The sequence below is a fragment of the Argiope bruennichi genome, chromosome 10, assembly GCF_947563725.1.
Source record: "Argiope bruennichi chromosome 10, qqArgBrue1.1, whole genome shotgun sequence".
NCBI classification, from domain to species: domain Eukaryota; kingdom Metazoa; phylum Arthropoda; class Arachnida; order Araneae; family Araneidae; genus Argiope; species Argiope bruennichi.
The window spans coordinates 26151712-26295890 of record NC_079160.1 but is presented as its reverse complement, the minus strand read 5'-3'; the positions used below and the strand labels follow the sequence as shown (position 1 = coordinate 26295890).

General features: G+C 30.4%; 2 protein-coding genes across 3 annotated transcripts; both read right to left on the bottom strand.

Annotated features, from left to right (window-relative positions):
• Positions 1 to 43765: 43765 nt before the first annotated feature.
• LOC129987478 (alpha-crystallin A chain-like) lies at positions 43766 to 44290 on the bottom strand. The gene has a single exon (XM_056095456.1). It carries the CDS (start codon positions 44288 to 44290, stop codon positions 43766 to 43768), a length of 525 nt encoding a protein of 174 aa, XP_055951431.1.
• A 9927-nt stretch (positions 44291 to 54217) lies between these two features.
• Positions 54218 to 139655, bottom strand: LOC129988400 (aquaporin-9-like). Of its 2 annotated transcripts, none has more exons than XM_056096625.1 (7): positions 139439 to 139655; positions 70302 to 70431; positions 68162 to 68299; positions 66292 to 66407; positions 64499 to 64716; positions 59788 to 59951; positions 54218 to 55350 (listed from the first exon to the last, which is right to left on the bottom strand). In XM_056096625.1, the coding sequence occupies exons 1-7, from the start codon at positions 139538 to 139540 to the stop codon at positions 55331 to 55333; spliced, it is 888 nt and encodes a 295-aa protein (XP_055952600.1). In that variant the 5' UTR covers positions 139541 to 139655; the 3' UTR covers positions 54218 to 55330. The 2 variants fall into 2 exon arrangements, with proteins under 2 accessions (XP_055952600.1, XP_055952599.1); XM_056096624.1 differs by having other exon boundaries at positions 54218 to 55346.
• Between the last annotated feature and the right edge of the window lie 4524 nt (positions 139656 to 144179).

The window sequence follows — 144179 nt, the reverse complement described above, 5'->3', positions numbered from 1 at the left end:
CAGTTGTTTAATTTTATTGTTATTTGTTTGTTGTAGTTCTTCATGAATCATGAAACGGCGGACAGCGTTAATTCTTCAGATGGAGAAAGCGCCAAATGATAGAAAAAGGCGTTACTGAAGCACCAGGCCCATCACACAGATATGAATGGCGAATTGTGTCACCAGATCCATCACCAAGGGATGAATGGCGAATTGTGCCACCAGTGTCACCAACAGCGATAGGTTCTACATCAACGGTTTTAGGTACACAAGAATGGGTAAACAACCTGCCGGACCCCAATTATTTTGAACTACAACCAATACAGATGCAATGATAGCAATGAGATGCAAGACTTTTGTGAAGATGCCGGAATAATTAATACTGATGGCACTTTGAATTATATTAAGACTGTAAATAATGGAGTTAACGAAATGAATGAGACTGATGGAGTTTCTAAAAAGACTGAGACTGGAATTCCTGAAACCAGTGAGACTGGAGTTACCAAAGTTAAATAAGACTAGTACTAGTATTACCAAGATAAATGGGAATAAAATTTCCAAAGAAAATGAGTCTAGTGTTACCAAAATGAATGAGAATGGAGTTAATGAATTGGATAAGACTAGAGATTCTGATGGGGCACCAGACCCCTTTGCAGCGTCTGACGGCGAAGAAAATGATCCGTCATACAACCCTGACAATGAAATGAGCAATAATAATATTTTATCCCTACCAGATGCCAAAAAACCGAAGCTTTTGACCAAGAAACCCAAGAAAGAGAATCAGAGGAAAACAAGAAAACATTTGAGACAATTGGGTAAAGAATACACTCGTCTTCGGAGATTTTACGCAGACCCAGTATCCAACATTTTTCCTTTTTGTGAAAGAGTAAAATTGCTCCTCCTTGAGTCTGAACTCCATGATGTGGGTATTCAGTCATTTGATTTTTTTGCGTTTCCCCTTTGGGATATTCCTCAATTTCCCTTTTAAAGCCCTTTCTGTGGATTCCAAAAGTCTAGAACGGTTCCTGTTGTTTTTAAAAAAAATTTCATTTCTCATCGCTGTAGTTTCAATCGTCCATGCCTGTTTTTACAGATTAGAATGCTGATTGATTGAAATATACAAGATAACACAATATTTATGGCCTACGGAATCTTCAACTGGGAATGATAATTTTGGGAGCGTATATATATAGAATATGAGGAATTGAATGTCCCGCAACATGTAAATGAAGCACTCCCTTCCTCATAAAACTTAAGCAGTAATTTAAAGAAGCGGCTGTTTTAACGTTTGGGATCACATACCTATTTAGCAGAGACTCATGCCGACATCTGGAGATTTTAATGTAATGTTGTCTCACAGTAGCTAGCTTCATGAAGATAAAAATGTAATTTCCAATACAGATGAGATGTTTCGTATGTAACTAAATCTAACTCAAAAATCAAGCATTTCATTCAGCTATCATATACTGAATGTCAAATATAACAAACATAAAAAGGAAAAGTGAATGTAAATTTAAGTGCAGTTGCTTACTTATATGAACTGTCTGTATTGAAATAATAATCTTTCTGTAGCAATGTTGAAAATTAATCTTTCGGTATCCGTTTCACAAAAAAAAATAAATAAATAAAAATAATGTAGCTTCAGATCTATAAGTTAACACAACTGAAATCGCACCAGTGATGATTTGAAAGGATTTAATTATTTTCATAAACATTTTATCGGTTTTTCCGAAAAGTGATTTTCAGAGTGCAAAATTTGTATTCTTTTGGAAAACAGCGATACGAAATATTTCACTCATACTTGCATTGTAAATGATTGAAACTGCTTCAAACTTCGGTCCTCCTATTAATTTTGAAACGTATAAAAAAAAAGGATATGTTCCTTCTACTAAAAAGACATCAGCGTCGTTTCGACGACATCTTTTATTTCCAGGTGGAGCTCACATCAAGTTAATAGATGAAATGGACCGTGCTTACTGTTTACTCTGCAATAATGATATTCTCGATCTCTTTGCTCTAACGTTTTATCGTTTACATTCGAAAAGAAAATATAATGGATAAAGACTAGAAAATGTTATTGAATTTCCTTCTTAAGAACACTCGTATAGTGTTCTTTCGAGTGGTGGATAAAAAAAGGAAGTTGTTTGTAGAAACTAACACGAGAAATCAACACACAAAGACCACAAAATGAAATGAAGAAACGAAAAGAATATAACGAAATAATAATTATCTGGAGGTGTTACATAACTCTGATCATCTAGATGGTATGTTTTCTTCTTTTTCGGCATAACGACTTATGAACAACGTTTAAAAAACATTATTAAAAAATAAGGAAGCTACCCACGCCCAAAAAATAATCGCTTCAAACAAAATGAACTATCTTAAATTATATAGATATTTCTGTTCGTTTCCTTTCTCAAAAAAATCTTTTGAACAATCATAAATAATATTGGAGAAAAATTCATTTCCCTCTAGTATTATTATTATTTGATTTTAAAGTATTGTACCGTGCTCTAATCGTAATCAAACATACCCATTTTTTTTTATTTTTTAGTATACGAAGTATAGAGAAAGAATTGTAATCGTCGAAAAAAATTCGAGCACTAGATTTTGATGTATCTCCATGATTTAGACCTCCCCCGAGTTCGAAAAGACATATTTTTAGTATTTTGTTCTCATGTCCGTCTTTCTGTATCAAAAATAGCTGAACTATTTGGTGTAGACAGATGAAATTTAGTATATGGTCTTTACATTTTTTGAAATATTTATTTTATTTTATTTATTTTTATTTATTTATTTATTTATTATAATAATTAATAAATTTCTATCAAATTTGAGTAAAATTCTCTGACTGTCCGAGTGTTCGAATATAAGTTAACATGACAACTTGCATGATATCGCGTTAACATGACGATGCAAATGCGATAACTCAAAAAATACTTTTGTAAATAAATGAAACTTGGTGTGTGATTTCGTGATTGCAGCAGCAGCTCTGTGTTGAATTTTTGTTTCAATCGGGCTCAGAAAATTCACTTTTCCGTCACTATTAACCTCATGACAGTGTTTTGTTAACTGCATGCTGAAGCAGTCGCCAAGAATTGCGTGATTGATTCAGTAAAAATACTAAATTCATGCCAAAGTTATATTTTTCGTGAATATTGTTCGCAAGTTATGCAAGGTGTCCTCTGGAATAATACATTTATAAGAGTATGTGCGGGAAAATTTTGGGAAGACTACTCCTTCTGTTTCCAATATTGATAGAGACGCAGACGTCTTCAGTATTCAGAAACGATAACATACGCAGACGTCTTAAAGGAAAATATTTATAACATTTATAGATATTTCCACTGGGAAATAGTAACCCGTGATTAAATATTCAGATATAATCAAGCAATAATGGAGTGAAATGAGAAGTCCACTTTGAAAAACGCCACCGCGCATCTAAAAAAATATAAATTAAGAAAAAAAATTTATTGTGTTTAATTATTTTCTTGTAGAAATTATTCTTTATCTTGATGCAGTTTTCATGATGCTAATATTTACCCGTTTCATTCCAAGGGCCTACTATAATGTTTAATCAAATATGCAAAATCTTTTACTTAGATCTGAACTGTTAATATGACAACCTGTTAACATGAAAAGCATTTATGATTCTAGATTTTACAAAGTTAAGCAGTTGCTTAACTTTGTCTGAATTAAAAAGTGTTGTTTGTCTGAAATGACAAGTTTGTTTAACCTTTAAATGTCTGATTTTCCAAATTAAATTTTAAAAAAATATCAATGTCTTCATTGCAGGTGCCAAATAAAGGAAAAAATAATAAAATAAATTACGATACATATTTTATATATTTATTTCTAAAAAAGAGCAGGTATCAGTTTTCATACTTGGCCGTTTTCTACATGCAAAAGAGGCCCTTAATCAAAATAATCATATTATGATAAAAATAAAAAGAGGTCCTTACACAAAATAATCATATTATGGTAAAAATAAAAAGAGGTCCTTACACAAAATAATCATATTATGGTAAAAATAAGATACTCGCTCACCTCAAAAGTATTTTTATTTTTCATAAAAATGAAATGCGTCAAAGTTTTTATCTCGCTAAACTTTTTCTAAAAAGTATACCACTCTTTCAATACGGTGAGACAACATATTTGAACAATTCTTAAAGTAGACGTTTATTTTTTTTAACTTTTGTTCGAAAGAGAATTACGCAGTGGTAACATATTTACAGACAAAATATTAAAAACTGACTGCAAGTGTAAATTTTTATTTAAAAATCTGATGTCAAATTTCACATTCCATTTCTAATCCATTTCTAATCCATTTTCTAACTTAGGATATTGAGATTCCCTGGGAAAGTGAACAAAGTCGGAAAATTTTACCAATGAGTTTTTTATTAAGACCATATAAAAATGCCATTTTTTCGTATATTTAAAAACATTTTTTTAATAAAAAGTGCTTTTTCCACTGCTTTCAATTAGCTGTTTTTAATTAGTTGAATCAACCGAGCTATTTGATATTTAACTTACCGTTATTAATGGAATCTGCAGTTGACTTAAGTTATTCTTCATCAATTTGGCCCCATTAAAAAAAATTTTAAGTGCATTAATGCAATTTATAATCTCAAGTTCATTGCCGATAAAGATGGATTTCTGAAATCGATTTTTCATTCTCACCCTTATACGCTAGAATTCTGAAGTTAACTGGGATTGTGCGTGCCCTTGAGAATATGACATTATAAAATTTTCAACATTTCAGTGCCGGTTACTCTCTTAATTTCATCTAATTTTGAATCCACAGGAGAAGAGACATCTGGTAACAAATTCCGAATTTCAATGGTAATTCTAATGATGAATTACGAAATAAAAAATTTAGAGTACAATAATGAAAGAAGTTTTAAGGCTCATTTTTAAAATTGTACTCAAAAGGAGAAAGTAATTGTTTTTCCCAAAACTCCTGGTTTCAGAATCCTTAAATCCTTTATATTGTACAATTGGGAAATGATATATAATGACTATGAAGACCAGAATACATTTAAATATTCATTAGAAATATTTTTTTTAAATAATCAAACAAAGTTATGAGACTGATGTGAGTTCATAACGACTGCGAGGAATTCTGATTCTCTCAATTTAAAACTGCAATAATAAAACATTCTTTTTAGAACCATTTATATTGTTTTAGCTTTTTTTTATGTTATTAAAATATCAGTAGCCCGTCAGCCGCTGCTCAGTTTCTTAGCAGCGTTGCCCGAGGAACACCACGTGGAGGTCGGCTACCAGAGTCCCTCGAGGGCTGTCCTCCTGCACTCCGATCACTACATTCCGGGACAGCCCCGGGAGGTCGAACAAACCTCGACCTCCCTCGCACACGCCTAAGAAACGGGTTCCATCTGCTGGTCATAAATTCGGGGTATGAGTAAATTAAAGTGTCGTGCGTTGACGGTAGAGGGGGTGGATCAACGCGTCCACAACAACTTAGCGCACTCCTGCAGACTTAAATATGTAATTATATCTCTAAATCTTTTAATTAGCCGAAACGTAGGAATTGTTGTTGTGTGAATGATACTTAACTAACTGGTATCTTCAACAATCAATTTGGAATGAAGTGATGCCGAATACAGGGTATTGGAGTGCGCTAAGTGCCTCCCTGGAAGGGCTTTGAAAGGAAACTGGCCCACATTCGTGCAAAGCATGGGGAAACCAGGTAAACCCCACGCAGCCAGTCCGGCAGAGAGCCGCTTTTTACAGCGGCGGATTCTGCCTCCCAGTTCAAAGAGCTTCGGCGCTCGGCCACTGGTGGGGCGCTAAAGGTGGCTGGTGAATGGGAGTGGACCAGCGCGGCCACTTTTATTTGAAGACTCATAATCGGGAAATTCAGATATTACTATCGCTCTTAATAGCAAAAAAGCTTTGAAACGTGCCTTTGGGAGATGCTACTTAACTGCGCTAGATTCTTCGAATGGTAGTTGATTACTTAATTATATTAAATTCTATCGAAACAATTTTTTAAATACTTTTGAAACCATCTGTGTTTCACTGTCAGATAATATATAATTATTATTAATTTTAGAATTTATATCTTGTCCTGGAAACATGTGATAAAACAATGGAAGGATAACATTTCATAATAGGAGTGTTTTTTTAATTGCCTGATTAATAATTATTTAAATAGTTTTGTTGATAAATCTTCTGTCAAAGGTATTTTAAATGCTATATTTGAGATTAATTAATAATCTAGTCACTCTAATAACTGCTTTACAAACATTTAATTAACGATAAAATAAACAGTTTGAAATGTTGCACGAAGAGTTATTCTACAAGAATCAGTGAAAATGACAAAAATATTTTACACTTACTATACCAAAATACATGTATAATCGTGGTTTCAAATTCATCATGAAATTTTAACTTAATGTAGATGATCTTGCATTAAGGGCAATGTATGGAAGCACGGAATCTATTTTCAGCACGTGAACGTCTTATTAAGCCAAGAAGTGTCTGATTCATATTGCGAAACAAAGATAATGGACATTCATATATTTATTTCAACTCCTAATCCACACTTACATGCTGTTTTGCTTTTTATGATATCAAATAAAAAGCTTCTTAACTTTTCTATACTTCATATATCGCTCCAAGAAAAATATCTGATATGTTGTTCGAATATTCGGATTTAAATACACGCAAAAGTTAAAGTAGCAGGGGTATCGATATATAACTTCTTTGGGTGTTTTTTCATCTTATACTATATTTAAAATAATACCAATAAATATGAAAAAAACTTTTGTCACTAAATGGAAGAACAAAATATAAACAACTGAAATATTTTTTTTAAAAAAAATCTAAGTTTGAAACACTAGCTCTTTCAGGGAAATGTAACCGAAACGATAATATTTCTACTTCACTTTGCATGCGATTGATGTCAATATGACACAACACTAGAACACGTCATTTGATATATTTGAATCAGTCTAGGTGATGTAGAAGAAAATAGATGCTTCCAAGGAAACGTATTAACGTAATTCCAAGGAAATTACGTTAATACGTTTAGCTTCAGTATATTCTATGAGCACATACGCGTGCCTTTATCTCAATAAAATAATCTCCTAATTATTTTTTTTTTAATTTTTGTTGGATGTAAGAGTTTTGAACAAAATGGGATTTATTTTTTCTGCATTAATGATAAAATCAGTTTTCTTTTAAAACAATAGGCTTTTTATCCATCCTATGCTTGCTGATTAAAATATTTTCAGATTTAGAATATTTGTTAGAATTTTTGGATTTAGATTTGAATATTTATTTTTGGAGTAAATTTCAGTATCTAATTTCGCTTTGCAAAAAAATATATAATTAGTCCATTAATAAATAAACTAAAAATTTTAAATGACTCTAAACATTCTTCCCTTAAAATCCTCATACGTATTTCCTTATTTATACTATGAAAAACTGAAACTTAAAATTCATAAAACTGAAGATTTCTTAGAGTGAAACATTTATATCTGCGCACCTCATAAAGAAAAATATAAATTTGAATCTTTAAAACATTAAATATTAGGTTATTTATCGTAGTACCTGAAGATTATAATTCAATTACATTCTGTACTCCATTAATGTTTTAAAGATGTGATGTGAAATTTGAAGTAATTAGTGTATTTTATTCTTAAATTGATATTATTATAGCCATTTACATTTCTTCAGAGTTGTATTATTTATGCGATTTCTCTCTATTGTTTTCATTTCGGTGTCGTGTTTTAGGTAAAAATCTTCAAATCCTTTCGATGAGCGAATAAGGATTTGAACTTCGTCTTAATGCCCAATCATCTCTATTATTGAACGTACCTCTTTACAATCAAGAAATCATGTTTCACATATCATAGAAACGAAGAAGACTGTATTAATAGATATCTACGCTTAAGTACAATGTCTTTTAAATAATCTAATTTGAAAGAATATTCAATCATCATGCTTATGATGTCGTTTAGAATAGTTTCTCATGCACTTTATCCTTCTTTTACACTGCGTAAGAATTTTATATTTTAATTTCAAGTTATTTTAGAAGCCTATTTCCTCTACACTAATAATAAACTAATTAATAAAGTAGGGTACATTCATAAAATAGTTTTTCTTGCTTTTTTTCACCCAGAAAGATGATGTATAAGTTTAATACTAAAAAATAAATGCAGTTTATTTCCCCAAAAGTTAGTAATTTCTTAATTAATAAATACATCTAAGCATTTGAATGACTCAGAAATTCTGCCCCTAGCGAAATAATAGAATTTCCTCTAAATATTTCCTGATTCTAACATAAATTATTTTTGTTTCTAACATTCGTTCCAGTTACCAGAGATTCACTTATATTATTTTAAACTGATTTTTTTTTTTCATTCCTCTACTCTAAATTGAAATTCAAAGTTCTGTCCGATAACATTCTTTCAGGTTTCTGTTGAAAATATTTTTCATAAGATTTTTTTCTATTTAATCTGTTAATTAAACTTTTTTGTGAATGTTTTAGCAATTAAAAGTAATTTGAAAAATCATTAAATATCTTTGATCGTCAGATTCCATTTTCATCTAAATATTTTTATATGCAAAATAATTCAATAAACTGCAAAAACAAGTGAATGAAATTAAGTTTATATGTTTCATAATTTAATATTTGCCTCTAAATTTAAGCATTTTCTTTATTTATTTTGAGAAAATACAACACAACAGAAAAAAAATCTGCTATTTGATGCACAGATATGACCATTGGTCAGTTAAATGCACGATAAAGCATTTAAAATGGTGAGGTAATACTTTTCTAAAAACAGTTAGCTCAGCAATAAATTAATTTATTAGTCTCTATAGAAATGTTTATTATTTGCGAAGTGTCATGTTAAGCAACATAGATCATATTGAGATTGTGGTATTCGATTTGTTTTCTTCTTATAATTATGATGTTTACTGATAGTTATAACTTTAATGCTAACTATAAGGAATATTTTTGAAGGAAATATGCAATGATTAACGTATAAGAAATTTTTCGCTTTTTAAAGAGATATTTTTTTAGTGACTAGGTTTTAACAAACTTTTATAGTATACACATGTACTTTTTCAAATTGTATAAATGCTATGTTTCATTTTCTGTTCTATTGTTCATTTTCTGATACTATTAGAGTTAGTTATTTTTTGAAAAGAAAGCTGTGAGCAGGAAAGTTCTAGTAATATTTGATTATGCTGCTTCTGCATTGACGATTTGATATTAATCAAAATCTCTTTAGAAAGAAGGAATATTTTAAAAATATACATTAAAGAAATCTGAATAGTTTAGTTAAATTTTACAAGGTTTGGAAAATTCAATATTTTCAATCTTACTTGTATGCACGATGAACAATGGAAACGGCTTCTAATAAAAGCTACTTCACCAAAATCTGACCCAAAGCTGTGCTTGTATGTATAAATATATACGAAAATACGGTCAGGAGTTGTCAAACTGCCTGTGTTCGGACGCGATCCAAATCTGTGCAACGTACTGTATATTTTTTGAAAAAATGCCTGGACATGAGAAAAATGGGGTAATGAGGGATGCAGCACCTCTCGAAAGAAGTATTAAAATTGTTTTCCGAAAGCTGAAATGGCCCATCGTTGCATTCCCTGACAAATCATTGCGTTGATCCTTCAAGCATAAGCCACTTCCTCTATATCAAGAAGGTCTAGAAAAGTGGCACGGATTTTATCAAACAGCCAGCAATAAGCGTTTCAATTGAGAATTGGTATTATTTTGAATGTAAATATATATCTATCCTCCCTCCAATTAAACTTCCAATCCTCGTATACTTGCAATCATCAGTAAAGTTTTGGCATCAATTATATCTCAATATATTTAATAAATCTCGGCAAATAATTAACGTTTTATAAAACAAAAATTTGAAAAATTGAAAGATCCATGCATTGGGTTTCACAGTAAAAACTAAATAGTGTAGCAACCACAAAAATAATTAGTAATACTGCTGCCTCTTATCTTTAAACGTTATTTCAAGGAATAGCTTTTCTAATGCAAATATTTTGGAATTCTCATGAAATTGTTAGAGCAGGCATCACTGAAAAGCAGGGAAAAGGCCTGATGGAATTTATCTCTTTCCATTTATGAGAGTTAGTTTCTGGACCAACTGGTTTGAGACAAAGTGAAAGAATATATTTTTATAAAGACTGCGATATGTTTATCACTTTTCAGCTTAAATGCTAATAAGGTATTCAATCTTTTTCTGAAATTTCTAATATTCCGAGACACACAGCAAAAGATATATATAAGATTTCACATAAATTGTTGAACCAATTGAAAAGCAGAAGAGACAAAATTTAAATTTCCGTCAAAGATATAAAATATTCGCTCATCATCTCTACTACTAGAACTGAAAATGAGAGGAGACAATTTTCACTCAAAACTGCACCTAAATTTGTGGGAGAAATTTTCAAAAGTGCTGAGAAGCACTCGAATTCTTTATTGGATTTTCTTGTCTAAAGTTTTATGTCTCAGAATGGTAAAAACCAGTTCAACATAGGTGTTTTAAATAGTTCCATTCGAACAGAGAAATAAAAGGAATGCTATATTTTCAAGCGTCAACTGGACATCTTGGCATGATTTGGCGGCGAAATTCAAAGAAATTTCAGGATTCAAAACATTATTTTTAATCACGATTTCAGATTCATCAGAAATAAAACTACAACTCTTAGAAACAAGCTTTAATATTTTCTTTCACTCTGGATGACAAACAAATTTATTGCAAAAAGTTCATGGAAATAAAATATTTATTCATCATAAATCAAAAATTCATCCAAATAAAGCATCAGCATTTTTAAAGAGAATGAATTATCTGCAATTTTAACAATCAAAAAGATACTAAATCTGCTTGAAAAAGAAATTAAAGTTTTAATTTAAAGAACGGTTCGATGTAAAAACAGAAAAAGAATTCAAGCTATTAAGTATTTGGTCCTTTCTCTGCATATCAGTAATCGCCAAATTATTTGCAAATGTGCCAAATAGAGTATTAATAATCCAAGATGCTGGCATAATCGTAATTTTATAATTTGTCATTTACTTTACAATTACACTTTTTTCAATTTAATCTATATCTTGTGCAAGCATTTATGTTTATCCACGATAGCTACTTGATAGGTTTAAAAGGATTTGATAAAATTGCTTCCAAAAATTATTTTTTTTCGCGAAAGAAAAAAACAAATGCGTCGGAGACCAAATTGATTATATGAGAATGCAGCTCTCTTTTCACAATGGACTGACGAAAGAGGCCTTTGCTTAGCAATAAGAGAAAAACTATCATATCGCATGCGCGTTTAATAAGCGTAAAGAAAAACAATTGTAAGCTGGGAAATTGACAATTACTCGCGCAAAAAACGATATTTCAGTATTTTTCTCAACGAGAAATTCAGTACGCTTTCCTTGTTTCAACTCTATTACAAAGCTTTCCAATACAGTCAGCCAGAGCCGAAAATCAAGCAGCTTGTATTTACAAAGCCTCATTTTCCTGAGTTTTATAAAAGAGATTTCATTTTCGCGACTCTCTAATTGGAAACAAAAATCTGTCATTAGAAACTAACCTTTTTGCTTGGCGATAATAGCTGATTAGCTAAATGAGAATGACTGAAAATATGGAATTTCACATCATTTGACTCATAATTTCTTTCCATTTTTATTTAATTATTAAATTTTATGCTTTCTTTATATGTAATATTTCAGAATATTCTGCGATAATAGAGATGACAAACAAGAAAATAATGTAAAGAAATTAAGCTATTTAAAATTCTTGATCTTTTGAAATTCAAGTGTATCCTCAAAAATGTCTCATTCAAAACTATGTTTAATATAATTCTGACAAATTACAGAATAAAAACTTCAAAAATAATATAAATACTTTAATTTATATTCCCTTAATATCCAAAATTCCGATCATTTAAAGTACTAAAATATTTCAAGCTACCTTTTCGCCAAAACAAAACAGATGCTATTGTAATGGACGCCGTTGAGTGATATGGCACAACTTTCACTAACTTTTAAAATATACACTTTATTTTTACATACATTGTTCCCATGTCCCACATGTTCCCACATATGAAATAATTGCAGATATAAATAAATTATATTTTTAACGTTTAGGATGAAAAATACAATATCTAAGCATTTTTAAATATATCGTTTTAGCAATACAAAACTGCTTTTACTTTGAAGCTCTGAAAATATACTTCTAAAGTTAAAATAGCATAAGATTGTAGATCCATGTATATTTCGGTTCCAATGTACTGTATTGTAATTCAATTTCAACCTGTCTTGAGATGAAACACAATTGATTTCATACTCTCAAATAATCAGTATTATTCCTTTAATTATTCAATACAATCTACCATCTGCAAATTTGCTAAATAATGAAAAAGGTTTTATTTATAGTTTCAATATTCATTTATGAATCATTGGCCATTATTATTTAAACTACGTTTCGCACTACCATCAGTGTTTGGTGAGTATCGTTATTCCGGGCAATTTATCAAGAAACATGAACGTATCCAGCGAAACGAATGTTTTTCGCCAAATCCATGCAATAAGATTACAGTGCTTGGAACATTTCAATGGAACATTCAAGTTATTTCTCGCCAATTTTTAAACTTGAGACATTCTGTTGGCGATCTAACGGAAATGTAAGAAAAACATTTTTAGAAGTTAATGAGTATCCAGACGTATGAAAATATCAACAAAAACTTTTAACTCTGAATATTAGCAAGAATTGATAATATTAGTAGAAATATTTATTGTTTTTTATAAACAATTTTAAAATGCATTGAACGTTAAGAGTAAGCAGAAATGATTTCGATAAATAGTGATAATAAATTTGAGTAAAGCACGGCATAGCTTAACCATATTGTTAAAAAGCATGCAAAGCAGGCTTGATTTTACATTTTGTAATCACCAAATGTTATACAAAGTTTCTAGATTCAAATAATATAAAATATTGAAAACATTAGATGTATTAAAACTTTTTGCAAATAGTTAAATTTGATGTTTTTCGAAACGGTTGTCTATTCGAGCGACAATTAATACACATAATTCTGTCATACATGGATCTTTTGGTCTTACGCTCTGCGCTTAGGTCTCCTAGCAAAAGTTGGTCTAGGAGATGCCTCAGGGTTAGCTACTAGAGGTGTAGAAAAGGACGTACCTGGAAAACTTACCTGAGGAGGAAGAGGAACTTCCTCCCATTCCATAGGCTCCTGACAATCCACGGACTCCCAGTCCATCGGCTCCTCCGTGCAGGCAGCCTCCCAGTCCATCGGCTCGAAACCTGCAACGAAATCTGAAGAAGACACACAAAAATCCATAGTTTATTTGTATATGAGTAAATAAGTAAAGAAATAAAATGAAATATTTTTATTCAAAAAAAGTAATGTCACTCGAAAATAATATCCGCTGCTTTTTTGCAACTCGAACTTTCAGAAACTTGACTCAAAATGGCGTCTCTAATTGTAAAATCTGCTGTTCCATGAATTTCAACCAATCAGATTGAGAGTTTGGAAAGTTGAAGTTAAAGTTAATGAAACTAGAGGTATTATCAATGCCAAAAAAATATTATTTATATTTTTAATTTTCTTTATGGATTTATAGGACGAAATATATTTAATTATTTCTTGCCTGCATTTGTACCGATCAGGGAATTTTCTTTACTGTCTTTATCTTCATCTAAGACAATCTATATTTCAAGTATTTTTTTTTCTGTAATATGCCCAAATTTTCAACTCTGAATAATTCATTATCTTTTCTTACGCCCTTCGATTTAATTAATGATTCGATTAATTATTATATTTTGATTTAATTATTCGAAACGATTCGATTTAATTATTATATTTTGAAAATTTAAAATTTTCAAGTTTTTTATGAAAGAACAATAAATTGGGGCTGCATACAATACGATAAAGGAAAACTCTGTATAATTGCATACAGTATATATCTATGCAATAAAAAACATAACTTGTAAAAAAAACAAATCTCGCAACTCAGTTCTTCTATCATAAAAAGTTGTGAGATCCATGTAACACCAAGTCGGTCAATTTATTCAGTCCCTACTTAAGGGTCCTTCTGTCTTAAGGTATTACGTAATTAGCTAACCTAACAACATCTTATAGTGACTATACCAATATTAAAAATCTTCTCTAATCTAATTAAAAATCTTCTAAGTCTGCTAGAAGTGCCTAAGAGTTTTGATGATCGGTCAGACAGCCAGTCAATCAGTCAGTGACAAAATTCACAAATTTGGACTAGTTATAATTCTTAAACTACTGGTTCAAATTTAAAGAAATTTGGAATATACTGTGTTTATATAATTCCTGCTTGGTTACTGAAAATTCAGGCTTCTAGTTTTATCCACAACGAAGTTATAGGAGGTCGAAAATGGCCTGAACTGCTTCGAGAAAAGGATGGTACGGTCGTGCCGCTTGTTTTTGCTCGATTTGGCGGGGACACTGCCGTGCCCCCAGATACAAATTTCAGGTTTCTAGTGCATCAAGTTTTGCGTGAAAACAGACCAATTCTCTCTTTACAAAATTGAAACAATTTGACTTAATCAAACGCATGTAAAACAACACATGTTCCGAAAATCGGTACAATACATAACCGTATCTAATGAACTCGAATTTGTATAAAAACTTCGGAACTCACTGTTATTTTCGCGAAATTTCTTTTTGTAAAACATCAGCAAACATGAATATACTTAGATCAGTAGATGAATAAAAACAAAGTGTTTTGTAGGGCATCATGATCCTGCTGTTCATTATTTATTTTGTCATTAATTTTTAAAAATCAAATGCAAATGATCAATAATATTTTAAATCAAAAATGAATATTTCGTTTTTAAAGATATGTTAATAGGGAAGTATGCACTTTCTGACGTCAGACAACTTCCGAGATATATGTGAAAGAGAATCATCGGGCATTGTGTCGAAACTGTAACTTTTGGTAGATTTCCTTATTCTGTTTGTAAGCATAAAAGTATCATTTGAAACTTGAAATGTCTACTTATGATTGTTGGAGATGACATATAAAAGATATTGTCTAGAGAAAATACCATTGATCAATGTGGTGTATTGTGAAGAATATAAAATGATTGTCCTACAGACGATGTATTTTGTAGCAAGAATTAAAACTGGAGAATTATTTGTCTGAAAAATGGATGCCCTTGAAGCGAATTGATATTTTTGAAGAGAAAATTTATCTTTTTTTTATTATTATTGATGGAAATTCGGTTTATCCACCAAAATGACCAAATCACTTGCACGTATAAAAATTATTACAAATGTCCTTAAAGAATAAACATACCGACTACTTTATTCATGATATATCTGCTGACTGATATTGAAAATACCGATTTGATATTTAATTAATTTTTATTATTATTGATGATGCAAATAAATGAGTGGTTGATTTTCTGTTAAACTTTCTTTTCTTATTACATTATGCGTATTATATTGATCATTTTTCTTAATGTATATTCTTCTTTTTGTATAGTTATTTGAGATACAATTCGGTTTTAGCGGCTACCAAAAAGCGCGAAGGAAAAATTTCGCTTAATTATAAAAAATATATTCAAGTGCATTATTATTTATTATGAAAAATTTTGAGCGTGGGAATCATATGTTATATATTCTAACAATAGCAATGGCAAAATTGGCGAAATTTTTTCTTGGCGTTTTTTCGTTCCGTTACAACCGACAAATACCTTATTTCGCTATGAAGACAATTTTAGCGAAATTTTGAGAAAAATAGTTTCACTTCAATATTTTATCTTTTGGAGATTTGTTGTTAGATCAAAAGTTTTGCTGCTTTAGGCAAACTTATTTTCTTTCCTTCTTTATCCACCAAGTCTTCAATAAGAATGTACTTTAACATTCTTAGAGTAGGAACAGCTTTGATATACAGTCATTTTCGCCAAAAAAATTATTTATCGCCAAATTTTAGAGAAATGGCAGAATGTGGCAGGAACAGCAGCAATAGCGTAACGGTAGCAACAGCGCCACTGAAAAGTTCCCAACGTCGCAAAGCGTCAAATGAATGTATATAAAGCTTAGCTGGAGTGTTTATTTAATTCTTTATATTTATAGAAATTTGATGTCAGATCAAAATGTTTGCATAGTTAGTCAAACTATTTTTATTTCCTTCTTTAGTCCCATTTCTTCAATAGAAATTATACTTTAATATTCGGAGCGTTTACATGATATTTTAATAAAAATGAAATAAACCTTTGATGAATGACATTTCTGCATGACTTTTCCTTTTGCAAAAAATGTTACGTACAGAAAGATAAATATATATAAAATCCGCACGAGAAAATGTTTTCTAAATTAAATATAAATCAAATCAAAGTACGTAAAGTTCTTTTATTAATCAATTATTAACTATCATTTTAATGCAATGAAGATTTGAAATAAAACTATGGTATTGTTATTATCTCCAAGATCACGAAAGTTTCGTCAACAGTGAAAATTCTAAATAAAATATCGCCAATCTGAATAGCAACAGAAAACATAGTTATCAAAAATTCCAGTTTTCGTTTTGTAAGTCTGTAAATGAAATTTTATGCGTTGACATAATTTGAGTACTATCCTTTGCAAAAAGTCCTACTGTCATAAATCGTGTGTCTATTACATATCTTTACAAATGAAAGTTTAAATTAATGAAGATTTGTTTAAAAAGACATATATGACATCAAAGAGAAATCTGAATGATTGATTACTGCTCTTCGTAGACTAAAAGAGATTTTGCTGTTTCTACTGGTCATTCTTAGAATTTGAGATAGTTCTGGAGGATCTATTTCTGTAAAGGTACGAAATAGATGTTTTTATTAATTGCAATTTCTTGCATTTCATGGGGTCAATTTGGATGCAAGAATTTCTCACCTTCTGACCAGTTCAAACTTGAACTGACATTCCACTTCAACTTTTGCTATAACATCATGAATAGTTTTAATAATTTTTATGTATGAAATATGGAAATTGAAATTTATTTAAATGAAATTTATTACATACTGATGGAGAATTATAATTTTTCGAAATCTATTTATTTCTAAAATAAAATATCAGAAGTTCATATCGAAAATATCAAAAAAAAAAAAAATGTGAAGCATTCAAGCATTGGTCTAAATTTAAGAGATAAGTTCTGAATACCGTTACGTAGTCTCTAAACAAAGTAAATAATTTAAATAATTATCAGTGTTTTGAGGAACGATGATAATGATGAAACAAATGAAGTAAATGATCTAATAATGGTAAATAATATTTGAACGCATGGAAAGCAACCGTAAAAGCTTCTCACGAAAGAATAAAAGGAAGTCTTAGAAATCTGTTCTAAACCGATATCATAGAACTCCCCCTACCTCTATACCCCAGTATTGCTTTTTAAATGTTCAATAAGGGCATGAAAATAATGGAATACCAAAAAATACTTTCCAGCAATATTTATCGCATTCCAGGAACATGTGAAATTTTTAGTTACCTATATTTACCGAAGAGACCCTACTATCATCTCTTTCCTTAACTTCCAAAATCAAACTAATTTTATCGATTTTAATTTCATTTGTATATTTAAAGTTCTGAAGCAAAAAATATTATGAAAAACGGAGGAGACAAAATAGTTAATACCGTGTTTTCTTCTCTGGAAATTTGTATTAGTATTTGGCTATTGAAACCTGCGGAAGCGTATTCTCGAAACTTCCTGACATACTTTGCAGTCAAGTGCAGCCCTTCCCTTCCTTTACTTCATAAAACTTTGGATTCTCTATAAAATTTTGTATGCTACGCGTGCTAAGATTTTAAGTTTTATAGTGCCGTACATATGCATTCTTTGATTCGAAATATAATGAAAACGAGAATATCATACTAATCTACTCATGGGACACGAATTTGGATACACCCATACCAAAATACTACACGGGACTGCAATTTCATTAGCAAGAATATGTAACACGTTTCGTATATCTAACTGGTTGTATGACAGATGCGTACAACCATTTGCGTACAGCTCATAAAAAAAGCCAATAAATCACGCGTAGCTCTTTGAAAAAAAGGGGGTAGGGAGTAATTAGTCTAGGCTTGCAAAAACATATGTTATCTGTTGGCAAGAGTATTTGGCGAGAAAATGTATTGGTATTTTAACTAAATTTTGATGCTTAACACAGGGAAAAAAACTTTTGTCTCTATGTGTATATGCTGGCTCTGTACACACCAGGCCGTCTGCCTATCAAATTTGGCAAATATATATTTTGGAGGGTAGGAAAGTGATTTTTTAAATTTTTAATTAGAATTTTAATTTATCAAAAAATAAGAGAATTATTTGATAACTTTCTAAAAACTTACAGTAAAAAATAGTTTTTACTTCCAAATCATATCCATTCTCTGCATTATTCATTCACAGTCAAAGTATGCTAAATATAGTTCTCAAATGAAAATAAAGTTTAAAAGAAAATCTGGAACAGGAACACCTGAACTTAACTATTACCATCACAAGCGATTCCAATTGTTTTAAGATAAGTGGATTATTTAAATGTGCATTTCAGCTAATTAATAACACACAAGTCAATAAGAGAATTTAACAGTTGATAAATTTGCTACTATTTGAAATTAAATTTGTTCAAAACTTTTGATAAATCTGGTAATCAAATAAATAATTCATATACACATGAAATAAATAACTTAAGAAGCCTGATATAGTTATAAAAATACATTTTATCTTATATTTAAAAATCTAGTTTTCTCGTTTATATGAAAACTTTATCTTTTCATACGTAAATATAAACGGAAGATCTTGACTATAAAACATACATGGTATCTAAGATCTGTATTCTTTTTACAGAATAAAAATACGCAAGTACTGATAAACCAATAAAATGAATGTTGTTTAAAAAATTTTAAGATAATTTACATTAGAGATAACATTATTTTTTGTATTAATATTTTTAAATGCAATGAATTGCACATTTCTTTCTCCCAAACATACGTGTGTTAAATTTAGTATCTCTACATCCAATGGTCAATATTTTAAATAGATTGATAGACGCATATATATACATTCACTTTTATTCTTGGAAGAAAATCTTATTTTGTTAATTAAAACTTCTAGATTAAAGTCTGAATATTCCACACCTTAATTTTTGAATAATTTGAAACGAAAAATTTGGAAATACCTGTGAAATTTAAAGTATATGCTTCCGTGTTTAAATTCAATTTTTTCCATTCCCTCCCCTCCCCCCTCCTTTGTGTGTGTGTGTGTGTGTGTGTGTATGCGCGCGCGTATGTTATCAGGTATTTTGTTATTTAAGTTCCTAAATCAGTCCTTATTTTATTTTATGAATTAAAAATAAAATTCGGGATATTTTAATGGAACATTACAACTGAAAATGGAATAATAATAAGTAAGAAAGCATTTTTTAAGCTTTTCCCGAATTTACTATTTATTTGATTTTTATAATATCGCAATGTATTGAATATTATTTTAAAATATTCTTAGTATGATTTCTTTTATCTTTTGTGACATTGTTACAAATTTAGATAATTTTTAAAAGCTGTATTCTCTTATTTTTCCATTGATGATGTAAATTTTGAAAGTAGAATGCATAAGAAGCTTATAAAGAATACTTATGATAAATATTAATCGCAAAATGCATATGCAGGTAAGTTAACATAATATTCTAATTGGATGAAAAAGTATTTAAATATGACGAGTCTGATTAAATGACAAATCTTAACAAAGAGTGATTAGTTAAAAAAAGCAACAAAGAAAACTACCCTCAGCTCTTGATAATTTTTAGTAGTTGTAGAAAGGTATTTAGTTTTATACTTTCATTTATGACAGACGGCCCTGCAGTCAGTTTATTCAAGTCATAATCAAGTATTTATTAAATTAATTTTAGAATTTTATTCTAGTTATATTCCTAATTACCATTTACAAGTTATTCGTTATGCTGTTTTATAATTCTAAAAAATTTGGATCTTTACAGTTTAAAAAAATATATTTCATATTTCCTCCTTTTACAATATTGTTTAGAGTGTTATATAAAGTTCTTTTGTTTTCGATATTTTGCTTAAAATTAATTTTACGTTTTGACTGTGCACTTTTTTTATTTGTACAATATTGAAATGGACTTTTTAGAAAGGGACATAATATTGTGACTTCAGTTTTCAAAATTTACTACTTAAAATTGCTGAATAAAAATTAAATTAAAATCAATTAAAAAATTTGGAGAGAAAAAGGGCTTTGAGATTTGCATTATCTCAGGGCCCCTGGAAGGTTTAAAACGGCTATAAATTCATCTGAAATAAGAAATAATTATATTGATTAAAATATGGATAAAACGCATAGCTAATCAGTAAACATTTTAATTAAGGTGTAGATGTATATTGTTGAAGAGTGTATTACCAGAACTTCATTCAAAACTATTTTTAATGATTTATTGTAAATATAAGAACGATCTTCAATAAAATTAAAGTTACTGAAGAACATATACTACATATATTAATGTAGAAGTCATTTTTCTTAATTCTATTTTATTTTTTAACAGTAGATTTGTATTATGGTTTAATAAATAGTGCAACTAGAAGAAAATTAAATTTGAATTCAGCTAATATCTCCTACAAATTTTCGCAGATACAAATGATCAGTTAGCAAAATATTAATATACTTCTGATTTAGTAAGTTGCTTATTTTATACACCGTATACTTACAATATTTCATATACAAAACGCAAAGTCATACAATGAACAAATAATTTATCTTTATCAGAGTACAGATTTTTAAAAAAATGTAACAATATTTAAATTATATCTACGATGACAAACAGAAAATTTTAAATTTGTAATAGCTTTCTACTCTTTAAACTGATTTTTTTAAAAATTGATATAGCGTGAAAACTTAACATCCGTAACTGGAAGCTTTTCTTACTACTAACGGAATTTCAAGAATTTCTTTTGCAAGTTTTCCCTCTTTACAAATCATTCCAATACCACTAACCTCATTTAATTGTACTTTAAATTTAAGAAACAACTTTTTTAAGTGCCTATATTTAAATAACATATTTTAATGTTCGAAATTATTGAATTAAATAAACGAATGAAGAAGAAATAAATCAAAAATTAATGAAACGCAAACTTTTTCGTTTAATGCAAAACGTTATATTGATGTAAAGTAATGCATTTATATCTGAAATCTAGAAAAAATGATTATTATTTTGAAGAGGGTACACTATTTATATGAGCAGAAATATCATTCCTCAATGTTTTTATCTTACATTTTTAAATAAATACATGGAAAAGTAATCCATCTTTCATAAAAAGCAAAGTGGAAATTACTCCTGTAGTATTAAAACGCATGAAATTATATTAATGAATGTATCGTTAAGTATTCAAAATTGTGTCAAACATCAGGCTAACTCTCGCCAAATATGACACTTTTAGATAACGTTTAAGATGTTGTAACCTCTTCTAGAACTGGTCCTTATCAGTAACACAACTGCATTGTAAACGAGACAACTGATTGACAGTTTTATGATCCGTACGCAAATGGTTGTACGCATCTGTCCCACTACCTATCTAACTCACTGCAGTCTTGAGTTATAGCATTTACATGCATGAGACTGTACACGCCGCCATTTCTCAGATTGCATTTAAAATTTTAAAAGAATCCACACATTAGCTTCAGTGACTGTATACCAAATTGTAGCAATCATAAAAGCTGCATTTTTCAGTTATAGTGCTCTCATGTATGCGGAAATACAGAGCGGCGGACAGCAGTTGCAATATTAAACTCATCATTTAGTATGAGTGTACGATTTCTATGGTAACATTCTAAACCTTGTTTCACTCATTTGAGTCCAAGTGTGTTTGAGTTACTGAGTTTACATGCATACCGACAGACAGAAGATAATTTCTTTGTCGGATTCAGTTCAAAATTGATACTATTTGGGAATTTAGATTCTAAATCTGTGAACACAATTTTATAAATCCATTTCTTTATGTTACTGTATTTATCTTGTTCAGCTGTTCTCAATCAGCCAGACATAGATTTCTCGTAAAAGGATTTCGTAAAATGTTTGATAGAAATCTATAAATTTGTTATAAAATCTATAAAGCAAATTTCATTCTTCTTTAATGAGCATTTTTAAATTATCACGTTTACATAAAAACTAAAAAATGCCTTTTTTCGGATTCAGAGACATTTGAAATATAGAAATTCGGCAATTTTCGAATTTGGATATTTTAAGAATTACTATACTTTATATTTTCATATTTCGTGTACGAGGTAATAAGCATTATATAAAGGTAATTATGAGCAGTTATAATCAGAATGTTATATATAAAACAAGACATTTTACGACGATTTAAATATTCTAATTGAAAACTTCCAAGAAATTGACTACGCTGGGGAGCATATTTTTTACGTGTGATGGCCTTCATGACCTCCAGGTACCTTATTGATTAGGTCTACGCTCCAGATTCTCCTCCTCTCAGTCTGCTAATTCATGCTGTCGTTCTTCCTTCCCTCGATGGCGCTTGGGAGCTCTCCATGAGAAGTTGTCGCCTCTATATTTGCTTCCTGCTTCTCATAGACAGCCAGAATCCCCACGTTTTGGCCGTGCGTTGCGACCCATTAGACGGGCGGCGCACTGTAATCCCCGGTGTATTAGTCTGCCGGTACCTAACCACCTGCGTAGTTTGTCTGCTAGGGATCAACCGAAGAAGTTTCTCCTTGGGCTTGGCGTTAAGGATGGTCACTGTCCCCGGGAGTAACTCTCAACGTATAGGTACCGATTATCACTAATGTAAGCGCCAAGGTTGGAAATGTCCAGAGCCGGTGACTGCCTTCCCCTGTTGAGCTCCATGGTATGCGGTGGCTTCGGGCCCGAAGGGTCCCTTCAGTGGGCAACATATTCCTCAAACTTTCAATATTGATAATCATTTTGATCGGTTTTATATTACGAAACGCATTTCTGAAAAAGACGAGACATTTCAAATAGTATCTTCAAATTCTATTTGCAAGATGTGTTGTGGCGACTTGCTGATAGAGATCGACTGCCGTAAGCAAGCACACAAAATAAAAATTCTGACAACTATACTGGTTCGTGTTACACCTCACCTGTCACTTCAAAAGATGTCATAACTTATGGTGAGATATTAAATCATACAATAGATTTAATTACGAAGGAGTTAAAATCCAAAGGTGTTACGAATTACTATTGGGCGAGACAGGCAAACAATCGAATCTAAGCATCACATTCTCACGTTTATGTCACCTGAATTACCGCACCACATATATGCAGGGTACATTACGCTTCCAGTCAGAACTTATATACCAAACCCTTTGAGATGCTTTAAGTGTCAACGCTTTGAGCACTCGAAAGCAAGTTGCCATGTCATTGTGACTTGTGCCCGATGTGCTGCGAGAGGATAGAAGAACCAAGAGTGTTCTGTACAAGAAAAGTGCTTGAACTGCAAAGGTGATCATACTTTCTTTTTCCGCTCGTGCCTTCATCGATGTCAATTTAAAAAAGAAATAACAACAGTTAAAATTAAGGAGGAAATATCATACCCAGAAGCCATAAAGAAAGTTCTTTCTTAAACCCCTTCATCCGTTTCTGAAAGAATTTTTGTGAAAACTGCACATGTCAAAATTGTACTAAAAATATGAATCCTTTATCATCTTCTAAACCTTCATCTGATTCCGATACTGATAAATCTATTTGTTAATGATCACGACACTGAGAAGTCAGAAACAACTAAGCGAGAATCATCAAAAACAGACAAATCATTAAAACTTAAATTTACAAAACGGGAGACTCGAAGACAAATCTTTCTGCAAAATTCAAGAAACCAGCTTCTAAAAATTCAGACGCTTTCGGACTTACATGTCAAGGTATAGCCCATAAAGACTTAACATCTATTTTTGGTCTCATACCAAATAGTCCCGATTTCAAACATTATCCTTCGGGAGATGAATCTGAATTTGAAATGAGTTGCGATGTTTCTGCAATTCCTGTCGTTGCAACTAATAATCCGTCAGCGACGCACATGTCTTAATAGGCATCTTCCTTTCTGGGGATTGTCGCTGCATACGGTCCAAACTTCATGACATCATCAAGGCCATTATTAACACCTTTCACCTACAAATTCTCGTGGGAATTGTACTAATAGTTATAAACAGATTGAAGACTTTATAACTAATAATTGTCTATGTCTGCTCAATGATGAAGAAAAAACATACTTCCACGAACCCACACGTACCTTCCACAGTATTGACTTGGCCATATGCTCTCCTGACCTACTCCCGTTGTTGAACTTTGCTGTCAGTGAAGATCTCTACAAAAGTGATCGCTATCCCATAATAGTCTCCCAAGCTGATAGAAGTGGTGTGACTCTTGTCCTATTCCACTGGATAGATTGGGCTACTTTGACCAGTTGTCAGAAATTACCGAGACTTTGATTAATACTTACGATATTACGGAGGCAGTGCAACACATTATTGATTGCATTATATACGCTGCTAATAACACCGACCCAAAATGTTTCCCACGTTTACACGAAAATTTCGTCGACCGTGGTGGAATGAAACTTGCCATGAGAGTCACGAAGAACAACAAAAAAAGAAGTCGGAACCTTTTTCGTAGGTATTTTTCAGCAGAGAATATTATTGCTTTTACATTTTCCCGAGTCAATGCATGGCAGTGCCAGAGGAAATCAGGGGTTCACTTCATCTCATCTATTAAATCCTCCCTTTCTAACAAATTGATTTAGAAGAAGATGAAGGCTACAAATGAATTTATAAAGACTTTCTTTCACTGTATTGAAGATAGGAAATGAAATGGTTTTATCTCACTTATTTGTTGCCAATACTCTCGGGGAAGCATTCGCAAAAGTTTCTGCTGCTGATTCGTACCAGCCTGCATTCGTGGTAACTAAGAATCGCGCATAACGAAAGAATTTGCATTTTTCCACCCGAAGATCCCTTCCCTACAATTCCAAGTTCAGTAGGCATGAACTGCTATCGGCCTTTTCTAAAGTGCATGATACCAGTCCCGGACCAGATGGAATCACGTATAATATGCTTCGCCATTTATCTACACCCTCTCTCTCTAATCTGTTGCATTTATTCAACAGTATATGGATTGAACAGATGTTCACTTCACAATGGCAAGAAGTGATTGAGATTCCAATCCTCAAACAAGGGATTCCCCTTATCCTCTGCATTGTAGACCTATTGCGCTCACAAGTTGTCTATCCAAGACGCTTGAGGGCATGGGTAATGCCCATCTTGTTTTTGAACTTGAGAGGAAAGAATGCATTCCACAGCTGCAGAGTGTTTTCCAAGAGGACATTCAACATAGGATAATATCATCGTATTCGAAACCGAAATACGCAATGCATTTGTTCGCAGAAATCATCTTGTCTCCATTTTCTTTGATGTTGAAAAGGCCTACGACCGCACACATTGTTTGTTTTTCTTAAAACCCTTTCAAATTTTGGTTTTAAAGGAAAATTACCTATTTCCTTAAAAATGTCTTATCTTAAGAACATTTCGTGTTCGAATTGGCAATTCTTATTCAGATCCTTTTAATCAAGCTGAGCGGATTCCACAAGGAATTCTTCTAACTCTTTTTATTATTCATTTTTGTCAAATTCTTAATATTTTCCCACCCCTGTCTAGGGCACCCTGTATTCGGATGATCTTCAGATCTCCTGTGAAGGATGCTATATGCATCTAATCGAGCACCAGTTGCAAGTTGCAGTTAATAAAATAGTAGATTAGTGTGAGAAAAACGGGCTACGATTTACCCCGAAAAAAATCGATGTGTTCACTTTGGCCAGAAACGAGGAATTCATTTGGAATAATTCATGTTAGGAATACCTCAATTCCTGTAGATGATGAAATAATGTTTTTCGGAATAATGTTTGATAGTAAGCTCACTTTCTTTCCGCATATTTTATATCTGTGGAAGAAGTGTGACAAGTCAATGAACATTCTAAAAGTACTATCTTAAACCTCTTGGGGAAAAAACCACACATCTTTGCTACGAATTTATGAAGCAGCTATTTTATCCCGTATGGGTATGGGTGTATGGTTCTGCATGGTCCTCCGTTTTGCGTAGACTAGATAATATATACCACATCGCCCTGAAAATTTGCTCAGGAGCGTTCCTATCCTCACCAGTCGAGAGTCTTTGGAATGTATGTCACTAACTGCCACTAAATTTAAGGTGCCAAAAAATATATGTCCTGTATTACCTCCGATCATTGTCCGTACCGAAACATTCCATGGTTTATATGATGCTTCCCACTCGTCTTCGGAGATTTTACGCAGCCCGAGTATCCAACATTCTTCCTTTTTGGGAAACAGTAAATTCGCTCCTCCCTGATTCTGAACTCCATGATGTGGGTATTCAGTTATTTGATTGATTTGCGTTTCCAGCTGGGGATATTCCTCATATTCCCTTTTTATGGATTCCCTTCCTGTGGATTCCAAAAGTCTAGAACGGTCCCTGTGGTTTTTAAAAAACTTTTCCTTTCTCATCACTGTCAGTTTTCATGGTACATGCCTGTTTTTACAGATGGTTCTAGGTCAGATGATCATGTTGGGTGTGGTGTTGTTTTTGGAACGCAAATATTTGGCTACAATATACATATGAACCTGTCTGTTTTGCCTACAGAATTACTGGCAATTCTCTCTGTCCTACAGAAAATTTATCAAAGCTCTGAATGCAACTTTGTGTTTATACTAATAGCATGAGTTCCTTAGAAACTCTTTCCCATTTTCATAATCAGTTTCATCCCATTGCCTTGGAAATCTTGTATCTTTTGAGGACTCTAAAGAATAGAGATAATGAAATATTATTCTATTGGGTCCAAAGTCATGTGGGAATAATTGGAAATGACCTGACGGATAACTCTGCTGAAACCGCACCTTTGTTAATGCAGCATGAAATACCTTTATCCAACGCGAAGAACTTTTACTCAAGAAAATTCCATTCGTTACGGCAACAATCATGGAATCCACAGAAAAATAATAACTTTCGTAGTATAAAACCACCAATTACATCCTGGTCTTGTCATCCAAGGCGTGAGCTCGATGTCAAATTGACTAGACTCCGCATTGGTCATACTCGTATAATGCACAAATATCTTCTATTTGGTGATCGAGCTTCAATCTGTTCGAAATACCAAGTGATTTTAACGTATCGTCATAATTTTATTGAATGTCTTGATTTGAATTTTCATCGTTTACGTTTTTTTAACTCATCATCACTGGGCACGTCAAAGCTGGTGGGGAGAAATCCTCACAAAAATCTTTTTAAGCTTATAAAGCAATTGGTTTTTATCATTCCATATAAACTTGTTTAATATTCCACCGTTTCCTTTTACAGTTTTAACGCAGACATTCAATGTATCTTTTTTTCTTATTAAAGATTTTTAAATTATATTAGAAAAATCTTTTATTAACCATACGTCTGCCGCAGTATAGCCTATTCTGACTCTTATGCCATTAAAACAGACAACCAAGCAAACAAGAAATTGACTTGGTAATCAGTCATTTAACAGTTAAGAGAATTTGTGTTACATTGACCTCTCAATAGATTTGAAAATGAAAAATGCCTTAATAACTATATTCTGAAATTTAGATACGAAGATGTCATGGCCTGGAGGTAATATAACAATTTCGGCTTCGAAGGGTTCAAATTCAAAATCATATTCCTTCGAAGTTCTAATGTTAAGCGAGTTTTGTGTACGCAAACTAGAAATGCCACGGGTAAAAAAATAAAAAAATTACAAAAACAACGACGGATTTTCGTGCCACATTACTAAAATTTTGAAGTTTCTTTTTCGCATCTGGAATTTATTATTCAGAAAATACAATCCACGAAAATCTAAATTATAGAAATTAAATGCTGTTTTGTCTCTTTTTAAGAAGACAAGAAAATGTGACCTCTTACTACATGATGTTAAGTTCGATTGAAATGGAAGACAACAATTTGCAGTTTCTTCGGACAGAAGTATTTGGACACCTCTCTGCCTCCCCACCTATCTGGGAACTGCCTTATAAATACAACGTTAATGATCTTTTGATCTTTGACCCCCCCCCCCTTCTCTCCTCCCTGAAATGGAGGTGAAATTACCAGACGACAAGCTAAGCAATATAAGCCGATAATTTCTTACAAGTATTGATTGAACTGTTACCGAATAGTAAAACGGTTGAATTACCAAAAAACGTGATGGCTTAACATTTCATTTGGATCTCAATCTACCACGCCAGGATATCTTTCATTTTTTTTACATTCTTTGGATTAACAAAATAGTTTTGATTTACTTCATCTAATAGCACATTTCTACTTCAATCTAGGAAATTCGTTTACTTTTCGTAAGAATTAAACGGTTTTGCGTATTATTCTAGACATTACTCTTTGCGAAAAAGTCAATATTTACATTCCTTAAGAGGGGAAAAATGCGCTCATATTAGCCATCTCTTCTAAAAGAAAGAATGAAACATTTAATAAATTTGTTACTTTTTGTATATAACATTTTTAATTTTCAATTCCAGTATGTAGCATTATAAATCAAAATGCACTATTAACATAATCTTCTTTTTTTGCCTTTCGTATGATAAGCTGCTTACATTCCCGATTCAATTGTTTCTAATCAGTATATTTTGGTCAAGCAATCTTTATACCTTAGGTGTTTTGTTTAGAGACAGTCTTGTTGTTAAAGAATATCAATAAATGTTATCCTGTTTTCTGCCATATCTTATAATTATACATTCGTTGCAAAATCAATTCTTTTTATTTTTTTCGATTAATTATTTTAATCAGCATTATATCAGCATTTCTCCAGTTTCGTATAAAATGAACTGCTTAGAAGATTTCATTTATTTTATCCCGACAAACAGAATTCCATTTCCTTGCTCGATTGTTGATTGCTTTGCTATTTTATCTGGATTTTTAAATTACTTATTATTTCCTGGAGATTTCCTCACATCTAGAATGTTTTAATCAATTAGTAAGACAGGAGGATTTTCCAGACACAAATGTCAGAGAGCTTTCAAGTGAAGAAATTTATTTAAATTGTACAGAATTTGAAGGTTTTATCTATCAACTTTAAAGATGTGAAGAACAATCAAAATCCAACCTTCATTATTCAAAACGAATCGCATTTGCCGGCCAGCTATTTCCCCACGGATATTATTTAAGCTTATTTTTATTTAAATTGTTTGGATATGCTTTCATATCTATAATTTCGTCACATTATCATGCTCAGAACATAAGTAAAAACACACGCTTTGATTTGCATATTTCTACTCTCCGTATGTGCCGAATTCGGTAGATGTAAATTAAACGACCTGATCAACACACACACATTCATCTTTATTAGAAGCAGGAAAACAGACCAAATCATAACACAAGAGCCCTTCGAGAAAGATAAATCTGTGACATTGTATACATGCATTTTTAAAACAAAACTGGGAATAGGAGGCTACTGTTTTGCATTTAAAGATGGCATAAAAATGCTAAAATAGAAAGGGAGAATGGAAAAATTCCAGAGACAACTTCAGACTGAATCATAAGGATTTCAAGAAGGAAATATTCGAGCAAGTAAGAGAAATGAATGTTGAAAATTTGGACAGTCTCTTTAGTATATTGTCCAAAACAAATTCCCTTATCTCTATTCCTCTCTATAAAACAGATTCCCTAACTCTTTATTTACCTTTTTAACCAAACTTTAATCAGTCTCTTAAATTGAATCAAACCACGTATTGGTTCTCGGGGTAAAGAAGAAGTCGGCAGTCTCACCGAAGAAGTACTTTCAGAAGAAGCTCTAAAACCTCCACACAGACTTACAATTAGCACCTACAATTAATATTTTTACGGAAATTAACAAAACATTAGGGGTAGATCAAACATTGATCGATCTGTAAAGAAAGTCCTCAAAACTGTCAAATTAAGCCATTCTCTTCGGGCTGTTAAGAAATCGCGAATGCCACAGGATGCGGTTTTTCTTTTCTTCATCAATTTTATTTATCAGATGGTCAATTTTATTTCTGTGGTGCAATGGACAACCCTATCCACTATGCAATATCTCGCCCTTTCACTCTTTCGTGGAACTCTAAAAGGTTCTTACTTTCACTGGTAAATCTTTCATATAAAAGTGTCTTTAAAATCAAGAAAAAGATTCAAAGAAAAGAAACATGATTAAATTAGTAATTGATAATGTTCAATTATTCCGATTATCGATTATCATATAAAATTTTCCCGTTCGATATTTCAATATCTCCTCATATTATTCATAATTCAGTCTCGATCCTTCTCTGATATTTCATTCTTATAATACTTTCTTCCTTATCTTAGTATTCGATGCATTATGCAGCCTTTCGTGTTTTTCCTTATAAATAGATAATACAATTCTTCACTTTATCGCTCATATTGTACACTAGCTGCCTTTGGTGACCGCCTGAAGTTACAATTTTGTGAAATTAAGAAAAATGATTATGCAGATATTTAGGTTTTTGTAGCGATATCATATAACTTCATTTGAGCGATATGAAGTTTTCCCCCATTATAAAAATACTTCTACTTAATAAACAGAAATGAAGTAAATCAATTAAAAAACAATTATTTAATATCAGAAAATTTGGAAATTAAATCTAAACGATTTATCTAATATCGATTGTAGTTATTATTTCTAGAAAATCAAGTGGTAGCCTGAGACGACTAGTAAATAAACATAAAAATTACAGTGTTCATTCATTCAGTTTCCTTGTACTATAAACATCGAGAATTTTCGTTTTTATTCCTTAGTGTCAGTTTTATATATAGTCATGTTTACACTTTTTTTTTTTTTTTTTGCACAAATTATTGCAATGTGTTTTTTTGTTTTGATTACTATCTTTATTTATTTATTTTCTTTTTAATAAATTCCACCTTTCCTATGCAAAATTGGAAAGAGGCCCATGAAATCTAGACACAGATTAGTGGTATATTGTTTAATCACGAATTTTGGATCACGAGTTTTAATCATTTTATTTTAAATAATAAAAGTAGAAATAGAGAGAACAACTTAAGTTTTACATTTATAAACGTATGCAAATGATAGATATATTTGATTATCTCATAAGATTTAGTATTGCATAACAAAAAAAAAAGAATTTTAAAAATAATGTTTAGATTAAATTTACGCATTTTTTTAAAAATTATGGAAAAATGCTACTTTAGTGAAATTGATGTTACAATATGAATAATTTTTACAATGTTAGAATGGTATAAAATGAAAAGAAAATAGCAAATCTGAAATATATTAACTCTCATCTCATCTGTTTAAATGTGTTCATGGAAACTTTGTATTGTGCATGTAATCGTTACAAAACATTCGTAAGAAATTTCTTTTGAATTTGCAAAGGGGTGTCAAGTTATATCGAATACATCTAAGCAAATAATTGTTTCATTTGATATACAGGATATTTTTAAAAGGACCGACAAAACTGAGAGTGTTCTTAATAGACCTCAAGAAGATTATTAAATCTTGATTCTTAATGACGGAGGGGAATTTTTTTTTTTCAATTTTAAATTATAAAAGTCAAGACGATCTTTAAAGGGACGTTTATATTGTCTTAGTGTTTATTAATTTTTAGAATATCAGTAGCCCGTCAGCCGCTGCTAAATTTCGTAGCAGCGTTGCCCGAGGAACACCACTTGGAGGTCGGCTACCAGAGTTCCTCGAGGGCTGTCCTCCTGCACTCCGATCACTACATTCCGGGACAGCCCCGGGAGGTCGAACAAACCTCGACCTCCCTCGCACACGCCTAAGAAACGGGTTCCATCTGCTGGTCATAAATTCGGGGTATGAGTAAATTAAAGTGTCGTGCGTTGACGGTAGGGGGGTGGATCAACGCGTCCACAACAACTTAGTGCACTCCTGCAGACTTAAATATTTAATTATATCTAAATCGTTTAATTAACCTAAATGTTGGAATTGTATATGTGTGAATGATGCTTAACTAACTGGTCCCTTCAACAATCAATTTGGAAAGAAGTGATGCCGAATAGAGGGTTTTGGAGTGCGCTAAGTGCCTTCCTGGAAGGGCTTTGGAAGGAAACTGGCCCACATTCGTGCAAAGCATGGGGAAACCAGGTAAACCCCATGCAGCCAGTCCGGCAGATATCCGCTATCCACAGCGGAGGACTCCGCCTCCCAGTTCAAAGAGCTTCGGCGCTCGGCCACTGGTGGGGCGCTGAAGGTGGCTGGTGAATGGGAGTGGACCAGCGCGGCCACTTTTATTTGAAGACTCATAATCGGGATATTCAAATATTACTGTCGCTCCTAATAGCAAAAAATGTTTAAATGTGTCTTTAGAAGATGCTACTAAATTGCGCTGAGATTCTTCAAATAATACATGCCACCTTAATACGAAAACCTATCTAGCTAATTTTCTATATATTTCTGAAGTCATTATTGTTTCGCTCTCAATTAATTTATAATTGGTAGTAATTTATCAAATTATTTCTTGGGATGGAAATACGTTATAATGCTATGATATGATGAAAACATTTCATAATAATATTACATTTAATTTTTACAAATGCTGGATTAAAAAAATATATGCTTTTATTTTTACTGTTCATAATTCTCGTAGCAATGGCATTTTAAATGTGTAATGTCTTTAATAAACAGTCTAGTCTTTTGTAGTTACTTCGATAACGTTTCATTTACAGTAGTATAAATAGTTTTAATATTAAATTCTAAGATATATTCTGCAAAATAATCAATGAATATGTCAAAAATAATTTGCAGTGCCGAAAAAATAGTATAATCTTTCCACAATTTCGCCATAATAGTTCTGATTTAATGTTGATGATCCTGCATTAAAGGCAATATACAGAACCGCAGAGTATTTCTTTAAACACATGAATGTATTAATAAGACAGTAAGTACCTGATTTATGTCACGAACTAAACTTACTGATGATCTTTCATATGTATCTTTTAATTCAGAATTCACACTTACTTGCTCTTTCGATTTTAATAAATTCATGAACAACGCTTCTTACCTTTTCCATGCTTAATTTAAAAAAAAAACAGACACGAATATCATTGCAATTATGTGCGAATATTCTAATTTAATTAAACTCAAAAGTCAAGCTTCAGTCTTTAATATGCTTACTTTAAAGCACCAAAAATTATTTTTTTTTTCAAATAAAACAACAAAAGAAAATTATTTGAAATTTTTTTTTATGTCAATAAGATTAATAGTCTTGCTTTTTCAAAGATATGTAACAGAAAAGATGATATTTCCTGCTTCCATTTACTACATGCATTTATCATAGAGATGGCTAATCTCTTGAATGCGACATTTAATATATCTAAATGAGGCTTGGCGATTCAGTAGGAACTAGATTTTCCTGAGAAAATTTTGTCACTGCGCTTTCCTTCAGTGTATTCTATGAACTAATACGCGTGTAACTCCTTAAATAAAATAAACTCTTAATTAAACTTTAAAAAAAAACATTTTTGCATGCTGTATCAGTTCTGAACGAAATATTATTTCCCCCCTACATTTCTGCGTATTGTTGATAAAACCTTCTTTCTATTTAAAAAAAAAAATGGTTTTCCATCTATTGTATGTTTTATTTTTAAAATATTTAGTTTCAGATGCTGGTTAGAATAGTTGAAATAAGATAAGAATTTTTAGTTTTAGATTTAATTTCAATATTTACTTCCGTGTTGCAAAATAATGTGCGATTAATGAAATAATAAATGAACTAACTATTTTGAACTATCCATATTATTCTTCCCTTAAATGATCATAGATGTTAATTTATGCTATCAAAAGCTGAATTTAAAATTCATCAAACTAAAAATTTCCTAAATGGTGACATGGATGGCTGCGCTCTTCGTCATTGAAAATATAAATTCAACTATTGAAGGCTTTAAATAAATAGTTTTTGTAATGGTACCTTGACATTATATTTCAATGATTATCTATGTTCTGCTAAAGGGTTAAATATGAAGTAGTTAAGTATTTTACTCTTAAATTGAGATGATTATAACCATTTGTTTCTTTTATTGTACTATTTCCACGATTTCCTTCTGTTGTTTTCATTTCTTTGTTTTGTATTAGGTTAACACATCGTGTATTGTATCTTCAAATCCTTTGAATGAACCTATCATGATTTGAAATGAGTCTTTGTGCGCAAACATGGCTATTACTAGAAGCACTCCTTTATAATCAAGAAATCATATTCTCACATTTCATACCAATGCATAATGCTACAATAATAAGTATTTGCGCATAAGTGAAATGTCTTAAATATCTTGAATTTAAAGAAATATACATTTTCAATAATTACATACGTATGAACACATTTAAAACAGTTTCTCATGTTTCTTATCATTTTTCTTTCACACTGAGTAAGAATTTGATAATTTTTTTTTAATTTCACGTTATTTTAGAAGCTTTTTTTATCTACTCCAATAATAAACTAATTAATAAAGAAGAAGACATTCTTAAAATATTTTCTCCCTTTTTTTCCTACCGTCCATAAAGAAAATGTATAACAGCAATGAATATCTGCTTTTTTTTACTTGTTATTTTTTATATTATTTGGTTTGTAATTTGACAATTAATAAATAAATTTAAGTGTTTGAATGATTCAAAAATTCTGCCTTACTTTTATTTTCCATAAATATTTCCTTACTGAAGGATAAAATATTTTGGTTTTCTGTTATTTTCTACAGTTACTACAGTGTTTTTATTTGAAAATGACTTTCTTTATTACTCTATTCTAAATTGAAATTCAAAGCTACCTCCGATATTATTCTTTCAGGTGAGTATTTTAAATATTTTTTCTTGTGATTATTTTTATATTTACTTAAACTTCATTATAAATGTCTTAACAATTAAAAATAATTGAAAAAAATCTATAAAACTCTTTGGTCATCTGATTCCATTTTCTACTAAAAATTTTCACATGTTCATAATTTTCAAAAGTTTAAATTCGAGAAACTGCAATCATACAACTAAAGTTGTATGTTTCAAAACAGAATATCTGCTTCTAAATTTAAATATTTTATTTCTTTATTTTGAGAAAAAAACATTATAACAGTAAAAATACCTGTTGCTGAATGCACAGACATGACCGATTACAAGGTTAATGACTTTGAAACAGATTTAAAAATTAATATGATAACATTTGGAGTTCATTATTGTAAATATTCATTATTTGTGAATTATACTAAGCATATTCTTAAATTAGATCTGTATTCTTCTGATAATTACGATGTTAATGATATTTATAACTTCAGAAATAACTGAAATAATGATTAGAAATAACTGAAGAAATACTGAATTTTTTAATTAAGGTAACATTTCTAGCACTGAAATCAGACTTTATTTCAATTACTCTACTTTTATAAATTATTATAGTATGCACATGTATTGTTTCAAATTATATAAATATGCTCTATTTCTGTGTTTTTCTCCGATTTTTCTGTTACTATTCGGGTTACTCATTTTTGAAAAGAAAGCTATGCGCAGTAAAGTTCTAGCAATATTTGATTATGCTGCTGCAGCATTGACGATTGGTAGTCACGGACGATTGATAAAAGATAGTCACAATCTTTTTAAAATGATGGAAAAATGTGAAAATTTATAGTAAGAATTTTTTAATAGTTTAACTAAATTTTTCAAACGTTACAAATTTAATATTTTCACTTTAAATATACGTACGTTGTACAACGCAATCAGTATACAAAATCAGCTTCTGAGAAAAGCTACTTCCAATCAAGTACTGTCCCCGAAAATATGTTCGTCTATCAAAATATATTCGAAAGTGTTGTAAGGAATATTCAAACTGTAAGATTTCTGAGGTGACCCAAATCTGTACAGAGGACTATATATTTGTGAAAGAACGCATGGATATGAGAAAAATTGCTTAATAAAGGATGCAGCACTACTCTTAAGGAGTATTAAAATAGTTTTCCTGAAGTTTAAAGCCCCACTTCGTCCTATTCCCTAACGATTCATTGAATTGTTTCTTCGAGCGTAAACCGCTTCCTCTGTATCAAGAAAGTCAAAAAGAGTTAAGAACAATAAGTATCCCAATCAAGCGCTCGTATAATTTCGAATGTAAATATATTGTTACACTTCAATTAAAATTCCAACCCTCATATATTTCAATCATCTGCAATTCATAGCATCTGTTATATTTCAGAAAGTTTAATAAATCTGTTAAGTTCGTTAATTATATGCAAAAATGAATCTTTTGGAAAATTAAGAGATTGTTGCATTGGTTTTCCCAATGAAAACTGAATAGCACCTATTCACAGCAAAATATATTAGTAAAACTGCGGCCTCTTATCTTTAATCATTATATAAAGGAATAGCTATTTTGAACTCTCAACCAATTGTTAGAGCAGGCATTACTGAAATGCAATAAAAAGGCCTGATGGAATTTAGGTCTTTCCATTTATCAATTTAATTTCTGGACTAAATAGTTTGAAAGAAAGGGATGAATATATTTTTAAATAGACTTTCCATATGCTTTTCTCTATTTTCAGCTGAGTCGTTAACAATGCATTCAATCATTATGCGCAATTTCAAAGAAAGCGAGTCTCACAGGAAAAGATATATATATAAAGTTTTACATAATTCGCTGAATCGTTAGAAAAGCAACAGAAAATAAATTTAAATTTGCGTCAACGATGTAAAATTTCTGCAATTCATTTATACTATTAGAACTCAAAAGATGGTGTGAAACAGAAAATGAGCTAAGATTAAATTTTTCAACGAAAACGGTACCTAAATTTTAGGAAGAAATTTTTTAAAGTCTAAGTAAGAATTCCAACTCCATCTTAGATTCTAATGCCTTAGTTTCATATCTAGGATAATACAAATCAGTTTATCGTTGGCGTATTATAAACCTCCACTCAAGCAGGTGAAAAAAGAACGATATATATTCAAGAATCAATTGGATATCTTGGAATGTGATGGCAACAAAATAAAAAAAATGCTAAATTGAAAATATTGGTTTTTTTTTCACTATTTCAGAAAATCGGAAATAAAATTGCTATTCATAAAAACAATAATTTCTCCAACGCAGGATAACAAAATATATATATATTCCAAAACATTATCAAAATAAAACATTAGGATTCTTAAAATTAATGAGTCACAAAAGTTTTAAATAAAATTTTAATAATCAAACAGAGAAAATTGTACTAAATCTATCTTTAAAAACAATTAATAATTTTAATTTAAACTGAACTCAATTTAAAAACACACTCATAGAATTGAAGTTATTAAAATGTTTCACACTCTCTTTTCACAACAACAATAGCCAACTTATTTGTACATGCGCCAAATTAATTTCTAATAATGTATTGTTCTGCAAGATGTTGGCGTAACTCCTAATTTCGTAATTTGTCATTTTTGCAGTCATCCTATTTAATCCATTCCTCCTGAAGCACCTCTGTTTATTCACAATAGCGATTTCATCGGTTAAAAAAGACTTGAAAGGACTCCTTGTAAAAAATAATTTTTTCTCTCGAAAGAAAACAAAATGATGCTTTAGAGATCAAATTGATTTTATTAGCATCCGATTGATGAGCTTTCTTCACGATGAACCGACGAAATAGGCCATTGCTTATAAGTATGGGGAAAATAGTTATCGTATCTCATTTGCGATAAAAAGCGGAAAGAAAATGAAATGAAGGACTCAAAAAAGTATTGGCAATAACTCGTGCAGAAAGAAAAATTTCAGTATTTTCTCAACGAGAAATTCAGTACGCACTTCTTACTTCGACTATATTACAAATCGAGCCAAATACAGTCAGCCAGTACCGGAAATCAAGCAGCTTTTGAATACATTTAAAGTATCAGTTTGATGCGTTTTATAAACGTGATTTCCATTTGGCGACTTTCTAACTGACAAAAAATACCTGTAATTTGAAACTAAAATTTTTACTTGGCGATAAGAACTATCCTGCTAAATGAGAAGTAATGAAAATATAGAATTATATATCTATTGATTCATAAATTATTTTCATTTTATTTAAATGCCCTAATATAAAGCTCTCTTTATGTGTGATATTTCAGAATATTCAGTAGAAATAAGAAAATTATGTAAAGGAATGAAACAATTCATAATTTTTCGCCTTCTTAAATTCAAGCGTATGCTCAAAGATTTCCTATTCAAAATTATTTTTAATATAATATAATGCTGGAATGCAGAATTAAAGTGTCAGAAATCATATAAATTTCTTAATTTTTATTTCCTTAATATCCAAAATTTTGGAAATCAGAAATGCTAAATTTTTGTAAGATGAGTTTTTGCCAAAACTAAATAGATGTTATTATAATGGAGGCCATTGAATGACGTGGCACAGCTTTTATTGACTTTTTAAATACTTACATCTTTTATTTTCACATACAACTGATAACGACATATAAAATAATTGCTGATGGAATCAATGAATTATCTTTTTCACGCTTAGGATGAAAGAAAGAAGCCTCAATCACTTTTTAAGACATATTTTAAGCAATGTGTACCAATTTCCATTTGGAGCTTTCAAAATGTATTTCAAATTTAAAAGAACGTGAAATATTTCCGATTCAGCTATATCCCCGATGCAATGCACTGTCTTGTAATAGAATATGAATTTGGCTTGAATAAAAAGCTATTTCTTTGTCGCAACTCTCAAATTAGCATACTTTTTCTATTATTGATGTAATGTGATTTGTATGCAATCTACCAACTGTAATCTTGCTAAATTTTAAAAATGATTTTATTTATAATTTCAAAATTTTTTTATTAATCATTAATATTTTCTATTTGAACTACGTTTTGCAACAACATTAATGCTTGGCGAAAGCCGTTATCCAATCAATATATCAAAAAACATAAACATATGCAGCGAAACTTCGCCAAATCCATGTCATAAAATTACACTACTTGGCACATTTCAATGCGTAAAAACTAACAGTCATTTCACGCCAGCATTTGAACTTGAGACATTCTGTTGGCAATCTAACGGAAATGTAAGAAAACATTTTAAAAGTTTATGTGTATCCAAACTTATGAAAATAACAACAAAAATTTTGAACTCTGAATATTAGCAAAAATTGATAATATTAGCAGAAGCATTCAATGTTTTTGTAAACAATTGTAAATTGCATTGAACGTTAAAAGTAGGGAAAAATGATTTCGATGAATAATGATAAATAATTAGCTTAAAGCCCGGAATATCTTAAACATATTGTTAAATAACATTGAAATCAGGTTGGGTTTTCTTACATTTTGTACTCGCCAAATGTTATAGAAAGTTTCTCGAATCAAATAATTTTAAATACTTAAAGCATTAGATGTATCAAGACATTTTATAACCTGCTTAAATTGGATGTTTTCAGAACCGTTGTCTATTCGAGCGACAATTAATACACATAATTCTGTCATACATGGATCTTTTGGTCTTACGCTCTGCGCTTAGGTCTCCTAGCAAAAGTTGGTCTAGGAGATGCCTCAGGGTTAGCTACTAGAGGTGTAGAAAAGGACGTACCTGGAAAACTTACCTGAGGAGGAAGAGGAACTTCCTCCCATTCCATAGGCTCCTGACAATCCACGGACTCCCAGTCCATCGGCTCCTCCGTGCAGGCAGCCTCCCAGTCCATCGGCTCGAAACCTGCAACGAAATCTGAAGAAGACACACAAAAATCCATAGTTTATTTGTATATGAGTAAATAAGTAAAGAAATAAAATGAAATATTTTTATTCAAAAAAAGTAATGTCACTCGAAAATAATATCCGCTGCTTTTTCGCAACTCAAACTTTCAGAAACTTGACTCAAAATGGCGTCTCTTATTGAAAAATCTGCTGTTCCATGAATTTCAACCAATCAGATTGTGAGTTTGGAAAGTTGAAGTTAAAGTTAAGGAAATTAGTGGTGTTAAGAATGCCAAAAAATATTATCTAAATTTCATTTTCCTTACGGAATTATAACGCGAAATTTATTTGGTTATTTCTTGCCTGCATCTTGCGCTCAATCAGGGAATTTTCTTTACCGTATTAGCATCTAAGACAATCCTTAAGACATGCTTATTTTCTGTAATATTCACGAAATTTCAATTCTGAATAATTCGCTATATTTTTTTGTGCTCTTCGATTTAGCAAATATTATTTGAAATTTCATTATTCCATTTTAGAAACTGAAAATTTCAAGTTTTAGGTGAAATGTCAGTGAATTGGTTCTAGATACAGTGCGACAAAACGAAGCTGTGTGCGGTTGCGTACATAAATCTATACAAAATGGGGTTTCTAGAGCATCAAGTTGTGCATGGAAACTGATAAATTCTGCCTTTATAAAACTGAAACAGTTTCGATTTAATCAAACGCATGTAAAACAGCCCTTCTCCGGAAATCGGTACAATACATAACCATATCTAATGAACTCAAATTTGCATAAAAACATCGAATTTACTGTTATTTTCGTGAAATTTCCGTTTGTAAAACAGCAACAAACATGAATATACTTTGATCAGTAGATGAATAAAAATAAAATTGTTTTTTTATAAGACATCATGATCCTCTTCTTCATTAATAATTTTTAAGAATCAAATTATCAATAATAATTTTAAATCAGAAGTAAGTATTTCTATTTAAAAGATATGCTAACAAGAAAGTATCAATTTTTTGATATCAAACAACTTCTGTGTTAAATGTGAACACGAATCATCAGTTATTTTATCAAAACTTTAATATTTAGTAGATTTTCTTATCCTGTTTGCAAACATAAAAAACAAATGAAATCATGAATTTGAAATTTGAAATATTTACGAATGTTTGTGGCCGATGATAAAGTGAAGATATTGTCTAGAAAAAAATATCATTGATCAGTCAAGCGTATTATCAAGAATATGAAACGGTTGTCCTATCGAAGATGCATTTTGTTGCAAAAGTTAAAATTGAGGAGTCAACAAAACCATAAGGAGGGGGACAGTAGCAGCTTACTACAACATATTAATGGCTGGCAATCTGCAAAAGGTGAAACCAGCTTATCTATTTTTCTGAAACTGGAGAAGATCTCTCAAAGCCAGGGCGTATACCTCCAATGGATGTCGTCACACGTATACATTAGTGGTAATGAGGTCTTTGATAGATTGGCCAAAAAGGGTTGTGAGAATGAAACGGCCACTGGCTCATCGCGTACTTATCTAGAACTATATTCAAATCAAAGATCTAGCCTCAATTTAATATTGCGTATTCCACCTGCGCACCAATGGTACACGGTAAAATCACTTGGCACTCTACTGGAAACCAAATGTGACCGTGGTTCCCGGTATTCTCTGGCTAGACTAAAAAGTGTCCACCTTAAGTGTCTTTCTTTTGAAAGTGGTAAAAAAATCCATCCCACTTGTAATAAATGCTGTTACCATCCAGCTTCACTGGATCACATTCTGGGTTGCATCGGACTTTCTAAGGAGGCTTAACATCTCATCCCTTTATTATTATAGATTTATTGGCGGTCAAAAACCTGCTGGAGCTGATCTGACATATGTCAGATCTTTTGAGGATAAGCAACAACAATAACAAATTGAGAAATTATTTGCTCCAAAAATTAACATCCTTGAAACGAAAGTAATATTTTTGAAGAGAACAATTATATCTTCGTTTATGGATGGAAATTCGGTATATCCAACAAATGACAATATTAATTGTGTAGTAAAAATTGATACGTATTTCCTTAAAGAATAAAGCGGCCGATTTCTTTATTCGTTTTATATCTGTTTTCTGATGCTGAAAACACCTATTTGATATTTGATCTTTTTTTATTATTATTGATGATACAAATAAATGAATGACTGATTTCTTGGTAAACTTACTTTTCTTATTACATCATTTGTGTTATATTGATCATTTTTCGTAATATATAATATTTTTTCCTTTCTTATAATATTATTTGATGTACATTTTGGTTTTAACTGCGGCCAAAAAGGGCCAAGAAAAAATGTCACCAAATTATAAAAATTTTAATTATTAATTTTATTTTAATTATTAATAAACTTAAATGCATTATTATTTATTATGAAACATTTTGATAGTTTGATTTTATATAGTTTGATGATTAAAATCGCCAAACTGGCGAAATTTTTTCTTTGCGGTTTTTGGTATATATTAAAACCGACAAAAACTTTTCTAAACTTTTATTTGCAAATACTTTTTGATCTGCAAACATCTCTAAAATTTCACCAATGCAGATGTTTTTTGCAAACATCTGTAAAATGTACTTTACAGATGCTTAATTATTTTTAGCATTTTTTTGCAAACATTGGCTCAGTTATTCATGATTGATAGCTTTCGCCATCATTCTTTCGTTTGTATAAAAAATTACTTTTCTAGTTTAAATTAATCTCAATGTGTGTTTATGCTTTATTCATGTTTTCCAAAAAGTATTAATTCGGGTTTTTTTTTTTTTTTTTTTTTTTTTTTTTACAAAATTAATAATGTTGCTTAATTTTTACTAAAATCTGGGCTTTCATTTGTTTACTCTTGTGATTCGATTTAATAGTATTTAAAATAAAGAAAAATAGTCATTTCCAAAATTTTTTGTAAATGTCATCCATATGAGTATTAAATATTAAAGTGGGAATTTTAATTATTTCGTTCAAATTTAGTTTCAAATTATGCCATTAATATGCTTTTCTTTTCTATACCAGTATTTAAAAAAAAATACTTGTCGGTTGTAACGGCGACCAAAAAGCACCAAGAAAAAATTTCGCCAAATTAGCGATTTCAATCTTCAAACAATATTGCATAAGATTCGTACGTTCAAAATTTTTCATAATAAATCATAATGGACTTAAATATATTTTTATAATTTGGCGAAATTTTCTCTTGGCTCTTTTTGGCCACAGTCAAAACTGAATCGCACCCTTTAAATCTTAAATTAAATTTCTGAAAATCCTAATTAATTTATAATTTTTCTGGTTCAGATGAAATATATTTCCTCCATCTCCTTGCCATCTTTATAAATATATTTTGGACTGAAATTTACTTTAATGCGTCTCTTGAGTTTGCCGCCAATATGGAACGGTTGTAGTGTAGATTTGTGTGCCCCTTCGATTGGCGACAAATTTCATTGATGAAGCACTACTTCTGGTTTCCATAATGTTTTGTTTTCATTGTTATTACTGTAGGGTTTCTGACCCCAAATCCCCTTGACGCTGATCTTGGCGTCAAAAAAAATCACCAAAAAAATCAAGGTGCACGCAACTGTAAATATTTACCAAGGAAGCAAGCAAAATTGTCAGCCTTTTAGCGATTCTGCAGCTGATTTGTTAACTACTGTGTTTCGCCTTGCATACCAACTACTTCGACGATTTTGCAATACCGGCATTTCAGTGAAGTGGCATATAAAAATTGATTTCAACCCTAGTCTGTATGTTTTTATTTCGCCATTCTTTTAGCATTTTTTCGATATGATTTTTCAATTATTTTCTTTTATCGTCAAACAAGAAAAAAAAATGTCCAACAGTGTTGTACTGAATCTGATTCCAATTACTCAATGAAATATATGCAACAAAACTAATATTTCTATAATATTTCAAATAATTAATTTAATTAATTTATTTCAATACATGACATAGTTTTAAAGCTTTATAAAATGCACAAAAACTTCATATATCATTTTTAGTATCCCAAACATTCAATTTTACTTTCAAAATTTAAAGATTACTTCGCATCTCCCATCGCTTTCTTTTCTTTAATACTGAGAGGAATCTTGCGTTCCCTTAATGGCGGTTTGTTCGCTTTCTTTGGTGCTAATATTGTGAGCATTCCATTTGGACTGAGCGAACAATTGACAGTCTCAGCATCGCAAGTGTCTGGCAACATATACCGACGGGTGAACTCTCTGGCCACAAATCCATGTTCATCGCTTTTTTCTTCATGCTTGCCGTGGATCACAACATATTTATCAGCAATCTTCACCTCTAACTCTTCTGGTTTGAACTGGCTGACATTCAAATCTATTTGAAACTTGTCTTTATCGTTTTTAACTTCAGATTTTCCTGAATCAGCAATATTGATTTGCCTTCGGCATCTTCCGTTTTGACCCCCTACTGGGAGCAGGTCATCTTCGAATAAGTTAACTCCGAATAATTGGTCCATGATACGTTCAGGATAGTCAAATATATCCCACCAGTTGCCTTCCAAAATTCGTGGCACAATTTCACGAGAAAGATCTTTTCTCGACATCTTTGATTTTCCGCGAAAAGACTTCTTATAAAAACGTGGCAATATAATGAACGGTTTTAAAATCTTTAGTCGATATTTGTTAGCAGTATTTCAAATAAAACTAGCCTACGCTTCTTGAAATATTTGTTTTTGAATTAGTCTACTTTTTTCCACTACAAATTTTTTAAATTTTATTCTCAATTCAATTTTTTTTCAAAATACTGAAATCGCACAAAATTCTGTTGTGATTTCTGCTGCCAGATTACTCAATTCTGCTATCATCACTTGCAGCTGATTTCATCTGCTTATAAATGTCTGATTTTTTAAAAAAATGTCTGATTTTTTCTATCTATTATCAATGATCAAGCAATAGATGACAAAAATTTTGAAACACCAACGTTTACTTATTTCAACAGCATACTACAGGCGATATAAGCTGTTAAAGTTATTCCTTTTTAAGATGAGAAGGTTTGCAAAAAGAATATTGATATTCAAAACAATTATTAAAATAAAAAAAATGATATCTGCTATTGCAAATTTCAAGTTATGTGAAAACACAGCATGAGAGAGAATTTTCGTAGCTTCACTCTACGGTCTCTCCAAATGGCTGTAATTCTCCGCTGTCTCCTCGCTTTAGCTGTATCCAGCTGCCGATACGCTACTATACGAATGGTTACTCCTCACATGAATCGATACTGCTCTTACAATAAACACCTGGACTCGGCGCACAGCTTAGTTTATCAATAGTTTGGGCTTCACACAACGCTTGCACTTCGCTGGACTAATCCAACTTTTCTGCCGTTACTTCGCTATCCTCTCGATGACTCGATACAAGATCCCGACTTCGTTGATCCCCGACTACGATTCACATCACGATTGATTACGGCCTGAGACTAAAGGCTTTTTATAGTTCGCGGAGGCGGGTCAGAAGGTCTTGAACCAATCGGGCTTATCTCGATTATATATATATATATATAATATACAAAATTTGTACCGAATAGATGTATAATATCAGACGTGAACATCTTTTTATCAGGGTCTCTTTTTATTTATTTTATAAATTGTGTAAATTATTAGAAATTAGAAAGTTGATGAATATTTATTAAAAAAAAAGTTCAGAATAAATACATTTTTGACAATTAGATATCAATTAACATGTATTATATAGTTTGCAAATAATTAAATGGGAATAGACAAAAGCATAATTTCTTAAAATAAAAAAATGAATACTAAAATATTAATAATAATTATTTCTGTTCACATGACCTGTTTTTTTTCTAATTATTAGATAACTAATTATATTTTACAATAAATTTTAAAACTTTAGTTCTCTCCTAATATTGCTCTCCTACCAGTAATTAAATAATGATACCAAATTATGAATACAGTTCACATTTGCAAATGCATTAAAAATTATGCATCGAACGAAAAATACAAACCAAATGTTACTTGAAAATTAGTTTATAAACTCATTCTCTCATAAATGCTTTCAGAAAAGAAATCTAGTGTAAGGGTGCCAAAGATGCCAAGTAGCCAAAGTAAAAACTCAAAATGATTGACAATATAAGCAATACTGTAAATCAGTTGCAGTTGGCAATAACTGCTTTTTAAAATTAGAGTTATGAATTCATGGATCCGAATTGTTTAAGATTGTCTTTTGAGTATTTATTTTCCGCTATTGCTCGTTTCCTCTGAAATAAAGAATTTTTACAAACCGTCTGCGTGATCTGCTCTTCGAAAAAATAAAATTGGTAATATTTCTAAAATTGATGATATTTCTGACAGTCCCATTCAACTATTGTTCCTTAAACAACGATAGACAATCGACAGTATCGAATTTCTGAAATATGGACTTCTTCAAAACTATCGATATTTTTCTCTCGGAAAGTATTAGACGCATTTTCAATCGATAATTTTTAAATTTTCTATACAGCAATACTATGAACTGTTCGCAGCATTGTAGCTATCTAACAGAGATCATGTATTCTGATTATGGAATGCTGTAGCTTATTGATTATTGAAACAGTTTTCTATAATTTTATTTTTTTCTTAATTCCTGATGCAATTTTAGTCAATAATTTTCAAATTATCGACAGTAGGCCCAAAACAATGCAACATACAATAGGTCGTGCTATAGGTCAAAGCTGAATTCATTGAAATGATACTGTAGTAAATCGTATATGTATATTTGTGTTTATAAATAGCATATGCATAGATGGAATAAATTCAATGTACTAAATAGGTATTTGAGAACATATTCGTGTGTGTGTGTTCGTGCTTGTTCGTCCATTGATATATATGAAATATTCGTCCACATGTTTGAAACATACTTGTATTTATATGTTATATTTAGATAAAGTACTAAATACTTATACATATAAACTTACAATAGAATGAAGTATATTCTCTCTTCGAACGAACGTCTGTAATATTCAATTCACGTGCGTGTAAAACAACGTAGTACTTATATACGCAACAAATATACATATAAGAATGTGTATAACGTATTAAATACTTTACACTTATTTACACCGAAATATGTAACTATTTGCAAATCGATGTTTGTACAACAGACGAATTCATAAATGTAAATTTCAATACTTATATGCATTAAATATTTCATGTAGAAAAGTATATACGTACATATGTATGTAGCTTACTGTATACGGGCATACGTTGTATAGGTATTCATAATATCACATTTTATGTATATTTTTATTTAATTTTACTTTTGTTGTACATGAATTTGTACTTCTACATGCGTGTGAAACTTACTAAATATATGTATATATGTGCATCAGTACATACATATTTATGCGTCTGCAGCACTAGTTAAGTGTGTTTGTAATTTATTAGGTATAGCTCTGTGCACGTATGTTCAATCGCACGTACATATTTATGCAGCACATTGCTGACAAGCTTGTCGCCGCTAAAAAGCTGTTACCGCCATGTCAAAATTGTAAGTTAAACTGCAAGGAGAAGATTGACGAGAGCCAAAGACAAGAAATGTTTACAACCTTTTGGGCCCTTGGAGACTTGCAGCGTCAACGTCAAAACGTCAAAGATTGTATGCAAATAGTAGCGCCAAAAGTAGAAAGGGTCACTTTGAATGGGACACGTATTAGAGGTAAAAACCAAGGATATTATGTGATCCATAAAGGGGAAAGATTCAGAGTCTGTAAGTATTTCTTCAAAAACACATTCAACATAACAGACAGGTTCATCAGAACAGTCATTGAAAAAATAGACAACGAAACAAATATTCTAAAAACAGATCAAAGGGGAAAACACCAGAAGCATAACAAAATAGAAGTTACTTTGGTGGAAAGTGTTCATAAACATATCAATTCCATCCCAAAAATCCCTAGCCACTACTGCCGACAAGACACTTCACGAGTTTACATCGAAGGGGGAAAGTCTATCGCAGATTTGCATAGAGACTACAAGAAGGAACGAGAAATAGAAGGAAAAAAATGTGCTACTTACGACCAATATTTCCAAATATTTAAGACGTATAATATTAGCTTTTTTCAACCAAAAAAAGACCAATGTTCACTTTGCCGACAATACGAAAACTCTCCAAAATCGGATGCATTAACTGAGAAGTATGAGCAGCATATCATAGAGAAAGATCTTTCTCGAATGGAGAAGCAGGCAGACAAAGAAAACTCGGACGCTGAAACTGCTGTTGCTGTGTATGATTTACAAGTGGTTCTTTCGGTTCCAAACTGTTTGGTGTCAGACTTTTATTACCTGTCTAAGGTGACTTCATACAACTTTACTATATTTAACATTAAAAAAGATGAAGTGTTCTGTTACTTCTGGAACGAAACACAGGGACACCGTGGCCCAGTAGAAATCGGAACGTCCGTCTGGAAGTATCTCTCTTACCTTGATGCACAGGGGTCAGTGAAAAATGTCATCTTTTATAGCGACAACTGTTCTGGACAACAAAAAAACCAATACTTAATGTCTATGTATCTCCAAGCAATTAATAAAATGAACTTCGATTCAATCACACACAAATATCTTGTCACAGGGCATACTCAAAATGAAGGTGATAACGTACATAGCCAAATTGAAAAATCGGTCAATCACTTTTTGCGTGGACAACCCGGCATATTTTCACCAGTTCAATACTCAACAATAATCAGTATGACAAAAAAAAAAAAGGAAAGCCATACAAACTTGTTGAGATGATGTACTCCGATTTCCTAAATATTAGGGATACGGGCATCCCTATCCCAGCAATTTCAGAAATGAGCGTCATTATGTTTAAAAAGAGTGAGCCCTTGAAGATTTATGGAAAAAGGTCTTACGGGGATGCGCAGTTCCAAATCGTAGTAGATTTAGAAATGAAGAAAACTCGAAAGTCTGGGAGTCCAACATTTCCTGATTATGAGCAGGCATACCCAACTCCATTCATGGTGGCAAAAAAAACAAAGGAGAAGCTACTGAGTGTGTTAAAAAATGGCCTTATTCCTCGACAGTTTTCCGATTTTTATAACAGTTTGTAACTAGTTTGTACCTACTTTATTTCCATATTAAAGCGTTTCAAATGAGTTATTTTTATTTTATTTCCAATTAATTAAATAATAACTTACCTTATTGTTGCCTAGAATTATCTTCAGTATTTAATAATAATACTTACGTAACAACGGTATATCTTCATTTCTTTCTTAAATAGTAATATTTTAGGCATTTTTTCTTTGCCTGTATAAGTAGTTCAGTAAAAAACCATTATTTTACCACCAAAATATTTCGCTGTGGCTAAGAATATATTCGAGAATAATTTATTCGATTGTGCAAAAACTTTGAAACACTCTCCTGAAAAGTAGTGTTTTGCAAATATGCCACTGTTCATTTCAAGCAGCGAAATCATATTTAATAAAGTTAACCTAATATAATTTATATAATTTGAAACTTTCAAAGATTGACTGATGTGAGAATTAGATTACTAATATTTTTAATCGATCTCCCTGTGTCCCTCCCATCAACAGTGGCCCTATGCAAACTATTGTACTTGGTCAGAAATCCACCCCTGTTTTTGGTGGAGTTTTTTTATGTTGCAAAATTCTTTCGAGAAAGTGTTTCGATTGATTTTGATTACTCTGTCAAGTTTTGCCAACAGTTAAATTCTACGAGGAAAAAAAAGCATTAAACTTATTTTCCTTTAGTGTTAAACTAATACAAGAAACTAGTCATTTAATGTGACCAAAGGTTTTAAGTCATTGTGAGTTAAAATAAATTTCCAATTATCGCACGTTTTAAAGTATTCAGTTTCTGATTGAAAGTCAGTATGAGAATTTCAATCAGATGTCTCGATGAAATTTGTATTTAAAAAAGTTTATTTCATCTATATATAAAAACAATTGGAAAAATCAAAGAACCGCCCCCTCCACCACCAGGCCTCAACTACCGGTTCGATTATGCCAATTTATCTCTCTAGATAAAATTGAATGTCCATTTTTTTTTGTTTGAAACTAATGCGATTTCACACCTTTAAATAGTTTCGAACGAAATCTGGCACCCATGTTCCTTAGTATCTAAAAGGATTATCTAAGCAATAAAAAATTTTCTACGTCCCTCTAAAGGTGTGTGATTTGTGGGGATAAAAGACTAGGATTTTTCCACCATAATTTTTGAATAAATCACTGCAGAAACATTTTTAACAGCATTTTAAAATTCAAAACATTAGCTTTATAGTGACATAATTTCATACCTAACTATAGAATTTTTATCTGATTTTTTTAAGGAAAATTTAAACATTACTTTTTATCAATTCTGATTTTTTATATGACTTTAATCTTATTCGATTTATAAGTATATATGTTTTGCTTTTTTTGTGTATATATACATGTAATGATATTTTAAACTCTTAAAGCTTTGGAAATTAATTTGGTTTAAATTGTCTTAATTTAGCCCATAGTAATTTCATTCTCTTATTTACTGATACAATTCCACTTTCTGTTTAATTAATTCAACTGAAGCTGTGTAAAAATTACTGCGCAATCACTTCTACGTATCAAATGAAAGTGATCCCTTCGTTGCCCTTGTCAAAGGTGAACGCATGTATTCAATCGGCACGTGGCTGGAAGTCCCATGTTATATAAGATTAGTGATCATTTGTTTCGACCCCTTCTTTTTTACTTCTGTTGTGCCGTGCTGCATCTTCTTGTAAATGAATCATGCCTGTCTCCAGGGAGAGAATAAAACGAAATTAAGAATACAAAGTCTCTTCACTGCTTCGAACCTGCATTCTGCTTCGAACAATATAATGTTACATACATATATACGTATAGAACAAATAGATGCTGGCGAAATCAGTGGGTATAGCGGCTAATATTTCATATAAAAGTTCTTGATTCATGGATAGGTCATCAGTGGTTGTTTAGCCCCCATCAACCTCCGTTTTCGAAAGATATCGTGAGATAAAATCTTAACAAAACACCAGCTTCAACAACTTGACACAGTTTCTTAATTAATTTCGCTATTTTGCAAGCATAGCTAATCAGGCTTAATGTTTCATGATCGAAGTGTTATTTAAAATAATATTTTTATTTGTTGTGATAGAATATACAAAATCAGAGAGAATTATCTCCCCAAAACATTCTCGCATATTTTAATAAACTTGTCACATCAGAGAACACTTTCCATGGCATTGACGTACAATAGTTACGATATGTTAACTTTTGGCTTGAATTTAGCATTTTTACTGAATCTATTATCTTTGGCGAGTTACTTGGCGATGAATCCTTGGCATGCGGTTAATAGTATCTGAAAATCGAATTCGTGCTGTAGACACGTTTTTCTCAACCAACTGAAACAAAAAATTTGACACAAATCTACACTTTTAATCACAAAATCTCATACCAAATCTGATATATTTAATTCATTGTGTTATGAATTATCGCGTTTACATGTTTCTGAAATTACAAACCGGCAAACAATAAATTCTTTGTTGGATTTCGCTCAAACTTTGCGACTTAGTTTAAATTAGAATAGTAAATCTATTAGCAATTTTAAACAATTTAAAATTGGAGATGGGAAGTTAAATATAAAGTGGATTGCCATTAATTGAAAATTAGCTAATTAATGACTCCAAAAGACAATATCTGCCAAAATGAAAAATTCCTAAAAAAACTTTTCCCCCGATAAAATAGAAAACGCAAAATAAGAAAAAAAGGAAGATCGTTTCTATCGTTGTAGAAAATTTTAAATTCTGTGGCCGTAGAAATTATGTTTTACAATTAAGGGAAATCTTTAACTGCAGTTTTCTTAAAATTGTTTTTCATAGAAATCCATCATCATTAATACGATAACTCAACACTTAATAGTGATAATTGCCTGAAAGTTACAATACAGGTTTCAAATAATATGGGTAATGAACTGAAATAAAAACTTTGAAGATGGTGAAATGCTTTTTCATTTATAGGCGTTTATAGAAAATTCATTTGTAAATTAATGGGAAATGTGTATTTGCACACACACCACCTCTAATTTACTTATGTTTCAAGCTTTTTCGAAGATTTTAGGTCATTTCATGGATCATCCTCTTCAACTTTATGCAAAGAAAATTACGATTACGGCATTACAATTTGGCTTAGAGTATTAACCGTTTTGATAAAATTTGTAGTAAATTTTCATTAAAATTTACTACAAATTCCCCTCTTTATAAAACAATATTATATTTTTTTAAAACTCTCATTATTTTTGTGTTTATGAATGTTAATGCATCTAAAGATGATAAAAGGTTATTAAAAAGTCCAATTTTTCAAAAAGTTTTCTCCGAACGTAATCGATTACCTTAAATCATTCTGATTTTCAGAAACGCTTGATATTGACTGAAGACAAAGTTTTTGTCCGTTGATATAACATAGATTCTTGATTTGACCTGACTTAATATGTGAATTTTTTATTTTATGGTGAAAAATCATAGCTCAAAGATGATACAAAGGTATCAAAGTATAAAGCAAGAAACAGTTTTTGTTTTTGAAATTAGATTTTGGTAATGTCAATACAATGATTAGATTAAGAAATGTAAATGTTGTTCATTCTCGGATTCAAAACCCCTCTGTACTTTTGCGCATGCGGCAGGATGTGTTTATTTAGTCAAAACATGGATGAGAGGGGAAGACGAAAAAAATGAAGATAACTAGATTTAACAATTAGGTGAACTCGGATTTAGAAGACGTGAAAACTGCGGTTAGTTCGTAATATTGTAATTCACAATAAAATATTTTAGAGCAATTTTTTTTTTTTACTGGAAAGGGCCTAAAACATTAAGCTATGGTGAATAAATGAAAAATTTCTGATCTTAAAATTTAGTAGTTCAGTTCTTTTTACGAAATAATAATTTTTTTATACTAAAACATTTCTTTCATTTATTCGTTATTGAATTTTTTGTTGACATTTTGCGATTAACAGCGTTAGATAATCTATAAAACTTTTGTTTGTTTTGTTTGTTTCTTATGGCACTTGCCACCGACAAGCCCGCTGTTACGAAGACAGCGATTTAAGCCTGAGGGGAACGTCTCTTATTTCTTATAGCAGCGCCAACTAGGGCCAAGAGTACGACTTTGCTACTCACGCATCACTCATTCGCTTGCACAACCCCTTTTTACAGGAGGGCACATTCACACATCTCACAGATAGAACAACAGAAGAACAACCATGCCCAAACCGGGACTCGAACCCGGGACGCCCAGATCACGGGGAAGACGCGCTACCCCTATGCCAGGACGCCGGCATAAAACTTTTAATGATATTATATGGAATATTCTTTTTAGCACTCTTAAACTAGTTATACAAGTAATTAATACAATTTTGAGTTAAAATAAAATATTATATTCAGAAGCGTCACGACGTGGGGGGGGGGGGACTGAACGAAAAAATATCTATAATAAGGAAGAAATAATGGTCAAAGAATAACTAAGAATTCTGGAAATGCTTTCATCCTTCCACTTGTCTCCCTTTAGCATGGTAGAATCATCGAAAAGTGGTTATCTCGAGATACTGAAACAAATGGTATCAGTGAATATAAGTTAGTATACTGTTATGTTTCTTAAAAATTCTCTTAGATATATGTCGTTATGAGATGAATACTTGTACTAAACTAAAGCTTACTCTAACAAAGTAAAGTCAAACGGTTCTTATTTAGAAGTTAGATTATAGTTTCCTCTTCGGTTACTATTTCTGCTGTTTACAATAAATGCAATTTTTATCAGAAATGAATATAAAACTGGTCAATATTGTAATTCATCAATGTTGAACTTTAGATACGTATTTAGTTTGTTAGATGTTCTATATCTTCATAAATAATTCTATAGGCATTAAATGCCATTATATAATGAGAGAAAGAAAACATTGAAACATCTCCATCAGTTGTTTTGGTTTTTGTAATTACAATGAGGTGAGATAAAGCATTTGTGATTTGTAAATGAAATTTATGAAAATTCTTTTGATTTTCTAATGCACAAACTTTTGTAAATGTCAAAAGATTCAAACCATCCTCATCTCTGAAAAAAAAAAGCATTTTAAAGATTGTTTCTGGATATCTGTGTCAATATGATTTATCAAACTCGTACATTTTCGAGCAATGAAATTTAGTATGTGATTTTTATGTCAAAGTTTGGATGAAATCCGTCAGCAAAATATTGTCTGTTCGTCTGAAATAATGGGGAAACGATAACTCAGACATTACGAGTGAGATAAACAAAATTCAATAAATAATTTTGCCCCCAAAATTATAAAACTGCATCAAATTTTGGACTAAATCCGTCTTCTACTTGACTCTTGTCGGTCTATATATTCATTTCACCACATAAGTACAGTTTTACCATCCAAGTGGTAAGGATCATCATAACGGAAGCTTCTTTTCCTCAAATTTGAGGAGGAAGATTTCAGTTCTGGTTTTTATAAAAATAAAATGAAATGAAAGACACAGACTAAAGGAAATAAGCAATATTTTATTAAATTTTTTCGTATCAATATTCACATCCGATACATTTAATATTCTCAAATGCAATGATAAAAAGTTTTCGAAAAAGCACACAATTCAGAGGAAAAGATACAAAAAAATATGCTAAAAAAATCTATCATGCTGTAGGTATGTGTGTATATGAAATCTTGGGAGTTTTGATTTTAAAACTGTACTCTAAAAAAAAAAAAGAAACTAACAAAATACATTCAATATGTTAGAATCATGAGGTAATGCTTTGTAATTAGATTACATCAATAAATCGAAGTTAGTCATAGAAAATCAAAGATTCATATCATCTTCGTGGATTTTGTTTAAAAAAAACATTAACCGAATGTATCAAAAAGAATTGTCTAAAAATATTCATGGATTTGCATGAACGTTATCTTAAATAAAATAAAAAAAATTGGAGAATCTGACAGTAAAAAATTTAAATCCATTATAAAAATTGTAGAAATTCTATAACGTTTTTGTAGACTTTTGGATATCAAAGAAACCATTAATTACTTATGTTACATCATTCCATAGTTTCAAAATGAATGTACATTCATTTTGAAACAATGGAATTTATGTTACATTTCTTTATTTAGTACAATAATTTCAAAACCAATCTGACCTTTGCAAAAAATTTTCCTGTTTCATTGCAGGGCATGCGATAATACAAATCGTTTTATGAATATATTAAGTAAAACTTTTGAAAAAAATTTGATCTTTATAAAGATTCTCTATTGAGTCTTTTGGATTCCGTTTAAATGAATATCTCCTATTGTACATTACCTCACCGTTTCAAAATTGAAACTTGATGTAATAAATTATGATGATGATTGAAGAAAATGACTAGTGGTGCGATGTACGTACAACACTGGTGATTTCTTCAGAGATATCTTTGAACAGGGTCGACTTGCCCCGTTCGTATGCATAATAAGAGCGAATGTTGTCACCACATATAAACAATACAATGCTACACTATATAAAATGACAGTCAGTCACGTGGTTGTTGTTCTTGAGAACTCTCGTCAAACACAAGTCTCTCGTTTACTTACAGAAGTCGAATTTATTATCCACTGTAGTTTCGTTAACACTTATATTGCCGATTTTCTATCTGAAACAAAGGTTTTGCATTAGACAATGTACGTATAAATGAAATTTATCAACCTATTAACCCTTTAAAGGGCCATTTTTTTCTAGTCGCATTATGTTAAAATATTTTTAGGCTTGAAATTAGAATAAGAAAAGGGATTCATTTAGCTTATTAGATAAATTTAATTTGATTAAGTAATAATTAAGTAACAAATCATTTTGTCTGAGATAAAGAATTGAAGCATCTAAGTTTCTGACTTACTAAAAAAATGTGTCAGTACTTATGCCAACCTACATAATTTCATACAAAGATTGATAAATTTGTTGGGAAGCATACTTCCCACGGCCCTAGAAAGGGTTAACTCAAGATTACTTACAAAATCCAGAAGATATGCATGCCTTGTTAGGTATTTTTTTATGCATTCGAATTTATATTTTTATGTTGTAAATTACCCATTTTCATTCTTATCAGAATTATAAGCAAGAAATAATAAAGACTAAATTTTAAGTGCGTTAGCGCTTTCTACAAACAGACTAGACCAGTTAGACTTCATAGCTATCAAATTTGACATAGATAAACTTTCGAAGGTTAATAATGTTCATCTCAGTTTTTTTGTAATTTTAAATTAAGCGGTATCAAATCCCAGCCCTTTTTCTTTTCATGATAATAACGATTAGCCAAAAAATTTAAATCTAACTCTGGTATAGTTCAGCAACGGATTGTAAAACTCTCCGCGCTTTTGCGCATGCGTTAGGATGGGTTTAATTCGTCAAAATAGGGGTGAAAGGAAAGATGAAAGGAGATGTTTACATTTAACAATGAAGACTCGCGGTTTTCTGAGACGTAATCATTACAGATAATTATACCAGAAACGCCCTTATTGTTCCACGTCTCACCCCTGAATAAGATGGGGTCGTCGAAAAGGGGTCGTCTCAGAATCAGTTGACGAACTATATTTCAACAACCGTTTCTAAATGCGTACACTTAAAGGAAATTTTGGAACTTTTTTTGAATTAAATTTCTAGAGTCTTTCAGGAAAGAATAAAAGTATTCAAATCATTTTTTTTTTCTACAAAAATAATGTTTCTTAATTGAAATTAGTGTATTTGGCGACATTTTTGTTAGATAAAAATGTTAATTTTGAGCTTATATATATATAATGCACTCATTTTAATTTTTAAAATGGAAATTTTTAACCAGATGTCTATGTTTTAGTTATAAAAATGACTCGATAAACTTTAAATAAACGATAAATAAAAGCATTGTTGATTTTCGAAACATAAAATTGGTGTAAAGAATTTTATTTGATTAAATTTAAAAGCACTGTACGGCAACAAATATTGTTTCCAGGAGCAATCGCCAAATTTAGTATTAGATTTAATACCATTAAGACCTAATCGTTGGCAAAAGTTGAGCATCAATGTTTGTACGTCCAATCTTCTTGGGTTGTTTTCAATTAGAAAAAAAAAATTTATTGTTGATAAAAGAAAGCTACTTATTAATTAACAATGAAGAATTGGCGAAAATACGATTTTTTCCTCGTAAACTTTGTATAACCAACGTAAACAAATGCTTATTTAATTCTTGCAAGTTAGAAGCGCGCTCTTAGTTTGGCGCAGCTTGGTGCTACATTTGGCGAGTTTTTTTTTTTTTTTTCACCATTAATTAATTGGTTAATGTTGGTTGCTAAAAAAAATTTCGAAGCATTTTCTAATTTTATATTATTTTTACATTCTTAATTTTGTTTCGTTTTAAATATTTTTGTGAAATTGTAATTTCAGCAAAAATATTATTCGCGATTAAGTAGATATTTCTTTTCTTCACAGTTCAGTTAGCTATAACAATGTATGCAGTTAATTGCTACAGATGTTTAAATCCTCAGATGAGTTCATTTTTTGAAATAAATGCAAAATTTAATAAAACCAGGTTGGTTGCATGGTAGGATTTATCAAAGCAAGGGCCATATGTGTCTATGTTCCACCAAACATAAGGGACAGATACAGGATCACGGTGTATTAAATAAAAAAAAAATCTTAGTTCACTGCTTGAAACGTATTTCAAAATACTAGTTGAGTTTCTCTTTACAGACCTTAAAATGTAATGAAAGTCAAAGTTAACATGCATATAGAAGAAAAAATATATTTAGGTTTAGACTTAACACATTAAGGACCAGTCAAGAGTTTCCTCGCGCTGCGCGTCCCGTCTGTTATTGCTTCATAAATAAGAAAAATATAATGATTTTAGAATGTACTAGTTTGTTCCAAAACATGCGGTCCCAGTCGTATTAGATTTCTTTGTTATCCTTAATGAATGTGTTAAGATTGTCCATTCGCCAAAATTGAACTTTGAGGAAACGATTTCTTTTGCCAAATGACAAATTTTTATTCGAATTCTAAAAAGTTCTTTATTACCATTTCTTGTAGTCAACCAATTTTGGCGAGCTTTTGAAAGACTGGCACGATTTTGCTACATTTGGCTAGAAACTAGAAATTAATCTTACCTACACACACACATTATTAAAGAGCAGGCAAGGAACTACGCTAAATTTCATTTGAGAAAAGAGCTATATCGATTACATTTGAGAACTCAGTATTGTTACACCACCAAGCTCACCACAAATAAGATGGTTCTATCTTGGGTCGTTTGAAAAAAGTTCAATTTTCACTTCTTAGTTATCTCATTCATTGATATTGACGAGACATCTCGTAGGAAACTGCGGTAAAACTAAGCGTCTGTACATTTCTCAGGCAGTGACTGCATTAAAATCTATTTTAGTGTTCCCTTTTGTCGCCAATATTATAAGTCAAACAAGAAATTGTACTTTTTCTAGTAACAGTATTGCTGATTTGTCTACTAGTGTTTTGCCTTGTTGAATTGCACACCTTCTACTTTGCGACTTGGCCTTTGAAGGGAGTATTAAAATTCCTTTTATCCCTCAGGGATAAAAAAGAAATTTTCTGGATTGCTAAAATTTGGCGAGTTATCGCTTGAAAAAAAAATCAAATTCGGAAGCAGTACCGTATTTTTAAATCTCATCTAATATTTAGCCGAAAATCGGTAATTAATTAATGGTGAAAGAGCCAAATGAGCACCAAAACCAAATTGGTATTGCAATCCTATGAGTACGCTTCTAATTTACGAGAAGAAAATTAGCATCTGTTTACGCTTTTTATATTAAAAAATGTCAAATTTGCGCCAACCCTTCACCGTTAATTAATAAGTACCCCCCAAAATTTTTATATAAAATTGGACACATTCACTTCGGACTGATCCGTTACATTTTTATTTGGCAACTATTTCCTTAGGTGTTGTCATCCCATTCTAATCTACAGTGGTCCTAGCATTCTATTTGACGGTCAGAGCTCCTCACTGGTGGACAGGAATGGATCGTCGCTATCAGACACTTCTTTCGCAGAAGAAAGTTCAGGCTCCTCTGCCACCGATGGCGTGTAAGTTTTGTAGATATCAAGCATTCTATTCAGTTCTTCTGATGGCGATAGATGCTTTGCAGTACTTCTTGTGATAATAGTCCTGGGCAGGGCACCATATTTGCCCTTTAATATTTGCATGACATGTGGTTGGCCAGGGGGTTGATGGCGGTTGGGGTCGGCGAACAGATCTAATTCGGAATCTGAATTCTTGAGCCTGTTAAATGCGGTTTGAGACCTGGTAACAATTCTGTTGAAGCTTACTCCGGGATAGTACAAATCATGCATCCTCCAGTCGGTTGGCTGGTCTGATTTCTTGCCCTTTTTCTTACTAACTTTGGATCTTTTCGGTGCCATCTTTTTATGCCGATTAATATTTTTTTTTTAAATTTTTATTTATATAAGCTTACTGGACCATTTCTAATTAAAATATTTGATAATTTCCAAGCTACTGATCTGAATTAATTTTATACTATTTAATTAAAAACTATCTGAAAATTTAAAACTGATGATTCTGATTTTGTAAGTATGACTCAAGCTATTTTAATAATATCTCGAGTTAACGAGCAGTGCGCGTTTATATATTTTTGTTTGAGTAACTTGTGCTACAAGCATAGCATTTAGGGCTCAGCGTAAGAATGATGCTCAGTTCTGCTAAATGCAGTAATTTTGACAATTTTTATCGCAACCCTGACTGATATATGTTTCCATTTCTTATAGTTATCCTAGAGCGGATTTTTGACTAGTTTTAGCGCGAAAACTTCTCATTCCCTTTGACGTTCATGATTCGCTAATGAATTTGTAGTGGACTAAACTGGTTCTCTATAACTGACGTGTGTCACGCAAATATAAATTGTCTACTTAAATGTTATGCAGTCTCTTTTTCTTATAGACTAGTGAAAAGAATAATTAATACTTGTCAGAAAATTATATAAGCCATTAGATTCATGTGTTTTAGAAAAGTAAACACAATACAATGATTATGATTAGTTGTAAATTTCTATCGGAAGTAGTTAACTTTTTTACTCACCGTTAGCACTATTCAATGCCACTGTTAATTCATGATGCTCCCCTATCTTCTCGTCGTCTCTAGTTTCCGGCCAATGCAACTCAACGCCCAGGTAGTAGATCCAGCCTCCGACGATGGCTCCAATGTGAGGTCCAAACAGGCCGATCCACCAGTAATCGCGATAGCTGTAAAATTAAGTACATTACATTGATAAAAATGTTTCATAATCCATATATGTTAGAAAAGGTGATCTCTGTTGCAAATGTTAAAGAATCTTTAAAGTAATGGAATCCCTGCGACAAAGTAGTAATAAAGTTTGACTTTGTAGATTATTTTGGAAGACTTAACTACGCTTATATGAAGCTGAGTGACAGAAACAACGTCAAAGAATTTCATAAATCACATCAGTGAGACAGAATATGCGATTCTAATGGATACGCGGATTGTAGAATAGATACAGAATCGCGTTTCCAAACTATCAGAATCATTCGTAATATATTCTCCCATTTTTAAGAATCTTAAATCATAGAGATAACAGCAACGTCTGGAAGTTATATTATTTAACATTTTTCCTGCCATGATTCAAACCTTCTAACAATAATAGAGATACAATCATCTATTTAGAATGATGTGAACCAAATGTTACCGGCAGCAGCCAATAAGTTAATTAGTTGATCCATGTGAAAGAGGGTGAAAATGTATTGTGAATATTAGGATATTAATAATGAAATATACCACATATTTTAAAGCCATGTTTTTAATAAACGTAGCATTAATTTCAATAACTGGTAATTTTGCGTGCTAGAAAACTGTCTCATTATGGAAATATTTTACTGTTTTTTAAGGATGCATATATCTGTATGAAACAGACTAGATTAGATAAGATAAATTGGTTAAAAGAAAAAATAATAATGATAAAATTAATTAAGTGTAGAGTTTCCTAAAGGGTTGTTTCTTTCATTCAACTTTCTCTTCATTAGTCCTGTAACGTTCCTCGTTTCCCACACCTGATAACTGACATTTCCGGCCAGATGTGTCATCACCTATTAACCCCCCCCCCCCACACACACACACACATTGTTATACTCTGTTTCACCCTAACTTGGCAGTATTGTAAAAGGCAGAAAATGTGACGCTCCGTGTTGGGAAAGAGTTCCCCATCAATTCCGACTTTAAAATAGTTAAAATGCTCAGAAATATATCAAATAATATCATAAATTACAGAAATCCTTTTTTTATCAGTATGTATTTAAAATTATTCTCATGTTAGAAGTGTTTATCTGTTAAGTATTTGTAAATAAAGCGAACGAATAAAACGAAACGATTGACATAATGAATTCCACTTTGGCTAGAACCGGTCTTCAAGGTCAAATATTTGGCGCGCTTTTCTTTTACGTCTCCGCCAACTCAGCTTCATTTAGTTCCCAACCATTATCATCTTTCGTACTTTTTTATTCTCGCTTTTTTACCAGCTGATATTTTTGATACTATTAATCACATTAGTAGTTATTAGTTTTGATTATTGAATATTTATTCGATTCGTCATTTCTATTCACTTCTAAAATGTCTGAAAAAGAAAAAGTGTTATCACCGAATACGCTGTGCTCACCGATTTCGCTCAAGACGAGTGAAATCAACAAAAAGTGCAACATAAAAATAGAAATAAAGGCATCCAGTCCTTTAAGTACCCCTGGAAAGAAGCAGCCAGGCTCAGTAGGTAAACATTCAGGTCATTTTATGAAAAAGTAAATATGATGATTTTACATTATCCTGCATCTGACGAAAAATCCATGCATTTATTCGTAGAAATGAGATCCCAACACTGGATAAAGTTTTAAAAGACGTGAACGATGATACAGATATCTTTTCTAAAAACATTAACCGAACTATGCTTTACAGAATATTGAAAGATTTAGGGTTTTCTTTTGAGAAACGATAAAACGAAATGAAATAACTTTAATGATTTATTAAAATAATGTATCGATAATATTGAACAAAATAATGAAAATAAGGAAAAAATTAATTCTCTGATTTAAAATGATAATATAATAAAATTAATAAATATTTACTATTTGGCGAAAAATTTGCGAGATGAAGTTCCGCCAGCGATCTGCATTTCTAGTAACTTTGTACTTTAAAGTAACCCAGTTCCCCTGACAGCGACTGTGATTCGGCATACCTAGAATATACACTGCTGCCAAGTTGGGGTGAAACAGAGTATAAATGCCTCCACATTGCCAGGATCCTCTTCCCCAGTAGGGTCATTGCGCCTGGTCCTGGTTATGTCCAGATAAAGAACCACACGTGCGTTTATCGTCGTTTCAGGGAAATACATCGTATCTTCAATGGGGAGAGCAGTGAGAGTCGTTTAAAGGAGAAGTAAGAGAAGCTTCGTGTCATTCGGGATTCTAAGTAAAGATCCACTCGATGAAGATCGGTGAATTTCTAAAGCTACCCCTGGAGTAGCAAGATAAGCTAACAGGCTGTTAGTTTTTCTTGTGGTGTTATTTCTCCGAATTGATCGAGGAATTATTCATGATTAACTTTCAACTGTTGTGCAAATATTATCAATCATATTAACCTAGATGAGAACAAGTTGTTCTTGTGTACATATAGGGCCTTAAATATAGGAATTGTCTGCAATTCTACTCTCATTTAATCGGTCTGGATCAAGTCGTTACAGTCCCAATATCTTTTAGATATAGCTACGTAGGGTATAATTCGTTTGAAGCGACAACTCACCAAATATGGTAATTTGTTTGACGAACATTTTGTGAATATGGTAGCGTATGGTAATTTTACTTCGAGCCAATGATTTCGTTTGAAAGAAAGACTGCATAAATACTCAGAGAGGTGCCTCAAAAGCCACTAACTGAAATATTTTTGAAAATAACCATTATATGCAAATGTAAGATCAACACTCAAGCCTTCGATAAATTATTATAAAATGGCTATATATAGTTTTGGGGTGTATGACTTCTATGAAAGGTACTGGTAAAGAAAATATGGACGAAATAGTTTACAATCGCCGTATCTTTTCAATGCTAAAATTAAACTAATATAAGATGATTATAATTTAATAAGCACAGTGCCATGCCGGAAATTTATCTCCCAAGCTTCAAAAATTTAGTTTAAATTACTGTGTTACTATTTAAAAAATTATTATATAGCAAATAGTATCTTCCTTATCATAAATGTTATTTGGAAGATTGCAAGGGACGTTAATGATAGCCACAATTTTATTTCAATCAGACGAGGCGGTATTTATAGTATTGAATGAGAGGCAATGCAGAGCTAAGAATACATAGAGTAATTGGAATTAATAGAATAATTGTGTCCATTCTAAGAATACACAGTTTGGTCTCAAAATTAAAAGGAAACTACAACACGTTAATTCGTGGCTCTTTTCAGGTCGAAAGAAAATTTATCTTTAATGAAAAAAAATTTATCTTCATAATCCCAGAAATCAAATATTGACTTAGTGATGAAACATAATATTAAATGTCGATACATGCAAACATCAAAAAAAAAAAAAAAAAAAAATCCCAAGATGGCCGAATCAATGAGACGTTCACAAAAAAGAATGTAAATCTGGTCTATGAATTTTATACACTACGAATAAAATACAGTATACATTTTTTATATATAAAATAGAATGATCAGTAAATATACCTAAACTTTTTCTTGTTTATTCTACTATTTTATTGTATTGTATTTAATGTGTCTTTTTCATTTAATCTGCCATAAATATGGTTAAAATCAAGATCGCACCACTGCTTTTTAAAATGGAAGGTGTTTCACCGATTATGGAAATGCCGGAGAAAAAGTCAAGTACTGACGAGAATGGTCTGGTAGACAAGACAAAGAAAGCAAGCCGCCGAGGTTTATTAACATTTTTTTTAAAAATAACTATGGGAAGTGTTTATTTTGTCGTAACCTTAACTGTATTGTATATATTTCTAGAAACGTTGTATAAATAAATCTGTAAGACACAACAAATTGAATCTTTTTTCCTATTTAACAACAACAACAACAACAAAAAAAAAAAAAAAAACCCGCACAAAAGTTAATTACTGGTCATTATGAGCAATAAAAGACGGGAGAATGAATTTTTATTCTATGTTCTATAGCTCACATATGATGAGTAATTTAAAATGGGGAGAAAGAAAACAAGAAAGACGAACGTTAGTCTTTCAGAGACTTGTTCAAGGGAAAATTCCATGTGATAAAGTTTTCCATGTGTGTTCCATGTGATAAAGTTTTCCATGTGTGTTCCATGTGATAAAGTTTTAAGATCTCATCCTTCATTAATTCTTTTATTCGACAAAGAGAACAGAAGTCTCTGTTGGATTTACTGAAATGTGTAGTACTAAAAGCAAACCTAATAAAACATTTTAAAAAATATTCATATTTTAACCGAAAGATTCTTTAACTCCGTTGCATGTCGCAGAGTATGGCATTATTGTGTATATTTTCAAAGTAAATTCCATTTCCAAGAAGAAGAACACACTACAAGGTAAGCAATGTTCAAATTAAAACGTTCGCTGTCATTTATGCCTGTGATTCAGATCTTCTATCCAATTAGATGAAATAATTAGATGACAAGTGTTCATCTAATTAGATAGAAGGTAGAATCGCAAGCATGAATCAACTTCAACTATTATTTATGCGGCACTTTTTGAATCCTACTAATTTTTCATTACTTGTAGAGATTTCAACTGCAGCAACTTACGTGAAGACTTCACTTCCGTATCCAGCAACAGCAGTGAAGCATCTGGTGGCGAAATCTCTGGCTGGGTTGAGGGGTGCCATACAGTTCGCTCCGAAGCACATGGCCAGTGCAGAAATCATGAAGCCGAGAATGAAAGGGTGTGTCCACTTGGGCATGTTCAGGTTCTTGGTGTCAATGCAGGCCAGAGCGGTGAACATCAGCAAGCCTGTGCCGACGACCTGTAACCATATAGATCTTAATTATTTAAATCATAAAAATTGCATCAATTTTTTTTGTACAGCTCACCCACCCACCCACCCTTTGATGGCGCCTATTTATAGAATTGTTTGCTTATAAAAAAAAGCTTTATCAACAAGGAAAAATATTTTTTGAATCATATCAAGAGACTTGACTAGCTTACTTAAGTCTTATCACGAGAAATAATAAAAATAAACCACAATGATTCAAATAATTTAATTCAATTCATTTGAAGAACTTTTAATAAGATTTTTACGTTTATTACTATTTATAGAACTTATTTAACATTAAGATATCAAAATTATCGATATAATATGGGTCACGAGAAATTGATGAATTAAAAATTTCATCAATAAAGATTTTCATTTAAATATTTTAATTTATACACAAAATTCTAGAAATATCAATTCAGTGCATAAAAATGCCAAAGCATGTTAAAGACAGAAAGAAATCCGTTTTTAACACATAGTTTTGGGGTTTCAAAACTGTAAATTGCAATTGAATTTCCAATTCCTTTATTCTAAATTCTGGACAATTACATAGAAATAGGGTAAAAGCACTGATTTTAACAAACAAAAAATGGCAATTCAAAGCTAACGGATCAAATAAAAATTCGAATTAAGAAGAACTGCATCTAAAGATAATATAGCAAGAGAAAATTGCAATTTTTAAACTATGTACATTAATAATAATTATAATTTTAGAAACAATCCCTATTTTCATAAAATATTGTATGATATCTTCACGATGTTCTTCGATATTCTGAATGGAGACCAACGTTACGAAAATATCAAAACAATGTCATTGGCCATTTTGTGCTAATAGGGATATTTACAATTAAACATGACATAAAATAATGTTCCAGAAACTTTAAAACGATCAGTGCTTTTTCATCTAACGCGTTTTTGAGATAGTTTTTAGATATGCACTGTCACACAACCTAGTTAAAAAATGAGTCTGTAGTGAAAGCTTATAAGCCAGTTAACAGCTACGCCACCCGAGCAATTGCTTTTGTATTGTGGTCATGTTACTGGGTTGCGAACCACAAGGTCCCAGGTTCTATCCTCGCGCATCACAATCCGCCGCAAGTGAAATAAAGGTCTAAAATTATTCTCTTAACATCACGAAGAATATCCCTAATCGCTATTGTACGATATCTCCAGGATTTCGTTCGATATTCTGAATGACAGACAATATTGTGAATATTTCATAATATTGCTCTTGGGTATTTTGCGATAATATGCACAATTTACGGAAGTATTAAACTAGCCAAAACAATTGTAAAATAGCTGAGTTCTGATTTCAAATTCGGCAAAATAAATTGAATTATACATGACATTGTAACATCATATCAGGAGATTCAAGGAACCCCAAGTAAAATTCGAAATTGCGGTGAATTTAGAATATTTTCTTATTAGGTAAGTCCTGTTGCATATTTTTAATGCTAATATAATCGAAGAAGATAACAGGGAGAAATGTTTTCATTAATTTTAATATAAACAAAAATAGATTTAAAAGAAGAAAAAAAAGTTAAATAATTGATATAAGCAACACACCTGATCTAGAAGACAATTGAGAATGGAAACATGTGGTTTCGGATAAGTAGCCCAAATGTATGCGGTTGCAGTTGGACCTGTAATGGTTCTGTTTGGATCGAACCAATCCAAGGCATCTGAAAAAAAAAAAAAAAAAAATGAAATAAATTTCGTTTGTCAGAGATAATCGGAAGATTTCAAGATAGTGTTTGTAACCAAATCCAAGATTTCCTATTATTTATAATGAACAAACTCAATTTCAAAACTCTATTAGATCCAGATCTAATTTATCGTTTACAATCATTATATTGAAATAATAATTGTTAACAAATGTATCGATTTTCTCGAGAAAAAAAGATTAAATAAGAATAATTAGTTTTTAAATTTAATACGAAGAAAGTATGCTTATTAGTATTTTAAGTCAGTTTTTAAATAAAGATTTTACTCTAAAGGGAAGAGTAACAATATAAATATGCTGAAATGGAAGTTCTATTATTCCCAGTTTACAGCATCTGACAATAGATGGCAGCACAAAAACTCCACAAAGAAATAAGTCAACTGTTTTTAAAAATAGTTTTTTTTTTTTTTTTTCAGCACGATATTTGTGTACGGTTATTGTAAAGTTCAATTAACTGCACTCGTGTTTTTACTAACATTTGTGCTTCTACAGGAAAATTGAACTTCAAATTTATAATAAGGCGACGTTTTTATTTTCAACTTTCCAGTTTAGTTTCAGAATCCCCACCTCTTGCTGTAAAAGAAAAGTTTTAGACTTAAATGAATTATTTATGGGTGAAATGAAATATCTAATAGAAGCAAATGCTATCAACTTTCAGACAACTTTGTATGTTTATTTTGTTATCACTGAAGTTTGTTACAAACTAAGTGCCTTTCAAACATTTTTTTTTTCCATGTATAAAATGGGAGGCAATCTATAGAAATATGAATAATATACAGAGAATTTGACAAAAACCATATCGTATTTTTCATAAGGGCTATAAAAAAAGTTGTTTTCATTTTCTTCCAAAAAATAGTCAATCTACCTTCTTCAAGTCAATAGTCAACCAACTAAATTATTATGAGCCTCATGAAAAGCTAAATATACATAAAATCCATCCAGTCATAAAAATAAGGATTATCTTTATACATTGGTGCTATATTTATCAATTATCAAAGGATTTAATTTCAAAACAAATTTGTTTAAATCTTCGCAATCGCAAAGTAATTAAATATATAATTCACGTAATACATGTTTTCATTCGATATACATTATTTACATCTCGAACCAATGACTTGATTTTATACAGAAAGCAAGTCAACCGTGATCTAATCTGTCAAGCGAATCTATCAAGTTTTTATTCAAATGAAAACAATTTTAAAAGAAGGAAATTCCTTCTCGTTTCGAATCCCACAAGAGTTTATTCGTGTCAGTCGACATACACCAGCAATGGTCTGAATGTATAAAAATATTATAAAACATTTCGTCTTTCTTCAACGTATTGCCGATTCTCAGATACGAAAACTCTTTGCTATTTTACGCATGCGCCTGAAGATTTATTTCATTAAAACAGGGATGAAATTCATTCACCGCGTCAAGGCTTAGCTTTGGAAATGTCTTTCTTTTATTACGTACTACTCTTTTAAGAAGTAAAACCACCCAAAAAAGCAATGGTCTCGGAATTTTGAAACGAACTTTATTTGGTATGTGATACGATAGCGAACAATTAGTATACTATTGGAGAATACGATATCAATTCGTATATCATCGGAGTATCGATATCGATGATCTCCAATTTTAGTTTTTCAAGGTAATATATGCATCCAACACTGAATTTAAAAACTTGCGAAAAGCACCAGACATTTTTACCCAAGCAAGATAAGTGCAACTTACCTTTGTAGGTGACAAAGAGTACTGCAGAAGCTACAAAAGCACCCAAGTGTTGCGCCAGCAGATAGTGACCAACTTTTTTCCAGGGAAATTTACCGAGTGTTGCGAAGGCGACAGTTACTGCCGGGTTTATGTGGCCACCTATGGAAGAGAGAAAATTATATATATATATTCTAATATCGAAAGAATAAAACTGTACCGATTGATTTAAATATGAAATTTTAAAAAAAATTGTAATAATCAGCATGTTAAGAGTCATATTAGTCACTTTGTTCTTTTCGTTTAAGGCCACATCAGTCATTGTTGATATATAATATATTTTAGATTCAAGCTGTGTTAGGCATTGTTGATTGACGATATAAATTTAAAACATTACATTCTCTTCATAAATTTTAATTTGATCTCAAAATACAGCACCAAAATACATGTATTTTACAAAGATCTCTGGTGGTCAACATACCAAAGAAATATAACATCGTGGGCAAGATTGAAAGAAAAACAAAACAGTCTTGGAGTTAACTATCATTCACTATTTCTCAAGGGACTCAGATCAGAAACTTGTATTTTTGAATTATGATAAGAATTGGATAAATATACCTCTACCAAGCATCAAATTTTTGCCAAATTAGTTTCAAACTACATCAGAAAGCACTTGTGTCGTTTTTCTTGTATCAAAGCTACCCCCATTTATTCGACAAGAGTAATTTATTTGCAACCCAAGTCTCAAAATTTGTAATGTTAAAGCGTTGTTTTTGCTCATTTTTATTTTCTCATATACTCCGTACATAAGAAAGTAAAAACGAAAGAAATGGTCAAAAAATTAGACCTCAATAATTTGATTAATCATCACATAACGGATCTCCCAAAGAAACAATTTCGGAACCATGCTGTCCCTGTGTGAATATGATAGTCCAAAAAAGATTTGTGCTAGATATGTGAAATTTGGAATTAACAAAATTTATAGATTTCTACAAAATTTTGAATCCATTCAGAGGATTACAACTTTTCGATCTTAAATTATTACGATAACTATAAAACGAAGAGGGATAGATCGAAAAAATTTGTTTCTCAATTTTAGCATCTAAAGTGTAGATCGTTATCATATTTTCTACCACATATGCCAAAAGGTTGACCGTCTGTCTGTACTTTCATAAGCATGTAAACGCTGAGATTTAAAGATATAAAATTTGGTATTTGATTTAGTGACTTCAAATGTCTCAAATTTTAATTTCAATCGGTAGGAAAAAATACGTCCAAAATGTACATTCGGTTTTCTTGCACTTGTGTATTAACTGCATCCTAGAGATTCATCACCAAAAAATACCCAAAGATCACACACTGCTTTGCTCTTTCGTAATTATTGTTCGCCCATGGCATGCGATTAATAAAACACAAATATGCAATAAAGTTTTAGGAAGACCATTACCATCGGTTTCAATCTCACTTTTTCTCTTCTTTCATAAGCATTTTAAGTGGTCTTTTGTTAACCCCTCAGAATAGCATTCATTTACAATATCAAGCAATTTCGATACCTGATATCCTATCACAATAAATTAAAGTGCTGCTATTTTAGATTATACTTGCAAATAAACATAGGAACATTCTGTACACGCACAGTATGTACGATGAACAGACGGACAGCCCGGAAATTGATTTTGTTCAAAATTTGAAACGGGTCTATACTTTAGATACTAAAACTGTGTTGCAAATTTTCGCTTGTATTCGGTCAGACAGACGGTAAAGCAAACTTCTTGCGAATGAATTTTGCTCTAAAGGCCACTTCCCGTCTAGATAAAGCCATTTTGCCCTTTTGTGTTCATAGAGGAACATAATGTGTTTTTTCTCCAGCCAAAACGCGGGGAGATCTGAAACGTGTAAGTCCGTAAAAATCTGTGGTACGAATTTCCAAATGTATCAGAAAGTAAATATATATATATATATATATATATATATATATATCCTCATTTCGAATTTTAGATCCCCCCCCCCAAAAAAAAAATCGCTTATACGAAATTTGTGGATGCTGCACATTTGTTTCTACGGGTAAACCTATCATTTCTCATTTATGCTTCGGACATTCATCCCCGGCCGGCTCAGGAGGGAGGGTCATTAATACTCTGATTAAATTGAGATGTCCACTTACCGCTGACGTTCGCACAGGTCGCGACGCCCAACATGACGGCCACGCCCCACGCCCACGTTACAGCAAAGACATCGTCCGCCACTTTGCGCTCCTCCAGGACAGCCTGTGCGAAGGCAGCATCACCAAAGATCTGAAAAATAAATGAAATATATCAATAAAAACATCGTTAAAAACGGGAACTAACATTAGATAGTTGCAAGAAATTTAAAGCTTTTAATGAAAAAAAAAGTTCCTACATGCGACAGATTCTTAGTAATCCGATAGATACCAGATCATAATTTGCCAGATTAAAGAAAATCGCTTATAAATGGAGGTTCATAAAAAAATTCATTATAATAGCTATACCAAACATTTTTACATAATGTACAAAATCATATAATATTTATCTTTGTTAATAAGAAAGAATCTGTGCTTGTGTGTGTTCATCTCTCTCGGTCTCTGTGCGTGCGTGCGTGCGTGCGTGTGTGTGTGTGTGTGTGTGTGTGTGTGTGTGTGTGTGTGTGTGTGTGTGTGTGTGTGTTCACAGGATTCTTAGAAAATGTACATCTCATACATCTCAGAGCAATTTTTAATTATTACCAAAAATTGAGCGAGTTTGGAGTTTTTCCATGATAACTTCCGAAAATACTATCGCACAAGACTAATGTTTATGCCTTTTCAAAATTTTAAAAAAAAAAAATGTATTTTTAATGTTACCAAGTTAGTTTTTGAGTGGCTTTTGCTCTGTTATTCTAGTTTAAAATAATTCATTAAGCAACCAGCATATCAACAAGACTGCAAAAATGCGTTTATATGATGACTATAAAAAATAACTCTAAAAACTGGAAATAAAAATATTACTGACATCCAAAAATAAATAGGCGAGTGTTCGATTCAAATAGTTTATTCCTTACTACAGTATAAAAAGAACAAAACAAAGCATCAAGTTGAGTTCGGTTACAGTCAATGAGTACCATAAAATTACAAGACATCTAGTTCTCTTGAATTAACAAAATAATATGTAAGCTGTATTTGATAGCTTTATCTATTTTTATAAATAGATAAATTATTAATATAAAATTAATTTAATTTGTTAAGAATATTACTTTTTTACTGATTTGCTCAAGAAAAAAAGTTAATCTGTTAAGAATGTTTTGCTCTCGAAAGACGTTTAGATCACCTCAAAAATTCCCATTATTCGATATCACTGAACTTAAGGTGAAATTCAGTATTAACATGCCGCCTTTGATGATATTAGTTGCAACATCTTCAATAGTATGGTAAAGTATTTATTATTATTATTATTTGGTTATTCTTATTAAATAAGAATAGGAATATTAAATAATATTAAAGAATAGGAATAAGAATATTAAATAAGAATAGGAAATAAGAGTAAGTTTATTCTTATTAAATAAGAATAAATGTTTGTGATTTTCTTATGTCTAATCATTAATATCGTAATTCAATAAAAATTTCCTATTATTTGTATTCTTTGTTTTTTCGCGCCATTTTGTTCTGGTAAGTCGAATTAATAGTAGAGAATTAAATGTGTATGATTTATGACAGATTAAAATTTTTAAAAGCCTTTATAGGTTTAAAAAACTTTTTATTTAATAAGTATGCGTTGTAATTGTACATTTTGCAAACGCAATAAATAGAATTACAAAATATTTACAATTAGATGAGTTAATTATCTCAAGGTGAAAACATTATAACATTTTATGTATTCCATCAATAGGTTCCAAATCAAAATACTTTCGACAGTGTAATTAACAATAATTAACGCTTTTATAAAAATTCATTTGTCGGTCTAATCGAAAATTGCATTTAATAATTAATTTTGAAATAACTCGCCAAACCTCAATGACCACAGACAAAGAATACGTAAGAAAACTACAGTTATTAATTTAAAAAATCACCAAAATCTTAACATAGAGAATCATATGAGAAAATTACTAATGTTTTAAAAACACCACCAAAACTTCAACAAACAAGCCAAGGAATTATGTAAGAAAACTGCAATCATTAGTTTAAAAAAAATAGCCAAAACCTCAGCGAATAATGCCAAGAAATCACATGATAAAGCTAAAACAATTAAAACTACGAAAACTTCAATGAGAACAGCTAATGTATTATATAAGAGTACAAAACGATTTTAAGAAATAGTCCCAACAAGGGTCGCCAAGGCAGAATGGATCTTACTACATTCATATTCACTGCTTAGTAGACAATATTGAATTAAAAACTTACACAACAGATTCAATCATATAAAAGAAACAAAGTTGCCTCACAACGGAAGAAAAAAATTTAAAAATGAACACAAAGTCACCCACGAAGTAGAATTATTTTTAGACTAAGATACTGTGAAAAAAAAGGTCTCATGGTTCAATTCGCAGCTTTTCTGTGATGTCACTCTTGTCGCCTTAGTAGCAGACAGACTAGATAAAAGATTGCCTACTTTATAGCTTATTCCACTAATTGTGACGCAAGTAAGAAACATATTTTTTGACTTCAAGCTTGTCTAGTTAGCTAAAGAACTTGTGTAAATTCTTCTCAATTTTTGGCGGTGTCCTTCAAATAACTAGTTTCATTTAATGAGAAATAAAAGAGCTCAAGCTCATGATCTGTCTGTTAGACAATTTTAAATGCAAAAATTCAATAGAAAATGGATCGACCCAAACTGCATATCATTTTGGAAAGGCATTCATTATTTAGCCCAGACGGCTACTTATTTAAATAAGGAATGTTAATTAGTAAGATTTGTTAAATGCTGAAGTTCGTAAGATTTACGTGACATTTATTGTTTCAAAGAGCTTTTGTTTTATAATAAAGTGTATCATTTTTTAATAAAATGGCAAACTATAATGAAAGTAAATTTTTATGCAAGATATAAAAATTGTTGATTTTATCTTGATACAAATATTCAAATATGTTTAAGAGATTGAAGTGAAACGTCAAAGTATCTAAAATTAAATCAAAGAATTTTTTTTCGTTCACAAATGAATTTATTTCTTAGCAAGAACTCATGTGTATTTGAGTTAGAATTAATTTGTTAATGGATTAATTGGTTTTTAAGACAGGATTCGTTCAAGGATTATGATTGCGATTCTTATTACATAATGATACTATGAGCAGCACAATTTTTATCATGAAAACAAACATATGGTTGCAATTATTTACCATATTCCAAAAGGTACTGTCGTATTAAGTTGAAGAATCATGCCAAAACTGTAAGTCTGAACAGTTTTTATTTTTTTATTTTTATTTATTTATTTTTTATTTTATTTTAAAAATTGTTCGTAATATGCCTTTAATTTGGTTGAAAGATTTGCATATATATAGTTCTTTTTTTTAAGTAGCCTCATTAAAAAAAAAAAAAAAATATGCCACGTGTAAACGTAAATTAGTAAGAAATGTTTTGTATGGGTTGAAAACTTAAAAATTCTGCTTTAAAGTGCCTTTGTGTATTTTTCCCCATTCATTTTTCAAACGAATAATTGACTTTGAGAATTATTTACCAACGTCTTTTTATAGTCAAGACTAATTCACCAGAGGATGTGTTCTAATCTGATTTTGTTTTAATATATGATAATAAATACCGACAAATACGATACTAATAACGACGATAATAATAATATACGATAGCAATAACGACAAATACGATACTAATAACGACGATAATAAATAACGACAAATACGATACTAATAACGACGATAATAAATAACGACAAATACGATACTAATAACGACGATAATAATATACGATAACAATAACAACAAATACGATACTAATAACGACGATAATAAATAACGACAAATACGATACTAATAACGACGATAATAAATAACGACAAATACGATACTAATAACGATGATAATAATATACGATAACAATAACAACAAATACGATACTAATAACGACGATAATAAATAACGACAAATACGATACTAATAACGACGATAATAAATAACGACAAATACGATACTAATAACGACGATAATAAATAACGACAAATACGATACTAATAACGACGATAATAATAACGACAATAACCTTTCTATGCTCCTCTACATACCCTAAATAGATATCAGAAGTAGAGTAATGTAGAGAAGAATAGAGGCGACAAACCCTTAAACAGTAGCGACTTAGCATGGTACGTTTTGTTCTTCGTAATATAACAAAGAAAAATATGGATTATGAAAACCTCAATGTAGACCGGCCAAAACCAAAATATGATACAAATCCAACATTTTGGTTACAAGATCGTATATCAAATGTTATTAATCTAGTTTAGTTATATTAACGTGCCGTTTTAAAGCAACATTAGAGCTATTTTGGCACGGACCTCGTAATATTGAGCCGTGGTCAGATGACGAGGATGGCACCTGAACTGGCACCCCCCTCTCCATACCAGCCGGAGGACGTTTGGCCAAGACGTTTAACGCGCACCAGATCCGCTTACACGACGGATCTTCGGCGGAATCGGGTCTCGAACCTGAAACCTCCAGTTACGAAGCTCAGACCTTACCACCAGGCCACCGCGACCAGTTATTAATCTAGATCGTTGCCTTTCTGTGTAATCCAGTTCACATATTCACGAGGATATATAGACAGAGATATGTCTTTTCCACCTTTTCACAGATTTGGCCCAAAATTTGATACACATTTTCAATTCTAGTGATGAATCTATATAATAAATTTCATCCATATGATTTTTTTCTTTCATTTTTGAGTTGTGTGCATACGAACAGATAACTTTTTTCCGGCGAGGAATTTCAATAAAATGTTGATGGAAGTCCACAAATTTGGCTACATTTTACATTTAACATTTACATACAACATTTTATCGTTCAGTTTCAACGCGTTGTCGAGTCACTATATATACAGAGAAGAGCGTCAGATAGATTAATTCCAAAAATGTGTTTTTTCGGGGAGGGGGGGGGGGGGTAAAACTTGGAAATTCGAAAAAAATCTCAAGCTCGTTTTTTTTTTTTTATTATTAGACTACTTAACGTATAATGAATTAAAAATTACAACGACAATTATAGAAATTCAAATAATTAATCATCTATTACTTGGTAAAAAGTAATTATTTATTAGAGAATAAAAATTATGAAACTTTAGTAACTTCATGATAATGTGCAAAAGATAGAATTAACTGAAACCCCTGACTTGCTGATTATATCCGTCATTTTTGGACATATACTTGTGTTGCAAAATCAGAACTGTATTCATAATAATGATGCAACATTAATCGAACAATGACGGTTTGGGCGGTTTCGGCCAATCGGAGGCTTACCATTTAAGAGCAAATTAAGCTCATCAGTTGTCAAAGAGTTATGACATTATTTGAGCACTGTCACATTTCTGCATCATATTTTTTTTGAATGACTAAATAATAAGCATTATTTAAATCTACAGAATTTACTTTCACTTAAAAAAAGAAAAGACTCATTTTTGCAGCAGGAATAAAACAGTGACCTATTTGCGATGCCTTAAAAAAGAAGGGAGACATGCCCTAATCAACAAGTTTCTTCACCCTCCATGACAAAAAAAAAAAAAAAAAAAAAAAAGGGAACCAGAAACTTGGTTTATCTACTCACCCTTTCTTCAAACCACTATGCGACGGCTAGGAAATGACGAAAAAATTCCTTGGCACTGGCAGTTTTGTTGCAGGAAATATTCCGGGGAAGTTTAAAAATAATGCGATAATCGTATGAAAAGGGACCAGAATATTGTGTCTCTGTCTCGATATTTACTCTCAAGTGGTGGAAGACAAAAATAGACGTACCGATTACCTTTCAAATATTTGTCTTCGAGTGGAACCACTGTACTGCAAGCAAAATTACGTAATATGTCAGCTGAGTGACATTGTTATGGGAAAACTGTATGCGTTTTCCCTCGACTTCCTACATGCTACGTCGTGTTTTTATGTTTAACTCATTAACTGCTATTTTTTAAAAAAAATTTTTACCGGATAAGTTATATATAAATACAAAAAGTTGTTAAACAGTGTAACTATACTCAAATAATGTTTTATTTTGAAAATGATATTTAAAAAAAGGGGGGGGGGGTATCGTTATAAAATGACCAATAAAATAATCTCAAAAAAAAAAACCAAAGACTTACTAAATAATAACCCCTAAATTACATATTTATGTAAGGTATTATATTTTAATATAAAAAGCAAGCCAAAAATATAATGCTTCAAATATGGCAATTCTGTTCCTTTCAACTTACACACGAATTTCAAATTTGTTTGCTTGTTGTAAATAAACGAAGCACAGAATACACACTTTACTGCTACACACAATACTGACTAATATAAGTGGAATAAAATTAAACTATCAGGCGTACCAAATATATTTTTAGCGCCGAGTGGAGCACGTAAAATTCCAAAATCCCCAAATGGGAATCATGACATAATTAAACGTAAAATAAAATAAAAAATCCTGCTTTTGTTCCAGACATTTTTTACAAAATCTATAAGGCGACATACCAGATTTTATTTGCCTCTATCTAGAGTTCAATAATTAAAAACGGGGACTTTTTTCGTATTTTTTTAACAGTTTATTGCTAAAATGAATACAGGTATATCAGAAATTGATTGTGACTAATTAAACTAAATTATAAAAAGGAATATTAGAAATAATTAACTAAATTTGTTAGCTAAAAACTTCGCTTATTGGGAGGCAAATATAGTCACTAACGAACGTTTGATAGGAAAATTTTGCTTCACATTTGGTCCCTGGTGCAAGTATTCCATTGGGTTCAGAGGTCGGATTGGCCTGGTGATAAGGTTTCGGCCTCGAAACCGGAGGGTTTCAGATTCGAGACCCGATTCCACGGAAGAACCATCATGAAAGCCGTCTGGAGCATATTAAATTCGCGAGGCCAAACGTCCTCTCCCTGGTATGGAGGAGAAATTTGGGGAAGGGGTGCCAGCTCAAGTGTTTGTCCTCGTCATCTGACCGCAGTTAAAAATTACGAGGTCCATCCTAAAATAGCCCTAGTGTTGCTTTAAAACGGGGCGTTAACATAACTAAACCCATTCGTTTCAGTTGATACGAAACCTTCGTTAGAAACGAGGTGTTTCCCACCCCCTCCTTTCAAAGTTACTGTGACATTGTAAGTGAGCCAAATCATCTCTTGTTGCCAGTTTGATTTATCATCTTTAATATACTCATGGACAGGCAGACAATCAGTTTTGTCACTGAAGATCCAAAATATGATACAGATCTTGCTTTGAATATGCCTATACTGACTCACAAAAATCTTTCACCAATCTTATTTACTTTTCTGAATTTTTAAAATGCACGAAAAAAATATATTTCCTTGTAGAATATTATCAATAACTTTTATGCAAATTTTAAATTTTGGAGTAAAGATCATATGATATAAAATTTTATCTTTTTGATTCATCGGTTTTTTTCTTTTGGATTATCATTTTTGCATACATAAAGATGGGAAGACATGCATTACAAATACAAAAATGTCTTTTTTTGGATTCAGAGAAGTGTAAAAAATGGGTTAAATTACGCTAACCATCAATAATATTAAAAGTTAGCAAACTGAAAATGCGTTCAAAAGTAACCATGAAAACTATCAATTAACTTGCCTTGTTTCATATTTGCATTTTTCTTAACCCTTTTTCTTTCGTTTTTAGATACCCTAGTTTTGAAATTGTGTACAAATACGCCTAATCGATAACAATACATGGTTTTAATATTTAAATTATCAACCAATCGTTTAATTTAATTAAATGTTGAATCCATACCAATGGCGCCACCTGGTAGTAAATTAGAGAAAAATTCATTTCTAGAGTATGAATTTCGGTCTATATTAATGATATTAAAAACAAAAAAGTAGAAAAAAATTAATATAAAAAGCAGAGTTTTGAGTACATACACTAATAAAAGCATCTTTTTAAAATTTAATTTTCCTAAATTTATTTCTTTTAATTTCAATCAAATTAAATAGCATCAAAACCTTTGCTCCATTTCCATTACTGGCATCTAGCAAATGTTTCTTTCAATAGCAGTCTGTAAAAACTAAACATCCATTGAATGCATTGAAACACGATTTGTTTTCACAGAAGAAATCATTTTACACGGCTTTGCTTATGCAGATGACAGACTGCAATATAATCCTACCAAGAAAAGCATAATCATTATTCAAATAAGTTGCTTCAAAGAAACTAGATTGAGGATTTAAAAAAAGAACTAGGTATCCAGTTCCTTTAAGATAAAAACTAATATGACACTTTGATTAATGTATTCCAGATGCTACTCTAAATATAGCGGTTTCTGTCTTTGATGTTATAAAGACCGATCAGATTAGTTGCTGAAATTTTCAGGTTAAAATTAAGATCTCGTTTGGTTTAAGAAGCAGGTTAAATAAATTTAATAAAATGGTTTTCAAAACCACATTTTTGTTTCTGAAAGTTCTGAAAATATCATTTTTTTTTATTTTAGTTATTTTCTAGATTTGAAACTTCATAAGTCATTAATTAAAATAGTAAAAAAATTTTTGGTATCATTTTTAGCAAATTCTCGATTATCGCCACTTGTGGAATCAATATTCAATAAATTTAAATTAAGAAAACATTAAAATGTATTTTTGACTGCAAGTGTACAAAATTCTAATATTTCAGTAAGAAAGAATTTTAAAAAATGATTACAAACTTCTGTCGTTCCAAACGTGAAAAAGAATCAAATCAAATTTTTAAAAAAATCTATGAAAAAAGTTATTTTCAGATAAGAAATATGCTTAAAAATCTATTATATATTTAAAACAAGAATTCTAATTTCATTTTCTTAATTGTAATCTTATAATAATAAAATTCACAAATATTGTCATTAATAGAAAAATATTTCATTCTTATTTTATAAAATCAAAAATTATTTAAAAATAAAAATAAAATATTTTAAAATAAATATAACGACAATAATGAAAATGAATGAAAATTATCAAAATCAATTAATATAATTAGTTTACCTCAATAAAACAAATTTAAAAGTAAACTCGCTGAAGAAAATACAAATATAAAAAAAATAGTATCAAGACAAAGGCATTTTTAAATAAAAAATTTATGCAATCGATCAGAAATATTTAAGACAACGAATGCTCTGTTTTGACGTTCAGAACAGGCTAAATTCACAAAGTATGACATGAAAATTGTTTGAAATTTTGCACTAGTTATACTAGTTTGAACCAATTTGCAATATTATAATCATGTATGAAATTTTGACCATTTTATCACATAAACAAGATAAATGTAATTTTGATTAGATTTGAAATTGGAGAAGAAATATGTAGTAAGAAAAATGAAAAATTATGAATGAGTTCGTAGAGGGCCATTCAATTCAAAGTGAAATTTTCTTTTCTTAATTATTCCTTAACAATTGAAAATAAAAATCAATAATTAACTTTATTTATTATGAATTCATATTTAACTTTATTTGTTACATTTTAATCCTTCATCTTAATAACATTTAAAATTATTTTTGTCTGCAAAGTAAATGTACAAAGTCTTCAGCAAATTTATTTTTAATTGAAATAAAAATATTAGTAGCTAGCTCCAAACGATTTTTAAATCTCGTAACTTGTAGAAAAATTGCTCATAGTGCCAAACGATTTTTTAAAAAATCCAAAAATTGAATCTTTCTCATATTTTAAAAATACAAGATTTAATTATTGTGGGTATTATAAAACTATGTAAAAATATCTATAATATTTTCATTCAGTAGAAATGGCAACACTTAATAGTATCTTTTCTTTGTATGAAAATATTGATTACAAGACATTTCATAAGAAAGTAAAAATAAAAAAAAAATGTTGAAAGTTTGAGATTTTATATGTTAGAAGCATATTAATACAGCTTAAAAAAGCTCTTAATTAAAAAAAATTGAAGTTAATAATTGATTAACAATAAATCTTCACTAAGATTTCCTTTATGCTTCATTTGAAAAAAATTTATTTATTGGTTGGGATTTCTATAGCATACCATTTACGAATTTTCATTCTACAAATATTTCTTGCTCTATAAATATTACTTAGAAGACTCATTGAATAATATTTGGTTAATCAGACAGTTCGATGTGTGAAGAAATTATATATCCTTTTTATTATTTTAATAATAACGTATAAAATTCCTGCTTTATAGTTCTCATAACTCATGTGCGTGTCTAAATGAATAGAATGATATGTTTAGTGGTTAGTTTTCATTCCTTCTTGAGTCTTTTTCAAATTCTTTTTCGAAAGCATTCATAAATCGTCTGCTCATTTTCACAATCATTTATCATTTCTACGGCTTCATCCATTTATTTCTGCCAAAGAAATGAGTTTGTAACGCCCACCATTTGCCCCAGAAAAACTTTTTTTCACGTTATATTAGCTCAAAGGAAAAATTACGCTAATAAATAGTTTCCTCAAAGGATAAATAAATTCATAAATAGTGAGGCATTTGATAATTAAAAAAAACTTTATGGTTTTTTTTTTCAGGCACAACTTTTAGCTTCTGTATAGCAGCTAATTAATGAAGCTTAATTTGGACTATTAATTTTTTTGTAGATAAGTTTTACTCCTCTTAAAAAGCTTTTTTTATCGGTTTTCAAAGGCAATAAATAGAATTTGGATCTTAAAGACAAAAAATTGGTAATATTCTACGTTTCTTTGTCTTGGTAATAAATAGGAAAGGAAATAATGAATATAAAAGCACTAATTCAATTTTTGGAAAAGATATTCAAGAAATTCGAACAAAATCCTTTAAGCTAGGAAAATATTTTATATTATTTTTTATTAGAAATATTGGAAGAATCTGAACATTGAAAATCTTCTGCCAATAATATAATACGACCTTATGTTCAATCTTACGGAAAAAACAAAAGATTGAATAAAATCTCAAAAGATGTTTCAAAATGCAGCAGAAAGAGGACAAACTTTTCTTTTTAATTTTTTTTTTTTTTTCAAATCAGTCATTGCAATGTAATATAAAAATTATTCTGCTTTTCTTTAACATGTTGCTTTACCTAAAATAACCTTCATTCGTTAGCAATTGACTTATTATCGACAAGTGGTCGAACAATTGTGCAGGGGTGTAAAATCATCTAACATATGTTTAAAACTTCTCATATATTAGATACATGTGGATTTATTTATCTTTTCCATTTAAATTAGATTAATAACTCGGTTTGAAACTACATGAAGACGATCTCGGGACGAACCTTATAATATTGAACTGCGATTGTGTGAAAACGATGTCGTATTGAAGTTACATAAGACAAACTATGCTTATAAGAACTTAATATCATAAAAAGAGCCAAATAAATTTTATATTTATTCACTTATTTATATCGTCTTTCATTCTCTGTTCTTTCACAGTCATACTTCTAATTTCAAATGCATATTTAACTATTTCATCGTCATAATAAAGTGTGGCGGATACAAAATTGTCTGCTTTCAAGCAAGTCTACACCTCCTCTTCACAACATATCCTCATACATGGGATTTTGACTATATAGAGTAGACTACGTAGACGAAAATTCATTATACAGTCACAAAATTGTCTTCAAGATCCCTCCCATACCCTATAAACATAAGAATTGTGGTATTCAGAATACCAAACAGCATCATGAAAATGTCGTGAATGTGGAACGTGTTTAGATATTTAATGTCTTGAATTCAAGTTAGCTTTGCACATCTATGTAGTAAATAGATTTAGAAGTTCTCGGGGTTTCGGTCACGAGGTGAGCGCCTCTAACGCTTGTTTTTAAAAAAATCCCCATTGATCGCACATTTTTTTTAATCGCATACGCATACATTTCATGTTCAAATTTATGTTTCAAAAGTATGCTTATTTTGCTATTGTCGGTGAAGAGAAATTTTGTTATATTATGCCACAAGCATCACTATTTTCGCTACGCCATTGCATTTGTATTGCTACTCAAGAAAAGGTCAAGTACCCTTACTTTCCCTGCATTCATCCAGTCTATTGTATTTTGAATCTCATTTCCTAGTTGGAAAGCGCCTTTCCATTGCTTGATATGGTACCTCATTTCAATTTCTCAAATGCTAACCAGAGTGCCGCAACCAGAAACCACCGATCCATCTATGCAGATGACACTTGAAGGAGGTTGAGACCATTCGAATCATCTCCTGACGCGCGAAGTATGCGTGTTTGTTGTTTTTGACGCACGCCGCACACAAGCCAAGCCCGTGACGTCAGGGGAGATGCTATGGTGGAAATGGGTTGAAAAAGAAAGTGTCGACACAAAAGACTGAATGCTACCGGAGTGGATTGGCCACCATTTAAACAATTCCGGAAGCACTTTCAGCAGTCGGAATGGAGCTGTTTACATAAACTCTTCCGTGAACTACACTCTCTCAGTCGGTTCTTGAACCCTTTCCAAACTTGATTTCGATGTAAAAAAGAATGAAAAGCGAGGTGTGTGTTCGTGTCATGGGTGTTGTGGCACGGGGAAAAAATATATGGAATTGCATGAGGGGAAGGTGACTTTGAGAGCAACATTGACTTCGACCCCAATTGTCTCTTTAAATATAGCGTAAAATTGAGTTTAACATTGAGATATGTTTTGCTTCTGCCTTTCCCCACGACAGGAAAAACACATTAGGAAGAGTATGTAAAAAGTAAATATGGAGTAACGAATTTATGATGCGAAAGCTTTTTTTTTTTTTATTCTTTAACCCTTTAAAGGGCCATTTCTTTCTAGTCATATTATGTTTAAATATTTTTAGGCTTGAAATTAGAATAAGAAAAGGGATTCATTTAGCTTATTAGATAAATTTCATTTGATTAATTAATTAATTTGGTTAATTAATAATTAAGTGACATACCAAGACACATCATTTTGTGTAAGATAAAGAACTGAAGCATCTAAGTTTCTGTCTTTCTAAAAAAAAATTGTCAGAACTTATGCCAACCTACATAATTTCATACAAAGATTGATAAATTTGGTGGGAAGCATACTTCCCCCGGCCCTAGAAAGGGTTAAAATTAAGGTAAATAGCAATGTGGGAGTCGAATTTTTTTTAAATATCTGATATATTTTTTATTCAACAATCTTGATTTCTGAACAATTTTCTTTATAAAATGTTTCGAAATATGTTTCTGCATACATTGAAAAACTATATTCATTTTTTTTTTTTTTTTTTTTTTTTTTACATTTGCATTATTTATATCTTAATGCTGTTTTTCATCTTTAAATGCTATTTTCTGAAATACTAAATCTTGATGAATTAAAATCTAATGCATATTTTTTTACTTAATTTTGTTATAACAGTATCTTTATATGTATATTCTACAGTTTCTGAACAACATAATAAGCAATCAATTCGTTTAAAAAGATTTCGCAGTTATTTGAATGCTTTATAATGTTTAAAAAAAATTCTTCTTTATTAGACGAAACGTAATATTTAAAAACACTGAATAGAAATAAATTGTATTTCTTAGTTCAGGAGTGAGAAATATTTTATTAAGTGAACGGCAAAATTTTGAACAAATAATGTCATAAATTAAACTAGAAAATTTTGCTTTACATATTTTTTTAGTTAAAAAAAATCTTCCATTTTTCAAATTACTTTTAGCATTTAACTGATATATTTATTTTATAGCTAATTTTTAAAACAATTTTAAGTAAAAATTCAGAAATATTAGACTTTCTAAAATTTTGTACCGAAAAAAATTTATCAAAAATTTGTACCGAACGTACTCATAGACTTTAAATATGCATTTATGTTTGTCGACAACTATAACAGGACATTTTCTGAATTTGATTTTATATTTTTTATTCAGTTTTTAAAGCATTTCTAAAATACCACCAAACATTTTTTCTTAAAATTAAAACATACAATAAACAATGTTAAATTTGAAAATTCTTGCGACCTAATAAATGCAGATTCTCTATAACATAAGCATTTAATTGCAATCGATATAAAATATAATACAATGCGAAATAATCAAATTTTAATTAATGAATCCCAATCCACTATAAATTCAATAGTTTCAAAAAAATTTTATAAAAAGAAGGTATAAAACATTTTTATTGCATGCTTTATTTTATTTTATTTCATTTCATTTTTAAAACATTTTAAATTTCTGAAAGTAAAACTTATACAAAATAAAAAAAAAGTCCACAAAGACTATCGGAATTATCTCAAATCTAGCTATTATACCCTTCAACCACATTCGATTTACTACCATTTAGAAATTCAAACAAAATTTGAAAAAAAGAATAAATATTATTATATAAATTTTTTATTATTTACTAAATTCTAACAAAAAAAAAATCTTGTTGCACAGATTTGTATCTTATCTTTGCAATCTAAGTCAACATTTAAAATCACATTTGTGTCGACAATTCGAATTCATAACCGTTTATTATAAATAACTACAAAAATACATAACAAAAGGCAATTGCTGTCGTAAGGTTGATATTTAAATTAATAAAACAATATTTATCAGAATGTAACATGGGCTTTTGAGAAATGGGTACTTATGAGATCTCAAGAGCACTGATACGAAATGTCGATTCTGCAGGGCAAAATCGCACTTTTACGACGCATCTAGATCCAAAATATTTATATGACCGTAAAAATTCCAACGGTTCGTCCTTATTATGGTTCTCGGTAGGATATTACATTATATGTTCCCTTTCTTCATTCTTTTCACCCACAAGCAACGTGACAATAAAGAATAATTTGCCTTATCATTTCTTTATTATTGTCAACCATTGCTATTTATTTTTCTATATAAGCTTTTAGTAGATGCATAAAGTAATATAATGAAATGATTAAAAAAATACATGCAGAGCTTCTGGTTCGGACTTTTGAACGGATCATAATGTATAGAGAAATATTATAAGAATTTTATTAAGAATTTATTTTTACTTAAATCTTTTGAGATATTAGAATGCATGTTTGCCCAGGCGTACATGTCAATTACTATTCTAAAAACTTCTTGCATTTTGCTTCATCGTAAAAAATGATGAAAACTATTGTAACAAAACTTGTAAAAATTTAAATCAGAGAATGAATAATAATACAATTTTCTTAAAATCTGCCTAATAGTATTTTGTCATGTCGTTTGCAAATTGTTTAGCATAAAATTAGTTGAGATATATTGACAAAATGAATCAGTAATTTGTTAACTTTCATTCAAATATTTAACTTGGTCAATTTGATATTGCTATTTAACCATTAGATCACAGAACAGGTAGTTACTCATAACCCTCCGAGATCGAAGTTGACATTATGTTCTTAAGGACACCAAGGCCACCTTTTGTAATCAAATATTGGATTATACGTTTGTTACCTCTCGAAGTAATTTATGTGTATATAAATTTAAAATGTTTAGTCTGAAGCTTCTTTTAACCTGTTTCTGTCAGCAATTAGAGAAATGGGGATCTGCTGACAGAGCGTCAGCTTCAGGGTGAATAAATCACAGTTGCGGGGTATGACTTTCCCCAAGATTCCTTTATTAGTGAGCCTAGCACACAATAAATCGGTTATTTTAATTAAATTAATGTATAATTTCTTAAATTATGCTTAATTTATTTCAGAGTGGACCTTCACCTTCAAACAAGTCAAACGACAAAGACTACCCTTATCACTTAAAGTTTAATTATATTAACGTTCTGTTTAAAAAAAAACACTAGGGCTATTTTGGAACGGACCTCGTAATTTTGAACCGCGTTCAGATGATGAGGACAGCACCTGAGTTAGCACCTCTTCTCCAAACTTTAACACTACACCAGTGGGAGGACGTTTGGCCCCGACGAATTTAACGTACATTAGACCCGCTTGCACGACGTTTCTTCGGTGGAATTGGGTCTCGAACCTGAAACCCTCCGGTTCCGATGCCGAAACCTTACCATAGGCCACCGCAGCCCTATCACTTAAAGACTATAACATGCATCAAAATAGAAACTGATGAAATCTGATTTCAAATCTAAGACCCGGAAGTTCTGACCATAATGCATGGCCATTGTTCCATTAACATCACAATCTTTCAATGATTATAACGTCAGTAAAACGTCTTCACGCTGACATGTGGTATTTACTACAAATCAGATTTTGAGGTAATTTTGAAAGTAGTCCAGTGATATGCTGCCATTCTTGTCAGTAATGTCCTATCGGCTCATTAATTTGATAAGAGCAACAACTTGTTTCATTCGAAAATTAAAACTTCCTTTATCTTTAAAAACAGGGGCGTTGATCTAACCTTAACGTTGACTTGAGTTATTACTTTTTTCTGGTACAAATTTCTTTCATAAGAAAAATGTAAGCATTTAGCCACACTTTATTTGCTATATCATTTTTGATTTACAAAATTACTTCATGAAATAGGGTAGCGATGTGGTCAAAAAACTCTTCAAACGCCAAATTACAAGTCATTCTAGCAAAAATAATGATAATCCCATCTCAACTCTTCGGTCACAAAGTGGTGTTATTCAAAATTCGAATGCTTTCTTGCCAGTTGGAAGAAAAACAACCGACACTTGGAATTTTCTGTTTAAATGCCAAATTTAAGCTAAGAATGAGGAAATGGGTGCAATCAGAGATCTTAAGGTTAAATTTCTTTTTGTCATCAAGAGCATTAAGCTTGCTGAGAAATCTTCTACAATGCACAGAAGTTACTTGTTACTATTTGGAACATGTTGTAAAGACTTTCTTTGGTTTTTGGGAAGATGTCAGAAGAACTTGGCGAAATACACCTGAATTCCCTTTGATTGCAAATAGATTAGCAATTAAAAAAAGACAATATCGCAAAAATTGCGAAATACTGAATGGATAGAATTAATAATATAATTCTAGTCAAAGTATTGTTAAGTTGAAGCTAATTATCATTAGAAAATTTAATGTCCATACAAAACGCCACCATTTTTGAAAGAGAACGATACAGATTGTAGGTTAAAAATTTAAAGATAGTAAAACACAGGAGATTTAAAATCATTATTTATTTTTTTTATTTAATTTTTTTAATTTTTAAAACATTTTAGGCATCTATTTCCCTATGTTCTGAAATGAATATATCGGCGAGATTTACCATTTGTTTGACAAATTGCTATCACTTTTTTATATATATATATGAAGTTTACAAGGGAGAAAACATTGTAATCATAACAAAAAAAGATTCAAGATGAGATGAGCTTTCCTCTTTTATACTTCCCAGAAAGCAAAACTGCAAAAAAAAAAAAAAAAAAGTTGCTTTTCTGTCTACTTGAATATTTGTATGTGGACAAGGTGATTCGAAACTGTCATAAACTAGACAAATGATATTTGGCTTTCCATTGAATCAAAGCTATAACTCTTTAACAAATCTCAGATCAAATCTCTATAAAAACAGGATACAGAACCAAAATGTAAAGCCAATAACAAAAACACCTTCTTATATCAGTGAAGTAATAAAATAAGAACTATAAGACTGCTGAATTTTTTATATTCCATTTTTTCGAGCAAAAAAACTAACTAAATAAATAAAAGCAAAAATAAATAAATATCACAGCATGATAAAAAAAAAAAAATTACGAGACAGTGATTTTAAATTTAAGTGAATTATGTTTCGGAATCTAAATTTGAATGCTCCAATTGGCTTCGAAAGTTTGGACTATGCAATTGGTCAATTAGAATAAAAATATTCTGAAATCTGGAATATTCCGGAAATTCTTATAAATAAATTAGGCAAATTTCCAGAATTCAGAAATAAATGCGAAGAATAATTTTCAAGAAAACGTAATAATGTGCTTACAGTGCAAAAGGAAGTGTTTTCTTTTTTTAAAAAAATTATAAAAGAGGAATGTTTATGTTAAACAAAACATCTTTCGAGCTCTACAGTAAGGAAAGTTACCTAATCTCAAAGTCAACGGAATTAGAAGTCACAGATTAGACCAAATTATGTTGTACAATTTGATAATCAAATTTCTACAATGTTTACTACCTTACTATTGTCTTTTACCTTAACTTTTCCACTGCATTACAATGAATCTGTGAAATAAGTGTCACTGGAATCATTCAATTTAGACAGTACAGACATCTAATCTCAATAATAAATATTTTTTCTAATATAATCATGCAATGGATAAAACTGGCAAGGAAAACATTTTCCAATCTTTAATTATTTTTATATATGAATTTTACTTGCGACATAAGTCATAAAAAATGCTTTTTAAAAATTGGTTCAATAAGATTAATCAAAGCATGCAATTAGTAGAATTAACTGAGGTTTTTCTAAAAAATAATTTTCAACAACTGTTTATTTAAATATAAAAAATAATATTTTTTTCATGTTTTGTATTATGAAATTATCTTTCTTGAACTCTTGCAAAAATGGTAACCCTAAAAGGCGTTCTGAAATTTTAACTTATTTAGCCTATTTAATTTATTTAAAAAGTTAAATAATTTATTTAATTGCAAAATTTACTCGAATGTGTTTTTTTAAAAACCGGCCTTCATAAAACAATCGTCTGGTAACTTTCCTGTATTTACTTTGTGATTTAAACTTAGTTCCAAACGATTGTAAAAAGTGCATACTATTTTTAAATCCATTACCTAATTAAAGTGTGTCAAGGCCGAACACCTGATGATGTTGGATGATTGATGTGTTTGGAACAGGTGAAAATTTTTTCGAACTAAATAACTCTCTGTGCCAGATTTGCCATTCGAGAAATTCAGTTTTACAAACATTCATCTCTTAAAAGTAATGAATGATGGATTTATCAAACATTGGATAAATCCTAGAAATTAAAAAGAGATTTTTAGAAAATCCATTTTATGGAGTTGATAATTCTTAGATAATAATATTATATATAAGCTTAAAAGAGCCATCAAAATATCTAGAAATTCAAATATCCATTTCAAATCTTTATAAGAATACGAAAATTACATTATTAGAAATTTATCAGTTGTATTAGAACAATAAAATACTTAGAAACTTCTGAAATCAAAGCAAAAAAAAGTTTTGATACACAATAACAAGAAATAATTAAATTTTAAATTAATATTTTTCAAGAATTGATTAAATGCGTCAGTTAACTTTGTTCATAAAAATAAAAAATAATTTATTTCTTTTGGATAATATTTTTCATTCTAAAACGAACAATTTAATGAAATAATATAGATTATTCAATTTATAAAACATCAGTTCTGCCACTTAAGAAATTAAAAAAAAATAACAGAACGATTGCATAATTGAGATCTAATGAATTGCTTGCTAACAACAGAACGTCAATTGCTTCAAAAGAATGCGAGATAATAAATCCAACAAAAAACTAATTCAGTCTCGCATTCCGATGAAATGTATCAAAGAACTCAAGGACGAATATAGTAAACAATTTTCTTATCTAGGATACGTTTAAGAATTAAAATGCACATTTTAAAAACTATTTTGATATAATTTTAATAGATTCTAATTTCAAATAATCAGATGATACATATTTTTTGCTTCGATTTTTATTTCAGAAATCCGGATAATAATGTTAGCCTGATTTCTTTCTTCCTTTCTTTCTTTTTAAAACTGCATTATATGAATTATTTTATAGAAGATCAATGCAGAAACTTTTTAATTTGCTAATAATTGAGCAATATTATTTCAAATTGGTTTGCAAATGTTTCCTTTTATAACTGTGAACAATTCTTCATTTTCTTCTTGCAAAATAATATCTGTCATCAAAAATAATGATTCAGAATTTGATTGAGCATATAATGTCAACAAGTATTGCATATTAATAAAGTTTCGTTTCTTATTTTTAATAAGATTAATGGAATCATAGTTCTTTTTGTCGTTATTAACAAAAAAAAAATTCACTTATTAATTCAATAGTGACGAAAACAGACGTTATAATATTCATATAATTTGTCATAGATAAGAACACACACAGTAATAATGTTTTTGTCACAGTAGTATTTCACTTAACTTTTAAAAAGCTAAACTATGTCGCATATAATATTGTTGGCTTGCCTTAATTAATATGTGCACAATTGTTTGTTTAACATGTGGAATTTTGTAAGAGGGAGTATGTGTAACATGTTTGCAAGGGGAAGAATTATCATACAAAAGCAGTCATACTTCATATACAATAATATTCAAATATAATAAATTGGAACTAACTTGGAAACATTTGTCTGGTTAATTTTTTTAATTAGTGAAAATATATGGAAAAAATAAATTTGTAAGTTTAACGCAACGATCTGCAATTTTGATCTACAATGTCAAAAAAAAAAAAAAATCGAAATTTATTTTTATAATAGAATTTATGATATGTACTATATTCAGCATGTAGCTTTGCCAATTTATCAAATAAAATATACATTATCACATAAAACAAATTATAAATCAACATTTTGTTCAATATGCATACTTCTAAACTTCCTGAAACCCAACAAAATAGAACATGGCTGCTAAGTTACTCGGTTCAGTTCACTTCAGTCATTGAGAATTATGGCTGCATTGTCCTCTGAAAGCGGCAGACGATTTTGCGATTCTGACAGCTGTTTTCTTTGAGCGAAATTTAGCGAACATTTTCAATCTTATTTAATCTTCATCTACATCATTTAAATAGGAACCGAAATTGGCAACGTTTCATTTCTGTCACTGGCTCCAGGAAAGTGGCCGGTTCTGGCGTTCGAACGCAGTTTAAAAAAGAATTTTAAATTTTAAAGTCAGGTGTTAGGTATTTTTGTTTAAGGTGAAGTAGAAGGTGTTTCTCTATTTTAAAGGAAATGTTTGTGTTCGAATGATTTGGATTTTAATATCCAGGATACTGCTTTGAGAAAATATTGGATTTTTTTTTTTTTTCCCCATGGAAAGTTTGCCAAGTGAAAACCTTTGTCTTGTCAAGTTCGACTGTAAGGAAACATCTTAAAACTTAGTTTAATGGGGGAGATAATCAATCGTTTAAGTGTCAAAATATTCACATTTTTATCATCAACTTTTGAAACACTATTGTCCAAAAAAATAATAATAAAGACAATATGCTATCTGAGTTGTGGATTCAGTAAGTAACTCTTGAATAGTTAAAGCTGTTAAATAGGAAATTAAGCATAATTATATTTTAAAAATTTTAATTTTCAGAACTGTTTAGCTGTATTATATACAATTTATCTACTGAATTATTGATTGGCAATGTTTCAAAAGTGCTAAAATGGTCAACAAACTATCAAAAAGATTTAACATCAAAGAAAACAAAATAAATTGGGCTAAAACGTAATTTCTTAATAATAAAAGAAACATTTTCTTTTATTATGCAGTTAGGATATATATATATTACATAATTGAAATGCAAATTTATAAATAAAATATAGATTTGATTAAAAATGCATATCATATTAGATTTAATTTTGGTGGCTGCTGTAGTTTGGCGGCAGAACTAGAATCTCAGCTTTGGGACAGGAGGACTATAGGTTCGATACCCGATACCACTTAAAACATGATAGACATTGAGACCCCAAACACATTAAATTCGACATGAATTGAAAGTCTAGAAGCATTTGTAGCTAAATTTCAAAAAACTTTACTGTATTTGATTCCAGATAAATTGCTCTGACATAACTTCCTGTGCATGATTAACCAAATTGTCTTAATGTAAGAAGTGTTTCAAAAATTAATAACTCAATTAAAGCTACTAAAGACGTAATTATCCGGTACATCCACTATCTAAATTTCGAGTTATTGTAACTTCACTATTTTACTTGTTTTGTAAACTACACATATATTAAAAAGAAACCTTCGCTTACTTTCAACCAAAACTTGTTGCAAAAAAATCAAATTATCTGATGAAGCAATGAAAGCGGTTTGAATTTCAGGGCGAAAATGCAATATATTGTTGGAAATTGTACAAAAATAATTTTTAAAAAATTTGACACAAAACTGTACTTTTAGTCACAAATTCCCATACCAAATTTGATATATTTAAGTCATTGTGTTTTTGTATTATTGTGTTTACTATTTTCTGAAAGTACAGACAGGCCAAATTTCATTATATTCTAATTAAATTTTTTAAATCATTCTGTGCTGCACATTTTTACCCTTCAACTTATACATGTCAAAAGTTAGGTAACTCTAAGTCAAACGATCTGGCCTATATAGCGCCAACACACATACATAGTTTTATATGAATTATTAGTAGAAATGAAAACGGACAAAACAAGTTTCTATATAATATCACTGAAGCAAAGGTTCAGTATTTATAAATATTGTATTAGCTAAATAAGCTATGTAGAGATTTCATCAATTACACTTCCCGCATTGTTAATATTGTATTAATATTTTATAATAATTCAAACAACTTAGATTTTTTACTAACTTATCTATTTTATTACTAGAATAATAATAATATTTATTATTTAATATTAATTTATTAATCTGTTTGGGCAATCTACGTTGCTACCTAGAACTGTTGGTAGGCAGCCTACCTAGACTATCTAATCGGAAAATCGCCGTTTATTTTAAGATTTTGTTAATAATATTCTTGATTTTTTAAAAATATTTTATTTATAATTCTCATCTAATTTAACTAAACTAACAGCTAAAATTATTTTTAATAAGAAAAATCTTCCCTAATTATAAAGAGCTATTGCGTTGAGCTGCTAATTTTAGAGCATTGGCAGGTTTATGTCCTGTCATCACAAGCTGCATATGAAAAAGACTGCTGTACTAATTTTTTTTATGTAAATATATATCTCCTTAAAACCATTTCTCATTAACACAACATTAACGACACATTTTATGATCCATAACTTTCCTTTGTGAACGCCCAACAGAACGCGCAACAGAAAAAAAAATTTAAAAAATTACCGCTGTAATATCCGTATCAGTAAATCACCCAGCAATCAAGACTGCCGACACATTTCCATTCTAACACATTAACCCCACATTTATTAATACTCACTAAATGGCAGCATTAACGTAAGCAGACGATTAAAACAAAAGGCAGAAAAACTAATCAAGGATCAAGACATCGACATCACCGAGCGGTGCAAAAACAGCCAATAAAGAAACGAGAAGGAAGAAGAACCCGGCAAAAGGAAGGAACATTTTTTCTTCTAGGGCGCGACGACCTTGCTTGAATGACCTTTAGCTTCAAAAAGTCGGAGGTGTCCTGAAGGTCAAGCAAAGGAACGGTTTTGAAATCATTCTCTGCCGTCAGACACGTCTAAATGTGAAAAAAGATTCTAAATAAGAGTCAGGTAAGAAAATGATGCAAGCAGAGAGCAGTAACACCTGCTGTAACGATGCCAGAACTCTCAAAACTGACGCCAAGAGGGGTTGCATCCAGTGGTTATGCTCGTTTGTCGGTTGTAATTTAGAGGCTACAGATAATTACGGGTCTCTCCCGTAGAAAACACTTGGAAAATTATGATATTTTTCTGCATTTTGTTGTTAAAGTTGGGAAAACTTATTATTTCGGGGGGCAACGAACTAAATGGTACTTCCGGTATTCTACATTTATTTTGTGTTGCCCTACTTTGATGCTCAGAATGGATTTTTTTTTTGCATTTTTGGCTTTAAGCCATTGCATGACTCGGGTGGTATTCTAATCTTCGTAAATTTAATTTTTTTATTTGTATTTTTCCATATTTCGTTTACAAAAGAAAACAGAATGAGTAAGTAGCATGGGTGTATAGATCGTCTGCAACATGGCACATAAGAGATGGCAAATGTGAACTTGGTCACACTTGGCCGAATTGACTCCCAAAGACACAGCTTTAATCTTTAGAGCCAGTAGTTGCCTAGGGCAGACTAGACAGCTGCATAGGGCAGCTGGAATTAAAAGCGTCCGCTAGAGCTAAAAGGGGTTGCTCAAAGGTCGATTAAAATGATGTTATTAGCCTAATTGACGAATATCTATTTAAAAAAAAAAGAGTACAACTTTCATGGATTATAAAACATTGAGATTTTTTTTAAAACTCAAATGACATTTTCTTGAGGCAATTAACAAATTGCCTCTAGAAAATGTCAAGCAAATGGTCTACTCTTTATCACATGAATTTTATTTCAATCATTCAAAGACCGATAACCGCCGGGACATCTTTCACTGCAAATGTTCATATTTGGCAATGGAAGCTTCTTTTTCGAAGTTTCGCCATACGATGTTAAGAATTATCAAGCGCCCAACGTTTGCAGGAATTTATAGCCGGGACATTATCATGTTTAGCCGGCTTAAACATTATAAAATACAGATATGTATATAGTTTACACTACATTTTTTCAAAATCAATTATGGTGGTATAAGCAATGGGCCGCTGTTAGTTAAATGTTACACTATTAGGATACACTGTATCCAAATGCATGCACTAATAAACTGATATTTATAAAAATTTTAGAAAAAAATCCCAATTTCAATAATTTTATTTCAGTAAATGTTTTTTTTTTTAATGAAATTCTTTAAACACTGGGAAACTTCGATAATATGTCGTTTTGTCTTGATCCAGTTGCAGATTTTAGTAATGTAAAACTTCAAAGGTAAAATCATGTTGTAGTTTTCCCTCCAGTACAAGGTCATGAAATCAACATTGAATTAATATGACGTATGTCGAATGACCTTTTCTTTCCTAGGATCTCGAGATACAGACACAAGACCTCTATCGTCTGCATAAAAAACGCCACTGCCTTGTTCGTTTCACTGCTAAAAAATTATATACTATTGCAATTATTCGATAGATTCTACTCTTATCTTTCAATATATCAATCATTCCTTTTTTTTTTTATTTCAAATTAAAACAATTCTATCCACCTCCTCTGCTCAATACAGCAAGGCCAAAGAACAAATTCCTATATCATGTAATTGAGGCATAGCCTTGCTCAGCTCTATTTATTTAATTATATTATTACACATTTATTCATTCAGTTATTTATACTATATTCCTGTTTAGTAAATACATGCTAAAATGCTGATAAACTATCGTTGATTTTTCTTTAATTAAGGTACTTTTATATTTGAATGAAATATTTATTTATTGAAGCATTCTTCAAGTATAATGTATTTTTAAATTTGTGATTGCATTTTCAAAAGTTACATGTCTTACCACTAGCTTCATCTTAGAAACTAGATAAATTAAGTACATTTGGCGCAGCATAATCAAGAATGGTTTTTGGCGCCACTTAAACTCCACTAAATCAAATGAAATTATGTTAAGTTTGTCTCTTAATTATAAATTTCGAATTGTAAATTTTAGTTAAACAAATGATTGTCTAAAATGTTTTAATGAATATTTATCAAAAGTAAAGAAAAGGGAATAAATACCTGCTGAAAAATTATGGGAAAATAAATTTAAGGCGCATTTTTTATCAGTCAAATGGATGAAACAATTACCCGTCAATTAACGCTTTCAGCAAAAGATCACAAGTTCGGGGGTGAGAAAGTCGTTGAGTAAAATTTATTACCGTGCCTTTGTTTCTCTTAACGCCAGAATGCACGTGAAGAACAATAGGGTTTTAATCAGCAGACGTGGTTCGGCTAATTGTAAAAACCCCATCTGAAAGTTCAAATATCAGAACTAGCAACTCTGGACTCCTTAAAGTTAAAATTTACAATATATCCCTACAAGTTTATAAATAGAATTATTATTGAAAAGTCGCAATAAACCATCGTAAATCTAAATATTATATATATATATATATATATATATATAAATACAATAGCACTCAAAAGAATAGGAATAAATTATCCAAACCATGGTAAAATTGTCTCAAATTTTGAATGACCTGAAAAATTTTCAGAAAATAAAATGAGCCTTCTTGCTTATTTCGATGCATTTATTGAATTGTATTTTATTGCGATAAAATTTATTTGTATTTCAAGGCTTGTATTTCAATTATATTTACAGTACAAAATACAAAGTATTTTATGTACGAATACAAAGTGCGCAAAAAAGGTATTGTAATTGTTAAAACATACAACTTCGCTACTTAGAGGAATCTGTACATTTCTTCGAAAACTTCTAATCAATTTTAGTAACTTATTTATAAACACGATAATTCAAAAATTGAACAAGTCTGATTGTTGAAATTTCGTATACATTTTTTTCCAATAAAATTGTAAAAGTAAATTTTTAATGAAATCCATCATTGGGAAGTTTGACTTATGTACGTTTATATACAGGAGTACAAATGATAATTTAACCGCACTGAACCATGCCAGTTTGTCTGTACGTTTATATACAAGAGTACAAATGATAATTTAATCGCACTGAACCATGCCAGTTTGTCTGTACGTTTATATACAAGAGTACAAAAGATAATTTAATCGCACTGAACCATGCCAGTTTGTCTGTACGTTTATATACAAGAGTACAAATGATAATTTAACCGCAATGAACCATGCCAGTTTGTCTGTACGTTTATATACAAGAGTACAAATGATAATTTAACCGCAATGAACCATGCCAGTTTGTCTGTACGTTTATATACAAGAGTACAAATGATAATTTAATCGCACTGAACCATGCCAGTTTGTCTGTACGTTTATATACAAGAGTACAAAAGATAATTTAATCGCACTGAACCATGCCAGTTTGTCTGTGCGTTTATATACAAGAGTACAAATAATAATTTAACCGCAATGAACTATGCCAGTGCGACCCGATATATAGACAAGAATTATAATTGTGCATCATATTTTAACTCTTGATTCTATGTGGATCTGTCTATACGCGCATACGTAACTATGCTAATTCAAAGATGTAAAACATAATAAATAAAACTGGCGTATGATTTTGACACCAACATTGTAGAATTGTATTCAGTATTGAACTAAATCCATTAAGCGGTAACTTATCTATTTGCCCTTTTATATGTGAACACATATTCATTTTTAAACATTTGAATAACTATTCTCTCACAAAGTTTTGAATTCATCAAATAACGCAATGTTTTCCATTTTTACTTTGTTAAAGGGATAATGCAACGCTTCACATTTTCATTCATACCTTACATTGCCATGTTCATTCATTTAGTGTCCGTATTTAAGACATTGACAACATTGATAAAAAAAGAAATTTGGATAATGGAATGTTTTTCTTTCTTACCATGATTATTCGACCCCCCCCCCGGGAGGGCACCTCGAAATGAGGATGAGATGCTTCCGGCATGGTGGTTGGATCTCGCTACCCTGGAGGGTACACTAATAGGTGGGGGGATCTAACTCCTCCCATCGATGACGGGACGTACTTCCTTTGGGGAGGGTTGTACCGTAGCCGGTGACGGCCCTTAGGACATAACCACAGTTCCCGCCAATGTTGCTGTTGCGGCGGTCCGGTCATTCAGTTTTATGGTTTAAATCCGTGTGCCTTCGTGGCGGGTCGGAGAGTTAGATGGTTGACTTACCATGATTATTCATTACTTGCATTCAAGACATTATGCATATATTATCATAGTTGTCGATATTTTTTCTTTCCCTTTCTAATACAATCTATCTATATCTATACCAAACAGAAAAAGACCAGCATGAGTTTAGAAACACTGGTGTTGTGTGGTGTTAAGATGTGTATGTGGGTACAATAACAAACAAGATAAATAAAATTTTGCATCCGGTTTTGATACTGCAATTGGATAGAACTTAGAACCTAATCCAATCAGTGGAAAGAGGTTCAGCTTTCGTACTAGAATCTTTTCGATGTACTGGGAAATTAAACAAAGCGCATCATAATGTATAATTATATGAAAAAAAACCAAAGACAGAACATACCTGTTATAAAAACTATATGAAAAATACCCATGACGAAAGTTTCAAACCAATACACAAATTTTTGACGTCTTTATTTGTCACTTTTTTTCCCCGATTGAAACAGGACATTAGTGGCATAACTACCGGTTAACGGTCAATTTACCCATTGACACCAATTGAGACTCGCCTAATAAAGCGGCAATTTTCGTCCGCATTCTATCGAGTCTTTTCCGTTTCTTATTGCTCATCATGGCCCAATTATTCTAAATGAAACATTAAAAAAATTTAAATTATATAACATTACCCATATCGAAATGGATTATCTAGTAGATACCAAAAAAGAATAATAACTACTTGCTTCAATTAACTATCTTTCATATCTGTTTGAACACGCATGCCTTAGGTTTGAGTAGAATATTAATTACTAGTTAAAATCGTGGTTCCAAAAATGTGCACCCCAGGGGTATGAGGAGTCTTGACTTCCTCACAGGATCACCACGATGTATTATATATTTTTTATATTTTTTAATTAATTTCATTTTTGACACAGTCTCATAGATTGCGACATCTTTATAGAACGTTTGTTACAGTTTATTGCGTGGATTAAGAAATATGCTCCCAAAATAAGATTATAGAATATTTTGCAAGAATTCAAATTTAATCAAGGTCACTCTTTATCTGTATTTATTGTTGAAGTAAAGAAATTGAGTTATCAATTCAGTTAAAAGAACATTTTTATAAAAAAAAAGGGGGAGGAGGGAAAAGACATCACAACGAGTCTAGCTGAAATAATTTAAAATAATATGGGTTCTTGCTTTTTAATATCGAAAAATTTTACGCCATTAAAGCAGTCAGCTTTTGTAAAATCTCTAAATTGTGTTTTCAGAATTAGAATTCAGGAGGCAATCTAAAATTCAAGAATCAACCATCAATTTTGTAAGGATGAATCCGAAGGCATTATATGCTATCTTTTCATATCTTAGTGAAGGCTTTGCACAAAGTTTCGGAAACTTTTCATTAGAACTTATCAACTCAAAGAAGAAAAGAATATGAGGAAGAAATAATTCTTATCAGAAAAGTTACAAATGAAATAAGAAGACAAAATGAATGCTATTCTGACGAAAATCTCGTGCAATATTTATTCAAAGTATTTCTATGTTTATATGTGCAATATTTTTTTTAAAAAAATTCAATACTGCTATTCAATAAGCTTTTCAATAACACGTATAACTTATCAACATAATAGATAAAAGAAACAAATGTATTGTAAAATTCAGTTATCACAAGCAATCGCTATCTTTTAGAATATTTGTATTAATTCATGATTCATTATAATGAATTAGGAATATTTAACGATACTCAACATTTTTTTATGACTAGCAAGAGATTTAAGTAATAATTTTATTCTGAGATCGAATAATTGGCTTTTGAAATAAAAAACTAAATATATTAAGGGCATTGTGGAAATGGAGGTTAACGTATTCCTCATATTTTAACATATTACACACAGGAAATCCATAAATAAGATGTTACTGACAAAATGAAAATTTTGTAATAAGAACGACATTTACGAAAGGATTTTAAAATGTCAGCCTCGTTTTACGATGAATCATCTCAACAAGCCTTTAGATAATTATTGGCTTTTTTTTAAAATTATTTTTATTCCTATTCCTAAACAAGGCATGGCGTTAAGATTTATAAATAACCTATGTTTCAAAATCAACAATTAATGAGGATCTTGAAATTTCCAAGATATGTTAAACGTCAGATCATACTGAACAATTTAAAATAATTTTGACCTAAATAGCAGATATATTGTTCAATGCTTATTTTACTGCTTATTTTTTTAGTGTTCCATACTGTCATGGATTTTATTTTTAATGTTCCCCGTTTTCCCATATTGCCCATGTTTTTTTTAAAATACTTTAAATTCGAATGAGTTTCTACAAAAAATTCCTATCAAAATTCCAATTAGTGGGTGCAGTGTCTTCAAAACTCTCTTGTTCGCTCCTTAGTAAAAGTATTTCCTCCACATCGTAAAAAATGTTGGACTTTGAGAAGGACTTGAATGCCATGAGTACTCAGATTTTTATTTTCATAATCCCGTACATGAGTGTATTGCTTTCATAGTATATCAAATAAATACAAAGAAATCACGTGTGCATTTTGGGCGACTTTTCTTCGAAGGATTGAAATCCAAATCTAAGAGAGGATTACAATTGTAGAAGGAAGATCATATTCCAAATTTCATTTTTCTAAATCGTTTGCATTTTTTTTTTTTTTTTTAGTTTTATATATGTGAATGCGTAGAATAACAGAGGGTCAATCCAAATTTGTTCCAAATTTAGTTCTAAAATTAATATAGATCTTTACTTTAACTACTAAACTTGTTTGTTTTTTGTAGGCTGACAAACTTCCTCGGAATAGATTGGTTCCATATTTGATGAAATTTTGCAAATTTGGTGGTAAAAACCACATACCAAATTTCATCCACCTAGTTCAATTCGTTTTTCAATTATCGTGTCAATATTTTTATAGACAGATCTAATACTAATGTATTTTTCGATTTCTGGGAGGTCTGAACGAAAAGATTAAGTTTTTAGTTTTAGTTTAGTTATATTAACGTCCCGTTGTAAAGCAACACTAGGGCTATTTTGGGACAGACCTCGTAATTTTGAACCGCGGTCAGATAACGAGGACGACACCCGAACTGGTGCCCCCCTCTCCCCACCAGCGAGAGGACGTTTGGCCCTGTCGGATTTAACGTGTAACAGACCCCTTTACACGACCGTTCTTCGGTGGAATCGGGTCTCGAACCTGAAACCCTACGGCTCACAAGCCGAGACCTTACCACCGGGCCACCGTGGCCCCCTAGAGATTCATTAAATTTTTCAGTTCGATTTTTTTTTCTTCTTCTTTTTGACGATTATAATGCTTTGTATATTTCGCACCCGAGAAACCGAATTCGGTTTTAAGCCATACTAGATCGCATGTCCTAAAATTTCCCAGCAGTTAAGATGCGTCAAATGTTAGTTTCGGTTACAATTAGGACCGTTTTTTTTTTTTTTTTTACAAACTATTTTAGGTTTAAAATTATATTGCGAAAAATGCAGTCATGATTTTCTGATTACTCATAATTAGAGTATTTATGTATATTTCCTGCGTTTCCAGTGCCCCAAACTCTGTTGCCATCGGAACACGGATTTTTAAATGTTATAAGAAAATTAGAACCCGGTTACAAGAAGGCAAACCAAATTCATAAATATAATGAAAATTTTTATAAAATTAAAATTAAATCTACGATTGCAAATTTCAAGTTATCATGTGAGAACATTATTATTTTTAAGTCATTATTTGTCTTGATTAATTTAAGTCATTAACCAGTTTAAGCCGGTTTGAAACAATCACGTGACTTCTCTATCGGTCTCTATCCCTCCCTCTCTCTCTCTCTCTCTCTCTCTATATATATATATATATATATATATATATATATATATATATATATATATATATATATATATATATATATAACGATAATTTTTTTAAATTTTCATTTTCAATTTTTCTTACTGGCAAACAAAGTTTTGGAGCTCGACCGATTTTGAGATGAAATAACAGCTATGATGTCATAGCTCTACGCCAACCTTTTAAAAACGCATCTGTTGTCAAAGAAGCATATTTAATAATAATGCAATACTGGTAAAAGCAGGTAAAAAAATATATGCGATTAAAAGATGAAGATGAAAATTGCCATTTATGCTTTATTCATTGTTTACGCGATTTCGAGCTTCAAAACCCCCTAACCAAAAGTACATCATGTTCTCACATGATAATAACAAGGACAAACTTGGTTAATTTGGCAATTGCAACATAGTCTTAAGAGTTGATTCAAATCCTATTTGAATCGACTTTCCTCTGTTTTTATTTCAGGAGAGGCGAGACAGGAAATGTTATAATTTTATATATAAGTAAAACTCATTAAAGGAATGATTGCGAAAAATACCTCCAAGGTCATTTTTTTGTATAATTATGAAATGTATATTAATAAGCCTACTTGAATACTGCCATATCATTAGTTCAAATCCAAGGCCATGCTCGGAAGTAATTTAAAAATCGTTAGTATATAATATTACTTTGATTATTACTTAAAACTTCATACTGTAGATACAGAGAACCGGAAAAAACTGGTTGGTTGAACAAATTATATAATTAAATCTTGCTCAACTATTTTTAGATACAAAAAAAAAAAAAAAATCACACAAAACCTGTTTCCACTTTTAATCCATTAAACGTAAATTGGCATTTAACCAACATTTACTTATCAAACTTTGAATATCAAGTTCAGCTAACTAACTAATAACAAATATAGTATATTTGAAAATAAATATAATATATTTTATGGGCAAATATATTTTATGGGATTTTTTTTTCTTGTTTACGGAACACAGATAGAAGATATGATAAAGTATGTTTATATTTTCGGAAAACTTCAGAAATATTTTGTTTAAGGTATCCGAACACGTTCGGAGCACTTTTTTAGAAAAACATGGTGTAGACATACTTTAATCATATGTCTGGGTTTAAGACTATTAAAAATTAGCAATAGAATGTCAATATTTGAAATAAACATTAATATTTTTTGAAAATTGGCATTTAATAGCATAAATTTAAGCAAATTCTTAAAAACTTCAAATTGGTTACACCAAAACCTATTACTCTCATCCGAACAAAACTTGTACCAAAATAAATTGCATAGTTTTCTCTAGGGATTGAACTATAAGCGTTTGATTATAATAATAAATAAAAATTTTACAACCAGTCGAAGATTTATCATGAAATTTTTAATAAATTTATGACATTATTCAAATAGGCTGTAAATTAAAAAAATATTCACTCGATCTAAATTCTTTTAATTCATTCTCTAGAAATATAGAATAAAGACAAAGCCCACCAAATTTAATAGTAATGTGATAGTTATATTTTGAGTTATTTGATTTGAAGTGAGCAACAAATGAGTAATAATCAGTTTTGAAAAAAAATGCATTTAAAGTATACAGTAACATGTTTTAATAATAAATTATGAGCGTATATTCTTAAAATTGACCACATTTATAGGTTGTACCTTCGTGCTCCTCATTTTTTAATAATTTTCCTTTTTTAATCATTTAAGATTTTTCTGACAATTTGTGCATGCAGTGAATGCTGCTTAGATTCATTTATTCCGTCTTTGTCGAGCTCAGCAAATGCTCTAACTGCATTTGCTCAATTATACACTCCAATAACCTTAAGGATATTCAGTAATCCTATAAAACCTTCGTTAAAATGTATTACAGACATAAATGCCCCTAATTTGAGGTTTCGGAGCTCAACAAAGACATCTTTAGGTACAAATTTTCACAAAACACCGTTGAAACTCTCATTGGCATCTCATTTATGTTTATATAAATTTTTAACATGTTTTGGGCCCTTTAAATCGGCCCTTCCGGTTATTTAAATGTCCACTTCCGCTTTACCGATCATTACGAAAATATTAATATCTTGACTTCTAATTAACGTAGAGACAAAGGTAAACCAGTTTTGAATAGCTCAAAGACTGGTCTATCCAATAAAAGAATTTTTTTAAAGTCATTTATAGCGAAAATCGACCTTTTCAACGTGTTGGGATACCTTAATATATCGAAATTACAAGCGATAACCACTAGCAAGATACTTGTTGACATATAATATAATCACTTCCAAGAAGATACTGATTACTAAAGAAAACATAATGTAACAAAATGAATACACTACTTTGTCATAAATATTTAGAATAACGTATATAATATACCCATATGAAAGTATTTGATTGTAAACGTACACAAGCCTGTGGAAACTTTCATATTTTTCATATTTCATGCTCTCACAAACGAAAATTTCACTTTGTTTAGTAAAATGACATAGTACGGTATTTGAAATAAATCAAAGAAAATGATAATTATTTTTGAAAATCAAAAATGTTTAGGAAACATTCATGAGCTATAATATTTTTAAAAAAAAAAATTGGAGTTATTTCATGAGTAGAAACGAATTTCGAATCCAAAAATTATTGCCAAAATTTTAAACTAAACAATACAAATAAGATTTATCGAAAAAATCGTTGTCATTCAATTGAAACGATTTCTTAATATAATGTTCCGCACAGATAATGTTGAGACGATAAATAAGAATTCACGGCAAGCAATCAACAACAATTAACAAAATAAAGTTGGATTTTATCATCAGCATGCCCGATATTGCCCAGAGGAATTGGGTCGATCTTGGCTTAGATAAAAGACATTCTTTTTGATATCAACAAGAGATTTTTTTTTTTTTGGATACCAACTTTTTTTAAAGTTAAACATATTTAATGTTACATTTTAATTCGGTCAAAATTCAGTCCCTATTTCAAAGTAGGAAACTAAGTTAAAAAATCGTTTTTCTTAATTCAAAGAGATTTTTTTATTCAATCGTTTCCTTTATAAAATCGTTTGAAATTTGTTTTTCATTTGACTTTTTAAAAAATTAAATTGATTTTTCATATTTGCGTAATTTTTATGCACTTTTGCATCTTTAAATGCTGTTCTCGAATTCTAAATTATGGTAAAATCGTCTTAAGAAAAAACAAATAAATATCTAATGTATGTTTATTATTTAAATTTGGTGCAACTATTTTCTCAATATGTTTTACAATTCTTGAACTACAGCATAAACAATCTGTTAATTTAAAAAGATTAACAAAGAAGAAAAGAAAAAAATAATGTCATTTATTTGTTTGGTTTTAACTGGTTTGGCTTTTTAAACTTCAGAACTAGCATCTCTTTAAACATCTTCAAAGAGAATTTGGTACTTCGGGTGGTCCGAAAGTGGTGATCAGCGCTGTATAGGCTTAATCAACAGGTGGTGGAAATAATGCAATAAAGAATAAATGTAGATTATGTTGGGAACAACTATTTCTTGAGTTGAAAATTATTATCTGTGAATGGATTGCTAACTGCAGAACAGTGACTGGATTTTCATAGAGCTGATATTAAATAATTTGTACTTACAATGGTACCACAATTAACCCTTTCGCCGCCCTTTCCTGTCAGCGAAAATTTCTGTTTTTCGCCACATTAGAACAAACAAAAATAAAAACTCAAACAAGTAAAAATTTACAAAGCGTTTTAAATGTTTGAAAGTTTTAAAATGTAGAAGAACACTTGAAGCGTGTTATAGCCACTCTGCAGAAGTTTCACTTGAACGCGCTAGACGCGTTTTACGGACAACGAAGAGGTTAAATATATCTCCAGAAAAAATTAAAAGATCCACTGCTCAAGAATGAGAGAATCTTTCTTGAGGACCACCAACATTGATTCTTTTAAGCCAATAAATATAAACCAGTCCTGAAAATACAAGACATCTCTTGAAAATCCGCCCTTTGAATTCAAATCTTTTATAGGAAAAATTTATATAAAATCAGATATGGGCCATATTCATGTATGTAAGGATCCTTCTGTATAACAAGATTCGCCTCCCGACTCCTCCATCTAAACATAAAAATAACTTCATTACTGATTTTGATTTAATCTCTATGGTGTAAAGTACTGAAGAGTTTAGTTTAGTTATATTAACGTCCCGTTTGAAGCAACACTAGGGCTATTTTGGGACGGACCTCGTAATTTTAAACCGCGGTCAGATGACGAGGACAACACCTGAGCTGGCACCCCCCTCTCCACACCACACCACACCACACCAGCGGGGAGACGTTTGGTCATGACGGATTTAACGTGCAACTGACCCCCTTGCAGACGGTTCTTCGGTGGAATCGGGTCTCGAACCTGAAACACTCCGGTTCCGAAGCCGAGACCTTACCACCAGGCCAACGCGGCCCTAAAGTACTGAAGAACTAGACGCTTTGGTGAGATGGCTACAGAAACTAAATTTAGTTGGTGCCAAGTGGCAACGTGAAAAAAGAAGCGTGGAGCGGAATGAGGTGTGCGGGAAAAAGGAACATCGGAAGGAATAACTTATTAAAAATTTAAAATGTTTCATGTTTAAATGTTAGTCTTTGTAAAGTTGTGTAATGTAGTGATCGTCCCTTTGTGTCAAAAAAGAAATAAACCAACACGGTTTAAAAATCGGCCTGTTTCTTTGGAATAATCCAACGCTACCATATTACAATGGCAGTAATTTTTAAGCAATACATATGACGAGAAAATAAAGTAAAATATTTAGTAAGATATAAATATTTCGTTGATACAAGATATTTAGCTCAAAATATTTACCTTTAAGAGAATCGATTTCAATATCTCTAGTATAAAAAAGTTACATTAAAAACTAAAAAAAAAAAAGAAAGAAAGAAAGAAAGAAAAAGAAAAAAAAAAAAAAAAAAATCGTAAAAACGACTTGAAGAGCATGGAAAAAAAAATCCTCAGAATAATACTCAAATTTAAACAATACTTAAACATGAAACAAACTCCTGAAATTTAAAAAAAAATACCCGATTTAAATTTAAATATTCCCCCCATATACATAGCCATAATCACACGCAATCAAATCACAAAATTAGGTATCAAAAAAAAAATACTCAGGACCTTAAGTAATTGTCTATTTTACCTATCTGAAATTGATAAAACCATGTTTTATTTTTAGAAAAACACGGCAATATTTTTTGTTCCGATGAGCCACAATCCATAGATCCCATTCGGGAAATGAAAAGCCATTTTCACCATTTACGCGTGACCCTGAATCGACTGGTTTTCGCGCTGAATCAATAACTAGTCGGAGTATAGGCTGAATAAATACAATCGGACACACCTCACTGTCACCAGTGACGATACAAGATGTCTACGCTTTATTTTTTGTAACCGGAAAATGTCATCCCTATTTAAGCATAAAGTATCCACTTTTCTTGTTCCAGCCAGTTCTATGGCCTTATATCTAGGTCAAGGTAGCTTTTTTTCCTTTTTTGTTTGGATCTTTTGTTTAAAATTTGGATTTTCGAATTCGATCATTTCCTCGTTTCTTATTCAAGGAGTAAAATTTACATCAAAAAGCGATGATTTTCCTCAAGTGATATAATTTTATTGTATGATCCTAGATTCATACGTAATGCATTTAAAAACAGAAAAGACAAGTTGCTCCCAAAATATCAAATCGGGGAAAAGTAGAAGCGTAAAAGAACTTTCGTTTGCAGTGCATCATTTTTTTCAATGAAATTACATCACATGGTGAAGTTTCGAAAGACGGCAATATATATTTTTTTAATTTATAATATACTGTATAGACTACTTAAACAGATTTTTTTCTCCACTAAAGTTCTGCTTTAAATTATATTATTTTAGCTTTCGAAAATTCTTTTAAAAATTACACTTCTTTGATGAGCATTCTTAATTCCTTATACTGATCTAATTATAATCTTTGGTTTATTTAGGCATTTTATAGCTCTAGATAATACACGCTATGAGACCCCTTTCATAATAAACTGATCTATTTAGTTCCATATTTCAACAATTTTTAATTAATAGTAGTATTAATAATACGTTAATGTTTTTTAAATATTTTTTTTAATTAATAGTAGCATTAATAATGCGTTAATGTTTTTTTAAATATTTTTTTAATTAATAGTAGCATTAATAATACGTTAATGTTTTTTTAAATAATTTTTTTAATTAATAGTGGCATTAATAATACGTTAATGTTTTTTGAAATAATTTTTTTTAATTAATAGTAGCATTAATAATACGTTAATGTTTTTTGAAATAATTTTTAATTAATAGTAGCATTAATAATACGTTAATGTTTTTTGAAGTAATTTTTTTAATTAATAGTGGCATTAATAATACGTTAATGTTTTTTGAAATAATTTTTTTTAATTAATAGTAGCATTAATAATACGTTAATGTTTTTTGAAATAATTTTTTTTAATTAATAGTAGCATTAATAATACGTTAATGTTTTTTGAAATAATTTTTTTAAATTAATAGTAGCATTAATAATACGTTAATGTTTTTTGAAATAATTTTTTTAATTAATAGTGGCATTAATAATACGTTAATGTTTTTTGAAATAATTTTTTTAATTAATAGTAGCATTAATAATACGTTAATGTTTTTTTAAATAATTTTTTTAATTAATAGTAGCATTAATAATACGTTAATGTTTTTTTAAATAATTTTTTTAAATTAATAGTAGCATTAATAATACGTTAATGTTTTTTTAAATAATTTTTTTTAATTAATAGTAGTATTAATAATACGTTAATGTTTTTTTAAATAATTTTTTTAATTAATAGTAGCATTAATAATACGTTAATGTTTTTTTAAATAATTTTTTTTATTTTAGTATTTTTTGGAAATATTTTTTTTGTATAAGTATTTTTTTTATTATGACCCAAGATAGTGGTGACCATATTGTGTGCAGTTTATTTCAAGCAAACACTGGGTATTTATAAATAATTACTACAATAATCAAGCGAATATAATGAAACAGATATAAATCTATGCATTTATATTTCGTATTACTCATTTTTTTGACAAATTTATGTGTAACCATGTAACCAAATTTATGCATAAATCTATGCAGTTACACTTTGTATTACACAATTTTTTTTTGACAAATTTATGTGTAACCATGTAACCAAATTTATGTGTAAATCTATGCATTTACACTTTGTATTACACAATTTTTTTTTCGACAAATTTATGTGTAACCAAACTAATACCCTTCTAATAACCAGTGTTTGGCCTCCTTTAGCTCCAGTGCTCCAAAGTAGCTATTTAGTCGAAAATCCGCCACACAAACTGAAATAATGTGTCAGACTCTTGTATCGAATAACAGCATTTTCAACATTGCAGACAATCAAAGTATTAATTTAAATGACAAAAATCACTTGGCCATTGTTTCAGAATTTCAGACGTCCTTTTCATTTTTTATATGGAATAAAACTATACAGTCAAAAATAAACGTTATGTAATTAAGAATTTAAATAAATTCGCAATAGGAAAAAAAATTAGGTGCAAAGAAATTTAGAAAAAATATGATCAACTATGAATTATTCAAATAAAATTGGCACATCTTTTATAATGATATCAACAGTGTAATGAAGTTAAGATTACATTATTACCTCCATAAGGCAAAATGGGAAAAGTTTCTTTTATAAAGCATACCGAAATTTTTAATCGTTTCAATTGTTCAATTCGATTTTTGTTATTCAAAAATTTACAAACTTAATTGCACCTACATATCGATATGTTTGGATCTAACATATCGATCGATACAATAAGGTTTTCTTTTAACAATTAAAGAAGATTTTAGCTTACAGATAAACCTCATTTCAAAGTCAACTTAGTATTAAAAAATTCTTTTCTGCTGTTATAGATAAAATTGCTTTTTAAATAGACAAATACTATTCGAGAGACCACTATCAACTTCTTCAGAAAATATTATAATTCATCCATTAAAAAATTATTGCTAAATCCATTTTGTATAAATGATAAACAATAACTCCATTTTTGTTTACTACCTCATCATACAGATCGTAAGTTTACAAGAGAACTAGCTCTGATTAACCCAAAACAAATCAACTGAGATTAATGCTGATGATGTCATGTCCGCGTTACCACGGAAAGGGGGTGTAGTAGCTTCTGAGGGTAAAGACCGCTGAACACCCGAGGGCAGAAGTCTGACTTCTAGCTCATATGAAGATGACACTCACTCATTCGCTTGCACAACCCCTTTTTACAAGGGGGCACATTCACACACCTCACAGATACAACACAGATGAAGAACAACCATGCCCGAACCGGGATTCGAATCCGAGACGCCAGATCACGGGGAAGACACGCTACCCCTATGCCAGGAAGCCGGCAACTGACATTAATATTCCCAAAAAAAGAAAGCAATTTCTAGGAAGAATAGCTGATGATTTCGTTGATTATCACAAATTATACAATGCTGCCATCCAATAATAAAAGTAACCGATTAACTAAAATCATCAAATGAAGCCCAATACCAAATTTATATTAGCGATTATCCAACACAATGAGATTGAAGTCCACGAATTAAAAAAAAAAAGAAAAAGAAAGAAAGAAAACTTGAAAGTGTTTGATAGAAAATTCTTCGAACTCTTTTTCCCATCTTTTTCGAAGAATCCTTCCGAGCTGGAAGCAACAATCCTTTAATTTTGAGCGGCACACTTGTGATAATGAGAGATCTTCCATGGAGTGAATCATATATTGCATGATGTCTGCGGTTTTGACATCGGTGCAAATTGCCCGTTGTGAATAGGAATGGCTTCTGCACGTAGCACGGGTCATTTGGGTATAACCCAGCAATCATCTTGCAATTTCTGCACGTAGGCTGAAAGTTTGTTTGGTTCGATTGACCAGGATTTTCTAGTGACAAATCCGTGATATCCATTTTAGTCACTGTGTACATGTAAAGGAAAAGTCTTAGCCTACGTGTTATTTAGGTAATAAGCACATGCATAAATATGTGCAATCTGCAAAACTCTGACATCTTTATAAATTTCCTGTTATGAGATGGCATTGTTTTTGCACGTAGCATGGGTAAAACCCAAAATCACTAACCTTTTTTACATGACAGAAGATGTATATACTGTTGGTTTCAGATAAAGGGATAGATAGAAACAGTTGGTTTATTTTTGATCTAAAAGCATTTTCTTGTGACAGATCCGTGTCATTTAATTGTACATACATTTAACACAACCACGATCAGTAAGCACTTTATTAAGCTGAAAAATAGACGTGGAATTTTAATTTGAATAGGAGAAATGAATAGCATTCGTGTCATTTTTCATAAAAATGAATGTTATAGCATTCACGTCTACGAATATTTAAGTTTGCAAAATATGACCGCTAGCATTTACAATTTGTGAACATTTTTAAAAATTATGATTAATTAAATTTTATTATAACTTTATTAGGGGCGGGATAGACTGGTTGGTAGGGCGTTGGATTCGCGTCCCTTGGGTTGCGAGTTCGAACCCCGCCGGCCGAAGACTCTCCGTGTGTGTGGTGGCTGGCGCACGTATAAATCTGTCGTGAGTCCATGTCGAGACAAAGTCTCCCATGTCGAGAGTAATACCACTGGGGGTATTGGGTAAGAAGTGATCGTTCTCTGATTCAGGTCTAAATTACGATCTGTGGATGAATGAATGAAATGCATGAATGAAGTCCGCCCCTTAAAAAGGGTTGCGATGTGTGTGTAGCTAAGTCGTACTCTTGGCCCTAGACGGTGCTACTGAATAAACAAGAGACGCACCCTTGGTTTAAAATCACTGACACGAAGTCAGTGGGTTTGTCTATGACAAGTGCCATTAGAAACAACAACAACAACATTATAACTTACAAAAGATGGCCGTTAACACTTTAATGACTGCATATCTATGCAGTCAAACATTGTCAAGAATCAGCAATATTTTTGAAAAATTATTTTAAAAACTTTATGTAAATTCTCGAAATAATGCAGCATGTGCGAACATACACATATTCTTCGGTGGTAACATCACACACATGTTCTATGAGCTGCCATTAAAATATTAATATTTACGAATCGCAAACCTTTCTAAATTATGATTAATTAAAATGTAATATTACCTACTTCCATATATAAAACACAAGTAAAAAACTTATGTTTCTATGAAACTCTTTTTTAAATCTTACACACATATGTTTGTATCATTCTTTTCATAAATTATCAATCTTTCAATTGATAGGATTTCAAAATCATAGGTCAACATTTATAAATTATAAGATGATTTCTGTTTCTGACCCATATATGGCACTATGATACATCTACAAACAATATTAAAAGAATGTATTAATCTGATTTCTTTCTCTTTGCTATAATTTTTTTTAAAGAAAGTATCTGAGGTGTTCGTGAGACCAAGTATCATCCAGCAATATAAAGTTGAATAATCGAAAATAGTATAAAATCCTAACTATTATATAAACTTAGGAATGATGCTTTCATATAATTATTAATTCAATTTTGCAATTGCCAATTTTGATTGGTGTCGATTGAGTGTGGCAAAAACCAAAAGACACTATGCTCTAATCGTAAAATGGGCATCTCGGTTTTGGGTTCCCACAGTTGTACAATATATATAACATATACAATTCCCATTTATCTTAATAAATGCCGTAGTGTAAATCAGTTTATGCATCAAATTTCGGTTAGGACTTTGATGGCATGAAATGTTTCTATCTTAAGATTTCAATTCGTCTTTCATATTGAAATAAATATAATTAGTGTGGTGAAAGCTTATAAGCCAATTAACAGCTACGCTACTCGAGCAATTGCTTTTGTATCGTGGTCATGTTACTGGGCTGCGAACCACAAGGTCCCAGGTTCTATCCTCGCTCATTCCAATTCGGCACATTAGGAATAATTTCTTCATATAAAGGACAGATATATATGTATCATTCTAGTAGCTTGTATTATTGAAGTCGACGAAATAAAATATGAAACAAAATGCAATATTAATAATTGAAAAGGCGACGAAAACAGTTTTCTAGACTACAATATTTTTCCAACCAAAATAAAATTTGATAATAAAGATTCAGTTTTCATGATTTAGTAAAAAGAAAAATATGCAACTTAGTCGTGCAAAAATGGACGGTTTTGATCAATAGGTACTTTGAGATCCTAAACATTGTACATTATGAGACCTTTCTTTTAATAAAATGCACAATTTAGGTTCACATTTCATCATATTTTTAATAAGGTAATGATTTATTTTAAGTTACAATTTTTTTATTTTATTACTTTGTGGATATGTGCTTGTTTTTACTTATCTTTTAAGACTGCAATCTGCCCAACTTTTACGTTTGCATACAATCTTATGAAAGCAGATGTTGCTTTTATAAATATTCTAATAATTAAGTGAAGTTAATAAAACATATCTGATAAAATATGCATGATAAAATGTTATTTTATCTTAATATTTAATCATTTACAAAATTTCAAATAAATTTATTTTGCAACTAGAAAAACAGAAAGTTTTAATTCCTTGCAACTTCCTTTCGGCTTAGCAACTCTAGGCAGCTGCCTCATCTACCTAATTAGAAATCTACCACTGGTTTTAATATAAAACAACTATCGTCAATATAATAGAGTTAGTAATTTGCAAATACTTAGAAACTGTCTATTTTAACTCTTTAAAATGCTGAACAATGATGGCACTTTATTTTTCAACAAATACTGAAACATAATTGAAGTTAATTATTCTCCCTTTGTTTCGTATTATGCTTCTTTTTGAATTTTGTAAACATCATTCATAAGTTGGGGTTTTTATGAGCTTTTTCCCAAACTGTAACAAAATTATTCAATCTGTCTAGGATTCTTCGCATATCTACGATATTTTCTGTCTGTACTAATTGCATTGATGACGGTGACGGTTTTTTGGTTTAGAAATAAGTGGATGATGTTGGAAAAAATATTTCACCATGGATAATAAATGAATGCGTTTCTTGAATGTCACTTTATCTCCAAGTAATCTAATTAATATTTTTAATTTCAATTATTTTAATTCAGTTTCAGGAAGTCACCCTCGTTTCCTTTTACGATGAGTGGCTTCTAAAAACAACAAAGTTTTGAAACCAGATGAGATTCCGTCAATGCAGTGTGAAAGCAAAACCGAAAACGGAAAGAAAAAAAGACCAAAGAAGTGAAAACGAACTTTATGTGGGAGAAACATGAGAGAAATTTGATATCTCCCAAATTAATTCAATCAATTTGTGTGCAGCTCCTTCGTACTTGTTGATTCCCCTTTCCATTTTTTAAATTTTTCATTCGTTTTCATTGATTTTCGAGGTCTCAGTGATGAAAAGTAAGCTAAAAAACGAAAATACAAGTTATTAAAATAATTCCAGGGAGTACCAGAGATCTGCGATCCAACTGGCGAATTGTTACAATATTTTTTTGAAGTCTCAAGCTCAATGTATATCTTTTATTTACACGTTCTTTAAGAACATTCAAAAGCCCACAACGTTAAAACATTTTAGATCTTCATTAACATTTGATTTCTTTCACTAAATTTTCGAGCTCACTTTTTTTTATATTTTATTCACTTGTATGCAAAGAAAAAAATTTTACAATCGTCAAAACAATTCGATCTCGAGATTTTGACGTATTTCCTCATTTTAGACATATCCAAGTGTATATATATATATATATAAACAAAAGTATTAAAATCAAGTTAATGGGAAAATCAAAAAAACCAAATAAAAATTAAACCAAAAGAAATATAAAAAAGAATCTGGCCTGAAGACTTTTTCAAGAGTAACCCTCAGGCAGGGATTCAAAGAAAGGGATTTTTTCTGTGAAGGAAATGCAGACATTAGTCTAATAATGATTCCTCGTGAACCGAAAATCCCCTGAAATTAGGCGCAAGAGATATACCATTTTAACAGAAAGGAAAATACAAAACAACAAATTAGAAGAAAATAACCACTACAAAGTAAAAATACAATAACAAAAATAACAATAAAAACAAAAATAGCACTAAAGGAAAAACGAAAAGACAAGCAGATACTAACAGCAGTCAAGGAAATTTTAAGCTACCGATTGTGATTCCCGCTTTTTAAAAACACTAACGGTAAAAAAGCTAACGGTAAATTAGGTAAAAAATGGTAGGCTCCCAGCGCCATCTATTGAGTGATCTAATATGCAAGGAAAGTTCTATTTTTATTTAAGCCAAAGGATTAATCCCAAACCATACCTTGTTTAATTAAAAAATTGACATTACAGTAATTTCTAGGAAATTCATTTTTAATTAAATTTTTAAGGAGGATGTTTGATGCTTCAATATAAGAATTTTTATTATTGCAAACCCTTTTGATCCTGTTAACTTGTGAGAAAATTAGATTTTTGAAAATTTTAGAGTTTAGATTGGAATGGTAGTTACATAGTTTTGTTATTTTAAAGTTGAATTCATCCCTTTTATCGTATATTATATATAATCTGTCTGTGATAACTCAAAAACGCTTTGAACTAGAATGATGGATGAATTTTGGTACATACTTTACACCAAATATGCAGATTTTGTAAAATTTGTAAAAATCCATTCACAGGAAATCTGCCTGTCAGGCTATGTGAGTACAAGTGAACTCGATAGCCATAAAAAGATAAATAAAAGCTAGATAAATAAGATTTGGTACATAGGCTTAACATCTAAAATATAAATTTTTTTGTCAAAATTTGTATCAAATCTGCCGGAGTATCTATTACCTATCGGTCTGTACTTTCGACTGCATGTAAACACAATAACTCGTATACTCGCAATAAAATTTCAAATAGGATCTGAAGGAAAAAATAAATGAAATCTGGTACGGTAATTTATTATTGAAATTTTAGTTCAGTTTCAATTTTTGGTTTTAATCGTTAGAAAAAAAATGGCGGTCAGAATACATTATTTTTTGGGGCATTTGTTTAACTTCATGTCAGCGATTAATCGCCAAAAAAATCTAATTATTGCAAGCAAGATTGATCCTAAATATTGATACGCCAAGGTTACACTGTTGATACATAATTACCATTCTTGGCTATATTTCAAAGTGTAGGACTCTGAAAATAAAAATCTGAGCACAGTCTTTTCCAAAATTCACACTTTTAAAAGCAGGTGGAACGAGAATAACGCCTTTATCAGAAATTATGTCAGAAATACTTGAATATAATTAGTTTAACATGTTATTCGAAACAATCTGCTATATTACATTATTTATTTTAGAGATTATATTATATCATTATTTATATTTTTGAAGTTACTCTCATTTTTACCATTATGTAATCGGCTCCGATATGGCGCTATATGACATTGTCAGCATGAGAGTAGATAGAAAAAGATTCTAACAGTTAGTTGTAATCTCTCTCTCTCTCTCTCTCTCTCTCTCTCTCTCTCTCTCTCTCTCTGTGTGTGTGTGTGTGTGTGTGAGTGTGTATGTGAGTGTGTGTGTGAGTGTATGTGTGAGTGTGTGTGTGTGAGTGTATGTGTGTGTGTGTCTGTGTGTATGTGTCTGTGTGTATGTGTGTGTGTGTGTGTGTGTGTGTGTGTGTGTGTGAAATGTCGTTTTTTCCAGGAATGACACCTATATAGATAAATTTAAAAAACAAAAATATGAACTATAAATACACAAGTAAAAAAAATAAAGCAAACAGCACGACTCGAACCAAGGACCCGCAAAACACGTGTCATTCATGCTCTGACCACTGTACTGCACTGCTCACAATTCGAAGCGGAAGTTGAATATACTAATTCTAATAGTTATGAAAAAAGTTTTTACCTGTATGTAAAATTGCGTTCTTTCAGAAAAGATACTAACATAGTAAAACTGAAAAATCAAATTTATCTAAATATAAAAGTTGATCCAAATCGTTAGAGGTGTGTTTCGTGATACACGATATACAAGAACTGCTCGTTTAAAGTTACAAGATTAATAAACATAATAAATTTAAAATATGATTATATGCAGTCCATTTAAAATGTATTGATTGAATTTTAAACAGAAGAAGCTTATATAGATAATACCTATATTTTATATTCATATTTATGAGGTGTGAAATTTAAAAAGACTGAAAAAAAAAACCCAATTTTAAGTCACTGGCCACAGTATCAGACAGTAAGTGGTATGCAATTGCTTTCAAGTGTACGGTCGTTGAACCAGCCCACATCAAAAAACGGGAAAATGTCAATAAACTGTCGGGGTGGGAGAGAGCATGTTTACCAGGTAGCGAATTTCGTCATTACGAATGATATTTCCTTTATTTTTTACGCGCCAACCGGAAACAAATAAAAAATCTAACCTCTCCAAGCTGTAGGAAGCATGAAATCGCTTATATAATGAACTGCTCTAAATAGAAATCGATTCTGCTCGGGTTATGAAACTTCTAGAATGTCATATCAAATTTTGATGCAAGAACTCTTATTTTTAGACATCATTTTAGGGTCAGCCAACTGTTGCACGATCACTCCTCGATTGCCGGACAACGTATCCGCCGTACGAATGCATTTCTTTCTACAAAAAGCACGGAAAATTGTAGTAAAATATTAATGATATAAGTGCTTTAATAAATTGACTGTTCATATATAAAAATCCAAATGTATTTTATTGCAGTCATAAACTTCATGGAAATTGAATTCAACATATTTTATTGATCACGTGTTTTGAATGTAGCCTTAAATTTAGCATTAAAAAAACCTATCTTTAATTATTCGAAAAATTATAGCAATTTTTAGAAATTCTTATAATGAGGAATTCATTTTTCAGCTTTCTTTCAAATATCAAAACAGAAAAATACTTTTTAAAAAAATAAAATTAGATCTCTTGTTACTTTTTTTGCATACCAAGTATTGTAATAGTGTAGAGGACGAGACTCTTTATAACTTCATTATGAGGTAAATGAAAATAATGAACGCATTTCAGGAACAGTTATTTAATTATTTTCTAAGTTCAACATTTCACAGGACAAACCCTTCAGAAGGATCATAGGAAATATACCTTGATGTTAATAAGGCAACGCCATCTATTGTCTCAAAAGAGAAGGTAGTTGAGTTATGTAACCGCTACAATAGTAAAAAAATTCGACCTCAAGATTTTGACAATTCTTTACGTTTAAGATTTTTCTGAGACCTAAAAAGATTTTTTGGAAATATGTTTATCAGTCTTTGACAAAATTAATTCAAAGTCTTTGGGTTGGTATAGGGTCCTAGAACCAGATGCACAGATTTCTATTAAATTTTGAATAAAATCCATTCAGAGGAAGTCTGCTTAAGAGTAAGTGAACAAAGATAACTAGAAAAAGTATGAAACTGTACAGCCAAAATTTATTATACAGTTTTAGCATTATATATTAAATCGATCCACTATGAATTCCACACTGTATAACATTGATCCGCATCAAATTTTGAATCCAATCTTTCAAAGAGTTTCAAATGAATCTTTCATCTGTCGGTTTGTATATTCGTTTGTATTGAAACGCGATTACTCAAAAATGCAATGACCTAAACTTATGAAATTTTGTTTCAATCGATCGGGAAAAAAAGACAAAGGGTATATTCGTTTTTCTGGTATTTGTAATATTAACCACATCCCAGTCATTAACCAAAGAGCGCAACCTAGTAGGCTATTTTGTAACTATTTTTTCGCCAATGGCATTTTAGTTAATGAAATGCATATATACTTATTAGAAAATATATGAGAAAGTTTTTAGGAGACCACCGCAGCTACTCTTTCAGTTATTCTCACCATGCTATCACACCTTAATTAGGAATTCGTCACTTAGCCTTCGAAAATTTAAATATATTTTTTACTAGTCACACCTTATGGCTTAACGAGGAAAATAGAATTTCGCTTATCTTTTGTAAATGCATCCGATAATTATTTCGCTGAATTTAAATTTCAATTCTTTTTCCTCAAACTGATGGAGTTTTCATTGTTTTGGATTTTTTTTTTTTTTTTTTGCATCACCAATTCTAAGATAAATAAAAATCCTTGAAACTCGAATGATGTTTGAAATCTAATGAAACTAGAAACTTAATGATGTTTATCTTGGAATAGATAAAATATTTAAACTTTTCTAAACTTTTACGAATAGACATAAAATAGTTAATATACTTTATTCGTTTTTTTATTTAACTCAAATATTTTAATGTTTTAATACCGCAAGCATTCATTTATTACTTAGCTTAATATTACCACAATTTTCAGCAGAAAAAAGACTGGGAATTCCCTTCGAAAATTTAATGGTTCCAAGCGGAAACATTAAATTTTTCAATAATTCTGAACGCCCTTGATAAAACAATTGATTTAATCAAATATCTTGATTTACTTCAATGGTAATTTGATCCAAGGATCTCAAACAAAACTCCGGAAAGCACTTAAGATAAACGAAACAATGAGACGGATATTTAGATACAGTCGGATGCAACTTTCAACATTTATTACATGATGCCATCAAAAAATTTTTCCACCTCGTATAGACAACTGACAAAGAAAAAGAAAAATAAAAGAGGAAATCATATATTTTTTTTCTATCTTTCAAAACCGATGGCACACAATTTTATTTACGTTTTTGTAGTGCACCATCACTTCAAGTAAGATTTCTTATGCTACTACATTAGCTATATACGTACTTTGAGAATCAATTTTGTTTAAGTGCACTGTTTTTAAAATTCAGAGCTGATTTTAATTCACAAATGATTAAGCGTCCGGATGTTATTTGGACTTCAACCTCTTAAATTCAATTTCAGTGCACAATTTTTAATTCATGTCTAAGAGTTTTTACTTGTTTATTTTCTCTATTTTACATGTGGTAAAAAAAAAACATTTTATAAAGTTACAATACCATATTTCAGTAAATATTTTCTAAATTTTTATAAAATTTTAATCTTTTGTGGTTTCTTCAAATACAGTTTTTGAATAGATTTAACTTATAAAATTAATTTTTCATTTTGAATTAATACGACCTAAATTAGAAGAACAACATAGCAGCTGACAAACATCTTATTTTCCAAGCTTCCCTAATATTTGACGTTCATTTATATCTAAAGTACGCTGCAAGCTTTCAAATTCTATCAGAGCTTTGGAATTGCAATTCCAATTCGCTATTCGGATATCACAAGTTATTTTACATTTGCTTATTAGTGGATCACGAATAATTAATATAAGAAAATGATATTAAATTAACACGTAATTTTATTTGTTCTTTTTTTTTAACCCTAGAAAGTATGACTTAATTTTTTTTTTACAAAAAAAAATATGTTTTGAATAATTGTATAAATTTAGCAAAATTGTCAAAAAAAATTATTTTTTCGTGAAATTTTAAACAAATTAAATATGCTTGCCAAATGGCTACATTATGAATTAAACAATATTTCAGTGACACATCATATTTTAACAATTCTGCAATAAAAATAAAAGCCCCTTTCTTATAATATTTTTTACAATGCAAAAAAATAAAAATAATAATAAATAAATGTTAGTATCTTTAATGCTAGAACAATTCTTACAACAGCCATCTTGGCCTTTTTTCCAAGATTCCAGTTTAAATCTAATTCTAGTACCGCTATTGCCATATATGTTCTTTTCTACAATTGTTTGTCAAAAAGCATATAAAAAAGGATTTCCAAACCCTCATTGTTGCCCTTGAAGTAATGTAAATCATATAAATGGAAATAAAGAACATGTAGCCATATGTTTACAAGATGCTGTAGGGTTAAGTTATTTTGTTAAACAAATTATGGTAAATTCAAAACTTTAGTTTATATATTACTGCTTTATTTTTTTGTATTTAGTCGATTTTATTAAATGAATATAATAAATAGAAATATTTTATCATTTCTTGGGCTGCTAATAATCATGGCTTATTAACAGTATCTGTTTCATGTGATATATATTTGTTTCGAAAACAATAAAAAGAAAGAAGAAAAAAGTAGTTTAAAAAAAAAAGGATCTAAACGTTTGGCGTGAACATTTCATCCTTACTGAAGCTCTCCTTTAGAAAAAAACCATGTGTCAATATTGAACCTTTCGTCAAATGTAACGTATCTAATTAGCACACTTCTCACGTATATTTTGAACTACAAATATCGTCCTCGATTAAAGAAAGACACGTTGTTCAACAGAGTGTTCTTTTTATTTTGATAACAAAAGTTAGCTATTTATTGAACAAAAAAAATTATTATGTAACCAAATTTTGATATGTTTGTTACACAGAACATTTAATTTTTTTTTACACATATTGAATATTTATTATCATTGACTTTGAACTGAGAGAGAATTAAAATTCTGAGAAGTTGACGACTCGATTAAATAACCGCTGAGCTTTATCAAAGAATTATCAAACATTCATTCCAATCTCAAAATTCCGATGAAATTGTACTTCTGTTATCAAATGCTTTATAGTCTGGAATTTAAAACAGAAACCTCCATTTGAAAGCATTAAAGAGATAAGTATGCAAAGTATGCATAAACACATAAGTGTTTTTTTCTAACTCTTTTTTTTTTTTTTTAAGTATTTAAGATTCAGTTCAGATTTCAGTATTTTAAACAAGTGATGGTAAGACTTTAAAAAAAATTCTCGAAAAAAAAAAAGTAACTCGAATATTTCTTTTAGAACATGTGTTAAAAAATCTTTCTGCTTATATATATTTTGAACGATGATTAATTTTTTTTTAATGTTAAAATGTTAGCTTAGAATCTAAGCCATTAAAAATACTATTTTTAATTAAAATATAAAGAAAGATTTTTTATTTCTTTTATACAACATAATACAATAATTTAATTAAAAAATTTTCTTAAAAAATCGTCATTTATTTATTAAATAAATAATTAGTAAACAATATTTGAGACTGCCATTTTATAAATACTGATGTCTTCCGAAGATTAACTTTTTTTATAATTTTCGAAAAGAATATGAGTATATTTTTAAATTAGTGTAATGAAGAAAAAAAATAACTGTTTTGTTGTTTATTTCCTGATTTATGTACAAACTTTATTAAATTGCATTTGCAAAAAGGAATAAAATAAATCCGTCATATTTTATCCATGAATCTGGCAATGCCAAACACATTAAAAGGGAGGGGGGAAATCGATAAATGATATAATCGTCTGCAGCACGTATAATCGTTTCAAAGCATTAAATCTGAAGAATTTTGTAAAAATGCTGATCTTTCTAATGCAGTTATTCTCTTTTTCAATTGAAATTTAAACATATATTCCGAAATGCATTTTGTAGTAAGTAGACTGAAACGCAAAATGCCATTTTATATACTGCATGCATGCATTTATTACGTGGGCGTAAAAGAATAAGAATTTAAATAACCGCTTAGCATTATTAGTCCTCATTTTCAAGAACGTATAAAAAAAAAAAGGATTTATAGAAGTGTGCCGTTGAGATAAGGCGCCTCAAATACCAACTCAGTTACGAAAAACTCGGTAGTCCGGATGCGTTTCCGGGATCTGGTCAAGCAACACAGGAAACTGCAATCAACTCGCAAACAAATGCAAGAATTTACATAAGTGGCTTAGTTACTAAGTTAAATAAAGAATCATATTAAATAAGAATCAATGTAATTTAAAGTTCAAGCAATATTTTAAATTTTTTGAAAGTGTTGATTACTTCAAACTTGAAAGTAAATGCAATTCTATAAGAATAATTAGAAAAAAAATATGCACGGAGAATCTATTTCATATTATTTAAATTAATACTGAAATTATAGTTCTTTCTCCGAGACTCCTTATGATCTGCAAATTTTTTTAAATTTTATAAAAACTAATAAGAAACATTAAGTGCAAATTAAATTTTATATTTCCCGCATTTTCGTCATATTTACTTAACAAATGTACATAATCTGCTAAAAAAAATATATTTTTTAAAATCGGATAATGCAGATTTAAAATTTATTAATTACATGAATCAATTCATGCTTGAAATGTTCTTTTTTTGTCGCAGTCGGGGCTATAAATTTTTCAACACGCGGAAAGAATTTTCATGGTCACATTTTCGTTCACAAAATTTCCTCGATTGATTTTACTGTACAATTATAAGGAATGGTAGAAAATTAAGCATTAATTAATTATAATAAAAAGAATTTCCACACAATTAGTTAGGATGAAAATGTTTTAATTCAAAATGATTCGTTGTTGCTTAGAAATATGTATTCGAATATACTCCTATTTAGCATAATATATTTTCCGCTCGGTAGTTCTAAACAGTTCATAATCCTTTATGTTGTTAATGAAACCAAATTTTGCTGCCGATATTGCTGAATTTTTTCTGGCAACAGCTTCAAAAGCGTGAAATTTCTTTCTAGTGTGGAAAATTTTCAAGTATTTCAAAATTTAAAAAAAAATCGATTATGAAATTATGTTTGAGTGTATAAGTCTCACGAAATAGCCTTCTTTAAATAAAATATTTCAGTATTCTGTTTTAAGTACAATTTGCTTCTATTGGCTAGGTACTCTATTTTTAGGAAACTGCTTGTAATTTGTGCAAAAGCGAGTGCTTAAATACCATTAGGTCAGCGTTTGAGTAAATACCATTACAAGATTGCGAATGGGTGGCGAGACACTTTTGATTTATCACCAATATGATGCGAAAATGCTCGATACATCCATTTTCTCTGCTATTTATCAAATATCGGCATTGTTGGAGAGTGTTTTTATCCTTAAAAAATATCAAGATAATGAGCAAAAAATTGCATCGAATTATTGAAGCGCGCTCTATTTATAAATAAATAGGTGGCATCAGTTATCTAAGTAAACCTAAAATTCCCCGCAATTGTGTCAAAATATTTTAATCTTTCATGCAAGGCAAATTAAAATCTCCAGAATTTTTTATTTGAAATTCTGGTATAAAAATAGCACTATCTTTTTCAGCAAACGATTTTCCCCGAGAATTCTAAATGCTTTTAAATTTGATTAACATTATTAAATAAAAAAATATGAATTTACAAAAATATTTGCATAAAATTTATACTGATCCTTCAAACATTTTGGTTATTCATCCAAGAAGTACACGAACGTAAACCATGAACAAAGTAATCTATCAAGATTAATATCTCAATTCATCGTTAAATTGTATGTATGTAGCATTGTTTCAGTTTATATTTCTAGAATGCTTGCTGTTTATTTGTCCTTAATTAGAAACTTCTTTAGAAAAATTTCGCCAGCTTCTTTAATTATTATTTTTTTAGGATATTCAGCGCTAAATAACAATGATTTCATGAAATATTATGAAATATGATTCATGATAGTTGACATTTATCTCCAATTTACATCCAAACGACAGATAGAGATTTTTCGAAACCAATATTGTATATACATAATTTTACAGATTCGTGACCGAAAATAAGAAACTTTTTGAATTTTAACTGAAATTTATTTCACCACGGGTCTATTATCTAGCAGTAGTAATTTTACACTTTCATAGGGGTATTCCCTTTTGCATATAACTTCTTCAAGTACGCTTTCAATTAACCTTTTCTAACTTCTTCTCTGACGAAACTGCACGCTGTACTTCATTATAATGTTCGTGTTTCGAATCCACTTGGTATAGTCATAAGAAGGATTTAAAATCCTTTTTCATCATTTAACCCTTCGCACTCGGAAAAGTAATTCGATGCAAAATTCACCTAATACAAGGACTTGTTTATTGATCCGACAAATAAATATATAATTGTTTCAAATTGAATTTGAACGAAAAGTTAATTTACATCTTTTTTACCTCTCTATAGGTATTTTTAACAACCAAAATTTTTAAAAAATAAATAAAATGTCAAAATGATGCACCTTCTTGAATGGTGCATATGAGTCACCTCTCGAGAGCAAAGGATTAAAGAAATATGCTTCAAGATTAAAATAATTTTCGGACTATCAACAACTGCCATGTCTTTTTAAAATATTTAATTACGACAAAACTAAATCTTGCATTACATATGTAATAAATCGTCTGAAAAAAATGAACAGACGATGAATTAATTAACTTGAAATTGTATTTTTTACTTCATAATTAAAGAAAAATATCGATTTATAGCATTTTTTTTTAAAGATAAAGAAAAAGCACTTTAATAATAGCAAGACGGAAAACAGGAAGAGATGTGGGAGATGACATTCAGAGTTTTTAAAGGGATTTCTCCCTAAATTTACCTGAACAAGCAATTTTTCCAGCCGCGTGTGTTTAACGTAATATTACAGCTTTACTTGGGGCATTTAAAATTTCCGAAGTTAAGCCTCTGAGAAGCCAGAGTCAGTTCAAATCAAAAGTTTTATATTTTTTTTTATTTTATTACATTTGAATTCAAATTAAAAGATAATTTTAAGAATGTGGATGAACTGAATTTATTACATATACGTAATGGAAATCAATTTCCTAAAGATGTTACACATTGCCACGTGATAATTCAAAAATTTATCCAATATATATATATATATTTTTTTATATTTGAAAAAAAAATCACCAGCAATTCACATCCATTTTCTAATTAGATGTTCCCTTCATTATTACAGTTGAGAAACAGCAAAGGAGTCATCTAATTAGACAGATAATCCAAATTATAAGCATACATATTAATGTATAATTGTTAATCCGAATTATATGCATACTTATTAACACATTGCATACGGGTTAAAAGATTTCTTGTTTTTAGCAGGCCGAACGTTGTGGGCGGGTCACGAGATATCTCGTTTCCATGTTTCTTCTGCTAAATCGATGCGTAACCAACCAGTGGTAAATACTTAATATATTAAGGACCGCAAAGAAATCTGTTAGACATAAGCCTAGGAGAGCACGTTTTGGGGCAAACTTGTACATTCTAAAAGAATCATAACTTTGTTATTTATGTAGCAATAACAGACGGAACACGCAACAAGAGAAAACTGGTGAGCTGTCTGTAGCAGATAGGATGCGAAACACGAGAAAACTCGTGAGCAGTCCTTAATGCCTTAAAACAAGATACTGTCTGCTGAAAATCGTGCTAATCACCATTGCACAAAGGAATACACTTTATCAAGTATCACACTCTAAAGCATTATTCAAATCTGTGAAATAAATAATAGTTAAAATGTAAAAAAATCTTATATAATAAATACACGTATAAAATGCATAGTAATATTTAAAAATATTTTATGTAAATATAATACCAAATGCAAATTAAAAATCTATCTCTGCATCCTATTGCTTGCCAAGCGTGCTTCTATAGCATTCAAAAATGTGCGGGCCCTGGATGCTAGTTGAGGACGCAGAGCGCCGTACGCAATGTGTTAAAATGCTTTTGCCATGTTTAGTTTAAGCATAATTTATTCTATACACAGTTTTAAAATATTTTATTATCTGATCAAAAAGCGCAATATACCTAAATAATCGTTTCTCAATATTTCCACCTGTTTTCAACACAGACGATTGACGTCAAATTCGTCTTCAATCCTCCATCCCCAAAAGCAGCGACCAGAAGGGAGGGAAAAAAATGAAATCCCCACCTCTTTAGTAAAGACGAAAGGTCCTTACAGCGAACTAAAATAGAATTCCGAAAGTAGGGTGTTGTTGTGGGATGGGTTGAGAAGTATTTTTAACTATGAACAGATTATGACATCGAAAGGAAAGAATTGCTTGCCGCAGCACACACCGAGTTTAAAATTTTGTTGCTCAACAAGACGCGTTCATCATTATTCATGGAAGCTTTTACACAGTCTGCTAAGTGTCTGCGATGGAAAGGAATGACGTATTATTAATTACACATTTGTCGATTTTTATAGCCTTTCTTATTTAAAATTTTTTGACTTATCATTCGATTTAGTTTTTGAATACAATACAAGGGTTACTACAGTTGCTATAGTTTTCAACATTTTCAAAGCTATTTAATCCTCTGTTCGACGCAGTATCTGATACGATGCGGTCTGTTAGTTGTATTTATTGACTATCCCAGACATAAAACTACACCAATTATGAAAAATAAAAGACTATCAAGTTTTACCTAATAAGAATAAAATGATCATTCTTCCCAGACATAGCTCCTTGCAACTTCTGGTTGTTTCCAAAGTCGAAGACGACATTGAAAGGATCGCTTTTAAGAGCAGAGAAAAAAATACGATTTCTAAAGATTCGTTCTACATGATGCCTAAAGAAGCCTTCCAGAGAATAGAAGAATCGGTGAGCTAAGTCTGTAGAAAGACGAAGAGCCTACTATTAAGGAATTTAGGATCCCAATTCCGTCTCATAAAAAAAAAAAAAAACTTCGTGCAAAGGCAGGATATCTTTTATGCAGTTTTCGCATTAAAATTAGTGTATTGTTAACTAGATCATACATGCAGACAAAATTTCAAAACCTAGCACATCAGGAAACTAGTGCCTTTTCAGATATAAAATTCCATATTAATACAAAGCCAAGTTAAATAAAAATGTTTAAAAATAAAGTATCCTTTCTCCACTTGCAAATACAATCCAAGACTGGCATAAAAAAGAAAGAAATGAGAAGAAAAATAATCTTTCAAATTTCATCAAATATCGATAGGAATTCAAACTTTTGTTGCTATTGGCGATAGGCGAGGATCGAACTCGCAACCTTATGGTTCGTAGCCGAGTAACATGACCACAAGACAAAAGAAACTTTTCATGTCTCGTAGCTGTTATCTGGCTTATAAAGCGTCACAACATTACTCCCCCTCCAGTGCGTCGGAGGTGTGACGAACGATATTTTGTCCTGTTTTTGCTGTTATTAGTGGTATATTGGCTGTTGCGCCTTATCCATTTTTTTAATTAGCTGATTATTTATCAGCTTCATTTTTTTGGCTGCTTATTTATCAGCTTCATTTTTTTTTAATTTATTGGCTGATTTTTTAATCAGCTTATTGACTTTATTTCTGGTAGAGGGCGCCACAACAGTTGTATGAAGGTTGTGTATTTTCGTCATCGGGTCACCAATGTTGCTATTGGCGATAGGCGAGGATCGAACTCGCACCCTTATGGTTCGTAGCCGAGTAACATGACCACAAGACAAAAGAAACTTCTCATGTCTCGTAGCTGTTATCTGGCTTATAAAGCGTCACCACACTTTCAAAACTAGAGCATCAAAAAATAAATTCCTTTTTTAACTTAATTTTCGCTTTTGACTTTTTTTGAATCATTTTGAAAACTTTCTATATACATACTTAATGTTTTTAGAAGACAACTAAATGAAATGTGTAATGTAATTCGAAAATAGAGAAATATTATGAGCAAAAACTTAATAAATTATTCGGTTTCCCATTATCATTAAATCTACTATTTGAGGGAGCACGTGTTTTATCCGTACAGAATTGTTTAGAATAAAAATATGCTCAAGTACAAATAAGTGCATTTAGTATAAAATGAATCAAATGAAATTCGAATTTCAATAGACGAACACTATGATTCATAGAAATTTAATTTTCTTCACCTCGTGCGTCCTTCAGTTCGGTTAAAGATGCAAATTATCAAACACATGCGTCAAGGGGTGTTAAAATAAATGAAAAAAGGAATGTCTCTGGAAAAGTTGGGAAGTGGCCAGGGAATTAAAAAGCAAAGCATCAGCCACGTGGGTTTTCTGGAGATTAATATATCTGTCTGCAAAAGACGAAAGGGAAAAAGAGGGAGGGTCTGTAAACGTAAAACGATGGACTAGTTAAAAAAAGTGAAAAACTTGTTGATATAAAAATTGTGAGAATATCGTAATAAAAGAAAAAAAAATCTGAAATAACTGGAAAAATCTCCACTGGTGAAAACAGACAAAGTAACCAAGAATCGTAACTACGGTGTTTCTTAAAAGAAAAGTGCCATGCCATAATTTTGGCTCGTAGTGTTTGATTAGAAAAGATTAAATTATCGAAATGAACTGTGATTTATTTAAATTATTAACTTCAAATGCTAAAACTTTGCACCAAATTTTATCCATCTAGTTTTTTACATTTTGTAATTAATCGTGTTCATTTGCTCTCACAAAGGTTACCTTACCTTACTGCATTCAAAATTTGACAGAAGTCTAGACATTTGGTCAAAAGACCGCATACCAAATTTCATCCGTTTGGCTCAAAGCGTTTGAATTACTATATTTACATGTAGAGACGTTTTTCTAAAAATGCCAGAAGGTTTAAAATGAGAAAACTCATCCAAATCTAAAAACTCGGAGCCACCTGTTTTATTGTCTTTTAAAAATCTGATCTACCCGTCTTTATCAGTCGATTCAAAAAGCAGTTTAGATCTGTCCAAAATGGGTTACAGATCTGCAATGGTGGCAAGAAGATTGCATACAAATTTCATATGTCAAAATAGTGTCGTTTCCGCATTATCGCGTTAACATATCTCACAAATATTTAAATCGACAGACAGTTAACCCTTTAACTGATTGGATCTAAAATTTGATGCAGATCCAAATGCAGTTATGGGCAGATTGAAAGACGGATTTTCCTTAATCAAATTTTGTGCAAAATTTGAACAAAAAATCTGCGAATTTGGTTAAAAGTCATATACCAAATTCCATACCTGCAACCTGTTTCATTTTTCTGTTACCGTGTTTACAAACAGACAGACAGACAATCTTAAAAAATGTGTTTTTCAATCCCATAGAGAGAATCCCATGTTAAAATCTCGGGATCGAATTTTTTAACGATCACAATATTTTTTTGTATGTGTACTTTATATATGAGAAAGTAACAATTACAATATAGATTGTTAATACGTTTTGAATCAATACAATTTCAGTTAATAATGCAAGACATTTGCTTTATTTATTTTCACGATATTCAACTATTATTCAATTACTCGATGAAAAGCAAGAACTCACAAAACGTAAATACCTAATTCCACCAACACTGTATGACAAAATTTTCCCCTAGATAATTCTAAGTTCTTCATTAACAAAAATTAATAGCCGTTCAATACTGTGAAACAATCGCATTTTGGCGCCATACCGCCAAACCTTCTGACAAAGGTCGACAAACCTCTCTGTAATGAGAGGATTGAATGAGTGTGTGGATCGATGAAAACGAGGGGGGTGAAGGCTCAGAGGGGGGTGAGGGGAGAAAAATCGTACGATGTGAGTAGGCAGCTGAAATTCGACTTTGGGGAGGCTCCCTGAGCACTCACGTGATATCCCACGTGGAAATGGAAAAATCCCGGCGACGGAAAATCAAGCGGTTAATAGTCTGGTTTGAATAATTTATCCTTCCTTCACAGAATAAAGCGATTGTTAGACTTTTTTTTTTAATTGTATCTAAAGATTTCCACTTCAACGTTGCAAATATTTGGACTGAAAGTTGAATTTTCTTGAATTCCGTCTCCAATGGCCTCTTTAGATAATTTTCCAAAATTTCCTGAGCAGTTGCTATGAATATTTTATTCTATTAGTGATATAATGTAAAACGAAATTCTAAAGAATTTATTGATAATTTGTTTATTCGCTGCCAAAATATATGTAATATAACATCCAAACTTACTAAAAAATGTGGCCTAAAATGTCACTGTTAAGTTTTTTTTTGTTTTTTTTTGTCTTTTAATTTATCCAATAACTGAAAATTCCCTTGTAAAAAAAGACTTATATACTGTTTATGCCATGATAGGTTATATAGTATGCAACCTATCATGGCATAAAATAATTTTTTGATTCACACGTGACCAGATGATTTCCATTTAATCGCATTAAAATGAAAACATTAGGTCATGAGATTTCTTTTAATTGCACGGGAAAGATGTAGTTCTTTAACTAGGTCCCGCAACAAGTAATTTACCTATTGTACACAATTAGAAAAAAAGTACTATATTTCTGTCTTTTAATTTATATGTGTTTCCCTAATTGAACAACAAAAAATTAAGTGAGAATTCTCGAATCGCAGTTTTTCATTTATTTGAAGTTCAGATAAGTTTAATGTTAATACTGGGATACAAATTCTCGCTTAAATAAAACAAAAAAAAAGTTTTCTGTAAATTGATAATTATTTCAGCATTTGGTATTCTTAGTATTATATTTATGTATAATTTGTCCAAAATTATAATAACCATATTGTAAGCAGATTAAAAAAATTGGAATTTTAATTTTAAACGAAAAGTTGATAATACATAGAGCAGTTTTTAAAAAAAATGTTCAAATCGTGCAATTGTTCAATAAACAAAACTCTCATTTCGTCCAGGTTTTGAAACTGTGGCAATGACTTCGCAACATTAAGATAGTGATAATAAAATGCTTATTTGGGGCAAAATACCAGAAAAAAGATAAGGAATGTTTTTCTCTAGGGTTTCGAGTAATTAATTACCTTCTGTTGAAAAAAGACGAAAACTGATAACATATTTGTCGATTAACCTTAGTAACGCTAATTTGTATCTGTGATTTTGCAATGAGTGTTTTTCTACTATTCAATAATCTATTTTCATTTTAATGACCTTTAAAAAATGTAATCGATTCGTTACTTTAAAAAAAATCAGTAAACAAATGATTTATAATAAATTAGCTTTATTTTACTGAAAGAACGGAAACTTATTTTTAGTATTTAATCTCTTTTCGCAAGTGGATTTGTATCCGTCAATAATTTGCTCAGCATTAGTCGCAAAAAAAGAGGTTACATAAAATCCAGGTTAAATTTTATTCAAGGATCTTTTTACCTTAAATTTTATTCTTTTTTAGCTAAAGCGGTAATGGAAATATTTCAACTAGTAATACTCTAGTTAGCTATACGTAAGTCCAAATTAAATGTTTAAATGAAAATCAAAAAGTAATTTAAATCCATGCCAAAGACATAATAAGGTAAATCTACAGAATAAAACCAGGAAGTCGATCTACTTACTATTAGAGTAAAATATTCTTTTTATCAATTTTATTCCTAGCTTCAAGCATACATCGATTCAATATAAAGACAAAACATGGTACAGAATTAGATCACCTAATTTTCCTCGAACTAGAAGAACAAGAGTCGGTGAGATTAAAAAAAAAAAAAAAGAATCGAAATATAATTAAGCCAAAATTTGCTCTACAAAAACTGCTCATCGTTATGTTTTGTCATCAGAAGCGGGAAAAAAATTGCTCGAGGAACTGGGTTGTAGTTCGCCTAGCGACGTGTTTCAGGAACGCGCAATATTAACCTTGAAATCTCTATGAAGGTCAAACCAGATTGATGAATGAGATTTTAGGGCTTCAAAGAAAACAAAAAGAAGAAAAGATTTTTCTTTCACCTGACACGAATATTTTCCAGAAATAAAAGAAGCAACTATTGAGTACTGAGTAGTCTCGTAAATTGGAAATGAGATTTTACAAGAATATCCAAGATGGAATTTTCGAAAAAATTCAGATAAAACTTTTATATCGAATCTTTTTAATACAATGCCTCGAATTCTCGTAAAAATGAGAATAATTCATCGAATTTCAAACAATGAGAGTTTCTGGAGTACTTCTGTTCCAAAATAAAAGGAATATTTCAAGGCATTATTGGTTATCAGAGAAAATAAATGATTACTAACCAACATATTTTATTTTAATTAGGTATAACAATTAAGGAAAAAACATTAGAGGAAAAAAAAAACTAAAATTAAAATAAAACGGTTTTATTAACAAATTCAAACAGTAAAAGAATTTTTAAAAAAAGAAAGTAATGATTGAATGATTCTGAAAAGAACACAATTTTACAATTAAGGCTACATAAAACTTGATGCAGAATTGATTAAAAAACTTTTTAATATTCATTTTATTTTGTACCACAATGAGGAAAAAAATACCATTGCAATCTTATCAGCAAATGTATTAAGCATATTAAGATTATGTCCTATCACAATTGCCAGGTCATGAAAATATTTTTTATATAACAATAAGAGGTGGATATGTGCAAATGCAAGCATTCAATTATTCTTTCATTTTCTGATGATTTTTTTCGGTCTTTTAATTCACAATAATTATCTTATTATTATCCTTCTCAAATTTTATTTGTAAACTATCAATAAGAAAGCAAAAACATTTTTAAATGTCTTGAAATCGTTTGCCATTTTTTTTTTTTTTCATTTGCAAAATCCTTTTTCTATTTCTTTAACAACAATCCAATTATACATTAAAAATATTCGAAATGGCAGAAGTTATTTTCCAAAAATTACCTTAAATTTTTTTCACAATTTTTTCAACTTGATTTAACGAATTTATTTCGCAGTATCTTTGATCAGAATTATCAGATTTTTGCAATCTTTCACTTGTAGCTAATATAATATAAACATGGCTTTTCGTGACACAGCTGCCAGCTGTTATAATAAAACAATTAAAAATAAAGCAAATCTATAGCCATCTGATAAATGCAGCTGGTTTTTTTTAAAAATGAAGATCATATGCCGTACGATTTTTAATGAAATTTGATTGAAATATCCGTCATAATATTAATTCTAATTTAATTTTTGAGAAATAGATAAGTATCTCGACATATTATTTGCAGTGTCTTTTAAGGAATTACCCCGAATTAAAAAAAATATTTGCAGGAAATTGTAGCTGTAAAAAAAATGAAAGAAAATTTACGAACATTCGAAAGAAATGTATTTTCACTAACTTGACAAATAATAAACTAACAAAGAAGGAAATATTTGAACTTTTGTTCATCAACTGGAAGCTTTGTATGATATGCATAACAACGCACTATTTTAATTTTCAAAGTGGATTTTGAATGCGATAAAAATTAAAGTATCACTCTGCATCTAGTTCATTAAATTCGGTTTTTATAGTCATGCGAATAATTGTACATATATCAAGCATCTTTTCTGGTACAAGGCGTTAAGATCTTTACTTATTTTCTACAGTTTCAAATGTCATGCATATTTCACGTATATTACGAAACTTATTTTTGTCTACTTTTATAATTTAATCAAATTCAAACTTTCTACTTAGATAAACAGATAAAAAAAATTTTAGAGCCATCCGGAAATGATTACTACTAGTCTCATAAAATTGCAAACTAAGTAAGATTAATGAAATATTGCAGAACTTTGTAAATTTAAAGCAATTTTGAAAGATCTGCATATTTTTCAGATTAATTCTGGTGCAGTAGTCAGCACAAAAAACCTTAACATATACTGAAGTTTCCGATAGCAAATACTCAAAAATCTGAAAAAGAAATATTAGCGAGTTAAGAATTAGATCTTTAAATTAAACAAATAAGTTATTCCAAACAAATTAGTTATCAATAGTTAAATATTTTATCATAACTTAAAAATTTATCATCACATCTTAAAAGCCCCTTTGACAATCTATTAACAAATAATATTGCGTTTTCATTCAGTTTCACTACAGATAATGTGAAATATTAGCTAAATCAAGTAAAATATTATTGAATAATTATTTATAACTACAAATATACCTTTTTCCGAAAAGAACATACGTGTAATACCTATTTAACTTTTTAGCGCTAGCAGAAAATGATTGAAAATTCTATTCATTTTATTAGATATCTTGAAAAGTGCATTTCGCCATTACCGATTGTTTGTTCAAGAAGATTAAGTTAATACCCAAGAAAATCTCAGACTTCTTGTCTAGTTTGTGGACCCGGAAAACACACTCGACTTTTGCCCTTTGGGAAGGAGACACCCATAACATTTGCTTTTATCGATATTGTTAGAATGCCAATTTTGGGCAAACACCATACGTGATTGGTTGGTTTGAATTTCAATAGTATTAGAGATGGCATTGCCTAAATCAATTCGATAGCATTGTTTTTTTAAACTGTCTGGAACTACTTAAAAATAGATAGACAGAAATTTGATTCAACAGAATATTGGTCAATTACAGGAAAGCATCATTATGTAAACCGGAAAAGCTGGAAGCAATACTTGCCCACAGCACGTGCCATTAGAGCTTGAGGTTAATGAACCTAGTAATTTAGGTACGAGAAACCATTCCGAACATAAATATAAATTCGTAAGAACAAATAAAAAAAAGAAACGGTTAATGAATTCCAGAACAGAATATTGCAATTCTGTTACTATTGCATAATAACATTTAAGAATTTATAAAACCATTCGCTTCATTTTCACTATGCAAGTCGTTGCAGGAAATTGCAGAATTTATTCTTTTAGTGACAGACGAATTCTAAAAATAAATCTAAGGGCTGAAAAAAAAAGCAATTGACAAAGTTGCATAAAAAACGTTTTAAAGTTTCAAATAGGATAAATATTACCAATTAAGATTTGATGAATGCTAATAATGCACTACGATTAAACAATTATATTAAAGTGAAAATTTAAAAAATATTTCTAAAAATGCATAGAATATGATATTCAGTTTACCTACTAATTTCGATCACGTTTATGATATTATAAATCTTTCTTAATTCGAGGGTATTTTAAACACTGAAGTACTTTTTAAATGTATAAGGAAAACGAACTTTTTGTGCGAAATCATGAAAAATCTTTTCAAAAGTCCTGTTATACGATATAAATTGAAACCAGAATCAAAAACACCAAATAACAGTTGAATAGGAAGTATGCATGAAATTGCGATTTAAATATTGAATAAAACACAGCCGAAGAAAAGAAAAATGAATGCTTTCTTTACGGTTTTATCCAATCTTCAAAGAATCTCTCCCATCGTGTTTTGAGTAAAACACACTAATGGTATGCGATTCTTTTCAAATGACATTGCGAATCGCACGACTCATTTGATGACTCATACTTAAAAAAATGCATTTTGCTTCAGTCTGATCATTTCACCAATTCACAAATAATGCCTATTATCGTTTGTGGATTGATATAAACTCATTTTTCTGTGAACATTATAAAATCCTCTCTAAGAAACATATTCCATTCTAGAAAGATGTTTGTGGTTAAATGATTCGCATCATTAAGTCCAAACATATCTATACAGATATTCGCATAAGTTTCAGCAATAAACAGCTTAGTTTCACAGTAAATTTGGAATCTAATTTAATTTGGAGGAATTACTTTTGTAGTAAAACTGTTGCCTTTATTTATATAAGGTAATTATAAATGAACAGCGTCATGTAACTTTTTATTAAAAAACGTTTTGCATAATTCATTTTTTATTTGGTATCTTTTAAAATTTACTTTTAACTAAGCAAGCAATGAAAATAAAAAAACTTGATATCATATACTCAAAAAATTAGCCACAATGCGCGTCTATTTAAAATTGCAGTAACTAAAATAATAAAGAGTATTGTAAAGAAATATATTTAAAAAGTATTTCTGAAAATTTATTAAAGCTAAAGAAAAAATTGTACAAAAATAAAAGTGGCATCGCTGAAAAGTCAATTTTTGAATTTTAAACTGATTTGTTTTATGCAATTATGTGTTCCGTTATTGAAAAAAAATGATTATCATTTCGACGAATTTTGAAATTAAAATTTAATTAAAACTTTGAAAATCATTTCATAGTGAATGCTTATTATCCAAGAAATAAATGGCAAAATTTTGCTACTCTACGTCCAAAGACCGAGACAAACGTTTTGCAAGACGGAAATGACAGTGTCAAATACATAATCATTATCATGTTAAAATAACTGAAGTGCAACATTGTGAATATGATGAAAATCATTTATTGATACGAAACTGTAAATAAAATGAATGAAGACTTATTAATATTAAGATACTTTCTCAACGTGGTTAAAAGATCAGATCAAATGAAGAACAGAAATGCCTGTTGGAATGTATCCAATTCTGCCACTGAGATGATTAAATGCAAGAAAGAACACAAAATATAAAAAGAAATAAGAATACTATGTTTCCATTTCGAAATGGAAGATAAAATTATCTTTTGAACAATGCAACAACGTACAATTGTACATTTTTACAACCCATTATTATCGAATCAACTACAAATGTATCTTTTTTTAAAACATCTGTTGGGAACAACTTCTTTCAGTATGTGGTCAGGTAATAAACACGAGTTTTAATATTAAATAATCTAATTGGCCATGAAAAATGCATTTACGTTCAAACAAGGATACATTACAATCAATTGCATAATCAGTAATACAATGACGCAATATTTCTTTTTAAATAAATAATATTTCTCTATGCAAGTTCGTGAGAAAAGAGATATTGGTAAATCGTATATTAATTCTAACTACACAGTAAAAAATAAGTAGAATGATAATGACATTTTTAACAATTCAAGGTCTTCAATGTGAAATAAAATTTAATTAAAAACATTCGCTTCGAAGACTAAGTTTCGTTACATTGAATAAAACAATAGTTGGGATTTGACGCGTAAAGTAATAACCATCAAAAATGAAATTTATCCCTGAAGTTTTTCTTCTCTGCGTCTTCCATTTTGTAAATTCTTATATGCATCAGCGATCTCATTAAATCTGTTCGTATTAAGTTGTTCTTCCTCAAACGTTTTTAAATGATCGTTTTGATTGCTCGTACTAAAATCGGAAAAAAGGCGGGAACGAAATATCATCGAGAAGCAAAACTTCCATGGTAATTGAAACGGATCATGCTTGAAATTTTGCTTTTAAAAGATTTTTTTAGTTTGATCAATTAAAAAAAAACTTTATGTCTTATATAATTTAACATTATTCGATCAAAAATAGTAGAAAGATAAAAAAAAATTATCAGGAATAAAATAATCACTTTATTTCTGTATTTAATAATTAAATCACTATTTTGTTTTCTTTAATTATTCGTTTGTTTGTGTTGTTTCTATTTAAACTAAAGGTGCATAAAACATTCAAGATATTTATATATTTGACTAAATTTTTATCCTTAACTATAAAGTTATCTATAAGCGATAATACGACAATACAATTTAGTGGCAAGATATAAATCCCGAGTAAAAACATTTATTTCTATACTAATTCACAAAAGCAATTTCGAGATTTCAAAAAAATATATTACAAATAATTTTTTACGAAATTAAAGTCGTCTGTTTTCTTAGAAAAAAAAGCGTAGCATTATTCGATTCCTAACAAACAAAATTCAAACAAGACTGGATAAATAAAGAATTTTCTAGTCCTATTCTGTTTATAATTTTAAAATTCGTTGATGCAGTTTAGCAACTAAAATTTAAAAAAAAAATTGAGCGTTTTGTTCGAATAATTAATTTAAAAATTTATGTAAAAATAATTTAGAAAAATATAAAATAATGTAGTTAGAAATAGTCTTATTAATAATATATAAATTTGCTCTTATGCAAAGCGAATGTTTTATATGAATTGCAATTTAATAAGAATTCATTGGACGAATATTTTAAACTGCTTTTTTACTATTAATTCATGAGTTTTGCAGTAATGTCCAGCATTTATCTCACCGTCAGTCGCTACAATTTTCATCCGTATATGATTGTAATGTATTTTGTGGACATAAAATTTACTTTTTTTTCTATTTATCTGATTTTGAAAATTTTACCTTTACAATTTTATTAATTACTTTCAATGAGAATGCAAATGTGTATTTTATCAAGGAGTTTAAATTTTAATGAATTAATTAATTAAATTTAATTTATAAATTAATTAAATAAATTTTAATGAATGAATTAATTAATTAATTAAAAGAAACAAATAAATTAGCTTCCCTGAAAAAGTCTAGCATTTGTCTAAATCTTAGATATTGCGACTTATAGAGGTTTAAAATCAAGTCTATCTGAAAGGAAAAAAAATACAGGTAACGGAGCATTTCATATTAAAATTTTATATAAATTTTCTCTGAAAAAATCAATAATAAAATTTAAATTTTAATTAAATATTTTTTTTCTTCACATTCTAGAAAAATTTCAGAGTTACTCAAGAAAATTCAAGGATATAACAAATTTAAAGTTCCATTTCACCCTTTTCCTTTGTTTGACCTTGTGGTTTCAATCGCTTTAAGATTCAAGTCTCGAACGACAACGACGCAATACCTTCATGGGTTTCATAATAATACAACACTTTTTCTTCCTTTATGTCTACTGCTAAAATTAGATGTTAATTTTTTTTTTTTTTTTGTTGTTGTTATTCATTTTTTGTATTCGATGCTTTTCTTGCAAGTAATCGCTTTTTAATAAAAGCAAAACTGGATTTGTGTAACACGAGTTTCGAATCTTTAGCTAATATTTTATTGCAATATTCAAAATTTGCTGCTCCAAAGAAATTAGAAGTAACATGGCCTTCCAGAAACACCAAAAACATCGCCTGCTTTACAGCTACTAAATGATTTGCTGATCCAATAAAGAATGAATACAAAGTAAAACCTAAGAAAATTTTAAAAAATACAAACAAAATACAAAGAAGTTAAGTAATACAAATTAAGTAAATACAAAGAAATAAGAACTTAAGTAAATACAAAGAATTTAAGCAAAACATTTGAATTGAAACTCTTATTATGAATGGGGAACTCATATTATGAGATAATTTCTTAAAACTTTTAGATTTAGCAACAGATTATTTTTCACACTAAGCATATTCCACAGAGCTACTAATATTGCGCTAATAATTAAAAATAATATTAATTAATAAGATTTTAAGTTATAACATTTTAATTTAATTTCCTACTTTTCAGGCTTCTTCATTTATTTTTTAATCGAGTTTTATAACTGAATTCGAATTTTCTAACAAACTTATTGTTTTTACAAGAGCATTCTAACAATTTATTAATTAAGTTTTTGCATCCAATTTTGATATTTAATCTTTATCTAACCGGATCCAAACTAAGATATTTCAAAACAATAAAGAAAAATCATTCATTTTTTGGCACTTAAAAATTCCTTTTATTTTCTATTTCATTATAAAAAAAATATTAAAGCGCGTCTTCATACTTTAAATAAGCATTTCAATTTAGAATATTTTCAAAAACCGAATTTCGAAGCAATAGTTTCAATCTAGAACAATTCATGAAAACGATGCAAATCATAAATCGAAGTAATTATTTAACATTTAGTATTATAAATCAATCTTTTACAGAAGCCGGCGCAAGTTATTGGCAATCGAATTCAAAGCTTTCTGAACGAAACCACGTTCTAAAAAAATCGTTTGGAAAAACAAAAATAGAGTTCTACTCACGATTAAAATGAAGGTTCCTAAGAATTCAGCCAAAAATTCTCTGACTATTATATTTCGAATTCGAAGCTTTTTCAAAAAGCCATAAGGAATAGCATCACCCATGTCTGTTGTTCTTCACGCAGACGAACCTTTTTCTGTTGTGAGGAAGATGGAACAATCGTCTGCGTCCTCTCCAAAAATGATGCGGGATGAGAGTGTTCGAAATTTACGCGGTGTTTGTTGAATATTCCAGTTTACTCGCTCACAATTCGGGGATGCTGTGGAGCAAAAAATGCCATATTTGGCTGGTACTCGCCAAATTTGGCGTGTTTTGGTGAAAATGTTTGTTTCGCTTGATGCAATTCTTTGAAATTCCTGCTGCGGGTATTCAACCCTTTTTATTGTTTTTATACGGAGAAATGCAACATGTTTATGTAACAACAAAAACTGTTTTAACGCAAGCACCAGTTAAAAGAGTATTTAGTATTTAATATTTTAGCAGTTATAAACTAATATAAAAGTTGTTATTTGCCAAATAATGTTTTTTGTATTATCATGATATTTGTTGCATCCATTTGAAAAGGAGTGCATTGTAATTATAAATAGCAAGGAATATTGTAAATTGCGATACTAATGTTAAGTGATGCAATAAGGCTTTATCGTTTGTAAATTTAAATATTATTTTACAAAATAACTTAAATAGAAGGGTTTTCAATCTCTTAATTTTTTTTTTTTTTCGATTCAATTTTCCATATGAATCATTCTCACATTTTACGTTATGACGAGTTTATTCAATGACAGTTATTATATTTATATAATAATTGTTTAATTATTATATTTATATAATATACATATGCTTATGATAATTTAGATACGTATTTTTGTTAAGAGGCCCAAACAGTTAACTGGTTGAGAAATTTTATTGAATTCTGTTATATTTTTAGACTGAATTTTGGACTTTTAAATAATTAATATTAAAAACCTATAGCACAATTTATAGGGTTTTACTTCTTTTTTTAAATTTAATATGCGATTTTTGTTTTAATAAAATATAGCTTAGCTTACTTTCATTTAAATAACAAATTTCCTCGATCTTTTTGACATTTTTTCTGTACATTTAACTCCCCTTCTCTGTTATTATGCATCTTCATGTACGAAAAATCTTTGTAGGAATAGGATTTCGAACTTAGAACCCTTTTAATCCGACGGCTTATTACCTCTCAACTCGGCCTATATGGTATTTAATAAACAAAGCTCTTTTTAGGGTTTAAAATAACAATTCTTACATCTGTATAATATCGAGAAAGTAATTTATTTTACGAATATTGCTTTTTTTTTCTTTTTTTTTTCGAGAGGAAGGCTTCTGGCTGATGACATCACCTCGGTTTTGGTGTCAGAGAATCGCAAGTTCAATACACAATTACATTGCAAATCTGAGTGAACAATGTTGAATTTGTCATCGTTCGCACCTCCTCATCTTTATGTGAGGGAAATTCAGATAGCAATGTACAAGCTTAATCCTTTGCTACGGATTTTAATTGCAGGTGTGACATATATTTCCTGTTCATAGTCAAAGGGCTTGGGATCGGATAGTAGTTGATGATTGTGAGATCTTCTCGCAAGAGCTCTATTTCAGATTTAAAATGAGACGCCAATAGAATAAAATGAAATTATGCAAATGATATGGTTAATTAAAGATCAGGTACAGTGAATTAAAAATTTTATTAAAAAATTTTGCTTTTTTTTTTATTTGAAAGGTATGGAGGCGGAGGTATGGTCAAAAATTCGAATTCGAGATTTAGTCGAACCTTCACATTTCAGATCTCTTTGAGTCTGAAAACACACATTTTTTAAAAATTATATTGTCTATCTCTCTGTGAAAAGATTACTCAGAGACTCTTTGAACTGAATGGTTGTAATTTAGTACGTTGTATTTACATAAAATTTCAGATTTTTATCAAATTTTTACGACATGCATTCATAAGAAGCTAGTTTATATGTTTGTTCAAGTTCAAGGAACCACAACAACAACAAAAAGAAACGAGCTAAATAGATGAAATTTGGTATTCAGTTTTGCCACCTTAGTGTCTCTCGATATCAACTTTTGTTCTGAATCCGTCTCCGGATCAGACCGTCTGCCTGCTTGTACATTCACGATAATTCAAAAATGCTAGGAGTTAGATAAATGGAATTTCATCTGTGATCTTTTACCTAAAATTGCAATTTGGCATCGAATTTTGAATTCATACAGGGCGTCCATTCTTATTTGGCTCAATAGTTGATTTCTAAGTCATTAGAAACAGACATATAGTTTCAGATAGAAAAATGTTTTAAATGACGGAAAAAATTGTATTTTACGTTGTTTGTGTCAACAAATATATTTCTCAAATAGCTACGAAATCTCATTTTCCCATTAAATCTTCAATACGTGATCCAATGACATAGACTCTTATTTCGATTACCAGGATGCCTTATACTTTAATAAGAGATATTTATTTATTTATTTGAGAAAAGGAACACTACAGAGAAAAGTTCAGTTACAAATTGCAGAAACAAATGAATATCACACACACACACACAGAGAGAGAGAGAGATAAAGCAGTAATTAAAAATATTAAAACACTAATTAGAAAATTAAAATTGTAAAAATACTTTTCACAGTCGTCATAAAAACCTTCAAATCATGATAAGAATACAACAGTTCTATTTACTAATTTAGGCAAGTGACAGCTGTGGAGTGGGGGGGGGGGAGACTCATTTATAAAGCTGCCACATCTCCAACTTTTTTCAACGTTTTCAATTTATTTGGTTATGCTATCTAAACCCATAAAGGACCTAATTTGTTTACATTTAAAAAAAGCCTATAGTGATGTGTTGTTATTTTCTAAGGAACTCCCCAGTTTTAAATACATTATTTTTAATTTCCACAAACACAGCTACACTACAAAATTTACAAACACTTATTATTACAGACACACATAGAAAATTAGGAAATAGACAGTATGGTGGAGAGATTCCAAGGTTTCCAGCCGAAAGCATTCGGCGTTAGCGCAAGGGTTGCGCATTGAGAAAAAGTCGACTTCAGGATGCAGGTCTACCGGTCAACTGCTTGTCTTCTGTAAAACACCACAAGGGGGCGCTCTCTGCTCAAAGGGAAAAAGAGATGCTACAAGCCAGGTTATTTGAAAGCATTTTCTCTATCTGATGTCATTTTTCCCTGCCATACAAACTTTATCCCTCTCTGAGTACTGTGAATTCTTTCTGCAAAAGCATATGCTCTCCAAAATAATCTCAATCCTTTTTTTCTCAGTAAGACATTTATCTGAGAAAGATACAACATCCAACAAAAGGGATTTTTTTTTTTGTTTTTGTTTCCCATAATGAAAAAGTTTTGCGAAAGATGAAATCTGAGAATAAATAACAATGGAAATAAATAATAATCCTTTTTTTAATTTATCATTAATAATTTAATGATAAATAAAAAAAATGATTTAAACCAGCGGGAGTGACATGACCAAAACATCCTCGCCTACTCTCTAATAAAGGTGAATTTGTGATTTAGGCGTACTTTTTCCTAATCAATTATAATCAAATTTGATAAAAAATTCTAATTACAGTAACAAAATCACACACCAAATGTAACATATGTCAGTCACTGCATTTTTGAATCATCGCGTTTACATGCTTCTGAAAGTACAGACTGACTGACGATCATCTTTATGCTGGATTTGGCTCAAAGTTTGACAAGTGTCTATATTGTAGACCTGTGTATCTAATTTAATTATACTATTTAACTTATATTACTACCTATTAAAATTATATTAACTACCTATCAGGCTAATTTATATTCGAACAGCTGGACAGACAGACTTCCTCTGAATAGATTTTTAGAAAAATTACTTCACAATATGTAGTAAATAATACTACACCAGATACAAATCCATACACCAGATTCTTTCCCGTAATCTGGGCGGCCTGGGTTCGAATCCCGGTTTGGGCATGATTGATCTATCTGTGTGATGTGTGAATGTGCCCTCCTATAAAAAGGGGTTGTGCAAGCGAATGAGTGATGCGTCAGTAGCAAAGTCGTACTCTTGGCCCTAGTTGGCGCTACTAAAAAAAAACAAAAAAAACAAGAGACGCTCCCCCACCGGTTTAAAATAACTGTCTTCGTAACAGCGGGCTTGTCCATGGCAAGTGCCATAAGAAACAACAACAACAACAGATTTTGCTCAAAATTTAATAGAAATCTAAAACTTTTGTATAAAAGCCACATGTCAGATTTCATCCGCCTTACACAAAGTGTTTTGAGTTATCTTTGTCACAGACAAACGGACGGACATTTTCCAAACGTGTTTTTCCAACCAGAGAGGACATTCGTTAAAATCTTAAATCTTAATCTTGTAAAAAGTTCGAATTTTTTGACGATTAAAATATTTTCTCTATAATTCATAAACGAAAAAGGTAAAAATTAGGGATAATAAATATTATTTTGCATTTAAAGTTATTTTTACGACAGTTTTTATTTTCAAATATTAAAATGTCTGAAAGAAGGTGCTTCCAAAATTTCTACAATCCCAATCTTAATCTGCAAAATTATGTCTGGGGTCGCCATAAAGAAGTTCTAACTTAAGAAGTCTTAACAACGTCACTTATGGTGCTATCCAATCAGAATAAATTGCAGGAAGTTTGAATGAAAATAATTTCTTATAGAACATCATTAAATTAAATACATTCTCAATGGCAAGCACCACATAGGGTC

Excerpts from the sequence above, each read along its gene's own strand:
- LOC129987478 (XM_056095456.1), bottom strand. The coding sequence starts at position 44,290 with ATGTCGAGAAAAGATCTTTCTCGTGAAATTGTGCCACGAATTTTGGAA.
- LOC129988400 (XM_056096624.1), bottom strand. The coding sequence starts at position 139,540 with ATGGGTGATGCTATTCCTTATGGCTTTTTGAAAAAGCTTCGAATTCGA. Across the intron at positions 68,300-70,301 it reads GACCTGTGCGAACGTCAGCG|GTGGCCACATAAACCCGGCA; the intron begins GTAAGTGGACAT and ends TCTCTTCCATAG. Across the intron at positions 64,717-66,291 it reads TCAATTGTCTTCTAGATCAG|GTCGTCGGCACAGGCTTGCT; the intron begins GTGTGTTGCTTA and ends ATATGGTTACAG.